Source organism: Anomaloglossus baeobatrachus, chromosome 3 (assembly GCF_048569485.1).
Source record: "Anomaloglossus baeobatrachus isolate aAnoBae1 chromosome 3, aAnoBae1.hap1, whole genome shotgun sequence".
NCBI lineage: Eukaryota > Metazoa > Chordata > Amphibia > Anura > Aromobatidae > Anomaloglossus > Anomaloglossus baeobatrachus.
Window position 1 is genome coordinate 369,674,609 of NC_134355.1, and position 144,179 is coordinate 369,818,787.

Sequence of the window (144,179 nt, forward strand, 5' to 3'; positions counted from 1 at the left end):
ATATGCATTTATATACTTGTGTGCATGTGTTTGTACATGTGTGACTACGTGTGTGTGTGTGTGTGTGTGTATATATATACTGTATGTATATATATATATATATATATATATATATATATATATATATATATATATATATATATATATATACTGTATACATCCATGAATGTGTGTGTGTGTACACGCACGGCTTATTTCCACATTTAGTTTGCAGAAATATAGGAGAATTCTCGATGTCCGTGTTTTGTGCTGTGGGGTCGGTAATCATCTGCAGAGCACAGAACAGCCGTATTCAGTTTTATTCTGGGCTTTCTAGTGAACGCATGTGATTATATATATTTGTATACCTGATTATAATCTTTGCATTAATTGAAGGTTATCCAGATCTCAGCATATGTGAAATATCTTTAGAACTCATTTTTTGATTGATATATATTTGATTAATGTCGAAATGTATTATAGTATTATTATTATTATTAGTAGTAGTAGTAGTAGTAGTAGTAGTAGTAGTAGTAGTAGTTTTTGAAACCTGCAGATCTATTTTTATGAATATCCATATTTATAGTTACAATCACGCTGCCATTTAGCTGTACATTTTTTCAGACAATAGTTGTGGAAATAGACCTTCACTATATTATCTTTGAGGGTGTTAATCAATCATTATTTGTTGGAGCTGATGATGTGAAAAGAAGTATATATGCAGAAGTACCACATGTAGAGATGTGCACACTGCAATAGCCCTGCTCCTACAAATACGAATGTGTTCTACCAGCCTCCTAACATGCATTTCATTTGCCCCTATACTTAGTTCTCTGGATTGTAAATACAGCTCAGATAATGCATATTTCTGCAGTCTGCCCAGAAGGCACATCATTACCATAATAGAACTCTTTCCTTATTATAATAAATATGTGTATGTTTATGCAGATAGCACTAACTCTTGTTTCTTTGTTTCACGGCAATATTGTAAAAAGGTTTATTGGTTACACATATACTTATAAATGTGCGCATGCATATATATATGTACAATTTATATATATATATATATATATATATATATATATATATATATATATATATATACATATATATATATATATATATATATATATATATATATATATATATATATATATATATATATATATATATATATACTAAAATCCTTGTACATTGCAGTAGTGTCTGAGGCACATGTGTGGGAGGGAATGCTTAAGGAGGTGAATAATGAGTTGGGCCACATGTGCACAGGCTGGGAGCCCCGGGTTCTGGGAGTGAGGGGGCTGGGGGCTGGGGGGCTGTGTCAGGAGAGCTGTGAAGTCCTCCATCCCGTTGCACCTCTGCACATTTAACAACTCCCAGCATAAACCTCGTCAACCCATAAAGAGGAAGCCTTAACTTTTTATTAAGGTGCTAAATTCAAGTCACTGTGTTGGAAACAGCAATCTTCTTCCACTTACAGGAAGGGTAAAGCCTCAGCTGCTGTGATAAAATTATACTGTAATTAGGTGAAAACCTGACTAATTGGGATGAGAATACAGGTAGAGGATTGAGGAGGGAAAGCCTCACATTGTATGTTATTATGATTGGGGTGTATCCTGAAGAACTGTCTCCCACCGAGGCCTTCAGCCCTGACAGCAACCCTGCTCTATCCTCAGTCCGCCTGACACCATCACTGGGCATCTCCTGGCGGCACTGGGCATCTCCTGGCGGCACTGGGCCTCTCCTGGCGGCACTGGGCATCTCCTGGCGGCACTGGGCCTCTCCTGGCGGCACTGGGCATCTCCTGGCGGCACTGGGCCTCTCCTGGTGGCGTCCTGGCGGCACTGGGCATCTCCTGGCGGCACTGGGCCTCTCCTGGCGGCACTGGGCCTCTCCTGGCGGCACTGGGCATCTCCTGGCGGCACTGGGCATCTCCTGGCGGCACTGGGCATCTCCTGGTGGCGTCCTGGCGGCACTGGGCATCTCCTGGTGGCGTCCTGGCGGCACTGGGCATCTCCTGGTGGCGTCCTGGCGGCACTGGGCATCTCCTGGTGGCGTCCTGGCGGCACTGGGCATCTCCTGGTGGCGTCCTGGCGGCACTGGGCATCTCCTGGTGGCGTCCTGGCGGCACTGGGCCTCTCCTGGTGGCGTCCTGGCGGCACTGGGCATCTCCTGGTGGCGTCCTGGCGGCACTGGGCATCTCCTGGTGGCGTCCTGGCGGCACTGGGCATCTCCTGGTGGCGTCCTGGCGGCACTGGGCATCTCCTGGTGGCGTCCTGGCGGCACTGGGCATCTCCTGGTGGCGACCTGGCGGCACTGGGCATCCCCTGACGGTACTGGGCAGCTCCTGGCGGTACTGGGCACCTCCTGACGGTACTGGGCACCTCCTGACGGCACTGGGGAGCATTGATTGCAATGGACATTTCAGGACGGCACTGGGGAGTATTGATTGCAATGGACATTTCAGGACGGCACTGGGCAACTACTGACAGCACTCGGCATCTCCTGACCGCACTGAACATCTCCTGACGGCACTGGGCATCTCCTGACGGCACTGGATATCTCCTAACATTACTGGGCAACTACTGACAGGAATAGGCATCCCCTGACCATGACAGCACTGGGCATCTGCTGACTGCACTGGTCATCTTCTGACGACACTGGGCATCTCTAAGTGGCACTGAGCATCTTCTGACGGCATTGGGCATCTTCTAAGGGCACTGGCCATCTCCTGACGGCACTAGTCAGCACTGGGCATGCCATGACAGCCCTGGGCATCTCCAGACCTCTTTGGCCATCTCCTAACGGCACAGTTCATCTTCAGACAGTACTTGGCATCTTCTGACGCCACTAGTCAGCAATGAGCATTATCTGATGGCACTGGGCAACCCCTGAAAGCACTGGGCATTACCTGACGGCACTGGGCATCTTCAGACAGCACTGGGCATTACCTGACGGCACTGGGCATCTTCAGACAGTACTTGGCATCTTCTGACGGCACTAGTCAGCAATGAGCATCAACTGACGGCACTGGGCATCTCCTGAAAGCACTGGGCATCTCCTGACGGCACTGGGCATCTCCTGAAAGCACTGGGCATCTCCTGACGGCACTGGGCATCTCCTGAAAGCACTGGGCATCTCCTGACGGCACTGGGCATCTCCTGACGGCACTGGGCATCTTCAGACAGCACTGGGCATCTCTAAGTGGCACTGAGCATCTTCTGACGGCACTGGTCATAAATGGGCATCTCCAGACAGCATTGACCATCTCCTGACGGCACTGGGCATCCTCTGACAGCACTGGGCAGCTCCTGAATGCACTTGGCATCTCCAGACGGCACTGGGCATCTATTTACTGCACTGGGCATCCTCTGACAGCACTGGGCACCCCCTGACAGCACTGGGCATCCCCTGACAGCACTGGGCACCCCCTGACAGCACTGGGCACCCCCTGACAGCACTGGGCATCCCCTGACAGCACTGGGCACCTGAGGGCAGTATTGCTGGCCGTATTCCTCCATTGGCATAACTCTTCATTTGTGATGGAAAATATGAGGATTTTCTTACTGACAGATAAATGAGTGGAGACAATGTGAGAGGAGTCACTGCAAATACAGTGACGTATGTGCGTATGGTATGGTCAATTTCTCTATAAAATGGATCATCTACAGACGGCATAATGATTATTATGAGAGTACTGACCACAACATTACGGGTTAGAGTCACTGATGACCATCACCCAAAGAAGAGAATGCAGTGTTATTTATATCATTGAGGATGATCATCACCCATAGAAGAGAATGCAGTGTTATTTATATCATTGAGGATGATCATCACCCATAGAAGAGAATGCAGTGTTATTTATATCATTGAGGATGATCATCACCCATAGAAGAGAATGCAGTGTTATTTATATAATTGATGATGACCATCACTCATAGATGAGAATACAGTGTCATTTATATCATTGATGATGACCATCACCCATAGAAATGAATACAGTATTATTAATATCATTGATAATGACCATCACCTATAGAAGAGAATACAGTGTTATTAATATCTTTGATGATTACCATGACCCATAGAAGAGAATGCAGTGTTACTTATATAATTGTTGATGACTATCACCCATAGAAGAGGATGCCGTTATTTATATCATTGATGATAACCATCACCAATAGAAGAAATGCAGTGTTATTTATATCATTGATGATGACCATCACCCATAGATGAGAATACAGTGTTATTTATATCATTGATGATGACCATCACCCATAGAAATGAATACAGTATTATTAATATCATTGATAATGACCATCACCTATAGAAGAGAATACAGTGTTATTAATATCTTTGATGATGACCATGACCCATAGAAGAGAATGCAGTGTTATTTATATAATTGATGATGACCATCACCCATAGAAGAGAATGCAGTGTTACTTATATAATTGTTGATGACTATCACCCATAGAAGAGGATGCCGTTATTTATATCATTGATGATAACCATCACCAATAGAAGAGAATGCAGTGTTATTTATATCATTGATGATGACCATCACCCATAGATGAGAATACAGTGTTATTAATATCTTTGATAATGACCATCACCTATAGAAGAGAATACAGTGTTATTAATATCTTTGATGATGACCATCACCCATAGAAGAGAATGCAGTGTTATTTATATAATTGATGATGACCATCACCCATAGAAGAGAATGCATTGTTATTTATATAATTGTTGATGACTTTCACCCATAGAAGAGGATGCCATTATTTATATCATTGATGATAACCCTCACCAATATAAGAGAATGCAGTGTTATTTATATCATTGATGATGACCATCATCCATAGAAGAAAATACAGTGTTATTAATATAATTGATGATGACCATCACCCATGGAAGACAATGCAGTGTTATTAATATCTTTGATGATGACCATCACCCATAGAAGAGAATGCAGTGTTATTAATATCTTAAATGATGACCATCACCAACAGAAGAGAATGCAGTGTTATTTATATCATTGATGATGACCATCACCCATAGAAGAGAATGCAGTGTTATTAACAGCTTTGATGATGACCATCACCCATATTGATATCATTGATGATGACCATTGCACATAGGAGTAGAAATAGTCGAAGGCACAGCAATGAGTGTAGTGACTGGTGATGGCTGTCAGTGACTGTGGACAGCAGTTTGGGCAGCACTGCTGGGTGGGGCTGTCAGTGAATACTCCAGGGTAGAACTTTAGACCATTACATTATCTGTCTTCCCTCGCAGCCTAATTAGGTAGTAGCCCCGCCCCTTGTGCAGTCCTGTAGCTTTGGTTGGTCAGAAGGGAGATGATTGACACGTGTCAGGCTCCTCCCCGTCCCGCCGCTTTATTGTCACTAATGAGCAAGTTGTCTCCAGCGCTGTCCTGGTCTCCGGCGCTGACAGATCAGGGTTACCAGGAGCAATTATCGGCTGGAGAGACACCGGGCACCGGGAGCAGCGGAGACGCCGCCGGCCGTGGATTACACCATCCAGGGGCATGTCCGATATAGGTGCCGTGTAATAGCTCCGTATATGAGACATGGCAGACAAGAGGAGGTCACCCTGCACCATGAGCCTCAAGGCGCACGCCTTCTCTGTGGAGGCTCTGATCGGGGCTGAGAAGAAGAAGAAGAGGAGGAAGATGGACGATGGGGACAGGGAGAGCCCCGAGCAGCCGGGGGTCACTGAGCCGGAGCACCCTGCGTGTAACATGCTGCCCTCCGGTGAGTGAAAGCGATATATAGCCACCTATAAATATGTACACATATATACAGCCAACATGCTGCCCTCCGGTGAGTGATAGCGATATGCATCCACCTATAGATACATACATATATATACAGCCAACATGCTGCCCTCCGGTGAGTGATAGCGATATACATCCACCTATAGATACATACATATATATACAGCCAACATGCTGCCCTCCGGTGAGTGATAGTGATATACATCCACCTATAGATACATACATATATATACAGCCAACATGCTGCCCTCCGGTGAGTGATAGTGATATACATCCACCTATAGATACATACATATATATACAGCCAACATGCTGCCCTCCGGTGAGTGATAGTGATATACATCCACCTATAGATACATACATATATATACAGCCAACATGCTGCCCTCCGGTGAGTGATAGCGATATGCATCCACCTATAGATACATACATATATATACAGCCAACATGCTGCCCTCCGGTGAGTGATGGGGCAATATACACCCATCTATATGTACATGTATACAGGCAACATGCCGCCCTCCGGTGAGTGACAGCCATACATCCACGCGTGTATATATATATATATATATATATATATATATATAGTATATATATGTATGTCTCTATATATTCGTGTATGCAACATGCTGCCCTCCTGTGAGTATCATACATGCAGATAAATTGTGTATGTATATATATATATATATATATATATATATATATATATATATAATCAGCTTAAGACATTACATAGTGTCTCAATTCCTAGGATTTCCCAGGTCCGCTGTTGCTGCTATATACTCTATATACTCTCACTATAGAGGTGAAGCCCCCAGTGTTACTATGTAATGAAGTGTATTGTAATCTCAATCTGGGATAAGAGCAGCGGATCATTATTTCTGTACGTGGGCAGGAGTTGTGTGGGTTGTGTGCCCCTGCAGATAATGCCAAGTACATATGTACCTATAGGTGCCCTCTGCCCAGGGTGTTGTGGGCTGTGAGCCACTGCAGATAATGCCAAGTACATATGTAAGTATAGGTGCCCTCTGCCCCGGGTGTTGTGGGCTGTGAGCCCCTGCAGATAATGCCAAGTACATATGTACCTATAGGTGCCCTCTGCCCCGGGTGTTGTGGGTTGTGTGCCCCTGCAGATAATGCCAAGTACATATGTAGCTATAGGTGCCCTCTGCCCCAAGTGTTGTGGGTTGTGAGCCCCTGCAGATAATGCCAAGTACATATGTAGCTATAGGTGCCCTCTGCCCCAAGTGTTGTGGGTTGTGTGCCCCTGCAGATAATGCCAAGTACATATGTAGCTATAGGTGCCCTCTGCCCCAAGTGTTGTGGGTTGTGTGCCTCTGCAGATAATGGCATGTATATATGTACCCATAGGTGCCCTCTGCCCCGGGTGTTGTTGGCTGTGAGCCACTGCAGATAATGCCAAGTACATATGTACCTATAGGTGCCCTCTGCCCCGGGTGTTGTGGGTCGTATGCCCCTGCAGATAATGCCGTATACACATGTACCTATAGGTGCCCTCTGCCTAGCTCTGCCAGGTGTGGTGGTTTGCTTAGGGAACCCTGTACCAGCAGAGGATAGCACTATCATTACCGGGCTCTAGATCTGCATAGCTCCCAAATTACAGGGGGCAGGAGGACTGTTTTGGGGGCTTTCTACTGATACAAATGTGTGGACAATGACTGAAAGTGCAGCCGTTTGCGGAGGTCTGCGCTGTTTTTCTTGGTTTGGGGAGCTATTTTGGAATATAGTACATATTATGTCCCCTCTATATTTAGGAATATTGTAAATATTATAGCCCTCCTCTATATTTACTAATATTATAGATATTATAGGCCCCTCTATATTTAGGGATATTGAGGATAATGCAGCCCCCTCTATATTTAGAAATATGATAACATCCTCTATATATTAGAATATTGTAGATATTATAGCCCCCCCCCTCTATATTTAGGAATATTGTTGATATTATGGGCCCTATATATTTTGGAATATTGTAGATATTATAATCCCCTCTATATTTAGGAATATTATACATATTATGGCCCCCTCTATATTAGGGATACTGAGGATATTGTAGCCCCGTCTATTATTAGAAATATTATAGATATTATAGCCCCCCTTCTATATTCAAGGATATTGTAGATATTATAGCCCCCCTATAGTTAGGAAAATTGTAGATAATATATCCTCCCCTATATCTTATAATATTGTAGATATTATATCATGATCTATATTTAGGAATAGTATAGATATAGCCCCCTCTATATATTTAGGGATATTGTAAATATAATAGCCCCCACAATTTTGTTTTTTAAGATTATAGATATTGCAGCACCCTCTATATTTAGGAATATTGGAGATATTATAGCCCCCTCTATATTTAAGAATATTATAGATATAATGCCCCCTCTATATTTAGGAATAGTGTAGATGTTATAGCCCCCCTCTATATATAGGAATATTGTGGGTTTGTAGCCCCCTCTACATTTTTTAGGAATATTATAGATATTATAGCCCCCTCTATATTTAGGAATATTGTAGATATTATAGCCCCCTCTGTATTTAGGAATATTGTAGATATTATAGCCCCCATCTATATTATGGAATATTGTAGATATTATATCCCCCCTCAATATTTAGGAATATTATAGATATTATGTCCCCCCTCTATATTTAGGAATATTGTAGATATGATATCTCCCTTTCTATTTAGGACATTCTAGGATATTCTAGCCCCCTCTATATTTAGGGATATTATAGCCCCCCCTCTATATTTTGGGATATTGTAGATATTATAGCCCCTCTATATGTAGGTATATTATAGATATTATAATCCCCTCTATATTTAGGAATATTATAGATATTATAATCCCCTCTATATTTAAGAATATTAAAGGTAATATATCCCCCTCTATATTTAAGGATATTGTAGATATTATAGCCCCCCGCCTCTATATTTAGGAATATTATAGGTATTATAGCCCTCTCTATATTTAGGAATATTATAGGTATTATAGCCTCCTCTATATTTAGGAATATTTTAGGTATTATAGCCCCCTCTATATTTAGGAATATTATAGGTATTATAGCCCCCACTATATTTAGGAATATTATAGGTATTATAGCCCCCTCTATATTTAGGAATATTATAGGTATTATAGCCCCCTCTATATTTAGGAATATTATAGGTATTATAGCCCCCTCTATATTTAGGAATATTATAGGTATTATAGCCCCCTCTATATTTAGGAATATTATAGGTATTATAGCCCCCTCTATATTTAGGAATATTATAGGTATTATAGCCCCCTCTATATTTAGGAATATTATAGGTATTATAGCCCCCTCTATATTTAGGAATATTATAGCTAGTATAGCCCCCTCTATATTTAAGGATATTGTAGGTATTATATCCCCCTCTATATTTAAGGATATTGTAGGTATTATAGCCCCCTCTATATTTAGGGATATTGTAGATATTATAGAGGTTTCTGTCTGTCAGAATAGTAGGATTTATTCTTCTGGGAAATGCTCACAAAATCAAACCTTCTAAGTAGATTAATGAGACTGCCCTATCACCCTGGGACTTAAGGCCGCAGTTATGTAGGAATATTTTATAAAAATGTAAAATAAAATATACACATTTTGTGAATACAAATATAGGCAGAAATACATTAGTGTGTAATATGTTTAGTGTGGTTTGTCTTTAGATCTATAACATTGAACAACTGATGCAAAACATTCCGAATTATATAGAAGCCAGTAGAAAACACCGGAGGAATATCTGTCCCGAGGAGGCCATGCTCCCATTCTCCGGGCTAACCTCTATTGTCCTACAATGGCAGCATTTTGCAGATTGGTTTTTGACATGTTACAATAGCTCTGATGTTTCTTTTATTTAATTCTTTAGTGGATGAATTGTATTTAATGACTTATTTTATCACAGTACATTAATTCTATCAGTATGAAAAGTCCGTTAATTTGGGGCAGAAATGTGCAGTGATGAGGCTTGTGTCAGACGGAAGATTTCTGTGTGATAAATATAAATGATCTGACTGCAATGTGTGGCCTGCAGCTCCCAGCGAGGACGGCTACGGTGGGGCAAAGGCACCGGCTGGCACTTGTAGTGCCCCACTGTCTTCTCCGGTTGGAACTGCTGCCTCCGCCATTCGTGTGGATCTCCAGGGAGCAGAGTTATGGAAGCGATTTCATGAGATCGGAACGGAGATGATCATCACCAAGGCCGGGAGGTGAGGAAGGCCCCCAAATATCTGCACCCTCTTATAGAATCGGTACTGCAATATGGACCTGTGAGAGATACCTCGGCAGAGAAAAAAAATACAGGTAGATCTGTAGGTAGAGAAGAGAGAATAGCTAGATCTAGATAGAAAGCGAGATAGTAGATGGGTCTGTGTATAGGAAGAGGGTAGAGAGATAGATAGATAGATAGATAGATAGAGGGATAGATATATAGATAGATAAATAGATCATGGATAGATAGATAGATCGATAGATAGATAGATAGATAGAGGGATAGATAGATAGATAGATAGATAGAGGGATAAATATATAGAGGGATAGATAGATAGATATATAGAGGGATAAATATATATAGAGGGATAGATATACAGATAGATAAATAGATCATGGATAGATAGATAGATAGAGGGATAGATATATAGATGGATAGATAGATAGATATATAGAGGGATAAATATATATAGAGGGATAGATATACAGATAGATAAATAGATCATGGATAGATAGATAGAGGGATAGATATATAGATAGATAGATCATGGATAGATAGATAGATAGATAGAGGGATGGATAGATATATAGATAGATAAATAGATCATAGATAGATAGATAGATAGAGGGATAGATATATAGATAGATAAATAGATCATAGATAGATAGATAGATAGAGGGATAGATATATAAAGGGATAGATAGACAAATAGATCATGGATAGATAGATAGATAGATAGATAGAGGGATAGAGGGATAGATAGATAGATAGATAGAGGGATAGATAGAGGGATAGATATATAGAGGGATAGATATATAGATAGATAAATAGATCATGGATAGATAGCTAGATAGATAGATAGAGGGATAGATAGATAGATAGATAGATAGATAAATAGATCATGGATATATAGATAAATAATTTATAGATAAATAGATCTGTAGGTAGAGAAGAGAGAGAATAGCTATATAGAAAGCGAGATAGTAGATGGGTCTGTGTATAGGAAGATGATAGATAGATAGATAGATAATAGATCGATAGATAGATAGAAGGTAGATAATAGATAAATATGTAGATAGATCACAAATCTGTAAATAAAGAACTAGATAGTGGATACATCTGTAGACTGGAGATAGATACTGTAGATAGATAGATGGATAAATAAATAATAGATGAGTCTGTAGATAATAAATACTGTAGATAGTCTGTAGATAGATAGATAAATACTGTAGATAGATAGAAAGAAAGAGAACTATGATAAGTCATGGACTTCCATAGCCCCCCATCCCAGATGTGGCCCCCCAATCCCCACCCTGGATATGCCCCAACCACCGCTACCACAGTCCCCACCGTGGACATGCCCCATCATAAGCCATGGACGTCCATACCCCCCACCCTAGAAGTGTCCCCACAGTCCCCACCCTGGATGTGCCCCATCCATCCTTCCTACAGTCCCCACCCACCATCCCCACAGCCCCAGTCCCTAATGTACACTTGCTTTGGCAAAATTAATTTGTATTTGGTCCTGCCAATAAAGCTTATTTGATTTGATTTGATAGAAAATAAATAGATAGATAATGGATGAGTCTATAGATAATATATACTGTAGATAGATAGATAGGTAATAGATGAGTCTGTAGATAGATAGCTAGATACTGTAGATAGATAGATAGATAGATAGATAGATAGGTAACCAATTAGTCTGTAGTTAGATAGATACTGTAGATAGTCTGTAGATAGATACATACATAGATAGATACATAGATAGATACATAGATAGATACATAGATAGATAGATGATAGAGGGATAGACAGATGAATAGATGGATAGTCTGTAGATAGATGGATGGATGGATAGATAGATAGATAGATGGATAGATAGATAGATAGTCTGTAGATGGATGGATGGATAGATGGATAGTCTGTAGATAGATGATTGCACTGGCCCTGCTGTGGTGGATGATGCAGTAAGATAAGCCCAGTCTGCAGTCCTCCTCCATGGCGCTGATTGTGGAGCAGAAGCCAGGAGGCCAGTGACTTCCTACTGGACAGGGTTTGGCACTCTCATCTCACTCTGAATGTTTCCACCATGATGTGTTTTCTGGATAAACACCATACACTGTAAATCACCTCTGCCATTACATAGTTTGCAGCCTTCACCAAAACCTGAACCCATAAATGCTCACACAAACATTATGGGATATTCACCTGGAGCTGATGAGAGGACTTTGCCTTGAAACCTCAGTTATGATCTCCAGCCAGTAATGAGAGTAAACAAGACCCAGGATTAAAGTGAAATATAGTTGTATCAGTCCAGCATACAGGTTCATGGGAGGGTTTATATGAGTCCTCCAGCCAGGGCTCTACAATATATATCACTGAGGGACTGTGAGACCACCACATGTGCCAGAAAAAGTTAACTTAGGTCAGGAAATAGGTTTGCTGCTAAAGTAATAGAAGAGCAGCACAGAGCAGAGCTCCAGGTCCAGAGAGCAGGGACCACTGTCTGGGAGTCACAAGGACAATCCTGCAGAGTAGCTGCTATTTCATATAGTGACAATTTGCTCACCCAAAAGGCAGAAGGTTTATTTATTTATAAAAAATAAATAAAAATAGTATGTATTGAGAAATAGAGCATTTTGAGAAAACCAAAGCCTTTTGTTACATAGTAACCTGCCTCTTGTAACATTGTATGCTAATAAGACACATGGTTGCAATAAACATTTTTGTTTAGTATTTAATAAAACGATTTCTGCTGCTTTGCTGAGCCCACTGGGGAGAGCTGACATGTCTAGATTTCCATATTAGAGGGACAGCAGGATGGGGTCCCGCACCCAAATTGAAGCTTACAGAATGATGAAGTGACTGCAGATGGGAATCTGCTCCAGCAGCCTGTGCAGGGCTCATTAGAGCAGCTCCATGAATTGGGTCTTCTTCTAAAAACACACGGTTCAAAGACAGATGTACAAGAAAACTGGATATTATACAAGGAACTCAGCTTATTAAATATTGCACAAACATATCTGATGAAATCCATATGTTCCTGCCTCTATAGAGCCTTGGAAATGCTGCACAATGCTCTGCTTGTCCAGGGGAGTCTCAGCCAAACCTCTATGTCCTACAGGTGCATAGATGGGATAGCAGGAGGACACTTTCTTGGCTGTCAGTGTGCTGTGCAGTGTCTGCCATTCATGGAGGCTCACACAGGACACTGTGTCCTCATAAATCATCCCCACACCTAGGGACACACTGGGATCCAGCACCCTACACTCCTGCCCCTATCCTTCCCTATATAGAGGAGCCAGAGATAGCCCACCCAGTTTACTTCTATTCGAATTATGTATTTATTAATTATCCAGAAAATTCATTATTGGTTTGTTTATTTGTTTGTGTCAATATTTTAAGTTTATTATTGGCATTCATTTATTTCATAGGAGGATGTTTCCAGCAATGAGGGTGAAGATTTCTGGGCTAGACCCTCATCAGCAATACTACATAGCCATGGACATAGTGCCTGTGGACAATAAAAGATATCGGTAATTATTAAGTAATTCTCAGTTTGATACCTGCCATGTGAAAAAGAGGGATCTATATGACATAACTATACCATTTGAGTTATAAGTATTAATTCTGAATTCTTGTATACATGTACATATACATGCTTTTATATTTACATGTGTATTTGTGTGTATCAATATATATGTGTCTGTGTATATATATATAGATATATAGATATATTTTTTTTAATTTTCTTTTTTTGTGTGCAATTTTATATATATATATATATATGTGTGTGTGTCTGTTTATAAATACCTTTATATGTGTGTTTCATATGTGTGTGCCTATATAATAGATATGTTGATATATGTGTGTTTGTATTTTTTTATTTTTTCATTTGTATATATATATATATATATATATATATATATATATATATACATATATATATATATATATATATATATATATATGTGTGTGTGTGTATGTATGTGTGCGTGTGTGTGCAGTATGTGTATGTAATATCTGACAAAACAAAGAGTTAACATTGTGACAGCTCTCGGAGGGTCTTATTTGTTTTGGTGATTAATGTGACCTAAGCATACATTTGTGAATTATTATTTTTATTTATGGCCTCTTTTCCTTGGCATGATGTCAGGAATATTCCTTCTGCTGCTCTGTGAATTCTTGGGTTTCTCTCGATGCGCTGGATGGAGACATGCGGTTCCTGGGTGATTGTTCTCGTCTCCAGATACGAGCGGTTTTCCAATGTGTCCAGTCCTAGCTCTGAGCTCGTCTGTAGCGCGCTGCACATTCCCTTCGCTGGTATCATGTAATGACGGATCATTATCGGCTGCCTGTGATATCAGGTGGAGGCTGCGTTTCTTTGCTGCTTCTGCAGCGGTTCTTGGAGGATCGTGCGTATCTCCTGCGTTTCAGGGGCTGAATGATCCCTGCTGTAAGGAAATGACTGGACAGACACGCGAGTGACTACGATGCCGGCGTTATGTGCCTCACCGACGTCCATTGTGTGGAAATACCTGCGGAGAAGTTGTATCATTGCAGAATACTACTTGTGCTTATGTTTTGTTTAACCACATGAATGATTATAACCATTTACTCACCAACTGTTTTATCTTCAGATATATAGATCTATGTGAGGTAGATAGATTACTAGATAATAGAGAGATAGGGAGATGCATAAGGTATAGATAGATAGATAGATAGATAGAGGGATAGATAGATAGATAGATGATAGATAGATAGATAGAGGGATAGATAGAGGGATAGATAGATAGAGGGATAGATAGAGGGATAGATAGATAGATAGATAGAGGGATAGATAGATAGATAGAGGGATAGATGGATGGATAGATATATAGATAGAGGGATAGATAGATAGATGATAGATGATAGAAAAATAGATAGATAGATGATAGCTAATACATAGATACATGATAGATAGATGATAGATAGATAGATGATAGATAATACATAGATAGATAGATAGATGCATGATAGATAGATACATAGATAGATGGATAAATAGATAGATAGATACATAGATAGATAGATACATAGATAGATAGATGCATGATAGATAGATGGATGATTGGTAGATAGATGGATAGATAGAGGGATACATAGATAGATAGATACATAGATAGATAGATGATTGGTAGATAGATGGATACATAGCTAGAGGGATAGAGCTATAGATGGATAGATAGATAAATGGATAGATAAATAGATGGATGATAGATAGATATAAAAAGAGAGCTAGGGAGATGCATAAGGGATAGATAAATGTTAGATATATAGATAAATAGAAATATGAGGTAGATAAAGGACTATATAATAAAATTAGAAGTAGGGAAACACAAATGAGAAGTTATCTGCTTCTCAGTTAATGAGCTAACATGATAGGTAAAAAAAATATAGTTATGAGGTAGAGAGCTGATTATATAAACAGACTGATATACAGTAGTTACACAGAGATGATACTGTAGTCAGATAGATAGATTATAGGTATGAGATAGCTAGAGAGAACGATAAGAAAGATAATATATATAGTAGATAAATAAATAATACATGATAGATAAATATGAGATAGACAGATAGCTAGAGAGATAGATGATAGATAGAAAATAGATAGATTGATAGCTAGATGGATAGCTGATAGATAATAGATAGATGAATAGATAGCGGATAGATAGAAAATAAGAAAGAAGGACAGATGGGTAGATGATAGATATATAGATTATAGATATGAGAGAGATAGAAGTAGAATAAGAGAGGCAGCATTCTAAAATAATACAGAAGAAAGAGTGGACCTCTATTAGCCCATGTGGCAATGTTTTGCAGTTTTTTGGAGTGCTGCTGCCCCTCTTTGTCTTTTTTTATATTATAAGTGTATTGCTGTTTGTGACGCCTTTCTCCCACTATTTTTCAATCATTGTGCTGTTCCATTATTTTTTTCTGGATTGATATATGGAATGACTTGACAGATAGTAGATATATATTGTAGTAATATTAGACAATGCACAAAACTATACACTGCATGTTTTATTTTAATTGTAAAGAGCTACGGAATATGTTGGCGCTATATAAATACAATTATGATTATCATTATTATTATTATTATTATTATTATTATTATTATTATTATTATTCTGACAATGAAATTATACATATTTTTGCAGAACTCAGAATGAATACAATACCATCCAGACACATTATCTGTATATTATATTTTTGACCTGATTACAAGCAGATTTCTTTGTCTAAATACAACGTTCCTTGTATAAAGTGAGATTCTAAAATCTAGCTCCATTTCTCAGCCACTATTTCGCAGACCGGTGCCTCCTAATGCCTGGGAATAGGATACTCTGTTATTTCTTTGCTTTTTAAATATTATCAACACTGAATCATACCCAGTGTAAACACATATCAAAGTGAGAACATGCTCTTTATTTTTGAAGAAGCATTAAGTCTCACCTTTTTAACATGATTTGGAAATTGCAAGTGAGTAAACAAGGCATATTAGTATTTATTAGTATATAGTAGAAGATTGCAGGTATTTTTCCTCAAAGTCTTCAGTGGATCAAAGAAGTAGGAAATTTGTAAAGATTTCTTCATCTTGAATCCATTTCTGTTTGGTAAACAAAATAGGGCCGTGGCTGTGTTCACATTAGCTTAATATTTTACATTTTTTTTCTTAAAAAAAACGCACTCTCAAATATCTACTTAATTATTTTTTATGTGATCAATATATACATATAGGTTTATGATGGTTCCTATCAGTTTTTTTAAATTTACACCCCATAACCCGTAGACATTTTAAACTTTGATTCTTAGTAGTATATATTTTTGACATAATATGATGGACCAGTTGATTCATATAATTAAATCCGGGATCAGCCAATGAAAAATCATCAATTTTCATAAAAAACATAGACGATTTTCATCCTTATTTTACGTTTGTATCATCCGTTTTTATATACATGAACATTGTAAAATATTCTTGATCAAACACAGTTTCCTATGTTATTAATGGCAATGTGTCCATAAGGATGTTGATGAACAGATGTTCCTTATGGGATCCAATGTTTTTGCACCCCCCATAGAGGCCAAGTCTCATCCTATATGTGGAGGAGAATAGTGCATGCTGTGAATTTTCTCATGGACCCTCTATTTGTGGAAAATCTGTCCTCTCAGCAGCCCTATTCATTTACATTGGTCAGAGTGCTGTCCGATTTTTCTCCGAGTGCGCACGTCCATATTATACTGAATGAGTCCTAAGGCTTAGGCTGAAAGCTATCAGCAATTCTGAGGTTAGTTTTACAACTAAAAGTGTTTGTGCAATATGGCCACGACACTTTGTCTTCAACCTCTTAGTACGCCATTTATTAATCCAATCCCATTGAGGTAGAAAGGGGGTCCCAAATATTAGCTATGACATTGTGATACTGCACACAATCTTCATGTCGTACCTCATTTTTAAAGACTATATAATACCTCTAAGGGATGATACCATTGTATATTAGTGGATATGAGGGAGGGATGGTGTATGAGAAAAACAAGTGAACTAATACAAATGAGAATACCAGACAGCCTGAATGTAACATTTAGTGAAATAGTTTCTTAAATAGTCATGTAAACCGCAAAGTGTTAAAACCATTTAAAAGGGAAAATGAGAAAGAAAAAGAGAAGGAAAAAATGTTTTTTTTTTTTTTCTTGCACTAAACCAGATCTCCATATATAATAGTAATAATAATAATAATAATAATAATAATAATAATAATAATAATAATAATAATAATAATGTTCATTTCTATAGCATCAACATTTCAGGGGTTCATATACAAGCAAGTAACAGTTATATATACAGTGTGTATATATATATATATATATATATATATATATATATATATATGTATATATATATATATATATGTATATATTTTTATTTATTTTGATGAAAGCAAAAGGCCAAAAGTAGGGTGAACACATTAACATCAATGGCAGAATAACAGAACAAATTGCCAAATATGACAAGACAAAAGTACAAATGATGATATATCTATACAGCAATACATCTATAATATACTAATAGATCACAAAGAATATAATACAGTAAGGTCGGAAGAAAAAGAAATAGAAAAATACCAAATAAACAAATCCAGATAGATACGGTATAAACCGTAGAAAAAAGAATAGAAGGGAGAAAGAAAGAGCCAGACCCGTTATGCCAGCAACTACGCCTTCTTCATACACCATTGCTCCCTCCCCCACATCTGCGTTTTTGGGTGACTGGCACAGAATCCTTCTATATAGGCAGTGCTGATCCGTTCTTTCCTCTTTAATTTATATTAATGCATAGCAGCTTACATGTCTTCTGATGTGACCAATATTTGCAGGATTTATTTCCTTTTTTTGGTCAATGACTAGTGAAATTCGAAAATATTATTTTAAATTGTCAGTTTTTTCAATCAATCTAGGACAAATGCAGAGCAAAAAAATCTGAAACTGTGAAATTATGTACATACTAAACGACTGACGCACAAATGTACAAATCCTTCTGCACACAGCTTTTTATAGAAATGCACAGCTAAAAAAAGAATATCAACATAAATGTGTCCTTAGAGCACTCGGATAGTTGTGTAAGGGGAGGAGAAACATTTGCTAACATGTATAAATTTTCCCTTTGTGCCTCAATGTGGTCTCTCATTTTATTCCAAAACTATATATCAGAGATAATATTTAAAGTTGGTGTCATTATCGGGGTATTTCCAATTCCAAGATCCTATCCCAATATGTAATAGGTATAATAATAATATTAGCAAGTACCTCCAATTAAAAATGTAGTATAGTTCTCCTAATTAGGTATGTCCTTTACCTCAGGTGCAGGGCCTTGCAGTTTAGGCATTCTTGGTTACAATCACGCGCAACTGTCACTCTATATGTGGATGTAACCATGGAGACCTGCGCTGCAATGCCCTGCACATGAGGTAAGTGACATAGCTAATCAGGAGAACTATACTACATTTCTAATTGGAGGCAATTGCTAATATTATTACATCTACTATATATTGGGTGAGATAGGATCTTAGGGGTACTTTGCACACTGCGACATCGCTAGCCGATGGTAGCGATGCCAAGCGCGATAGTCCCCGCCCCGTCGCAGATGTGATATCTTGTGATAGCTGCCGTAGCGAACATTATCGCTACGGCAGCTTCACATGCACTCACCTGCCCTGCGACGTCGCTCTGGCCGGCGACCCGCCTCCTTCCTAAGGGGGCGGGTCGTGCGGCGTCACAGCGACGTCACACGGCAGGCGGCCAATAGAAGCGGAGATGCGGAGATGAGTGGGACGTAAACATCCCGTCCACCTCCTTCCTTCCGCATTGCAGGTGGGACGCAGGTAAGGAGAGATGCTCCTCGCTCCTGTGGCTTCATACATAGCGATGTGTGCTGCCGCAGGGGAACGAGGAACAACATCGTACCTGTCGCTGCAGTGAAATTATGGAAATGACCGACACTACACAGATCACCGATTTACGACGCTTTTGCGATCGTTTATCGGCGCATCTAGGCCTTACACGTTGCGACGTCGTTACTGGCCCCGGATGTGCGTCACTTTCAATTTGACCCCGACGAGAGCAAAATACCCCTTAGAGATGGGAATACCCCTTTAAGTTAATTATTTTATGCAAGTAAAGCAATATTATTGACAAATTGCATTTTCTTCCATATTTCTTCAGCTATGTTTACCACAGTTCTAAATGGATGGTTGCGGGAAATGCAGACTCGCCAGTTCCTCCACGGGTTTATATCCATCCAGATTCCCCGGCTTCTGGAGAGACATGGATGAGACAAGTCATTAGCTTTGACAAATTAAAACTCACCAATAATGAGCTGGATGATCAAGGCCATGTGAGTATGAGCAATGACAAATTGTTGAGTTGTTTCTCTGCTGTTTTTGTGTATTTTATGCTTATAGCCACAATGTGACAGAGAACTGTAGATAATGGGGGCGCCATGCCAATATTCGCCATGTGGATGCCCCTTGTCTAGTATACACACTTGATACTGGCTAACCCATGCTCAATATAAAATACGTTAATTTTCCATATTTGGTGAATTATTTATATTCTGCCTGGTAAGAAATTACAAGATTCCATAAAAGAGTTTAGGAAAATATAACTATGTGTTTAAATGCTCTTTGGGCTTATTTTTATAACTGTGCAAATGAATCCAAGATGTATTTACTAAATTTGCCAACAAGAGAACTAATGTGTATCTGTTTACAATCTGGGACAAGACATTGCAATTTTATGTTGGCTCTTGATATTATTATCTGTTTTTATAATGTGGAATATGTATAAGTGCAGCAAACATTATGGCTAACATTGAGGCTTCGGGTATTCCAATATGTGATGATATTGTAGCAGATCTGTGAATATATAGAGCGGAAAACAGGGACGTGAGAAACGGCCTCTGAGTCTCCAAGCTAAAGATTCGAGGGAACAGATAGAATCAGGATCATAGATAAGAGCAATTTGAAAGCTGCGCTGTATCTCTGTGTATATCATATATACATCATCTAATATATAGTTGCCTAAAAAACGTTATACTGAATGTGATGGCTTTGGGTAACATTCTTCTCAATATCAGATTTAGAGCAGAATCACACATTTTTTTACTATGGAAGACTATGGCAGGCACATTATACTATAGGGGGCATTATACTATATGGAGAACTATTGACTGTGCATTGTACTATATGGAAGACTATGGGGGGGCATTATATATGGAGGACTATGGAGGGTGCCTTATATTATATGGAGAACTATAGATCTTGCATTATACTATATGAAGAAATATGGGTTGTCAAGTTATACCACATGGAGGACTATGGAGGTACATTATACTATATGAAGGACTATGGAGGTGCATTTTACAATATGGAGGACTATGGTGTTTGCATTATATTATATTGAGAACTATGGAGGGTGCATTACACTGTATGGAGGATTATAAAATAGAAACAAGGCACTCCCAGATAGACTGCAACGTGTATTTATTCAAATGTGCATGAAAAATGTTTTCGGTCCCACTGGACCTTCTTCAGTTGCACATTAGCAAAGTGGGATGCCTGTGAGGGATGGCATGAAAGCGCGCCAGGTGCCCGCATGGTGGCCTCATGGCGGCCTCCATGCGGCCATGACACCGCGCTTTCATGCCATCTCCCACAGGCATCCCACTTTGCTAATGTGCAACTGAAGAAGGTCCAGTGGGACTGAAAACATTTTTCATGCACATTTGAATAAATACACGTTGCAGTCTATCTGGGAGTGCCTTGTTTCTATTTTGAAGTTTGTGGCCTTAGAACCTAAAGTGCACCCCAATCTCTACAGTGATTTACAAAAAGGAAGTGCCATTGATTATTTTCTATGTATGGAGGACTATGTGATGCCTATTATACAATATGGAGGACTATGGGAGTGCATTGTACTACATGTAAGGCAATGTGGGGCCCATTATACTATATGGAATACTATGTTGGGGCCATTATACTATTTGGAGGGCTATGTAAGACCAATATAATATTTGTAGGGCTATGATGGAGCCTTTATACTTTATGAAGGGCTATTTGAAGGTCATTATACTGTATGCAGACAAATATATACAGTGTGAAGGATTATGTGGGGTCCATCATACTGTGTGGAGGGCTGTGTGGACACCATTATATTGTTTGGAAGGCTAGTGGGAGCCTTTATACAGTGTGGAGTGGTGTGGAGGCCATATGTATGTAGGCTCATTATAGTGCACGGAGGGCTGTGTGTGGGGTGTCACTTTTGGGATTATACTGTGTTGGGGGGGGTCACCATACTTTGCTGGGGTAGATGAGTACAGTAGGGTCATCATACTGTATGTGTGGATGGTTACATAGTTACATAGTTACTTAGGTTGATAAAAGACCTAGGTCCATTTAGTGCAACCTTCCTCCACCAGTTCTACATTTTGTCCGCAAGTCACTTATAACCAACTGTTGTGTGTACTGAGGAAATCATCCAGCCCTTTTTTTAAAAGCTGTTATAGTATCTACCATTGCTACCTCTTGTGGTAGGGCATTTCACAGTCTGACTGCTCTAACTGTAAAGAATCCTTTCCTATTTAGCTGTCGGAATCGCTTTTCTTCCACTCGCAGTGTATGCCCGCTGGTCCTTAGTACTGTCTTTGGAAGAAATAAGTCATGTGCCAGTCCTTTATATTGACCACACATGTATTTATATATATAAATGAGATCTCCTCTGAGACGTCTTTTTTCTAAGCTGAACATATCTAACTTTTTCAACCTGTCATCATATGTGAGGCCTTCCATTCCTTGTAGTAGTCTAGTTGCCCGCCTTTGAACTGCCTCTAACTTCTGAATGTCCTTTTTAAAATGTGGAGCCCAAAACTGGATCCCATATTCCAGATGTGGCCTTACAAGTGATTTATAGAGGGGTAACAATACGTTGGGATCCCGGGATCTAATCTCTCTTTTTATACACCCTAAAATCTTGTTTTTTTAGCAGCTGCTGCTTGACATTGAATTTTGCTGCTCAGCTTATTTGTAATAGGAATACCCAAGTCCTTCTGTTCTGTAGTCCCGAGTTTACTTCCATTTAATGTATACGCAGTTATAGGATTACTCCGTCCTAGGTGCATTACTTTACATTTATCAACATTAAATCTCATTTGCCAATTATCTGCCCATTCTGACATCTTATCCAGATCTTTTTGTAATATTGTACTATCAAGGTCAGTTTTTAATATCCTACATAGTTTGGTGTCATCAGAATAAAGGGTGCTTTACACGAGACGATCTATCGTGAGATAGATCGTCGGGGTCACGGTTTTTGTGACGCACATCCGGCATCATTCACGACGTCGGGCTGCGTGACAAGACTGTTGTTTGCAAGACTTCTTGCATTTGCCAGTAGACATTTAATACTATTAACACCTTTATTACTCCTAGCCTACCTACGTTCCTTGCATGTCCCAGCGCCCTCTAATCCTTCATTGACCCCTACCGTCTCACTGTCTCTATCTGCTCTATCTATCCCCTTATTTGCTCCACTACCCTCCCCCCAGATTCTAGTTTAAAAGCTCCTCCATCCGTCTGACCATTTTCTCCCCTAGCATAGCTGCGCCCTCCCCATAAAGGTGCAGCCCGTCCCTACCGTAGAGCCTGTAGCCGACTGAGAAGTCGGCAAAGTTCTCCATGAACCCGAACCCTTCCTTACTGCACCAATTTCTAAGCCACGTATTTATCTCCCTAAGCTCCCGCTGTCTTTCTAGTGATGCTCGTGGCAGTAGTATTTCTAAAAACACCACCTTGGAGGTCCTGGACTTCAGCTTCTCTCCTAGTTCCCTGTAATAATTTTTAAGGACCTTCCACCTGCCTCTAACTTTGTCATTAGTACCAATGTGCACCATGACCGCTGAGTTTTTCCCAGCCCCACCCAGCAATCTGTCTATACGATCCACAATATGCCGAATGGTACTGTGGAGGAATTCATTGTGGGTATCATACAGTGTTTGTGGGGCACTTTTGGTAGCCTCATACTTTATTGGTGCAATACAAGGAGAACCCAGGGGCTTCAACTGGAGGAAAATTACTTTGAAAGGGATGTAAAGTTGTGACATATGCTGTTACACTGAAGAGCAAAATGGTAACAATGTTTTGATGTAGAGTTGAAGAAAAAGCTGTATACATACCCAAGGGAGTCGACCAGTATGCGCCAACATTGGTACAGTGAAGAAGAGACCTGGGATCAGATTTTGGTTGAGACTTGCTTGAATCTGGCAAAGAGCATGCCCAGAAGGAATCAGGCAGTGTTGTAAGCCAAACGTGTATTTACAAAATAATAACAAAATAATAAAAATAAAATTTGATTTTAGTCACAAAACAGTAACAATGCACAAGAATCTGCTTAAGTAATCATATGCTAAATAGTTGTAAGTCAAATATATATATATGAGATAGCCAAGATGGTTGTCTATAAAATGAAGGTAGTCTCACTCTCAAAGCTGTAGTGGATGGTGAGATACTGAGTCTGAAAGTCAAAAGTTGAAAACATTGTTACCCTTTTGCTTGTCAGTGTATGTGACACAGCCGAATATTATTATTTATTATTATTATTTTTTTTGGGGGGGTAATTATGACTTTTGCTATGATGCCCCATAATGCCTATGTCCTATATCAGATGCAGTACAAGCTAAGGAGTCCTATCAATGATGTACACACATTCTGGAGTCCTCTGTATTCATGAACTGCATCACCCACCATTGCAGTATAAATGATGGATGGTAGTAGGGGGAATGTGTTAAAAATAAAAATGATCAAAACAATATAGTTTGATTTAAAATCCCTGAAATTCATGATTTCATGTGAATGCAAACACTTTGAGATGAGATAAGTGTTCCCCCCCCCCCCCCAAAAAAACGTACCCTGCTGAACCATAAGAGAATGAACTAACATCTTTTTGCATGCCTAAGTGGGCTTCTCATAATGTCCTGTTACTATGACATCTTATGGAATCATACCTTGTATCATGGCAGTCAGTACATGGGCCATCACAAATCAATGGTTCCTAGTGGAGTACAGTATGTAAAGCAGAGTAGTTATTATCTCAAAAGTCTCTGGCATCTCTCTTTCCTGTAGAATGTAAGCTCTTAGGGTCAGTAGAATAGAGTGTAAGCTCACAGGGTCCTCTCTCCCTCCTGTAGTGTAAACTTTTATGGATAGTGGGGGTCTTCTCTGTCACCTGTAGAGTGTAAGCTCTTATGGTCAGCTGGGTCCTCTCTCTTTCCAGTAGAGTGTAGTGTCTTATGATCAGCAGGGTATTTTCTCTCTCCCTCCTGTAGAGTGTAATCTCTTATGGTCAGTAGGGTCCTCTCTCTTTCTAGTAGATTGTAAGCTCTTATGGTCAGTCGGAACCTATCTCTCTCCTGTAGAGTGTAACCTTTTATGGTCTGCAGAGTCCTCTTTATCTCTCTCACTCTCCTGTAAATTGTAAGCTCTTATGATCAGTCATACCTCTCTCTCCTGTGGAAAGTAAGCTCTTATGCTCAGTGGGGTCCTCACTATCTCTCTCACTCTCCTGTAGATTGTAAGCTTTTATAGTCAGCTGGATCCTCTCTATCTCCCCTGTAGAGTGTGGGCTTTTATGGTCAGCTGGGTCCTCTCTATCTATTATACTCTCCTGTGCAGTGTAAACTCTGATGGTCAGCGGGGTCCTCTCTCTTCTGCAGAGTCTAAGCTCTTATGGTTAGCGGGGGTCCTTGCTCTCTCCTGTAGAGTGTAAGCTCTTATGGTCATCGAGATCCTCTCACTCTCCTGTGGAGTGTAAGCTTTTATGGTCAGCAGGCTCTTCTCTCCCCCCTCTCTTGTACAGTGAAAGTTATTATGGTCTGTAGTGTTCCCTCACACTCTCTCCTGTAGAGTGTAAGCTCTTATGGTCAGCATTGTGCTCTCTTTGTATCACCTGTGTATTGTAAGCTTTTATAGTCAGCTGGGTCCTCTATCTCAACTGTAGAGTGTGAGCTCTTATGGTCAGCAGGGTCCTCTCTATCTCTTTCTCACTCTCCTGTACAGTGTAAGCTTTTATGACCAGCAGGGTTCTCTCTCTCCTGAAGAGTGTAAGTGTCGCGGGCGGAGGAGGGGACGCTGCGCTCACCCACTGCTCGGGTCCGGCTGCTGCTGCTCGGTGATGGCTCGAGCGGTGGGCCGGATCCCGGGGACTGAAGCGGCGTTCCTCGCCTGTGAGTGAAAGGGGGTGGTTTGGGTTAGGGATATTGTCCGTGACGCCACCCACGGTTCTGGTGAGTTTGGTGACACCACCGCTGCTCTGGACGGGGATCCCGGGAGCGGTGACAGGGAACAGCTTGGATGTTATTTCTCCCCTCCGTGGGTAGGGGGTTTGGTTGTCCCGGGGCCCGGTGAGGGGTAGGGATGGATGGCAGGCGGGTTACGGGGCCTTGTGAGGTGCAGGGTCGCGGGGGCAGCACTGTGCCGCACGGCACGAGTGGTACTCACTCAGCCAGTAATTTACACGGAGTCTCTGGTCAAACAAACGGCTGGATGGACGGGTCCCACAGGCGGCTGCAGTGTTTTCCCCCTGACCCCAGGTTGGTAGTGTAAGTCCTTTCCTGCACCTTCGTGTACGCTCTTCCTGCGCTCCGGTTTCCAGCTGGCTCCCCGGTTCGGTACCGGTGGGCCACCGCCCAGCCCCGGCTACCTACGGTTCCACCAAGACTGTCTTCCCGGCTCCCGCAGACGGCCACTACCGTCTGCCTCACTAGCTACACGAGGGACCTAGGCTCCAACCTAGGCCCCAGTCTGCGTCTGCCTCTCAGCATGACCTCCTCTCTCTTCCTCTGCCTGGACTTGTCTGTACCTGTTTCCTGCCTCAGGCCAGCTAAACTCCTCGGTGGGCGTACCCATCTGCCTCACTGGGGATGTCTGCTGTGAACTGCTGGGGGTGGGGGTGTGTGTGTGTTGTTACCTGTGGCCCCTGGCTTGTCCAGGGCGCCACATAAGCTCTTATGGTCAGCGGGCTCCTCTCTCTCACTCTCTCTGTCTCTCTCTCTCTCTTTCTCTCTCTCCTGTAGAGTGTAAGCTCTTATGGTCAGCAGGCTCCTCTCTCTCACTCTCTCTGTCTCTCTCTCTCTTTCTTTCTCTCCTGTAGAGTGTAAGCTCTTATTATCAGCAAGGTCCTACTTTTCTCTTTTGTAGAGTGTAAGCTTTTAAGATCAGTGGGGTTCTTTCTGTCTCTCTGACTTCTGTAGTAAGATCTTATGGTCAGTGGACTCTCTCTCTCTTCTCTCCATGTGTATTTTTTAGCAACTACAAGCTTTATAGTATTGACATTTCCGTAAAGTTATTTGCTGAAAAACAAATTTCTTGGACAAATTAGGTGAAGTCGTCAAATTTTAATTTAAAAAGATCAGCTTATCTCTAGTTAAAGGAGTTTCACTGGAGTCCATGATCTTCCAATTATGCCTGTTTGTATTAGTATCCATAGGCAATATGTTAAACTACCGTATATTTACTGCTCATGCTCAGCAGCACTCTATTACAAGACTGTACAAGCTACAAGTTGCTCAGATCTATGTTCTAGCATAATTAGAGCTTTATATATATATATATATATATTTATTTTTTTTTTAATTTATTTTCAAAATAGGGATTTTTTTCTAGGTGAGAATACGTCTCTAATAAAAACTTTACACAGATATTTATGTGGGTGCATCTCTAGAAGGAAAGATTCATTTTTTTACCCTCATGACTGTTGCTACCATTTGATTGGAAATTATATAAGCTTGATTACATTTCCTTGGGATTGACAATCAACGGTTATTAGCAAAGTCAAGTACTTGTCCCTATATAATTTTGATAATGATCTGCCAGGACATATAAAGATGAAGTTTGACCAGCTGGGTATTAAATGTGCCTTAACAAGTAGGAATTAGGATATTTAAAGGAATTTCGAGAATTTTGGGCAAAAATGTCTTCGAATACCTCAAGACTTAAAAAGAAAAATTACTTAAAAAAAGTGGAAGGGATGAAATGGCCCATGGTTATTTATAAGCTGTATGGTGACTACACGGAGTTTGATGAAGGAGCAACTGCAAGGCCAAAACGTTTTCCTAGTAGCTAGGGTAAAATCTACGACAAGTCCAAGAGACCATGCCAAGCTGAACACATAGTATATTCAAGAAGTCTGTCTAGGCTTTCCATGTGTCTTCAATTTCCCGGAATTGTTTAGTTTCTTCCAATTAAATGTTTTCATTTCCATTTCTTATTAACGCTTATGCTAAAATCCTGTCTAAATGTCTGTCTAAATGCGATTAGCTAGCATTTTGTGCCTAGATCTTACCAAAGAAATGACACTAAAATAGTCAACATCACATCCACCTTCATATAAATAAAGGTGTCAATCTGTTACAGGTGAGGTCTACAATTCAGAGAAAACACATACACAGCAAAGACGACCAATTGAAATCTGTGTAGAAGTGGTTTCCTGTTGGACTACAGACTAAAAAACCTATTTTGAAATATTAGGAATGGCTGTAAGATGTCCCACCATCAAAAGGAACATTAACCTCCCCACACAGTCTCGATAATCTACAACATAACAGTGTCTGGAGGGACGGGGGGGACCTGCCCGAGTATGTAGGGCAATGGCAGTCAGAACTGAGAAAGACTTTTTCCAAAGAACAGTGGTATAAGTCATATAACCTAACACACAAATCCACCATCTCATGTAGAATGCAGGAACTCAACTATAAAATCCTTGCACGGTGGTACAGGACACCCGCCAGGCTCCACAGAATGTTTCCAGAGGTCTCAGACACTTGCTGGAGGTGTCAGTCCTCTGTGGGCACAATGCTACATGTTTGGTGGTCTTGTCCAGGGATCCAGGGATTATGGGAAGACGTCTTTGCTCTCTATAGTCATTTACATCAAGTGGGAGTGACACCCTCGCCGGAAGTGGCACTCTTCTCAATGTACGGGGGGGCAATCTCTAAGGCGAAGAGAGGTCTGCTCTCATACTTCATGATCTCAATGAGACAGATCATACCGAAACATTGGAGGTCCACCTATACATTGAGAAGAGTAGACTGGGTGGGGGCTATGGATGCCCTGAGACGTTTGGAAGAGATAAGAGCATTTGATGAAGGGAGAGACTCACTATGCTTTTCCACCTGGTATCCGTGGCTTCAATTCAGATAAACACAACAATTCCAATCCTGGTTACATACGGGCACGCTGCCACACTGATGTTTGGCGGGGCGAAGTGGCCCTCCTGATGGGAGGGTGGTGTGGTGCGACGTCACAGAACCCTACAGAATCTCCCCTTCTCTCTTTCTCGTGTTTTCCTTCTTCTCTTCTCTTTCTCCCTCTTCTTCTCCTTTCATCCCTTGCTTTTCTTTCTTTCCCCTCTTTTCCTTCTCTTGCTTATCTAATTAGTGTACATAGGTTTACTTGTTGAAATATATGGCAAGATTATACAGAATGATATTGGCATCTACATATTAAATAGAACAAAAGGTAAACGATTGATATATACTTGGGATAAGATGTCATTAAGGATGTTATGAAGAATTTTTCTTGTAAGACCTACGATAAAGTTCACTGTAGTATATGCTGTATAAGATTTAAATGCCCAGACCAAACTGCAACTTTTCCATATTCTGTAAAACCGGGCACTACAAAATTATATATATTCATGCTTTGTTATATAATTTTTCTTGAAAACAATAAAGAAATATTAAACGAAAAGGAACATTAAAAATAATAATAGGTAGTAAAAAAATGGAATATGTAAAAATACCTAAGGACCAATATATGGTACTCCAGCAAACAAGGAAACAAGGAAGGGGTGGGGAAGGAGATGTTAAAAGAAGTGGGTTGTTGTTTCTTGGCACTTTTCTTATTGGGCATGTTTTTTTTTCTTTTTTATGTGTTCTATTTATTGTACATTATGCATTAATTAAGAAAAAAAAGAATAAAAAACGGCAAAAAAATGATTAAACACAGTATATATATTGCATAAAACCTACAGATTTCATTGCTAACCCAAAAAGGGTCAGTTTGAAAGTAAATAGAAAGTGTCAATCAGTGGCATTAAAACTTATACAACCTACGTATATGACCACACAAATTTAAAAAAATATATCAATCTTTATTATTGCACAATTAGTAAAACCACATATAGACATGACTAAAACAAAGGCAGATGTGATGCAACGGTGAGAATAATGAAGGAAACAAGGCGCAATATGAGCACAGTAAATGGCACTTCACATGATAATTTAAAAATGATTCATGTAAAAAGCAAAAAGATATAGGTGCAGAGAACTGTCTTCTAAGAATTACGTGAGATCATATATAAAGGAGACAAATGCTGTAAAGCTGTCTCATATAGGAGCAAAATCCTTAAGGGGAATCTGTCAGCAAGTTTTTGGTATCTCATCTGACAGAAATATAATATAGGCAAGGAGATTCTGAATCCAATGACCTATCACATAGATTACTGAGTGCAGCCTCTCTGAATCAATCAAAGAATTTAGAAGCAGGAACACAGCAGGGCTGAGATAACTGCCCCCCTTCCCAACCCACACCAGGCCCTCAATAGATTTGTGCATTGACTGTGAGGTGTCAATCACAGCAAGGGCTTAATCACAGGGTAATAAAATCATTAGTTTGCGTAAACAACAGCTCACACACCGATAAGAGAAGCACAGTTGCTTTTTGTCTTTTAACCCTGACAGCATGCTTTCCTCAGCTTACATAGCAAAAACCTGCTGACAGATTCCCTTTAATCACAACTAATAAAGAGCTTGAGGAAGCAGGGTGAAACTGGCATTGGGGCACGGGGTCACACATCTCAGACTGTTTACGTACATGTATGACACCTATACAAATATTTAGCCTATCTATGACTTACTTATAGTGTTCTGCAGCTATTTCATTGTAATGCATATATACTATCATACTGGCACTATGCACTTTACTTATTCATACCATCATTATACCTTATCTTTTACTTGGTATATTATGCTGCCACTAAACTAATTTAGCTTATTACTATTTGTCGCATTTAATTGCAGCTATTTGGTTGTGATGATTATTTGATTACTTCTGAGTGATAATGTCGCGGGCGGGGAGGAGGGTGTCGGCACACCGCGCTCACCCCTTCTGCTCGGGTCCGGCAGCTGCTCAGTGGTGGCTCGAGCTGTGGGCCGGATCCCGGGGTTTCTCGAGCGACACTCCTCGCCCGTGAGTGAAAGGGGGTGTTTGTTGGGTGAAGGGATTGTTATAGTTCGTGACGCCACCCACGGTTGTGGTGATTGCACCACCGCTGCTCAGTGTGGGGGTCCCGGGGATGGTGATGCGGAGCAGCCAGGTGTTGTGTTGCCCCTCCGTGGGTAGGGGTTGGTGATCCCGGGGCCCGGTGATGAGATGTAAAGTGTAGGGCCAGGAGGGCGCAGGGACGCGGGGGCAGCACTGTGCCTTGCGGCACTATGGTACTCACTCAGCCTGACACACGGACACAGTTTGTACGGTAAACCAACGACTGGTAGGACGGTCCCACAGACGGCTGCACCTGCACTCCCGGTAGGTGACGGTGATGTCCCTCTTCCTTGCACCTGTGTTGACTGATGGTAGCGGTGGATTCCCTCCGGTTACCCGCTCCCTGACTGCAATCTGGGCCGGAGGAGCTCTACACTTTGCCCGCAGGCGCTGGCCCTGAGAAACTGGTGCCGTGGCGGTGGCGGTGTCTCTCCAATACGGGTTGGGCTGTTGCCTTCAATCGGGACTTGGTTGTTGGGGGATCTGCGTCCCCGTCACTGACGGATTTGGCAAATCTGGCGACTCCTAGCCTTGCCGGGGTCCGAGAGGCCCCTGCCCTGGTGCTGACTGTCCTTCGGAACACTGCTCCAGACCACCGGGCACACAGCCAACGGGGTCCTTCCAGGAACTTCCAAACGGCCCCCCTCCAGACAGTCACCGCCGTTGCTGACCTTGCTGTTCTGGCCCTCACAAAGCTGGACCCTTCAGGCTGTCTTTCTCTTCTGTCACTTTACTTGCTTTTCCTCCTTTTCTACTTTCACTTTCACTTTCTAAACTCCTCTCCTCCCTGGGCTCAACTGCACTCAAGCCCTGCCTGGGCTAATCTGCTGTTCACTCAAGCTCGTCCCTGAGCTGACTGCCTGGTTTCTTCCTGCCTCCAGAGTTGTGAGCTCCTCGGTGGGCGGAGCCAACCGCCTGGCCCACCCCCTGGTGTGCATCATCAGACTCCTGGAGGAAGGCAACAAGGATTTGTGGTTAGCTGTGATGTGCCTACCTGGAGTGTGGGGTGTGGTGGTGTTGTGACCTGTGACCCCTGGCTTGCCCAGGGCGACACAATAACAATACACATTGAACCACTGTCAGCAGTGAATTATATATTCTAAAAGTAATTGTGTTCTAATACTTTGATCTATACCGGCTTATGGTGACGATCTTGTAATATAGGCTTACATATCTATTGTTCTGTTTTAGTATACAAGCTTCTTTATTAGTCTGTCTGGGTATTACCCCACCTGTTGCTACCTTGCATTTTTTCTAATGCATATTCATATTTAAAGAGGTTGTCCATAACTTTACATTGATGGCTTATCCTTAGGATAGGTCATCAATGTCTCATCGGCCGGGGTCCCACACCCAACACCATGCTGATCAAGTGTTCTCAATGCCAGACGGAAATACTCAGTTTTGGAGCTGCCCCTTCAACTGATAGCAGCCGTGGCCAGTAGCACATTACTGTACATCCTCCTGCTACGGATTTGACTGGAAGGAGGATGTGCAGTTCCCAGCCACTATCCATTGACAGGGCAGCTCTGTAACTGCATTTCTGGCTGCCTTCTGCCACCGCCGGGACTGAGAACAGCTGATTGGCGAATCAGGCCAATCAGACATTGATGACCTATCCTAAGAATAGGCTCTCAATGTAAAAAGAGTGGGCAACCTTTTTAAAATATGTTTTTAATAAATATTTAATTTATCAATTAGTGGGTTTTTGGTACTGATTTCATACCCTTGGGATTGAGTGTTGTAAAACTATCTCAGTAGAAAAAGGTACCATATAAACCACATAGTTTGAACAAGTGAGAAATGCCTATTGCATTTATAAGTAATAAAGTCTAGTGCCTTGTATGTGTTACCTTGTGGCACCCGAGGCATGAGGCCCGTGGTACAAGGCACTGGACTTTTTTATTTATAAATACTATAGTCATTTCTCACTTGTTGAGTTGTTGAGTGGTTTATATGGTACCCTTTTCTACTAAGATAGCTTTACAGCATTGGTCTTTCATATATGAGGTGATGTAATTCTCAGAAGACATTCCTCCAAACCTATATCCCTTTGCCATTTACATGAATCATTCTTAAATCATGTGAAGTGCCACTTTTTGTGGTCATATTGTGCCTTCTTACCTTTGCATCACATCCTTTGTTTTATTTCATGTCTATACGTGGTTTTACTAATTAATATATTTTTACATTATATTTAATACATTAATATATTTTTTAATTTGTGTGGTCATATTTGTAGGTTATATTCAGTATATATTGCAGCTTAAAGGGAATACTGACAGCTGATTCAGCACTGATGGACTGCAATGCAAGCTGTCAGTCAGTACCGTGGCATGTGTAGAGGTGCCTCTGTGTACACAGTGTACTGAAGGTGCCTCTAGGACTGAAAGCCGGAGGAATAAAGTTCATTTGTTCTAGGTAACCAGGCTTTCAGTGCAGCGGCTGCACAGCTTTAGAATGCTACTAACCTACAGATTGCTCTGATATCTGTAGGTTAGTAGCATTTTTTGACATGACAGGCTCCCTTTCAGTTGACTTTCACATGGCAGTTACTGTAGTATTTCAGACTGTATTTTGCATCAGTATCTGTAAGCAAAAGACAAGAATAGAGCCAAAGCCATGACACTTTTTCTCATGTCTAAGTTACACTCCTACTTTTAACTTACGTAGGATTCATGCAAATGTACCGCCCTGCTCTCGGCAGCCAAGCTGCTCAGATCCGGTCCTTCTGTGGGTGGCTCGAGGGTCACCGGACCCGGGGGGTCTCGCGGTCACTTCGAGTGAAAAGGGGGGTGTTGGGATGGTGGATGTAGGAAGTATATGTACGGGCTGGGCTGTATGGAGTTCGTGACGCCACCCACGGTATGTGGTGATATTGTACACCACTGCTGCAGTTACGGGGCACACCGGGGGAGATGTTGTGCAGCAAGTTGTTAACCCCTGCGTGGGCAGGGATGGTGGCCCCGGGACCCGTTGGGGTTTGGCGGTGCTGGGAGATGGGCGACCACAGGGTGCTGATGTACTCACTATTAGAAAACACACGAGTCTCTGGTAAACCAAGGTGATGGTGGTCGGTGCCCGCAGCCGGCTGTGTTCGGGTTCCCCCACCTGGCTGGTGGTCTCTGTCTTTCTCCTGCACCTGTTTTAGAATGGTGGACTGCCTGTGCTTGCAACTTCAGGAGTCCGCTCCTGGCTAAGTGTCGCCTAAGGAGACCTTTGCCCGCAGACGCTGGCCCGTGGGATCTCTGAGCTGTGGCGGTGGCCTGTTATCCCCCTCGGTGGGCTGTTGCCTTCAATCGGGACTTTGGGTGAGACAGGACCTCTAGTCCTGGCCGCAATCAGTTAATTAACCAGTTCCAGTCACTTCTGGACCTAGCTTAAGGGTCTGAGTACCCCCCTGTGTGCTCCGGTTTCCGAGTCAGTTCTTCGGGTCAGTACCGGCGGGCTACAACCCTGTCCCGGTCCACCACGGTTCCACCGAGCCGTCTTCCCGGCTCCTGCAGACGGAGACCGCAGTCTGCCTCCTAGCCAAAGGCACCAGGGCTCCTACCCTGGTACCTCTCAGTTTGCCTCAGGCCCAGACACAGGCCTGACCTCCACTCTCCTTGAACTCTACAACTGATCTGTCTGAACTCCTCTCTTGTTTTTCCCCACCCCGGGCTGTCTAAGACTCCTCGGTGGGTGTCTTCCAACTGCCTGGTTCCGCCCCCTGGTGTGTCTATCAAGCCCTGAGAGGGTGACTAGGGTTTAAAGGTTGGCTGTGTGTTACCTGTGAGGGAAAGGTGTAATGCGGGGCCCTATTTGTGACTACCTGGCCCGGCCAGGGCGTCACACAAACATCCGTGCAAATCAGTACGAACTAGAACCGCATTGTACAGACTGGCCGCAGGTCTGCCGACCAGAGCATGGCGGCTTTATGTATCACTGCGAGGCCGTGACGCTTGGGTTGGAAGAGCCGCAGCAGTACATGCATTGAAGACCGAAATAGGACCTCATGTACTGATGTGTAATAATTACCAAGAAGCATAAGTGATTGCTTAACACTTTCATCTGTAGGGATCATAATAACATTTCTAATAATTACAATAATTAATTTGGATTTTGTAATTTTCATTTGGGAGAAACCTATCAATATAATATTAATATATTAGTTTTCTACTTCTAGTTCTATTTCCTAGTGGTGCCCGGTATGTGGTAGGTCAGGCAATATGAGTAGACATCCCTTTTTGAATAGGCTTAACTCACATGTCATTAAATTTACCCTTCCGAAGATATATTCACTATAAGACCGCATTCAGACAGCCATCCACAGGTACAACACTTACCCATTATAGTCCACAGAGCTGTCCATCTGCCCTTGTTTTTACACGGACTATGAATCCATGTGAACCACACAAAAACATATCTGTTTTTTTTGCAGCACGGATGACAAGGGACAAAATGAGTCTGTGGGTTTGTGAAAAGCATGTACACCACATGGATGACATCAATGTACCATTTGTGTTTAACATTACAAAGCATAGGAGAAACTTTGTAATCTATGAATTTATTTATCCCTCCATGAAAAATACTGATGTCACACTGACCAAACACTGATGATATACAGATCTTAAACAATGACGACACCGTTATACTGACTTCTGAATGAAGCCAACTGTATTTTCAGTCTGACTTGCCCGCCCCAGGATCAGGGTACTCAGAACCGGGCTGGATTAGTCCAGAGATGTCAGTGGTGGCGGTGCTCGGTTCCGTGACCCTGGCAGAGTCATTTAATAAAAGAAGGGGAATGATGGCTATTTACAGTTGGATAAAATTCGTGATGCCACCTGTGGTTTTTGCAGCTATGAGGCTGCGGCTGCTAGACGGGACCCCCGGGGATGGTGTTATGGCAGCTGAGGTATTTCTGCTCCCCACAGGTGGAGCGGGTAACCCCAGGGCAACCGTTAGGAGAGTCAATGGTAGGGATCAAGTAAACTTCAGCAGCAGGAGCGGGATGTCTGGAAGGGTGTAGTACTTCTAGCGGTATTCTTCAGGACTGACAGGGCACGGGAAGAAGTAAGCAACACAAGGGCTGCGGTTCAAGATGTCTTTACTCACTTATTGTTCCTTGCCCACAGGGCGCCGGTCTCCACCATGATGGGCTCCAGGCGTTCCCGAACTCCTCGGTTCCTAGTGACGGTTGTGTGACCTGGTGGGGCTCTTCCTCCATGCACCTGTTTGTAATTGGTGGGTCCTCGTGGCCTGGAGCATTCTGGGGTCCCCTCTTGGTCTCACTGTCTTGGCCCGTACGGCAGGCAGCTTGAACCTCTCAATGGGTTGGACCTCTGTCCCAATTCCCAGGTTCTAGGTCTGCTGCTGTGCCCCGGACACTTTGGTTGGCCAAGAAATGTAAAATCTGCTCTCCTGGTAGATTTATTAGGCGAGTCTAAAGCATCCCCTAATCTAGGGTTCTACACCTCGTCTGTGCTCGTTCCTGTGAGTACCGACACCATACTCTCTCAGCGACCATACTCCTTTTTCCACCAAAGTCACTAATTGAGCTCCTCCCTCGACCAAAGTCCCTTCCTCGCTCTGCGTCAACTCCTAACTCTGTCAACGGTAACTTTCTAACTTAGCTCCACCCACTAAGCTCCACCCCCTAGATAGTTCTAGATACAGTGCACGGGGATTAAGTAACATTACCAGGTTACTTGTCACAATGCATTAATGGGACCTGCCCCAGCTCTGATCTAATGTGTGAGCTAATCTGTTGTGTGTTGGGATGCGGTGTTGTGTGGAACCGACACTGATCACCCAGGAATCCGGGATGAGCACAGCACCTAAAATCAGGTGCCGTACCCTGTGGCTACTGAAGCCTCAGGGGCATCACACGTCCGAGTTCTGTCTGTAAAAAAACCCATCACATAAATATCACTAGTACCAATTTTATTCAATTAAGCTGTTTGCATGGATATATTTTTTTCACAAACTGAATCTGCTTGTGAAAAACTACCAGCATGTATCAGTAACTTGGTTTAAGAGCGTTTTGCAAGACAAGCAAAGCTTTTTACAAATTTGTGACTTGGTTTAAGAGCAATGTTTTGCAAGAAGAGCAAATACTCACCATGCACACTTCCAGTTCTGTCCTTTCAACAGGCTCTGACCCTCTCTGGAGGTACATTTCTGTAAATATGTACTGTATACAGTATACCATTGTACAGTATATACTATATAACATTTATATCAATTTGCATTTGTGGATGCAGTATTTAACTTTTTTTTCTGCAAACCAGTATAGCACATTGCTTATACTGTACCTCTCATACACCAACAATTCTATTGTAAGCTGAAGTGCAGGTTGACTAGCTTTATATGTTTTTTACTGTACTGTACAGTATTTTGTATTAGTGTACTGTAATAATTTTAGGTGAATACAGTACATTATTTTGTATTACTGTAATAAGTTTGTATAAATACAGTAAATATTTTTGGGTTGCGGAACGAATTATCTGTGTTTCAATTATTTCCTATGGGAAAATTCGCTATATTTTATGTATCATTGTCACATGGCCCTGCACTTTGTTGTCTATTGCTTTTATTTTCAATACTGATGTATAACATTGATGCCATTCAGGTGCCATACGGATTGCATATGAATGATAGTTGAGATGAAATTTGGCAGTTATTCTGGTAGAAACTCAGATTTTTTTCTATTCATTTTTGTGAACTTAGCCTAAAGTAATTTTTCTTTTTTTGTCTTGTGGTATTATTTGATACCAATTTATCCATGTCCCCAAATAAAACATATAGAAAGAATTGTTATAATAGGGGAACCTAGTTAACCTTTAGGCAGTTCAGTTTTTAAGGGTAAGGAACAAACTGACAATATCAGTCTGTATCTCTACTCAAGACTAAAGCGGGCTTTACACGCTATGATATCGTTAATGAATTATTGTCGGGGTCACGGTGTTTGTGACGCACATCCGGCGTCATTAACGATATCGTAACATGTAACAGTTATGTGCGACCTAAAACAATCGCAAAAGCAGCAAAAATCATTTGCCGCGGAGAGGTCGTCCTAAAACAAAAATCGTTTTCTTTTTATTAGCGATGTTGTTCCTCGTTCCTTCGGCAGCACACATCGCTATGTGTGGTACCGCAGGAGCAATGAACATCTCCTTAACTGCCTCCACCGGCAGTATGGAAGGAAGGAGGTGGGCGGGATGTTTACGTCCCGCTCATCTCCGCCCCTCCGCTTCTATTGGACGCCTGCCATGTGACGTCGCGGTGACGCCACACGACCTGCCCCCTTAGAAATGATGCGGTTCACCGGCCAGAGCGACGTCTCAGGACAGGTAAGTCCATGTGACGGGGGTGTAAGCGAGGTTGTGCGCGACGGGCAGCGATTTGCCCGTGTCGCACAACCCATGGGGGCGGGTACAATCGCTTGCGATCTCGCTAGCGAGATCGCAGCATGTAAAGCCCACTTTAAACTGAAGGACCTCTAGGCACAGCAGAAATGCTTGTCGAAATGTCAACCATAGAGAAGAAAACACTAATCTGAAAACACAATGTCGTACTGCTTGGTCTCATAATTAGTCACAATATCCATAGATTTGATTGTATAAACTTCAGTTAAATACTTTACATTGTCAGTCAATATAAATCAATACCTTTGATTGATTTGTGATCCTATATTGTTATGGTTGAATTAATGGGGTATTTTTGTTTGCTTTTTTTCATTGCTTCTAAGAAATAGCTACCAGGCTTCTTTGAGGCATCACATTTCAGTTGAGAAACCACCAACATTATGTCAAGGGTGACACTAAACTCAGTGACTCTGATGACTGATCCCGGAGGATTTATGGCTAGCAACTGGGATCACTGTTGGCTATTTTTGAGTAATGACTACAGCCATGCTGAAGTTGGGGACAACCATATGGTGTATTTTTTTTTCTGTTTTGTGGCAATGTAGTGTAGTGATGGGACAATACTTAAGTTTTTTCTATTTCCTTCATTTTAATGTTATTTCACATAAGTTATTGAAGTAAATTTTGTCTGTCATTTATTTCTTTTTTATGTATTTCTCTTGAAATAATTTAGAAGCATGAAATGGAAAATATGATATTTTTGAATGAAATTATATTTTTCCATTTTTCTATAATTTATCCTATTTTAGATTTCATGGAACTGTTTTGGAAGGATTGTTCTAACCTTTAGTCTTTCAAGTGTATTACATGATTTAGATATCAATAAGGAATACTACTATTAATATTATATGTCTAAGTGTTATAAAATATTCACTTTTAAATTTTTCATTATTACAAATGAACATAAATATGCAGAACATGGTTCTTGTGGTTAACACCATGTGTAATTAAATGACTATTATAGTAAATTAGCAGACTCTAATAGATTTTGGGATTACAACAATACAAACGGATTTAATGTACAGTGTTCACAAGGACTTATTATATGACACCAGTGATGAGTGAGCATGCTTGGGGTGCGCAGGTACTCGCGGAGCTCAGCCAAGTATCACAGATGCTCTGATATTTAGTCCATGAAACAATGACCACAACGCACATGTGTGCTTCACTGCATGATGTGTAGTACCCATCTCTAAATGGTTCTTCCAGGGAATAAAACACCCTTTTCAGATCTGGTGTGACCAAAAACAAAAATGCTCTGAGTATGGCTGGATGTATGTGGGTGGAGACCAGAACAGGCCAATGATAGACTTTCCATAATCCGTATTACTCGCGTCTGACCTACTAGAAGTGAGGAATGCGCATTCAAGCATTTTAGTGATCTCCCATCACTACATGACATATTTGTTGAAATATGTTTGTTACTTGTATGTATTAATTCCACTTTCTATTGAGTAGACATTTTCTTCTTTCTATTGTAAAATAACATGATGGCTTTCTGATGTCTATACACCTTCCATATCTATCAGCCAGATATCCATTTGACTGATATCTAGTCTTTGAATCTTTAAGACTTCCCTATATACATCTTCTTATCTGATCCAAATGGAACAAGATTTAAGATGTACTCTCTTCTAAAGCCATCTTTCTTCTGAGGAGAGTTACATTTATAATCCACTGGTATTTATATTATACTAGAAGGTGGCCCGATTCTACGCATCGGGTATTCTAGAATTTACGTATTGTGTAGTTCATGTATGATTTTTGTTATATATATATATATATATAGAGAGAGATGTTGTTGTCTGTAGTTACGAAGTGTTTGTGTAGGCGCTGTACATGTTCTGGGTGTTGTCTGGGTGTGACGGGGGGTGAGAGCGGTGTTGTATGTGTGTTGCGTGTGTTGCGTTGTTTGTGGAGCGCTGTGTGTCTGTAGCGTTGTGTGTGTGTGTTGCGCGGTTTGTGTGTGTGTGGTGTGTTTTGGGGGGAGGTATGTTTTGTGCAATGTGTGTGTTGTGCGGTATGTGCGTATATTTGTGTGTGCCGCGGTGTTTGTGTGTTGGGTGTTGTGTGTGTGCAGCGTTGTCTGTGTGTGTGGGTGTCTGTGTAGGGCAGTTGTTTGTGGTTCCCAGTGTGTGTGTGTGTGTGTGGTGTGTTGTGCAGTGCGCGCGCGCGTGTGTGTGTGTGTGTGTGTGTGTGTGTGTGCATCAGCCTCTCTTCTCTCAGCCTACCTCTCCCAGCCTCCCTCCTCCCAGCCTCCCTCAGCATCAGCCTCCCTCTCCCAGCCTCCCCAGCATCAGCCTCCGCCAGCATCAGCCTCTCTCCTTCCAGCCTCCTCCAGCATCAGCCTCCCTCTCCCAGCCTTCCCCAGGATCAGCCTCTCTCCTCCCAGCCTCCGTCCTCCCAGCCTTCCCCAGCATCAGCTTTCCCCTCCCAGCCTCCCTCAGCATCAGCCTCTCTCCTCCCAGCCTCAGCCTCTCTCCTTCCAGCCTCCCCCAGCATCAGCCTCTCTCCTTCCAGCTTCCCTCAGCATCAGCCTCCCCTTCCCAGCCTTCCCCAGGATCAGCCTCTCTCCTCCCAGCCTCCTTCCTCCCAGCCTCCCTCAGCATCAGCCTTCTGCTCCCAGTCTCCCCCAGCATCAGCCTCCCCATGCATCAGCCTCCACCAGCATCAGCCTCTCTCCTTCCAGCCTCTCTCCTTTCAGCCTCCCCCAGCATCAGCCTCCCCTTCCCAGCCTTCCCCAGGATCAGCCTCTCTCCTCCCAGCCTCCTTCCTCCCAGCCTCCCTCTCCCAGCCTCCATCAGCATCAGCCTTCCGCTCCCAGTCTCCCCCAGCATCAGCCTCCCCAACCATCAGCCTCCACCAGCATCAGCCTCTCTCCTTCCAGCCTCCCCCAGCATCAGCCTCTCTCCTTCCAGCCTCCCTCAGCATCAGCCTCCCGTTCCCAGCCTTCCCCAGGGTCAGCCTCTCTCCTCCCAGCCTCCTTCCTCCCAGCCTCCCTCAGCATCAGCCTTCCCCTCCCAGTCTCCCCCAGCATCAGCCTCCCCAAGCATCAGCCTCCACCAGCATTAGCCTCTCTCCTTCCAGCCTCCCCCAGCATCAGCCTCCCCAAGCATCAGCCTCCACCAGCATCAGCCTCCCTCGTCCCAGCCTCCCCCTCCCAGCCTCCCCCAGCATCAGCCTCTCTCCTCCCAGCCTTCCCCATGATCAGCCTCTCTGCTCCCAGCCTCCTCCAGCACGCCGTGCTCCTCTGCCGACACTCACACACCCGATCGCATCCACTCACACACACCCGATCGCATCCACTCACACACACCCGATCGCATCCACTCACACACACCCGATCGCATCCACTCACACACACCCGATCGCATCCACTCACACACACCCGATCGCATACACTCACACACACCCGATCGCATACACTCACACACACAGACACTGACGATATCGCACATACGCGCTTATACTCACAACATCCGGGGATATCACATGCTTCTGGCCATGTGATCCTCCGGCAGGTCCTGGAAGATCACAACAGCACAGTATCGAGGCCGAGAAGCAAGCGATATCCCAGGATGTTGTGAGTATGTGGATGCGATGTGATGTGTGTGTGTGAGTGAGTGTGATCTGATTTGTGTGTGTATGTGTGTGCTGTTATGTGTGTGCTGTTATGTGTGTGCTGTTATGTGTCTGTATTTTCCGCCGCTGCAGGACCTTGATGTGTGGATGCGATGTGATGTGTGTGTGAGGTGTGTATGAGAGTGAGTGTGAGCCGGTGTACACTGGTAACTATGATACACATCGGGTAACTAAGGGACCTTAGTTACCCGATGTGTATAATGGTTACCAGCTTTCACGGCCTCCGTGAAGATCCCAGCATCGCAAGGTTATGTCTGGCGCTGCTGGGATCCTGACGGAGCCGGTGTAGAAGCAAGCGATATCCCAGCATGTTGTGATGTGTGATGTGTGAGGTGTGTGTGAGAGTGAGTGTGAGAGTGAGTGTGATCTGATGTGTGTGTGTACTCACCTGGGAATCGGGGCTCCGTGTCAGTTGGGCCACAGCGAGCGTGCATTGCGTGAGGGGGGCGGGGCCTGCAGAGAGCCGGGGCGAGAGGCCAATCCGTGTGGGGGGGCGGGGCCATGGCGAGCCCAGCGGCCAATCAGCTTTGTGTCACCGTAAGGACACAATTTCGGAGCATGACAGACAGACAGATAGACAGACAGATAGACAGACAGACAGACAGACAGACAGACAGAATAAGGCAATTATATATATAGATAGTTAGTGACTACAAAGGAATTTGTCCCAGCTTTTTGCTATATAATCTGAGACCAGCATAATGTTAAGACAGAGACCCTGATTCCAGTGGTGTCACTTTCTGCCCTGTTTGCTGTAGTTTTTATAAAATCACTGTTTTATCAGCTCTAGATCACTATAGTGCGAGTAAATCTGCTGCCATATAGTGCTCCATATTCATGAGCTCTGTATAAACACATTGCAAACACTGATTTGCAGATTTCTAGCTATGCACAGTTTCCTAGAAAGCTATCAATCACTGGTGTGGGTGGGATTATACAGAGCTCAGGATTCAGAGAACTGGTGGAGAACTTCAAAACTGCATCAAACAGCTTAGTAAGAGTATGTGCACACAAAGTATTTTATACAGAAATGTCATCATTTCTGCATCTCTTATCACAATAAACGCAGCAGCAGAAACATACTTTTCATGTGTTTTTGATGTATTTTTTCCTTGCGTTTTTGATGCAGATAATTCCAATACATTAGTATGGATGAAATTCATAGCAAAAAAGGTGAACAAATTTACTTGCTGTAAATTTGAATTTGCACAAAATCTGCAAGGAGAAAATACTCAATGTGTGCATGAGACTTCAGGATTCTCATTCACTTTACTGGGGCTAGGAAGTTCTTCAGGCCCATACATCACATATTTTCTCATTCTGGTATGAGCAGGCCCAGCATGTTTTGGCACATGCGCACAATTGGCCGCTCTCCCGGTTCTTGTAGCTCCTGTGCAACTGTGACGTGTCAGCATCCATGGGGATCACGCATCTAGCGATATGTAATTAAAATCATTGTATATAAACTTACCTTTGGTTCACATAGCAGACATTATCTAGTCCTGATGAAGCTGCCTTGAGCAGCGATACATATGGGGTTAATCCCCGCCACTTCCATGCTATACTTTGGCTATCGCACCTAGCTCTAATTTGGATACTGTATTTGGGTTTTTCACATTGACGTGCAAATATTGTTGTTAGTGAGAATTTACTCATATTCATTGATCATCATCCAGGTTGTAGACATTTACACCGATTTATACCTTGTCAGCCTATTTTGATTTTTTTTATGACATGTGCTTGACATGACCCATGTGTTAGAATTCATATTATTAGGTCTGTCCCCTATTTGTGGTTACCAAACTCGTTGGGTGCTTTATAAGTCTTTGTATTTTATTGCTGTATTCTGCAGTGAGGATGAGTTTTCTTTTTGGATATTGTACCCGCTGGTTTTAGATGTTTTTATGTGTCTTTAATAAACATTTGTATATTGTTAACCATTTGTGGTGTGCTTAGTTTTTGCTGGTGCTTTTTGAGCTCCACATTCAGTCCTTTACCAGCATTGAGCACCTTTAATTTCTGTATTGATAGTAACTATTTCTGTGCATCTTGCATTTTTAGTATTAATCCTTCAGGTTCTGCTCTGAAAAATGCATCAAAAATACAACAACCTTAGTGATACATCACTGTAATCGGGGTGTATTTTCGTACATTATGCTGCTCTCAGATGGGGTAGCAAAAACCTGGTGATAGATTCCCTTTCAAAAAATAAAATTGAATAAAATGTTGACTCGTAGATTTATAATATTATTTATATATCACATTTCCTTTACTAGGAAGCCATCATATTGAAGGAGAAGTCTGATCTGTCAGCATCATGTTGGGCATTCTGGGCTTAGCAGTCTAGTGTTCCACAGCAAATAATTATACATTTAGTTTAATGTGAACTCGACTGTTTTTAGTCTAGCCTGCTTATATAGTTTGTTGTAAGAAAACTAGTATACATACAGTACATTCATACGTGTCAGGATATATCATCAGATACGCCATGCCAGGACTTTGTATCAAACTTTCCAGTAGTAGTTTTCATCTCATATTACTTTATAGATATTAAGTCATGTCAGAAAAATCCAAATTATAATTGAAACGATCTGTGAAATTTCTAGATCATTTATACACCTTTCAACATACCAGTAATCTAATCAAATGTGGTCATTTTTAATCTTTAATGGTATATGAGTCAAGTTCATGGATGCAAAAGAAATAAGTTTCCATTTCTCCAAATCTGTACATAGTGTCTAATGTAAGATGGCTAATGGTAGCTATTTCTTTTCCACTCTTGCCTCCTATTAGCTTTTCTCAAGACTCTAATGTTGTTTATTATTATATTGAGTAAAACAATCTATTTTTTTTATTCACGCTTCACATGAAGTATATGCAAGGTAGGATTTAATGTTTGTTTTAATGTAGCCAATTCTGTTGCATTAATCTTTCCTATTTTATTGTATTTTGATTGTCTTCTCTATTATTAAAGAGGTGGTCCACTACAAAGCATAGTGACCCCATCGATGTCAAGCTGAAACAGAAGACTTTTTCTAAATACCTTCTGTTGTCAATTCTGCCTGTGAGCGGTGCGATTGCGGTCCGCTCATCCCCATCACGTGACTCGGGCTGCAGTGTCCTCTGATGTCCGGTGATGTCACGTCAACATCCGGAATTGGAAGTTGACCTGGCATCTCTGAGGCAGGACCCAATCTCCGTGAGTGACTGGGCTGTGGGTGGAGTTTCATCACATGTCACAGCCCATCATCTCATATGCTCTTTCCTTCACCACCGAATGCTGCAAGCAGGAGCAATGCTGGGCTGTGATGTGTGGTGAAACTTCGCAAACAGCCCAGTCACTCACAGAGACTGGGTCCAGCCTCAGTGATGCCAGGTCAACTAACAAATACGAAACAAAATAACATTGAACCAAGGCACATCTCGCAGCAAAATCAACGCCACTCCAAAGGCATATGAGAGACATACAAGAACTGGAGCCATCCAGGGCTATTCATAAAATATCCAAACTTTATTACATATAAGGATAAAAATAGGTTTCACTTGTTACAATTTATATAAGGTGCTATTAAAGGACAAAGGTGAAGAACCACATAAGTATGGGGAGCGAGGGTGAGAACCACCCTAATAATGAGAAGTGAAATTAGTAGGGACTGAAGAAAGTGAACATATTCATCAGTGGCCGGCAAGCATGGTACCCCTGTCTTTACGCAGATTATGAACAATGTATAGCCAAGTGGGCATCAAACCATTACAGCAGGGCAGAGGCACCAAATTACAGCCAGTCACATCAGGAAAAAGTAAAGTAACAGTCCCAAAACTTACACATAATGATGAGGGTGGTCACCAAAGCATCCCACACCAGAAAAACGGAGCCTTCCTACGCGCGTTTCGCAACACGGGTTGTGTCTGGCTTCATCAGGGAAGGTATGGAAAAAATGCTGTTTAAGGACCTTAAATAAGAGGTCACATGACCTAATTCGTCTGACCAGGACCTAGGAAAATGTGTCCCAGCCAATCGGATCCCCGCTAGCGCGCGTGCGCACCGCGCGTCAGGCGTCACACGCCCCGCAGCCGTCCAATGAGGAGGGAGGCCCGGAGCCCAGCAACTCTGGACTCCAAAGCCACCCCCACCCACTATAGTGACGGCCAGGGGGCGGGCAAGGCAAGCGAGCGGCGCGCCCGCGTCACGGGGATCAGAGGGCGGGACACAGCTCCCAGCCAGAGACCGTCTCTCAGCCAATCGGGTTGCTATGGCGGCGCACAGGCATCGCACGGCGAGAATCCACAACCGGTCCCCGGCAATTCAGTGAGGAGGGACGCAGCGAGCCCCCGGGCCCAAGGGCCCACAGCATCCCCCCGCACACAGTTAGGACGCCGGGGAAATAGTGGGGACAGGTCGCCGCGCGGTGGCGGCGCGCACAGCAACCAGAGGGCGGGACGGGCAAATGGCTGAGAAAGTATAAATGTGCCAATGGCAATAAATAAGTACCCATGCTATCCCATAAAATTGCTAAGTTGGCATGGATAACATAACATTAACAAGCAAGTATACACAAGACATTAAAAGGGATGAAAGGACAAGAGAAGGAGATATTATGAAAAAATCTTCTCAAAGTGGCAATACGTCCATATCACAGGAGGGCCATGATGGAACACTTTTCCAATACAGATGTTAGGTCCAAGTCCAATAGGTAAACCACAGTAGATATTTGATATCAAAAGGTCCTATAGAGGCAAGGGAATAAATTTAGCAAACTGGAAATATGAGATGGGGACAGTAGAAACCAATTAAAAACAAATTAAAAGAAAAAAAAAAAAAAACTTTCTCCCTAATATTAAAAAGAAGGAAAGAACGGTGCAGTATATAGAATCTCACAATGAGATCTCACAAAAAAGGGGCAAAATTTAGTGCCTCATTTAGGCCCTTCGGTGTTACTGTGTCCAAAATGGTGATCCATTTTAGTTCACGTTGGGCCAACAGTTTTTTAGCATTCCCCCCTCTTATCCCACAGTGAATCACATCAATTCCCCTGACCATAAAGGATCTGGGGTTGCATCCATGGACCAATTTGAAGTGGCGCGGGATAGTTTTTAAATCTGCCACATTGGTCACTGTGACTGCCGCCCGAATGTCCCTCACATGCTCCCTTACCCTTACTCTTAATTCCCTCGACGTCATACCGATATAGATTTTATTACACTCACATGTTGCGTGGTAGATGACATTGACAGTCGTACAGGAAATGTGTTCTCTTATTGAGAAGGTTTTCATTCCATCACTGGCATGGAAAGAGGAGCAGCGAGAGACATTCGGGCAGGAGACACAGCGGCCACAAGGAAAACATCCTTTAATAGGTCCAGAAGAGCCAAAAGGACTACTGGTCACAGGTGGTATGTAATGGCTTCTGACCAAGTAGTCCTTGAGGTTTCTACATCGCCTAGCGGTCATCAATGGTACAGGGGGTAGATGTGACCTCAAAGTGGGGTCCGATTGAAGGATCGGCCAAAATTTAGATAAGATATCCCTCATCTCCTGCCAATTGGCATTAAATGTAGAGATGAATCTTACATTTTCCACAGGCTTGGCTTCACCTCTCCTCCCGTGTAACAAATCCTGCCTAGACACCGATCTTGCTCTATGGTAAGCCTGCTTCAAAATGCGATTACCATAGCCTCTGTTTTTAAACCTTATCCTCAAATCATCTGCCTGATGTTTAAAAGTGCTGTCCTGAGAGCAGAGTCGTCTCACCCTGAGATATTGACCAACTGGGATGGCACGTACAGTGGAGTTGGTATGGGCAGAGGTGGCATGGAGTAGGGCGTTTACAGACGTTGGTTTTCTGTACACATCCGTCTGCAAAGCACCGAACTCATCTGCAGTAATCTTGATATCTAAAAACTCAACTCCACTGTCGCTAAAGCTATATGTTAATTTGATGTTATAATCATTTGTATTGAGCTGGTCCATGAAAAGCCTGAGTTGAGAGATGGTACCCTGCCAGATGATCAGTAGATCATCAATGTACCTCACCCACATAGACACCAAGGGGGCGGCCCATGCACCTCCGTCAACAAACAAACCCCTCTCCCAAAAACCGAGAAAGAGGTTTGCGTACGAAGGTGCACAGGCCGCGCCCATAGCGGTCCCCCGCCTCTGCAGATAGAATCTATCCTTAAAGACGAAGAAATTGTGGGTGAGTACATAGTCAAGAAGTTCAAGGACCAGCTCACAAATTCGCCCATCCCAATTGCTCATGCTCAGAAAGAAACGAGCTGCTCTCAGGCCAGCGTCATGGCTGATGCATGTGTATAAAGACTCTACATCAGCCACAACCAAGAGGGTCCCCGGGTCCACATGAACCCCATCAAGTCTATTGAGCACCTCGGTCGTGTCCCTAACGTAGGATGGAAGGGTCTCCACCAAGGGTTTTAAATAATAGTCAATGAATTGACAGATGGGACTGCATAACCCCTCCATCCCTGAAACGATGGGCCGACCGGGTGGGTTGATGGGGTCCTTGTGGACCTTGGGTAACAAGTAAAAGGTTGGAATTTTAGGATATTTCACAAATAAACCATCAAAGACCCTCTTGGTAATAATGCCTTGGTCTAGGGCATCATTGAGGATAAGGTACAATTGGGCAGAAAACGACACCAGAGGAGAGGAATCCAATCTACTGTATGTCTCTTTATCCCTCAACTGCCTGTGAGCCTCCCTCTCATAAAGGTCAACTGGCCAAACCACGACATTGCCCCCCTTGTCTGCGGCCTTGAAGATAACATCACTCATCACTTTTTAATTGGTTTCTACTGTCCCCATCTCATATTTCCAGTTTGCTAAATTTATTCCCTTGCCTATTACCAAGAGGGTCTTTGATGGTTTATTTGTGAAATATCCTAAAATTCCAACCTTTTACTTGTTACCCAAGGTCCACAAGGACCCCATCAACCCACCCGGTCGGCCCATCGTTTCAGGGATGGAGGGGTTATGCAGTCCCATCTGTCAATTCATTGACTATTATTTAAAACCCTTGGTGGAGACCCTTCCATCCTACGTTAGGGACACGACCGAGGTGCTCAATAGACTTGATGGGGTTCATGTGGACCCGGGGACCCTCTTGGTTGTGGCTGATGTAGAGTCTTTATACACATGCATCAGCCATGACGCTGGCCTGAGAGCAGCTCGTTTCTTTCTGAGCATGAGCAATTGGGATGGGCGAATTTGTGAGCTGGTCCTTGAACTTCTTGACTATGTACTCACCCACAATTTCTTCGTCTTTAAGGATAGATTCTATCTGCAGAGGCGGGGGACCGCTATGGGCGCGGCCTGTGCACCTTCGTACGCAAACCTCTTTCTCGGTTTTTGGGAGAGGGGTTTGTTTGTTGACGGAGGTGCATGGGCCGCCCCCTTGGTGTCTATGTGGGTGAGGTACATTGATGATCTACTGATCATCTGGCAGGGTACCATCTCTCAACTCAGGCTTTTCATGGACCAGCTCAATACAAATGATTATAACATCAAATTAACATATAGCTTTAGCGACAGTGGAGTTGAGTTTTTAGATATCAAGATTACTGCAGATGAGTTCGGTGCTTTGCAGACGGATGTGTACAGAAAACCAACGTCTGTAAACGCCCTACTCCATGCCACCTCTGCCCATACCAACTCCACTGTACGTGCCATCCCAGTTGGTCAATATCTCAGGGTGAGACGACTCTGCTCTCAGGACAGCACTTTTAAACATCAGGCAGATGATTTGAGGATAAGGTTTAAAAACAGAGGCTATGGTAATCGCATTTTGAAGCAGGCTTACCATAGAGCAAGATCGGTGTCTAGGCAGGATTTGTTACACGGGAGGAGAGGTGAAGCCAAGCCTGTGGAAAATGTAAGATTCATCTCTACATTTAATGCCAATTGGCAGGAGATGAGGGATATCTTATCTAAATTTTGGCCGATCCTTCAATCGGACCCCACTTTGAGGTCACATCTACCCCCTGTACCATTGATGACCGCTAGGCGATGTAGAAACCTCAAGGACTACTTGGTCAGAAGCCATTACATACCACCTGTGACCAGTAGTCCTTTTGGCTCTTCTGGACCTATTAAAGGATGTTTTCCTTGTGGCCGCTGTGTCTCCTGCCCGAATGTCTCTCGCTGCTCCTCTTTCCATGCCAGTGATGGAATGAAAACCTTCTCAATAAGAGAACACATTTCCTGTACGACTGTCAATGTCATCTACCACGCAACATGTGAGTGTAATAAAATCTATATCGGTATGACGTCGAGGGAATTAAGAGTAAGGGTAAGGGAGCATGTGAGGGACATTCGGGCGGCAGTCACAGTGACCAATGTGGCAGATTTAAAAACTATCCCGCGCCACTTCAAATTGGTCCATGGATGCAACCCCAGATCCTTTATGGTCAGGGGAATTGATGTGATTCACTGTGGGATAAGAGGGGGGAATGCTAAAAAACTGTTGGCCCAACGTGAACTAAAATGGATCACCATTTTGGACACAGTAACACCGAAGGGCCTAAATGAGGCACTAAATTTTGCCCCTTTTTTGTGAGATCTCATTGTGAGATTCTATATACTGCACCGTTCTTTCCTTCTTTTTAATATTAGGGAGAAAGTTTTTTTTTTTTTTCTTTTAATTTGTTTTTAATTGGTTTCTACTGTCCCCATCTCATATTTCCAGTTTGCTAAATTTATTCCCTTGCCTCTATAGGACCTTTTGATATCAAATATCTACTGTGGTTTACCTATTGGACTTGGACCTAACATCTGTATTGGAAAAGTGTTCCATCATGGCCCTCCTGTGATATGGACATATTGCCACTTTGAGAAGATTTTTTCATAATATCTCCTTCTCTTGTCCTTTCATCCCTTTTAATGTCTTGTGTATACTTGCTTGTTAATGTTATGTTATCCATGCCAACTTAGCAATTTTATGGGATAGCATGGGTACTTATTTATTGCCATTGGCACATTTATACTTTCTCAGCCATTTGCCCGTCCCGCCCTCTGGTTGCTGTGCGCGCCGCCACCGCGCGGCGACCTGTCCCCACTATTTCCCCGGCGTCCTAACTGTGTGCGGGGGGATGCTGTGGGCCCTTGGGCCCGGGGGCTCGCTGCGTCCCTCCTCACTGAATTGCCGGGGACCGGTTGTGGATTCTCGCCGTGCGATGCCTGTGCGCCGCCATAGCAACCCGATTGGCTGAGAGACGGTCTCTGGCTGGGAGCTGTGTCCTGCCCTCTGATCCCCGTGACGCGGGCGCGCCGCTCGCTTGCCTTGCCCGCCCCCTGGCCGTCACTATAGTGGGTGGGGGTGGCTTTGGAGTCCAGAGTTGCTGGGCTCCGGGCCTCCCTCCTCATTGGACGGCTGCGGGGCGTGTGACGCCTGACGCGCGGTGCGCACGCGCGCTAGCGGGGATCCGATTGGCTGGGACACATTTTCCTAGGTCCTGGTCAGACGAATTAGGTCATGTGACCTCTTATTTAAGGTCCTTAAACAGCATTTTTTCCATACCTTCCCTGATGAAGCCAGACACAACCCGTGTTGCGAAACGCGCGTAGGAAGGCTCCGTTTTTCTGGTGTGGGATGCTTTGGTGACCACCCTCATCATTATGTGTAAGTTTTGGGACTGTTACTTTACTTTTTCCTGATGTGACTGGCTGTAATTTGGTGCCTCTGCCCTGCTGTAATGGTTTGATGCCCACTTGGCTATACATTGTTCATAATCTGCGTAAAGACAGGGGTACCATGCTTGCCGGCCACTGATGAATATGTTCACTTTCTTCAGTCCCTACTAATTTCACTTCTCATTATTAGGGTGGTTCTCACCCTCGCTCCCCATACTTATGTGGTTCTTCACCTTTGTCCTTTAATAGCACCTTATATAAATTGTAACAAGTGAAACCTATTTTTATCCTTATATGTAATAAAGTTTGGATATTTTATGAATAGCCCTGGATGGCTCCAGTTCTTGTATGTCTCTAACAAATACGAAAGTTGACGTGACATCACTGGACATCAGAGGTCAGTGCAGCCGAGGGCCACGTGATGAGAACTTAGCGGACGACAATGGCGCCGTTTACAGGCAGAATTGACAACAGAAGGTATTTAGAAAAGCCTTCTGTTTCAGCTTTACATGGATGTGGCCACTATGCTTTGTAGTAGACCACCTCTTTAATGGAAGCAGGAGATCATAAGATTTCTGTGAAAAGTTAGGGAACATCGGCAGCCACATCAATAGGGTATGAGATTGGTAAAATTATAACTTGAATCACAATTTGTTCTTCATTATTTATGTCTTCCAATATGATTTTAATGTAATCAGCATTGAAATAAATTAATTTGAAGTTGCGGCATTAAAACCAAGCCACAGTTTCAAACACAGTTTTGATGGCCATTGAATTAATTAGGATCAAAGAAAGCATTCAGGCTGAATAAAATCTTATTGAAGGCATAGACATGAAAGTGACTTAAAATTAATTATTCGTTTTTAATCACCTCATTACAAAAAATTGACACAAATGATCATTGGGAAAAAATGTAATATATATAATGTGTAAAAGTTTTAGGCAGGTCCGTAAGGTAAAATTGCTTTGAAAAATAGAAATGTTAAGAGTTATTTTTTCCTAATAAATTAATACATTGTAAAATAAAAATCTAAATCAAATCAATGTTTGGTGGGACTCACTTTTGCCTTCAAAACAGCATCAAATCTTCTCAGCACACTTGAACAAAGTCAGGAATTTTATAAGATTATAGTCAGGTGTAAACGTATTGAGCAACCATTTATACCAAACAGATGATAATGATCATCATTTTCATATTTAGGTTGAAACACAGCCATTAACCAAAACATTAATAGCTATATAGGAGGCTTAAAACTGGGTGATGAACAGCCAAACTCTGTTACAAAGGTGAGGTTGTGGAAGATGAAGGTTTCATCTCACAGGTCATGCATCATGGCAAGACTGAGCACAGCAACAAAACATAATATAGATATACTGAATCTGAAAAGTCTCTGCTAGGCAAAGATTTGAAAGCAGACTGGGATTTCAAGATATGATGTTCAATATTATGTGAAGAAGCACCAAGTAAAGGGCAACATTGAGGACTGTAGACTCAATGATCGGTCAATGAAATTTAGCACAACAGTTGAATAACAGATCATGTTTAATTCCCTTTGAAATTGGAATATGTTCAGCAATGTCATCAGCTCAGAATGGGCAGAAACCCAAAGGACCCAGCTACAACCATCTACTGTTCAGAGAAGTCTGGCTAGAAGCAGTCTTTTTGGAAAAATTGTGGCCAAAAAACATTTAACATTAAAACAAGGCCATGTGACTCAACTTTGCATGAAAACATAGGAACTGTAATGCAGAAAAATAGCAGCAGGTGTACTGGATTGATGAGACAAAATTGGAAACATTTAGTTATGACACAAGTCAGTTTATTCACCGAAGGGCTGGAAAGCGGTATAAGGCCGGAGTGACACTTGCGAGAGTCTCGCTCAAGTCTCACTTCGCATCACCTGACATGGCCACACACTCTCTTGACAGGAGCATCCCAGATGCATAGAAATACATGCAGCTGACCAACTCCTATTAGGAGAGGGTGAAGCCGTGCTGGGTGATGCGATGCGAGACTTGCGCGAGTCTCTTGCAAGTGTGACTTCGGCCTAAGAACAAGTATCCACAGACAAAAGTCAAGCATATACTGTAGGTTACTGCAATCTTGGGGCTTCAATTCAACAAATAAATTTAAGGATTTAGTCAAGAAAAAGGCCTTTTGAGAGTCTGAAAGATTAGCGCACTTGCGTTCAAAAAACGCACCAATAATGCACCTCCGTTTTTACCACTTTTTGTGCGTTTTTTATGTATTTTTAATGCATTATTGGTGCGTTTTTTTTGCAGGTTGGTCCCTACGTTATTTTACCATTAGCTATGGCAAATTACGCAGGTACAGTTAGGTCCAGAAATATTTGGACAGTGACACAATTTTCGCGAGTTGGGCTCTGCATGCCACCACATTGGATTTGAAATGAAACCTCTACAACAGAATTCAAGTGCAGATTGTAACGTTTAATTTGAAGGTTTGAACAAAAATATCTGATAGAAATTGTAGGAATTATACACATTTCTTTACAAACACTCCACATTTTAGGAGGTCAAAAGTAATTGGACAAATAAACCAAACCCCAAAAAAATATTTTTATTTTCAATATTTTGTTGCGAATCCTTTGGAGGCAATCACTGCCTTAAGTCTGGAACCCATGGACATCACCAAACGCTGGGTTTCCTCCTTCTTAATGCTTTGCCAGGCCTTTACAGCCGCAGCCTTCAGGTCTTGCTTGTTTGTGGGTCTTTCCGTCTTAAGTCTGGATTTGAGCAAGTGAAATGCATGCTCAATTGGGTTAAGATCTGGTGTTTGACTTGGCCATTGCAGAATGTTCCACTTTTTTGCACTCATGAACTCCTGGGTAGCTTTGGCTGTATGCTTGGGGTCATTGTCCATCTGTACTATGAAGCGCCGTCCGATCAACTTTGCAGCATTTGGCTGAATCTGGGCTGAAAGTATATCCCGGTACACTTCAGAATTCATCCGGCTACTCTTGTCTGCTGTTATGTCATCAATAAACACAAGTGACCCAGTGCCATTGAAAGCCATGCATGCCCATGCCATCACGTTGCCTCCACCATGTTTTACAGAGGATGTGGTGTGCCTTGGATCATGTGCCGTTCCCTTTCTTCTCCAAACTTTTTTCTTCCCATCATTCTGGTACAGGTTGATCTTGGTCTCATCTGTCCATAGAATACTTTTCCAGAACTGAGCTGGCTTCATGAGGTGTTTTTCATAAAATTTAACTCTGGCCTGTCTATTTTTGGAATTGATGAATGGTTTGCATCTAGATGTGAACCCTTTGTATTTACTTTCATGGAGTCTTCTCTTTACTGTTGACTTAGAGACAGATACAGCTACTTCACTGAGAGTGTTCTGGACTTCAGTTGATGTTGTGAACGGGTTCTTCTTCACCAAAGAAAGTATGCGGCGATCATCCACCACTGTTGTCATCCGTTGATGCCCAGGCCTTTTTGAGTTCCCAAGCTCACCAGTCAATTCCTTTTTTCTCAGAATGTACCCGACTGTTGATTTGGCTACTCCAAGCATGTCTGCTATCTCTCTGATGGATTTTTTCTTTTTTTTCAGCCTCAGGATGTTCTGCTTCACCTCAATTGAGAGTTCCTTAGACCGCATGTTGTCTGGTCACAGCAACAGCTTACAAATGCAAAACCACATACCTGTAATCAACCCCAGACCTTTTAACTACTTCATTGATTACAGGTTAACGAGGGAGACACCTTCAGAGTTAATTGCAGCCCTTAGAGTCCCTTGTCCAATTACTTTTGGTCCCTTGAAAAAGAGGAGGCTATGCATTACAGAGCTATGATTCCTAAACCCTTTCTCCGATTTGGATGTGAAAACTCTCATATTGCAGCTGGGAGTGTGCACTTTCAGCCCATATTATATATATAATTGTATTTCTGAACATGTTTTTGTAAACAGCTAAAATAACAAAACTTGTGTCACTGTCCAAATATTTCTGGACCTAACTGTACCTGCAGAAAAGAAGTGACATGCTCATTCTTTTTCTCAAGAAACTCTGCAGAAAGAATTTTCTTGAGAAAAAAACGTAGTGTGTGCACAGCTAATTTTTTTCCCATAGATTTTGCTGGGGAATGTCTGCAGAAAGGTTACAACCATTTTCTCAACAAATTTCTGCAGCAAAAACAAAAAAAAGTGGCTAAAAACGCAGTGTGCGCACAGGGCCTCATAGTGTCCTCAATACAGAGAAATATAAGTAGACATTGGCCATCATGCAACACCATCAGGAATCTCTAAGTTAACTCTACAGGAGGAAAATGACCTCAAACATACAACCAATGTCATCCTCATAGAGTCTTGAGCTCAACATTATTGCGTCTATTTCGATTCCATGGTAGTAGTAATATTTCTGCAAGCTTATTTTGAAAGAAGATCTGTGGTTATTTCTACAAGATGTTTGGAACCACTTTCCTACTAAATTGCTTCAAAAACTGTGTACAAATGTATCTAGAAGAATTCATGTTGTTTTTATGGCAAATGTTGATTTTGTTTTAGATTTCGTTTTTGTTCATTCACTTTGATTTTTTGTTAATGAGTAACTACATTTTTGAATGTTTGAAAATAATTTAAAGGTTTTTTTTTCTAACTTCATTGCCCTGATAATTTCAACCATATTAGTGGGTGCCTGTGTCCTTGGACACCCACACATTGCTCAAACTCCCTCCCCCTCCAAAGAGATGTGCAGCTCGGGAGATAGGAGCACACAGCCCCGGCCTTAGTTCACTCACAACAACCCAGTGTACAGATATAATAAAAGCATAGGCTACAAAGGACTTGTACCCCCAATCTGCTTGTAATCATTAGGACAATAAAATGTTAAAAAAAACCTTATATTTGAAAATTTAGTTTGGCAGCATCTTTTCACACCTTACTAAAGATTACGCGTAGTGCTGTATAAATATATATATTCCCATATTTCATATATATAAGCTATTAACAAAACTTTGTATTTTTCCTAGCAGATTATTCTTCATTCCATGCACAAATATCAGCCACGTGTCCATGTGATTCGGAAAGATTGTGGTGATGAACTGTCTCCAGTAAAACCAATTCCAATAGGAGAGGGTGAAAAAGCTTTCACATTCCCAGAAACAATATTTACTACAGTGACTGCATACCAGAATCAACAGGTAGGCAACATTATATTAACTACTATGTTATACAAATACTTTATTCAAAAAATCAGTCATGATAAAGATAAAATAGTAATGTCTACATAAATACATCAATTTCTGAAGTTACTTTACCTTACCAAGTCATACTCCATGTGCTACTATATGGTGCTTCGAGCAAACAACATGATAAATGAGTATATATTGCACTGTCCAGTGCAGCCACAGGTCTCCTAACACAAATTCATATATATATATATATATATATATATATATATATATATATATATAGTCATATACGCCCATGAGGCTATTGAGTTTGTGGCAGGACACCAGTGGATACTTGGAGTGCTAGGACATGTGCACACGTTGAGTATTTGGTGAGTTTTTTCCTCAGTATTTGTAGACAAAACCAGGAGTGGAACGATCAGAAGAAAAGTATAATAGAAACATGTCACCACTTCTGTATTTTTTACCACTCCTGGTTTTAGATTACAAATACTGAGGTAAAAAACTCACCAAATAATCAATGTGTGTACATGGCCTTACAAGTAGTGAGGTAAAAACCTCACCAAATACTCAATGTGTGTACATGGGCTTACAAATACTGAGGTAAAAACCTCACCAAATACTCAATGTGTGTACCTGGCCTTACAAATACTGAGGAAAAAACTCACCAAATAATCAATGTGTGCAGATGGCCTTACAAATACTGTGGTAAAAACTCACCAAATACTCAATGTGTGCACGTGACCTTACAAGTAGTGAGGTAAAAACTCACCAAATACTCAATGTGTGCATATGGTCTTATAAATACTGAGGTAAAAACTCACCAAATAGTAAACGTGTGCACCTGGCTTTACAAATACTGAGGTAAAAAACTTACCAAATACTTAATGTGTGCACGTGGCCTTACAAATACTGAGGTAAAAAGTTCACTAAATACTCAATGTGTGCACGTGACCTTACAAGTAGTGAGGTAAGAACTTACCAAATTCTAAACGTGTGCACGTGGCTTTACTATCGTATATGTGAAACTGTGGCCTAACCCTTTTTAAAATCCAAATTTCCCTGATAAGCTGATCAAGTTGCTGAGATGATATATGAAGTGGATTTAATGGATCAATAAAGTCTTACTGAAAAATTGTAAAACCAAAATAATTGATGAGGATATAACTTACTGCATTATAGCTGCTTTATTGTTTTTTACAGACACCCGGAAAAGAGTTGCCTATTTTGATAGGCCACTTATGGATTTAGGGACATTTGTTAATTTGATAGATGTTCTTTTTTTGCAGTTTATCTCCTTTCTGCCTAACAAAAGAGAGACCTGGATAGGAAACTCCAATCTATTAACTGAGAATTCACTAAATGTCTGTATGAAATAGATTTTTTAAACTAGAACCCCTCCTTTTGGGATAGATATACAGTACACGTGAAGAAGATATTACCAACCATAGTTTTATTGGCCAAGCAATCTTTTAACTGATGAATGCACTAAACCTTTTAAACACTTCATTTAAATGCGGCAATTAAAAAATGGAAATGTCTGTTCACGTCTATTGTTATATAAAGGCCTCAAAATCCACCTTTTCTCTATGATAACATTTTTAGCAATGTAGGTTTTGAATACAGTACATTTCGGGGGACCGTTCAACAAATTCTCCATGTTGAGTGGGACACTATGTAATAGTGGCTGCAGAGCAGAATAAATGTAGACATCAAAGTGTTTGGCACCTAATGAGTTAAGTTTTGTTAACTCCATGTGGGTGTTATTACTTTTCACTATTGGTGTGTATTTCTTCTCTCTGTATGAGTTGCTATCTGAGAACACCCACTTGGACTTATAGGCATATTCCCATCTCCAGTATGTAGTAGGTGTAATAATAATATTAATAATAATAATAATAATAATATTAGAACATACCTCCAATTAGAAATGTAGTATAGATCTCCTGATTAGCTATGCCACTTATCTCATATGCAGGGCACTGCAGCTGAGGTCTCCATGGTTATGACCACTCATATAGTGACAGTTAGTTGGTTGTGTTCATCATAACCATGGATACCTAAGCTACTGCAATGCCCTTCACATGAGGTAAGAGACATAGCTAATCAGGAGAACTATACTACATTTCTAATTGGAGGCATTTGCTAACATTATTATTACATCTACTGCATATTGGGATAGGATCTTGAAGATGGGAATACTCCTTTAGGCCCCTTTCACACGTCAATGATTCTGGTACGTTTGTGCTTTTTTTTAAACGTACCAGAATCACTGACATATGCAGACCCATTATAATGAATGGGTCTGCTCACACATCAGTGATTTTTCACTGCACGTGTCTCCGTGCGGCGCACCCGCGTGTCCGTGATTGCCGCACGGAGACATTTTAATTTTTTTCTGGCATCACTGATGTCCCACGGACCACGCAGTGGTGTGGTCCGTGAAACACGTGCCAGAAAAAAGCGTGCTTTTAAAATAAAAATCATTTTTACTCACCCGGCTCCAGCGATGTCCTCTGCAGCCCGTGCAGCCTGCTGCTTCTGAGCCGGCTCATTACTGTCGCGCATATTCATGATGCACGACACAGCCGACCCGGAAGCAGCTGCTGCGGTGGTCAGCGCCGGCCGGATGCTGCACCGCAGGAGCGATCAGCACCATGGAGAGCGGGAGCGCGCACAGGTGAGTTAATCTCTAAGTGCAATCACGGGCCACGGAGAACGGAGCCCGGATTGCACTTAGACAACCCACGTGTGCCGTAATTCACGGCACACGCAGGGACATGTGCGTGTTTTACACGCCAGTGAAAAACGTCAGTGTTTTTCACTGACGTGTGAAACGGGCCTTAACAAAAGTAAACTCATTAGATGTCAATATGTCCAAATTTAAAATACAGCAAAAAATGTTTTATTCTGCTACGCATCGTGTATCCAACGCAACATGAAAAATTTGGTGAAACATCCTCTCAATAAATAAAATGATTTGTTGAATTCTATGACGTACAATATACATTTTTCCATCAGTTCATACGCTTTTCAACTATAAACTAATTACCATGAAATTGGAATTCTAATTCTAAGGACAAAATGGCGTGACTCAGTAGAATCATTAACACATTTGATGTGACGTATGTGTATATATTTTAGGGGAGTCACAGATGTATTCTATTGGAATCATGTGTCAGCTCATCTGAAATCATGTTCCTTTTTCATAAGAACTCTGGCCAAGTAGCCCTAATAGTTCATATCATGACTTAGAAAGAGTTCTTAAGAAAAAAGTATTTAGATTATGATTTGATTTAGACACGGAAATGTGAACTACGATAAACGCACTTTTAGAATTACCTCTACTGGAAAGTAAAATAATAATTTTATATGCCCTTCATACTATATTTCTACAACTGCAGTATGTCACAAAAATGAGTACACCCCTCAAATTTTTTTAAATATTTTATGAAATCTTTTAATGGGACAACTCTGAAGATATGACACTTTGATACAATAATGTAGTCAGTGTACAGCTTGTATAACAGTATAAATTTGGTGTGTCCTCTAAATAAGGTGTTTGTTGAACTTTTTTTGCGATCTGTCATTGCATCTGGACTATGGTTGTATACTTTGAAAGAAAGTGATCTGATAACATTTTGTGGTATTTGAAAAAAAACATTCATTTTGTTTCATATTTATCATGCAAAAAAAGAATAACTCAATGAACTTCTGAATTATTTTATTTTTATTTCTAGATAACCCGTTTGAAAATTGACCGAAATCCATTTGCCAAAGGATTTAGAGATTCAGGACGAAACAGGTTGGTATTTAATGGCTCATGGAGTCACTTAGCTATATAGTAATAAGCTTTTTTATTGCTCTAGTGAATAGCTAAAAAATATTAATAAAAGTGTAAAGAGTAAATCCTAAAAAAATTCACTTTATATTAATAGTACAATACAGAATACTCTATGGCTCAAGGTAGAGCCTATCATATGTAGCTTACATCATACTCAGCTAGTGCCTTTTTAGGTACATATAGACTTATAAAGGTTTCATACAAGGTTTACATCTAGCTGAATGAAGAGGAATGTACATGGAAAAATGTTTTTCCATTTTAAACAGGATCTCCTTTACATGTCCTGGCAATAATGATGTGATGATTGTTTTCAAATCTTGAGGCCCTAAAACTCTTGCATGAGCTTTGCTTCATAAAACAAGAATATGTTGGTTTCATAGAATATCTCAGGTAAAAACGTAGCCTTATATTTACTCCACATGGATATTTTTCACAAAAAAGAAAAGATATAGCCAGCTCACCATTCCGTTGGTTTCTGGATTAACTTCACAGTGTGCCTGGAGGTACATGCATGAATAAGGGGGAGCTCACCACACTTTAGACGTATATGAAGAAAGGGATATCCAAGGAAAGACTATAAATCCAGGATACATTAAAATATAACTTGTATTTCATTAGGTATAAAAATCCAGACAATATTAATAACTGTAAGTTATATCATGCAGTGATAGGCTAGTCTACACATTTCAGCTGATCGATGAAGTACCATAATGAAGGCTTAATCAGCTGAAACGCGTAGTTTAGCCTATGAGTGCTTAATATAACTGCCCATTTTACTATTTTCTAGATTTTAGACCTAATTGAATAAAAGTTATATTTTAATGTATTCTAGATTTATGGTCTTTCACTGGATTTCCCTTTTCTTTACATACATGGATATTTTGACCTCATATCGGCCTTTATGGTCAATGAAAGAGAGATAAGAGACCATTCTTAAGCTGGATTCACACATAGCAACAGCGACAACGACATTGCTGTTACATCACCATTTTCTGTGACGTAACAGCGTAAGTCGCTGTTATGATCGCTGCTTAGCTGTCAAACACAGCAACGCAGCAGCGATCATAACGTCGCTACATGTGCAGAGAGCAGGGAGCCGCGCACACTGCTTAGCGCTGGCTCCTTGCTCTCCTAGCTACAGTACACATTGGGTTAATTACCCGATGCGTACTGCAGCTACATGTGCACAGAGCAGGAGCCGGCACTAGCAGCAAGAGCGGCGGACGCTGGTAACGAAGGTAAATATCGGGTAACCAGGGAAAGGTCTTCCCTTGGTTACCCGATGTTTACAGTGGTTACAGCTTTCCGCAGCTGCCAGATGCCGGCTCCTGCTCCCTGCTCGCTTCATTTCGTCACTCTCTTGCTGTCACACACAGCGATGTGTGCTTCACAGTGGGAGAGCGACGACGAAAAAATGAAGCAGGACATTCAGCAACGACCTCACAGCAGGGGCCAGCTCATTGCTGGATGTCACACACAGCGACAGCGACGGGACGTCACTGCAACGTCACAGAAAATGGTGACGTAGCAGCGACATCGTTGTCGTCGTCGCTGTGTGTGACACCACCTTTACTTCTGTTACGAAAGCGATCATGAGATTTTCAGAATGTAATATGTATACCAAATGGTACTTATATAGTATGTATAGGAATATATTTCCAGGAGCATAACTTTATATTTATTCATATTAACTATAATAATGAAACAACAAAGAGCCAGCACCAATGTGCACTAAGGCATCAAATATTCCAAACTGCATTATAAAAATTTTTTTGAGATTTTTGGCAAAAAATTGCAATTTCTTGAGCTGCTTCGCCACGTCACGGCAAATCTCATTTGAAGCAGTCCTACACTAAAATATTTTTATAAAATGTGCCATGCGGCCTCACATATAAATAGCAGAACTGCTCTCAGCAGCACTCACCTGGTCTATTGCAGTCCCGTACCCATGACTGAGTCATGGCTGTGGGCGGGACAGGTCCAAGCAAATGCTGCATGAAGTATATATATAGCCTGTGGACAAAGCCTGATGACCCAATGTGAACAGTCACCAAACGCCAAAATCTATACAGATGGAATACATCCCAAATTGGGGTGCATAGCAAGGTGGAGGTCAACCACCGACCAATTCAACAAAGAAACAACAAAGAGCCAGCACCAATGTGCACTAAGGCATCAAATATTCCAAACTGCATTATAAAAATTTTTTTGAGATTTTTGGCAAAAAATTGCAATTTCTTGAGCTGCTTCGCCACGTCACGGCAAATCTCATTTGAAGCAGTCCTACACTAAAATATTTTTATAAAATGTGCCATGCGGCCTCACATATAAATAGCAGAACTGCTCTCAGCAGCACTCACCTGGTCTATTGCAGTCCCGTACCCATGACTGAGTCATGGCTGTGGGCGGGACAGGTCCAAGCAAATGCTGCATGAAGTATATATATAGCCTGTGGACAAAGCCTGATGACCCAATGTGAACAGTCACCAAACGCCAAAATCTATACAGATGGAATACATCCCAAATTGGGGTGCATAGCAAGGTGGAGGTCAACCACCGACCAATTCAACAAAGAAACAACAAAGAGCCAGCACCAATGTGCACTAAGGCATCAAATATTCCAAACTGCATTATAAAAATTTTTTTGAGATTTTTGGCAAAAAATTGCAATTTCTTGAGCTGCTTCGCCACGTCACGGCAAATCTCATTTGAAGCAGTCCTACACTAAAATATTTTTATAAAATGTGCCATGCGGCCTCACATATAAATAGCAGAACTGCTCTCAGCAGCACTCACCTGGTCTATTGCAGTCCCGTACCCATGACTGAGTCATGGCTGTGGGCGGGACAGGTCCAAGCAAATGCTGCATGAAGTATATATATAGTCTGTGGACAAAGCCTGATGACCCAATGTGAACAGTCACCAAACGCCAAAATCTATACAGATGGAATACATCCCAAATTGGGGTGCATAGCAAGGTGGAGGTCAATTTTTATAATGCAGTTTGGAATATTTGATGCCTTAGTGCACATTGGTGCTGGCTCTTTGTTGTTTCTTTGTTGAATTGGTCGGTGGTTGACCTCCACCTTGCTATGCACCCCAATTTAGGATGTATTCCATCTGTATAGATTTTGGCGTTTGGTGACTGTTCACATTGGGTCATCAGGCTTTGTCCACAGGCTATATATATACTTCATGCAGCATTTGCTTGGACCTGTCCCGCCCACAGCCATGACTCAGTCATGGGTACGGGACTGCAATAGACCAGGTGAGTGCTGCTGAGAGCAGTTCTGCTATTTATATGTGAGGCCGCATGGCACATTTTATAAAAATATTTTAGTGTAGGACTGCTTCAAATGAGATTTGCCGTGACGTGGCGAAGCAGCTCAAGAAATTGCAATTTTTTGCCAAAAATCTCAAAAAAAAAATTTTTATAATGCAGTTTGGAATATTTGATGCCTTAGTGCACATTGGTGCTGGCTCTTTGTTGTTTCTTAACTATAATAATGTTAAAGAAAAGTTTTACATATGGTAAGGAAAATGCATACGAAAATAATCAAATGCAAACAATCTAGCTACTTTTAAGAAATGGACAATTATTATTGGATCCATTATTAGTTTAATGCTCTTCTTGAAATTAAAATTTTCATCTTAAATTTGGGTATGGTAATCAAAGTGCATACAAAAACAATCAGGTGCAAACAATCTAGCTACTTTTAAGAAATAGACAGTTATTATTGGATCCATTATTATTTCATTGTTCTTTTTGAAATTTAAATTTTCATATTGAAAATTTGTTTTAGAAAATCTAGCAAAGAAAGAAAATTTAGTTTACTGAAATTTGCCCCTAAAGCTTTTCTCACTGCTCCTAAAGCTCTACCTTTATGGCCTGTATAATATAAGGAGGATGGTTGATTACTGTGTATATAGAGAACTAACACATGCATACATATATGTTAATATCAAGATTTTGGCTAAATTATAAACTATACTGTTTTAGAATCTTTTAAATAAGCACATTTCACAATATATGCCCCTATCTCCCAGTTATGGTGATTACTGTCACAGCAGCACTAAGGGGATTAAATATTAAAATGCATGTGTTGCTGATAGGAAATGACTCGCTCTGCCTCTTTATTGCTTTTGCTCCTACCTGAAAAAAAAGTGTTTATTCATTTACAAAAAAGCGCTGCTTTCTCCCTCTAGCCTCTTGCATTTGTTTGATCTGCAAAAAGGGTGACAGGCTAAAATCTGGTTTAGTTTAAGTGGTGATTTAATCATGGCTCAGAATTAGCTTAGTTTAAGACCTTAGGACCTAGCTTCACAGATATTACAGTTTCTGGACTACAAAGAAGTAGAGTGAAAAACAAAATGCATTCATTTGTGCACATTTCTTTTTAATAGCTATATTAAGGTAGAAAACAGATTTTTGTATGTCTAAATACTTAATATTGTTAAGGATAAGGATCATTTAGATTCTTTTCTTTTGGTGTGTCCTTGTCATCAGATATACCTTTGTCATAATACGTGTAAAATTCGATTTTAGGAAAATTTGATAAGTGCCAGTCTTAAAGGAATACCTTAAATGCACTGCAAATGTTGAAAGTCAAACTAATAATATCCTAATTATTGGCAGACATTCAATATTAATATTGGCTTTTTTTTGCAAAACATTTATTTGAGCTAATGTTTTACAAAATTTGCACTTCAGCACATTTATAAATGTTACCTTGAAAATTAGAATACAAGAACCATAAAATGTACTGTTAAAATATTAACTAGCAATATTGTCACAACAGATTAGTGAAATTTAACCTATATTTAAAATTCATCAGTTGGCTAATGTTGCCAATTTTTTAATCCTTTTAATATGTGTTTTTATTAATACATTTTTAAATAAGCTTTAATGTTACCTTAAAATGTAGAATACAAGAACCCATAAAATGTACTGTTAAAAAGAGAAAATATATTAATTAGGAATATTATCACAAAACATTAGTGAAATTGAAGCTATATTTAAAATTCACCAGTTGGATAGTTTTTGCAATTTTTAAATCCTTGTACTGTGTGTTTTTATTAATAGATCTTTAAATAAGCTTTAATGTTACCTTAAAAAGTAGAATACAAGAAACCCATAAAATGTACTGTTAAAAAGAGAAAATATATTAATTAGGAACATTATCTCAAAAGATTAGTGAAATATAACCTTTATTTAAAATTCACCAGTTGGATAATGTTGGCGATTTTTAAATCCTTTAACTATGTGTTTTTAGTAATTACATTTTTAAATAAGTTGTATGTTAATTTGTCAAACTTAAGTATTTACCATTTTATACAAAAGAAAAATATATATTATTATTATTATGTATTATGAATATAGTTAAGTGCCTTACGATATAGACCTTTTTATGGTGGTCGTTTTATACATTATTTGCCTTTGACACATTGTTAAATATTTTAACGTATATCTAAATGTCACCATATTGGGTCACAAGAGTTATTGTAAAGTCAGTATCTGTGACCCCTTCTTGGAAGGAAAAACAAAATGATCAAATGTCAGTGCATATAATACAGTTTTGTTAATTTACTAGATAGGACCCGCTTAACGATTTTAACAGCTAAAACATTCTTTTAGGTATAATGCAATTTAGTTTTATATATAGAATTTCACCCTCCTTAAAGTGGTATATAGTTGCAGGGTTTATTTAATAGAAATCAGCAGCTTAAGCCGTTAAAGATATCCTGGAGAATATTAGCAAAGTGAAAGCAAATTTATGTGGTGAGAATAAAGTTCCATTCTTTTGCTAAACTTTGAGTCTGACCCTATAAAATGTTAAATCAGGAAGGCAAAACAATCTCGTCCCTTTAAAGAATTGTAAGCGTTTCACTAAATTAATGCGGCCGGTTGATTGCATAAATTAAATTGGTGATAAAACTTGAAAATTGTTGGAAGGCATCTTGTATAAATTATCACCCGGGCTATACTTCTCCAGGAGGTACCTTTTTATCTCCTATTTAAATTGAAGTGAAAAGTCTGGGTTACTGCTGAAAATGAAGGCATTTCTACCAAGCTTCGTCTATTAAACGCTTTATAGCCCTTGCCTGTACTATATCTGTGATCTCAGAAAAAGCTTGGCATGAAACTGTTTGATAGTTATAATGGGGTTCTAAAACTGGCATTAAATAAAAACAAATCACTTACAATAAAACTGTTTTAGAAGTTTATTGGTTGTAGAAATTATTTTTTTTCTTTGCCATAATGTCCAGATTTTTTTCACCTTTTTAAACAGTTTGTTAAATTGTGCAACGTTAAGTGAGTCTTAGGAGAAGTCATTACTTTTCCAAGCCGCTTGGACTATGTTTGTGGGTTGTAAACCTGTGGTGCATTATTTTATTCTGACATTAGAATTTAGTAATTTTGTATATTTCTCTATATCATACTATTTGTTTGACTTTTTAGAATGGGTCTAGAAGCTCTCGTGGAGTCTTATGCATTTTGGAGACCTTCTTTGAGGACCCTCACATTTGAAGACATACCTGGTATTGCTAAGCAAGGTAAAGTTTGATACTATTATATTTATATGTGGTAATAACAAGAACGGTCAGGTGGTAATGTTACCCCTTTTCTATATCAGCTGATGAGAAATTCTAGACAAGATGAATTTTAACACTTGGGCTTGGATAACCATGCTTATTATTGCACTACTGTCAACAGACTTGGCAGAACGGCTCATGGGCCACCTTAAATGTCACAGTCCTGGTCCAAATATATCTGTGAAATAGATTATCTTTTTCAGCATATGTAAATATACTTTATGCTTGTTAATATCTATGATATGTAGTAAAGAATGTTCTTTTGCCCAGTTGTTCAGACTTTTGCTACAGTTAGAACTATTATCTGCAATGTTTGTGTTTTAAGATGTTCCAGAACAGTATATTGGCTCAAAAATGCTATTTTGTTAACTATGGCTATCCCAAGCAATATAAATATATTGTGGCTATTCTTCAAACATCACCTATATATATGATATGTGGCATAAACCCACACAATTTGAACATAAGGCATATATTTCTTATTTTATTTTGAAGAATGCATAATATTATAATTACTGCTTAAAACTTTGTAAATGCTTGTGTTGTCTTGTTTGTATAGCCCATTGGAAAATAAATACATATGATTATGTATGTTGGTCAGCACTGTGGCTCAGTGGTTAGCACTGTTGCTTTGCAGCGCTGAGGTTCTGGGTTCAAATCCCACCAAGGACAGCATCAGCAAAGAGTTTGTATGTTCTCCCCATGTTTGTGTGGGTTTCCCTCCTGCACTAAAAGGCCTACTGACAGAGAATCTAGATTATGAAATCCAATGGGGACAGTGATGATAATCTCTGTAAAGTGCTGTGGAAAATGTTGACGCTATTTTAGTTATGTATTATATATATACACTGAGTTGATACAGCGGTTTCCTAATTAGGATCACTTAATTTAGAGCTGAAAGCTATGTCATTAGCAGAGACATACTAATAGGGAAATTATATTGTGATGCTGTGGAATATGTTTCCGCTATATAAGTAATGTATCATATATATATGCTGAGCTGATGCAGGGGTCTCCTAGTTAGCATCACTTATAATCTTGATCTGAAAGCTATGTCCTTAGCAGCTATCACTGGCACTGATTTTAATGGGCACTGAAGTACTTACACATGGGTACCCTCTTGAGAGCAGCTAATTGTAGCAGCTTCTAGTAGCACCTACCTCCCTCTAGTATCTAAATCAATATATCAATGAGTGCAGTAGCTTTACATATAAAAAGAGAATCCAGTTGGGGGGGTCAGTTGATCAATGTGAGATGCATTAAGGGTGGTTTCACACATCCGGCATTTTGCCGGATTGCTGGATCCGGCACACTCCAATACAGTGCAGTACAGTACAATGGCATAGTGGCAAGCTCCGGTCACATGCTGTCATATGACCAGAGCGTGCCGCAATGCCATTGTACTGTATTGCACTGTACGAATCCGGCAATCCGGTGAAATGCCGGATGTGTGAAACCACCTTAATTCAGACTGGAAAACCAATGTAATAAACATTTAGGTATTTCATTTTCCCCTCCATAAAATTGACTTCAATGTATTCATATAAGGCTGCTGTTTTTAATGACCAAAGGAAAATGATAATGTATAATATATTTTATTCTAAATTAATTTTCAGAAAATAAATTGGCAAATTATTTACAAAGTATAATCTGATATCAGCTGCTATAACGTTCTCTAGAAGTTGAAATCTAAATGGCCAAATTTGCAAAAAACAGAGGAAACTTATACGTTTAGCTCAATTCTGTAAACACTATAGATACTTGATAGACATTAATGCTTATATAAGTATTGATTTCCCATCAACCATGTCTTTGAAATTAATTTGGTCCATTTTTCAGAAACATTCTCCATGTTGAAAATATAAAAAAAATGTAATTTTTCATTTGGTTAAACAGCATATTACCTTTTCCGTTTTTCATTGTACTTTACATGGGCATGTCAAATATAAAATACAAATCATACACTTTTTCTCTTAAATTTCACGGCACGGTATGTCATTCTATCAGGATTAATGCTAAAATGAAATCATCACATCTGGCCCATCCATATATTAGATTCAATGAAGTGATGATAGTCAGTTAATGATCAACACTTGGCGGTAACTACTATACAGATGGACTTGATTTGGGCAATTTTGCTGTTAATTCTGATGAAACGGTACGATCTGTCATGAATTACTGATTTATATATATTACAAAAATATTTAACTATGATACTAGAATCCTAATACTTAACACATTGATAAGGTCCAGATCCAAGCTTTTATGTTGTATAACCATTAGAGCCAATTGAAATTGGTTAACGAGAGAGTTGGCAGTCTAGATATTTGACATATTTTGTAAAATAACCAATTGTACACTGTTATTTTTGTGAATATAAAATATGAAAGTAGGTTGAGTATGCCTTTATTATTACTTACTTACTTATTACTCTATGTACTAAAGAATATGCTTGTACCTATAAGGGGAAATATATTAAACTATTATCAGCATCTTTTGCACAAAAAAACATGGTGAGGTGATTTATTTCAATTTTTTATGCCACTTTTCTTAAAATAGTAGGCAGTGCTTCTCTGAAGGTGACAACAAACAACAGTGACCCCCACAGACTCTCTATCATTTATGCTGAAAATATTTAGATATTAATATGTTAAAGACTGACAAATTAAATGTCTTAATAAATTTTGCTGTAGTGTTCACAATATTTAGAATAATTTAACCCTTCATTTACGAACTTGACACACATAGGCTAAGTTGGCAGGATTTTAAAATGTAAGTTTATTATGTATTACTTAGTTCTACTGGAATGTCCTCATATGAAGAATTAATAATAAGCATATATTGTATAAATCCAAATTGTTCCCAACTTTATACATCCTCACATAGAGTAGTTCCAGATTTTCCACACTTGATATTGATTCTTCAAACCACGTTATTATAAGACTGACACTTTGTGTTTGTTTTTTTAATTATTACTGGATTTAAGAAATTATTTTTTGTAAAACATCATGTAGCAGTGTGAAAAAAAGTACCTGGCTGTCAGTTTCGGAATTGGCTAAAGGAGACTAATAATTATAATAGATTTACCTGATTAAATGTCGGTAGCCTTGAATGTTGCTGGTTCTAATTATTCTAAAGGTAGTCATACACTCCTAAACCCCTAAAACACAATTCCAGCTTTTCTTTTTTCAGCGCTGGAGTGGTGCTTTAAATCTAAGTACCCTGCTCCCTTTTCTATACTCCCCCTCTGGTGGCTTCACCTTTTACTAAGTCGCTCCAGTACCGCGGCGCCATCTTGTGACTATAACATCTGACTGTCCAGAAGTCATAAATTGCATCACAAGCTCTCAGCACAATCTATGAGAGCCAGAATGAAGCCAGAATGAGGCTCTCATAGATTTTTTATTGAAGAGTGACCTCCAGTGCACTTCATGAAATACTGGAGCGGTCGGCAAGTCACAAACTGAGACTGATTGGAGCTATGTTGATAACAGATGAAGACGCTGGAGGGAGTGTATAAGACTAGGGGCAAGGGACTTATATTTAACCCCTTCACCCCGGGAGATTTTTCATTTTTCGTTTTGTTATTTTTTGCTCCCCTTCTTCCAAGAGCCAAAACTTTTTTATTTTTTCATCAATCTTTCCATATCAGGGCTTGTTTTTTGCAGGATAAGTTGTACGTTTAATTGAAACCATAACTTTTACCATATAATGTACTGAAAAATGGAAAAAAAATTCCAAGCGCGGAAAAATTGCAAAAAAGTGCAATTGCATGATAGTTTTGGGGGTATTTTATTCACTTTATTCACTAAATGGAAAACTGATGCATTGGTGTGATGCCTCAGGTCGGTGTGAGTTTCTAGACACCAAACATGTGTAGGTTTACTTTTATCACAGGGGTTAAAACGATTCAGAGGTGTGTCCAAAAAAAGTGACGCATTTTTGTCGCCATTTTCAACAACCCGTAGAGTTCTCATTTTTCAGGATAAGGGGCTCAGTAACAACTTATTGTTTGTGTCTCAAGCTGCCAATTTTAATGGCACCATCTTGATCACCTATTTGCAATGACCAAAAAATGTAATTTTAGTGTTTGGATTTTATTTGCCGCCACGCCATTTATCAATCAGATTAATTGATCTTATATTTTCATAGATCGGGCATTTCTGAACACGGCAATACCAAATATGTGTATATTTTTTATTTTTTGAACTCTTTAATTTTCAATGGGGCGAATGGGGGGGGGTGATTTAAACTTTTTGTTTTTTCTAATTTTTTTACTTTTTTTTAACTATTTTTTTCATTTTACCAGTCCCCTTAGGTGAATATAAGGATCAGCAGTCTGATCACTAATTCATTTCTCCTGATCAGAGCAGCATCACTCTGATCAGGAGAAATGCTGCATTCTTGTTACAGCTGGCGCTCTTGTGCGCTCTTGTCTCGGGTGCAACACTCACTGTTTTTTTCAGGTCATTGTTTATTGCCCTGCTACTGGTCCCCATCATAGATAAAGTAGTAAAACACATGACACCAGAGTTGTCTTGGCATATCTAACTTGTATAGTATAATCTTCACACTGCGATGACAAACATGGCCTCACTTCGGTTCTGCTGTTACTATTATCATGGAGTACTCTCTCTCAACGAATCCTCGCTATCTTGAATTTCGTGCTCAAGGTGCCGGGACTGTGTCTCCATTTCCTCTCTTCCTCTAACCATCATCCACTTCTGGGCCCTGAAGACTATTTAGTGATACAACTTCCCTAAGCCCAACGGGGTAAGCCATAGGCACTGGATCTCTCGAAGTTACCTTATGGTTCCCTGACTGGCCCTGACACCATAGCCATGTCTTCTCTTACTCGTCAGAACTGACTCCAATATCTCTGTAACCAGGAAGTGTCTCAATCTGCATCACCACTAGTTCCACCCCCAGTGAACTGAACCTGACATTAACTGTTTCTATTTCTAACAAAGTTTATCTACATAACATTCTTATACTTTACAATACTTCTTAGAACTGACATCCTAAACCTTTACCTCATGCTACATGTTACTAACCATTCCCCACTCTGCTATATCTGTTAAACCATATGTCTTAATCTAAATCTTATCTGACTAATATACTTCACTACACATGGTTAACATATTTCTATCCCATTACACTTTACATAATTATACTCTTTATATTGCAGGGGGCTTGACCAACCCCTACACCTATCTTGCGTAAAGTCTAATGTGTATGGTTACTTTAAGTCACACTAGATGGCTGCCCCACAATTAGTCATCATATAACTATAGTATATCTAATTTTAAAAATGTCTAAAATGAAATAAAGAATGGTTTCAAGTCATTTATAGAGTTTTCTTTGAATGCCCATTGGGAACTGATTAGACATAGAATATTGTTGTAATTCCCGTGCACAATAATGCAAATAGAGTCTGCAAACTTAGTGAATAGTAGAAATATGCAGTCTGAGGTAGTTCACAAGAAAAAAAAAATATTTACATTCAAGCTGCCAAAATATGTCCCTTAAAGGAATTTTTCATATGAAATTTTTTTTTGGGGAGACAGCAATTTAATACATCTACATTGACGTTTTGGCCTGTCTTCGGCCTTTATCAAGTGCTGTTCAGGTGCTGGGATTCTATAAAATGAACCTGTAGATGACAGTGACCGGATGCCATCTACAGGTTCATTCTATAGAATCCTAACACCTGAACAGCACTTGACTGTCATGTCAATTCATTGGCGTACCGCGATCGTGTCACAGGCTGGCTGATGAGGGCTCAGAAGGGTGCACCCCTAGCCAGTGTGTGTTAAATGCTGCTCTCAGAGATTGACAGTGTCATTTAGGAGGTTAACAGCCATGAACGGTGTGCCAAGCCACCGAGTGTTAGAGGCAGATGAAGGCTAAATAGTTCAGCCTTCTTGTGCAAGGAAAGATGCAGGCACGGCATGTGAGTCTGCATCAAAAGCAGGGAAATGACCCACGACATACAAAGCATGTGATGGATTGTAAATGGGTTAAAAGAAATCCACCATTACCACACACAAACACCCAAAAAGAGACTAAAATTAAAGTAGAAAAAAGTATATATATAAAAATTTGAATCACCCTTTAAAAAATAAAGAAATAAAAACTATTTATTTAGTACTGAGTATCTGTAAAAGCTAAATCTACCAAAATGTTAATTAATTAAATACCGTAAAGAGAAAAAAGGATCAAAGTGCCAGAATTCTGTCTTCATGTTTCTTCTAACTCAGCCAGAAAAAAATGCTCTAAGGCTATGTGCGTGCGCATTTGTTTTTGTGCATTTTGATGCTTTTTTTTTTGCTGCGTTTTGCGGCGTTTTTCTCCATTCAATTCATTGGGGGAAAAACACGGGGAAAAATGCAAAAATAATTGACATGTTGCATCTTTGTAGTCACCAGAAAAACACAGCAAAAAAACCCTGCAATGTGCAGACAGCAAAAATGAAATCTCATAGACTTTGCTGGGGAAGGAGATTCATGCAGCTTTTAGAGCAAAAACGCACTTAAAAAAATGTGCAAAAACACAGCAAAAAATGCAGCGTGTGCACATAGCCTAAGGGCTTGTTCAGACAACCATATAAATGGGACGTGTGCTATCTGATTCACCAGATAGCACACTGACCCATATTATTTGATGAGTCAGTGCAGATAATCAATTTTTTTCATTAAAGGAAACCTGTCACCAGATTATTCCCTATGAAACAAAAAATATCACCTTCTGCAGCTCCTGGGCTGCATTCTATGAAGGTGCACCTTGTTGCTGGCCCCCTTTTCAGACCTCCAAAACAACTTTGTAAAATATTACCTTTTCGTATGCAAATTAGTTTGGTTGGCCAGATGGACGGGTTCTATTTCGCCTTCTGTCCCCCTCCTGCCGCTGTTCACCATCCCCCAGCCTTGATTTGCATTCATGCGCAGGCACGAGATTGTGGGTGGGTACTAGGATGACGCTGGTGAGCTCATGCACAGCGCCGCTTATATTCTCGAGCCTGCACAAATACATCATCGGCGCGCGCAGGGAAAGTTTCTGCTAAGGCCCGCGATAGTGGCCTCTGCTAACTGCGCCTGGGCGAGACTTCGGCATCGGCGTGGACGATGACTGGGCTGTCGTCATCCATGCAAATCAGGATTGGGGGATGGCGAACAGCGGCAGGAGGGGGGGACAGAAGGCGAAATAGAGCCCACCCATCTGGACAGCCAAACTAATTTGCATACGAACAGGTAATATTTTGTAAAGTTGTTTTGGAGATCTGAAAAGGGGGACAGCAACAAGGTGCACCTTCATAGAATGCAGCCCAGGAGCTGCAGAAGGTGATATTTTTGTTTAATAGGGAAAAATCTGGTGACAGGTTCCCTTTAAACAAATCTGGCTGTGAAAAAATGCATCATGCTGCAATTTGACTCTGAAATAGGATGAGACTCACCCATACAAGTCTATGGATGTCAGAAAAAAATCAGATGCCACATTATAGTATTTGATTTTTACTGATTCATTGCAAAGCATAGGAAACTGTAAATGGTTCTATAAATGACTACTACTGTCAAAAAAAAAATTGCATATGGACTGTACACAGATTGCACTTTGATGACAAGTGAGACATTTTTTTTTCACTTTTCTTTAATTGAATTGGACTGATATTTTTATACTGTCTTGTGACCCAAGCCTGAGAAGCAATCACAACATTGTATCTACCCCAAAATAGTATCAATAAAATGCAGTTTACCATGCAGAATACAAAACCTCAAGCAGCTCCATCAACGTAAAATCAAAAACATTACACGTTTTGGAAAATAGCGACACAGACCAATTTTGGGACCTAAATATAAAATATATATACATGCTTGGTATCACTGTAATTCTATTGATCTAGAGAATCAAATCCTCAGGTAATTTTGCAACATAATGAATAGCATAAAAACAAATCAGTTGTGGAATTGCAATTTTTTTTTCACTGCTCTTAAATTTATTTTCCAGTACATTGAATGATAAAATGAATGGTATCATTGAAAACTAAAACTTGTGATTCAAAATAAATTCCTCATGAGGCTACATTATATCAATAGAAAAATCAAAATGTTATAGCTCTTGGAAGAAAGGGAGCAAAAACTCGATAGAAAAAAGGCAGCCATATTTACTGACACCAATGAACAACATTATTGTACTAGAGGATACAACAGATTCCCATGATAAAGGCTAAGGCAGCACAGGTGCATAATACTGATGGAACAACCACTCATACAAACTAACGTGTTTTTTTTTGTCCCATTCTTTTTTTGGAAAGAACCAGAGTCCTTTTTTGTTTTTGTCTTTAACCTTTGGCAACACATATATTTGAATTTTTTGCATTCCTCTTTTAGCAGTCCAATTTATCAACTGTACACCACATGATTGTACTGCACATGACTGCAGTATTTGCATTACTATTTATGAACCTGTGTGTATTTTCTTTGCAATGCAACATTTTGGGTTAAATTTTATTTATATTCAAGGTTATGGTGGGGAGGACCTTAAAAAATAGATAAAAAAAAAATTAAAAAATTAGCAAATATTTTAATAGCCAAATTTAAGAACCATTTGCTCAAAAAGATTATTGCTGGCTGTTGCTGCAAATTACTTTCCATTCGTGTATACATCCAGTGGAATAGTGTTAATTATGCTGCATTTTTTGGCAGGTGGGAGAATAACTTTAATAAAATTAATTAATTAAAAAAATGAAAAGAAATAAAAAAAAAGGTTAAGGTTTTACAACTGTTTTAATAGTTGAATTTAATAACTGTATGCACTACAATACACTATTGAGACATTTAACAATGCAGGTCTGTTTTGGCACACCTATTTAAATTGTCAAATTAACAAAATTCATTTGTAAAAATAAGTGTGAAAAACTGCAACTTGCACATGTACATTGCCACACTGTTTTGTTGGGGACCTCAAGGTCCATGTTACATGCAGCAAGATATAGTGTAGGAGAAGGAGGAAGAAGAGGAAGTGTATGAGCAGCAGCAGATAAATGTGAAAGGGGACATGGAGTTGACACATTCACACAGGTAGGGGAAATGGCTGTCAGCCCAAGTTAAAATGAACACAGCAATGACTATGACAGCCAACTATCACAACGGAGTAATGAAACTAAAGGGCCATCGGTTGTGCTCATGATGTGCAAGCTGTATGCTGGAAAGCTTGTGGGATGTCAGGTGTATTGTTACCATCTGTGTTACCTGCTCTGCTAAGCTTACACTGAGCATATGTCTGCCAACCACGCAAGTGACCAGCAGACCGTGAAAGGGCCTAGTTATTCGCCACAAGCATGTAAGATACGGACAGTACAGACCAAAGGTTTGGACACACCTTCTCATTCAAAGAGTTTTCTTTATTTTCATGACTCTGAAAATTGTAGATTCACATTGAAGGCATCAAAACTATGAATTAACACATGTGGAATTAAATACTTAACAAAAAAGTGTGAAACAACTGAAAATATGTCTTATATTCTAGGTTCTTCAAAGTAGCCACCTTTTCCTTTGATTACTACTGCTTTGCACACTCTTGGCATTCTCTTGATGAGCTTCAAGAGGTAGTCACCGGAAATGGTTTTCACTTCCCAGATGTGCCCTGTCAGGTTTAATAAGTGGGATTTCTTGTCTTATAAATGGGGTTGGGACCATCAGTTGTGTTGTGCAGAAGTCTGGTGGATACACAGCTGATAGTCCTACTGAAATAGACTTTTAGAATTTGTATTATGGCAAGAAAAAAGCAGATAAGTATAAAAAAAGAAGTGTCCATCATTACTTTTTGAAATGAAGGTCAGTCAGTCCAAAAAATTGGGAAAACTTTGAAAGTGTCCCCAAGTGCAGTGGCAAAAAAACATCAAAAGCTACAAAGAAACTGGCTCACATGAGGACAGCCCCAGGAAAGGAAGACCAAGAGTCACCTCTGCTGCAGAGGATAAGTTTATCAGAGTCACCAGCCTCATAAATTGCAGGTTAACAGCAGCTCAGATTAGAGATCAGGTCAATGCCACTCTTTGAATGAGAAGGTGTGTCCAAACTTTTGGTCTGTACTGTAAGTTTCTCAAAAATAAAGAGGCAAGGATTAACTTTAATTCACATTGGCCATCTTCTTGCCTGACGGTCCATTCTCTGCCTTTTACTACATTTTTCTGCTGCCACCAATGCCAATTACCCTTAGTTGGTCTTCTACTTCCTGTCTATCATGTCATTTAAACTATACTGCTGCCTGGATAGATGGGTTGTGAAAAAGCTGTCGATTCTTCATTTAACAAATAAACAAGCTCTTGAAACGTCTCAAAAAGGGATATTTGCACCACCAAAAGCTTTTCCTGTTTACTTCGCCAGTGTATAAATGCTAGCAAAGCAGACATCGGTCCCAGAAAGGATACTACAGTGCATTGTTAAACGGGTTGTCCACTACTAAGACAACCACTTCTGATCCCACATGTTTCCCTCAGGTAAAATAAAAAAGCCTACACTCACCTCCACAACCGGCGTGGTTCCATTGGTGTCCAGGCTTGCATTCCCAGGGTTCATGTGACATAGTGACGTCATGCAAGCCCGCTTCCAATCAGCGTCTGCTTCTGTCTCCCTGTCTTCAGTCAAATTAGTTAATCAACAAGAAGTGAGCCTAGCAGCTGCAGCTCACTTCCTGTTGATTGCTCCTATGTCTGAAGGTTGGGAGAGAGAAGCTAGCGCTCATTGGATGGAGGGCTCGAGTGATGTCACAACGTCCTTTGAGCTCTGGGAAGACAAGCCCAGACACTGCTAGAACTGCAGTGGCCACGTAGGTAAGTAGGTAGGCTTTTTTATTTTACCTGGGGGAAATATGTGGAATCAGAAGGTATTGTCATAGTAATGGACAATCCCTTTAAATAGGCTGTTGGATACTACCATATGAAATATTATATGTTTTTTAACTATCCACATAGGTTGAGATCACTTCAACATTAATAATAGCTGTGTTTGCTATAGGGAGCTCAAAATGGGTTTAATTCAGTCCTAGGGGACCTATGAATGTTATGCACTTATTATGGCAATTAGAGGCCTTACAGTATTGTGATTCAATATTCAATATTTTGCAGGATATTTTGGTAAAATTGGCAAATTCGTTTTTCAAATGATTTGACCATCTCTAGCTACAATTGCTGCTTACATTGGTTACTAAATGTAAGATTTTTTTCTGTAAATTCACACTTATCTCTAGTTTTGAAAAACACTATTCACATTCCTGTACAATGCACTTTAAAATGGGGAAAAAAATTGACAATGTGTGAAATGGTAAAAAAAAAATTGAAAAAAATCTTCCCTTGTATTTTGCATTTCTTTGTGGAATTGTGTTCAGCTCAGGCATCGAATAACTGGTCAGTTACCAATGATATTTGTGAATTCAGACTTCAAATATTTTAAGGCACGCAGAAACTTTGGAATTGATTCTGTCTGATCATTTTGGCTCTCCCTGTGCCCATATAATAGTTATGGTGTGAACGGGACAGTAAAGTGTTTTGCTCAGTTAGGTCTCAAATCTCCATAAAGGGAAAACCCACAAATATCAGCTGGTTATGTTTACGGTTATAGAGAACTAAATCTAAGTTGTAGCTGAAGTTTGTTCTTAAAGCAGTGCTAAGCATAACCTTACCACAATATTTTTGCTTTATAAAACTTTTTTTAATTGAAAAGTTGAAAATTCTGCTAGTAGTAACCATTCAAAGGGGTATGTTTCATTTGCCATATTTATTAACTAATTTGGTCATGGACCTTTAATCCAAAAGATCAATATAGATTCATGTTAAAAAAGCAGGTAGTACTCCCCTGGAAGCAATGCTGGGATTTCCTTTACCTTGGCAGAGATTCAGCTTGTTGTTTTTGCAATGCAGCTAAATATCCTTAAAAAGTAACCATCATTTTAAATTTTATTACATAAGTCAATATTACACGTTAATGGAAGCAACTTTGTATTATATTTTATCAGATAATTTTGCTTCTTTCTTCTAATATTCAGATCTTTCATTTTTCATTCCCGTATAAAATCTGTATTCATTGAATATCGATTTTTAGATTATGGAGATAGGAAATGGCAGTTGGGGAAATTCACAGAAAAGGGACATAAATTCAAAAGAAGTAAAAAAAAATTCACCAAAAACAGCCCACAAAGGTCAAACAGCAAATGTACTCACAGGATGCAGCCTGCCCCTATGATAAAGATGGGGGTAACACATGTGCAGAATACCGATGAGACAACCACTCACAGCCTACCAACTCATGGAGGGGGTGATTGCTGGTATTAAACATGCACACTAATGAGGTTTGTATAGGGTGCCAGTCACACAGGTACGTGCAATGCACAGTGTCTGGCTTACAGCCTATTGATGAAACCCATGCTATTAGATCAGGCGGGCTGCCAGCACTATATAAGTGCATCCCACAGTACAGACACCCCAAAAGCATTTGCTTTTTGACTTTTGTTGGCTAATGGCTGTTGTTGGTGAGTTTTTTTTGAGATGGCAGTTGATGCTTTTAAAATTCTATGGATCGTGGATGGAGGAGCTAGATGTCCGCACATACATACTGCTGCAAGTTCTCCTGAAAAATGTATGAACTCCATTTGTCATCTCCTCAGTAATAAGAAAATCTGCATTGACTGAGAACTGATTTTATCCATGAATTGAGAATTTTAAGAATGAATGATCAGTTTCGGAGGAGAACGAAGCAGATTTCTCTAATAAGATATAATAAGAATATTAGAAAGTTTCCTATTTTCACGTGTATTACTGATTTATGAAAGAAAAAAAAAAATAGCCTGACAGTTAGGGGTATTTGTTTTACACGCTGCGACTTCGCTGCCGATATATCTCCGGGGTCTCGTCGTTAGTGACGCACATCCGGCGCCGGTAGCGACATCGCAGCGTGTAAAACAAATGAACGACGATCAACGAGCACAAAAACATGAAAAATCGTTGCTCGTTGATACGTCATTCATTTCCATAATATCGGTGCTGCTGCAGGTATGCTTTGCTATGTGTGACGCCGCTGGAACGACAAACATCTCCTTACCTCCGTCCACCGGAAAAGGAGGAAGGAAGGAGGTTAGCGGGATGTTCTGGCCGCTCATCTCCTCCCCTCCTTTTCTATTGGGCGGCAGTTCAGTGACGCTGCTGTGACGTTGCTGTGACACTGAATGAACTGCCCCCTTAGAAAGCAGGCGGTTCGCCGGTCACAGCGAAATCGCAGAGCAGGTATGTGCGTGTGACGCTGCCGTAGCGATAATGTTCACTACGGCAGCGATCACCACATATCGGCTGTGCGACGGGGGCGGGTGCAATCGCGCTCAACATTGCCAGCAAATGCTAGCGATGTCGCAGCGTGTAAAGTACCCCTTACTCTTTACTAGAGCTACCTGGTATCCGGCATGCAGAGAATATGCTCTCCAGTCTCCTCTAGGTACACCCACCTTTTTTCACAAAATGGCTTAACACTAGAAGTCCCAGGAATTTCGAGCTCCATAGGGTTCCAATGGTAGAAATGTTAAATGACCCCTCTCTGGGATTTCTAGTGTTAAAGGGGTTGTTTGGTCTAAAATAACAAGTCTGCAGTCACACTATGTGACTGCAGACTTGTGAATGATCACATCAAATACACTGTGCACGCTCAGCATTCTGTGGTGTCAGAGCCAGAAACTGTGGCCACTTGGAAGAATCTAACTACACTATTTCCGGTGTGCTCAATGGAAGTGTATAGTGCAAGGGCAGAAACAATCTAGTCAGATACTAGCGTTAAATGTGTATATCATGCACTTGCGGTTATGGGACCGACGCTGACACCCTTGAATCCTCACAGTGCACAGTGCGTGCGATGTGAGGATTCACAAGTCTGCAGTCACAGAGTGACACATAGAGGGACTGCAGACTTGTTGTTTTAGACCAGACAACACCTTTAATTTTTTTTTTACAAACATTAAGGATACGATAAATACTGTAAATGTACAATATTAAGAAAATGGATACTTTGAGAGAAATAACTAATTTACTCAAACATCCAATGTATCAGGAATATGATTATTTAATAGGGATGAAATCATTCAACCACAGGCATTTCAAAACAGTGTCTAAAATGACGGGACTTTACACACTGAATGCTTAATAAAAACAGGAAAAGATGACTTCTTTATTCATCATTATATAAGCCACTATAAACATGGAATAATGTTTAATCTTTTTTTTTCTGTTCTGAAGTTTAAGAAATTTTTAAATGGAATGGGAAAAAAACCCATTATCTGTAATGATCCAAACAGTAAAATCTGAAATATGAGGCTATATTATGCAGTTGTTTTAACCTTTCCACTTTCAAGAGTGGCTCCTATTAGTCATTTCCAACATTATGAGATTACTATCGTCTTGTTCAGATCTCCTTACCATACGCATGAAAAGTTAACTTTGAAATAAAGAAGTGAACTATTATATGGGAAGCCAAACTAGGCATGTATTACTTTGTGAAATATTCAATATGGTTTAAGATATAGTGAACAAAAGAAGAAATAGATTTATTTTATTTTTCCCATTACTGTACATGTCCATTTGTATTATTATAACCCAGTTGCTTATGTGAGGCGCATTTATACCTAGTGTTTATGTAGAGCGGTATGTGGATAATTATCTTGATTAATTGGTGCTATTTGTATTGTTCTTGTAGGAACTCCTGGAGCATCCTCCTTATTGTCTGGCTCTGGAGCAGCAGCTCATCCTCACTTGTTGCCAGGTTCCCCTTGCTCTTCTCCAGCTTTCCATCTTGGAGCAAATACAGGTCAGCTTTGCAGCCTTTCTCCAGCAGATTACTCAGCTTGTGGCAGATCAAACCTTGCACTTAACAGATATAGCACTTCTCTTGCTGAGACTTACAACAGACTTGCAAACTCAACCAGTGAATCCTTTGCAACCCCAAGGACCCCTTCCTACGTTGGAATGGGGAGCAGCACTTCAGTAAATATGTCCATGGCAGGTTCTGACAATGAAAACTTTGGATGTCCCCAAACGAGTTTATCGATGCAAATTTCTGGAATGTCTCCTCAGCTCCAGTATCTCATGCCTTCACCAACAAGCAATGCTTTTGGCAGTGGGCAGGCACATCAAAGTTCTTACAATGCATTTAGACTTCATAGCCCATGTGCTTTGTATGGGTATAACTTCTCCACTTCCCCTAAACTAGCTTCTAGTCCTGAAAAGATTGTGTCTTCTCAAGGAAATTTTTTGGGGTCTTCTCCAAGTGGAACTATGACTGATCGTCAGATTCTCTCCCCTGTGGATGGAGTTCATCTCCTTGGCGGAACAGGACAGCAAAATTTCTTTGACTCCAGAGGATTAGGGAGTCTCACACTATCAGCATCTCAAGTATCTGCACATATGGTTTGATGGAAATGTTATTAAAGCAAATGTTTTCTTGCAGGATGAACTTTTAAATTAATTTGTTTTTGTAAATATGTATATATAACACTAAGAACAATGCACTAACTTGTTACAAATAATGTATCTTTTAATTTTTTTTGTTGTATTTCTTGTAGTTTGCTTTCTCACAGATTAAACAGCCAAAGTAACACAACCACTCACTTCCACTAAATAAATATGTTTCTCCAGATCAGTTCTATTTCATATTTGTTCTAATCGTAAGGTGTAAACATTATTAAAAAAACAGAATTTGTTACATAAGATTTAAAAGCTTATTTTATATCATTGTAACATGGCATGGGGCAGTAGTTGCGGGCAAGGTGCTGTTATCTTCTCGCTCCCAGGTACACCACAGGAAAGATGGAGTGGTGGTGACTGGGTGTATGGAATTGTATTGTGTGGGTGATTCACCCGTAAAGGCCTTAAGCTGCCGATGGCTTTGGCTGGCCAGGGCCAGGTGTTAACTTAAGCACATAAGGAGACCACCAGTTCTTAAAACACAGTCTTTTACTTAAATGTAGCATAACATACACAGTACACAGGGAATAATGGGTGCACATTTTTTTTTGCTCATTACGAAGCATCACAACCAATAGTCCCTCCACTCCTCCAACCCAGATGTTCTTGTCCTCATTATCCTGGGTTGTTTCACCACCACCCAGATCAACATCACAGTACCATGTAAGAGAGTCATCCTGTTCCTTAGGCTGGGGCCACACGGGGACTACTGCGATCCCCTTGCATGACACTCGGCTCGTGCTGGCAGTACAGCAGAGCCGAGTGTCATGCTTGTGTCCTTGCAACTGAGGTCCGTTCGTGCGAGCAGACCTCAGCTGCGGGGGGCGGGCCGGCACTCAGGAGGGGAGGGAGGGATTTCTCTCCCTCTCTACTGCGTAGCCGGCTATTGCCATTCTCGCACTGCACTGGCAGTACACTGGTGTACCGCGAGTGCAGTGCAATTTTTCTCTCGCCCCATTCACTTGAATGGGTGCAAGAGAAAGAGTCTCGGATTACAATCGCAGCATGCTGCGATTGTTTTCTCAGTCCGATTAGGGCTGAGAAAATAATCGCTCATGTGTGCTGACACACAGGCTAGAACTGGTCCGAGGGGAATGCGATGTTTTATCTCACTCCACTCGCACTGTTTTTCTCGCCGTGTGGGTTAGGCCTTACTGCGACTCTGTGTTCAGTTCTTCTTGCTTAGGGGATGGGTTGTCACTATGGCCAAAGCCTAGCCTCACGCTACTGACGCTTTTGGAACGTCCACCCAGGGTTCCCTTTTTGTCTCACGTTCTGTACAATCAGGCCTTTTACCTTCTGTAGTTAGTGAGTATCTTGAGGGTCAAAGCTGAGTGTCCTGTATGAGCAACCGACTACTCCAGTCACTAGTTGTCCTGGTTAGCATGCTGACCTGACTACTTTGTTTACATTGTGTACCTTTCACTTCCTTTTTCACACTATCTGTGGCTCCAGTTGCCTTTAGCTGTAGGGACACCCATGTTATGTGGCCTTGCTGAGCACCTATAATCACGTCTGCTCTAGCAGAAAACAAATCCCTGTCTTAAGTTCTAGAAGTAAACCTGTGTCTTTCCCTGCATGCTAACCCCTCCCCTACATGCTGGTCCTAATGTTAACTCTGTCTGCCCCTACAGCCTGTAGCTGGGCAGACATGACATTTTACCTAGAGTTCTATATATCCCTTATAATGATTTGAATTATCACATCTTACATAACAATTATCAATGCTGCTACATGTAACACATTACCATGCTATACACGAGTACATCCTACAATAATATACATTATGCATTACCTAATACACAATATCGACTCGATTGTTGTCTTCTGTGGGTAACATGTTTATAGATCCACCTCTTTATGATGTAACACTTCGTGGACACACCCTTCTCAATTGCTATGTTGTGCCTTATTGTAAGGATGCAACCGGCAATGTGGTAAATGGCCGGTATGTGTAACAGAGGCAGAAATCCTCTGTGATCTGAACCCGGAATGTTTCTCTGGGACTTGTAGTTCCATGAGGATTGTTGTACACATTAAGGCCTGGGTTCATAGGATGGTCAGAAGGGATGGGCGGGACTGACCATCCACATACCTCCCATACGTAGGTGTGTCTCATGGGATTTAATGGAGCTGTCATTTGTCACATGATCGCTGTGAGTAGGTGGGAGCCATCTTGCTGAAAGCACATGGTCAGGAGATCATGTGCATGCTGAAACAGCAAAGGCCTCTGAGAGTCCATGGAGCTGCAGAGTCTACTGGGGCTCTGGACTGACAGCAGGTGCCATCGAACAGAGCTGGTCCGAGGACTTGGTTAGTGAGCCAAGTGAGAGAGTCTCCCTGGAGGTCGAGCCTGGATGAAGGCAGACATAGAAACCTACCAAGTGACTGATACGTAACACCCTGAGAAAATGAGGTGGATTGGCTAATGCCAGAGAATGAACTGTATAGACACTCGGTGTTTTAAACCGACAGTGAGACATTGTTGTCCTGCGGGAGAGTGGCTGTGGCCCGTTACACTGCGTGGTTTATGAAGATGTGAATAAATCACCTGGATTGTTTAAGTGACAAAGTGCTCATGTGTGTCTTGGCCCCGCTGCCAGACGTGTGCCCCAATACGCTCGGGGCCCAGATCATTACACTTATAAAATAACAACAACCTATACTCACCTCTGGTGCCGATGCTGTTCCAGCAATGATTGCACAGGGCTCTGGTGATGATGTTATGTCACATGAGCTCAGCAGCCAATTAGCACCCGCTTTTACTTCATTTAGATGAAATTCACATCCAGAAGAAGTGAGAACTGCTGCTGCTCTCTGATGTCCTCCGAATGTCAGTTACATCTGAAAGAAGTGAGAGTGAAGAGGCTGCTGATTGGATGCAATGCTCATGTGACATAACAATGTCACAATAGCCCAGAGAGAGCTAGTGCCATCATTGTTGGATTAGCGGCAACACCATAGGTGAGTATAGGCTGTTGTTATTTTATAAGGCGGAATATAGCTAATGAAAAGGGGTTGGCTGAGTAGTAGACAACTCCTTTAACTAAGTTGGCATAAACCTGGAAAAGCACTAGTTGAATGTGGTTCGGACAACATTTCAATGCACTATAAGTATTATTTTTGTGTAATATAGTATGCAGAGGAAAAGCAACCCATCAAAAATGCAATAATAGCAAAACCATTGAGAAATATACCCCTTATGTTCTTCTATTCCCTGATATATTCTATGTTTATTGTATCTCTTCAGTCAGTGGAGCCCACCTGTTAAAGACCATTTATCTTTGAAATTTGGGTGGTTATCATAAAGAGGATGCTCTTTATTTAATACTATAACCATATTTGCTTGCTACAGTTAACATTGATTTTACTTGAAGCTGAAAAACAGAATCTTCTGTACTTGTATGAGTGTATGTATATACTGTATACACTGATACATGCAAACAGTAAGAACTTCCTATGGTAATGTGTGTGTGTGTATGTATGTACAAAAGCATATCCCGTGGCACTCAACAATATAAGAATACATTGGCCTTGCATTACTGCTATAAGAATATTAGAGAAATGAGAAAAATACATAGCTAATGTGAACAATGAGTAAAAAGACATAGGCATTGCATTATTGCTTTGGAAATATTGACAAAAACAGATTTTTAGCTTATGTATTAGGCAAACCGTGTGAGTCTGATAACCAATTGACTACAGTATCAGGATATAGTTGTAATATTGGTTTTGGCCTATGTATAGAGATTTATTTTCAGTGACATTTGCTGAGGTTCTCTCATACATATAATTAGGCTGTATCACCATACTTGTTACCACGGTTACCTGCTTAGAGACCCACTAAGATGTTTTGCCCCCCTCTGAGCTGAACCCATTGCAACGCCACTGTGGCACAGACTGTGTCAGTGATAGCAGCCTCTGCCCCTGATGGTGCTTGTTTAAGTATCCCAGCATGCAATGAGATTCTCAATCAAAGCGTCTTCAGACAGGAATTCGGAAAAAAAAATCAATAGTTGTTAGTGTAGTCAGGAAAGGGTAGGGAATTTTTAATGCAGCTGTATTAGAAATTAGTTTAGATTGGGCATTAAATAGAAAAAGATCTAGGTTACAATGTCTTTAGCCTTCGGACTACCCATTAATATATACTCATAGGCATGGTAATACTGTACATTTCAGCAACAACTAGCAAATTATATATGAAGATATAAAAAGGACAGACTCTTACAGGATCTTATCTAACAATGTTCTAATCATTTCAACCTCCTCTACTAGATCTGAGCAATTTATTAACTGCCATATGCTAACCAAGTGATATGTGTGACAATACGGTTCTTGATAATATAGTAAAATATACATCAATGTGCATTATGTTTTAACAATTATGTTTTTTTCCTTGGTAAAGCACATTCCAAGACATATATTACAACCTAATCTCTAGTTAACATTTGGGATAGTTTGCAGTCCATATTTAAACATACCAATGGCTGGAATCTTTGCCTGTCATTAGATTGACACCTGTTACAACACACAAGCAACCCCTATCCATGTCAAAGGAGGAATCTGCTGGTGACTGGCATAACAAGGTCTGAGAAATGTAGCATACATCACATTATAGTATTCTGATGTCTCTAGATTGTTGCTGATGGCTCTTGTCTACAACATTCCTGTGTCAACAATATGAGACATAGTGTTACTGGCGTCATCTTCAGCAAATTAGAACATTGTATTTAGGGGACGATTTGACTGATGCATAGGAATGATAATAGTTGTTAAATCATATTCACAGACTGTAAATACTAATTGTTTCTGCACAACTGGATTTCTTTAATTACTGCATGTGCATTAATAATGAAAATATTCATTATTATGATAATTATGTTGATGATTATTATTATTGATTATTATTATTAGTATTATAATCAGTTAGAGTCATCTTATGGAAAATTCCTGATAATTTCTTTTGGAATTTTCCTTTTGGCCTTGTAATCTTTCATAGGGGATGGCCATAAATAATAAAATAGCTTTTTAACATACCTATTGTTTTAGTAGAATTGATGAGATGAGCAGCTGCCAGACACCCCAGGTGACACATGTCTATAACTGACAGGTGGAACCATCTGCCAACATATATGGGGCATAATATTACTTTCCAGTCCATATCACTGCATTGATTATATATGATTTGATCATTTCCACACATTAAATGATTCTGAAGACCTAAAGAAAACATTATCAGACATTACACAAGAATTACCAGCATTTTCTCAATAAGGTCTCCAATAAGTGGAAAAAAAATAATACCATATTTTTTGGACTATAATACACACCTGACTATAAGATATATACATGTCACGGCCGGGCGGTCGGGCAGACCCAGGAGGTGGATCCACTGGACCGAACTCTCTGAGATGGTGGTAGGGAGTCCGGCAGCTGAAGCACTGATGGGCAGTAGAACAGTCCGTGCAAGTGAAGGCAGCGGAGGAGTCCCAGGGACCACGGAGTCACAGAAGGTGGTCTTGGTGACGTAGCTCAGGTTCGGAGGCCGAGGTGATATCAGGCGGGGTCCGGAACCTCTGGAGCAAGATGACGGGTCACCGCAGGGATCCGGGATGGTACGGACTGTCAGATGGCAGACGGACAGCGTGCGGGGATCAGGACACGGCAGACTGGATGGCGAAGCAGGCACGGCTCTACAAAGAGAGATAGGTGAGTACGAGCACAGTAACACCAGGAGACCTGACTCCTAGCTCAGGGAACACGAAGATCAGGCCCCGCCCCCTTGGACAATGACCCCTTATATACCCTGTACCTGTGCAACCTCATTTCCTGTTAATGGACGCTGGCCCTTTAAGAAAGGGTCAGTGACCGCGCGCGCGCCCTAATGCGCATGCGCGCCGCCCGGGTGCCAGAAGCCAGGGAAGGAGGCTGCGAGGAGGACGCAGGGGAGCCGGCCAGGTCCAGGGAAGCTGTCGGGCGCCGGGATCGGGGGCCCGGAGCCCTGGGACGGACGGAATCCGGTGACTGGGGAGCGGAGAGCGTGGCAGGTGAGCCGGGGAACGGGGGTGAGGACCCGGGGAGCGTGACAGTACCCCCCCCCCCACGCCCCCCTCCCCGCAACCGGGACATGAAGGCACGGATAAGAGGAGTGCCCACGTTCTCCCTGGGCTCCCAAGACCTATCCTCAGGACCATACCCTTCCCAGTCCACCAGGAAGAACTGTCGACCTCGTACGGTCTTCATGGCCACGATATCCCTTACCGCATAGATGTCATCATCGGCAATAGGAGGAGGGGCCGGACTGGCAGCAGCGGAGAAGGAACCAAGGACAACCGGCTTGAGCAGAGAGACGTGGAAGGAGTTGGGTATCCTCATCGTGGCCGGGAGCTGTAGCTTGTAGGATACCTCATTGATCTTGCTGAGGACCTTAAACGGCCCGATGTAGCGAGGACCCAGCTTGTAGGAAGGTATCTTCAATCGGATGTACTGGGAAGCAAGCCAGACCAGGTCACCAGGAGAGAAACACGGAGGATCCAGACGTCTCTTGTCAGCGTGTTTCTTCATCCGCTGGGAAGCGCGCCCAAGGGACGCTTTGACAGAGTCCCAAATGGTAGCAAAGTCACGAACTGCAGAATCAGCAGCCGGAACATCCGATGAAGGGGATATAGGCAACGGGACGGAGGGTTGAAGTCCGTAAACTACATGGAAGGGAGATTTGGAGGACGACTCACTGATGTGGTGGTTATGTGAGAATTCAGCCCAAGGTAGAAGCGTGGACCAGTCGTCGTGATGGGCGTTGACGTAGTGACGTAAGAAGGAGGTCAAGATTTGATTGACCCTCTCCACTTGGCCATTAGACTGAGGATGGTAAGCAGAAGAAAAGTCCAGAGTCACACCCAGATGTTTGCAGAGCGCCCTCCAGAAGCGGGAGGTAAACTGAGTTCCTCGGTCGGACACGATGTGGGATGGGAAACCATGCAAGCGGAAGATGTGATGTATATAGGCTTCCGCGAGTTCCTGAGCAGAGGGCAGTCCAGCCATAGGGACGAAGTGAGCCATTTTGGAGAACCGGTCCACCACGACCCATATGACTGTGTGTCCAGAGGATAATGGCAAGTCCGTAATAAAATCCATCGCTATGTGTTGCCACGGAATTGTGGGTATCGGCAGAGGCAGAAGACGGCCATAGGGCAGGTGTTTGGGCGTCTTATTCCTGGCACAAGAGGAGCAGGCAGAGACAAAAGCAGCGACGTCCGTGCGAAGGGATGGCCACCAATAATGGCGTACAATCGCACCCCATGTTCTCTTCTGGCCTGCATGACCGGCTGTTTTCGAGGCATGACCCCAGTGTAACACCTTTTGCCTGTCAGTCTCAGAGACATAGGTCTTTCCGGGCGGTATCTGGGCCAGGGTGACAGGGGCCACCGGAATAATCTTGCTAGGAGGGATGATAGGCTGGGTAGTCTCTTCCTCCTGCTCCATGGGCATGAAAGACCTAGACAAGGCATCCGCACGTACATTCTTGTCTGCGGGTCGGAAATGGAGCTGGAAGTCGAACCTGGCAAAGAATAAGGACCACCTGGCTTGCCGTGGGTTCAGTCGCTGAGCGGACCGTAGGTATTCCAGGTTCTTGTGGTCCGTGTAGATAATCACGGGGTACACTGCTCCTTCCAGGAGGTAGCGCCATTCCTCCAGAGCCAGTTTGACCGCCAATAGTTCTCGGTCACCGATGGTGTAATTACGTTCAGGTGCAGAGAAGCTCTTGGAGAAGAAACCGCATGTAACCATCTTCCCGGAGGAGGACTTTTGCATGAGCACTGCTCCGGCTCCCGAGGAGGAGGCATCCACCTCCAAGGTGAACTGGCGGTTTAACTCCGGACGGTGGAGTACAGGAGCGGAGGCAAATGCTCGCTTCAGTGAGCAAAACGCGGCGTCGGCCGCAGGTGACCAGTCCTTTGGATTAGCCTCCTTTTTGGTCAAAGCGGAGAGAGGAGCAGTCAGGGCAGAGAAGTGAGGGATGAACTGGCGGTAGTAGTTGGCAAATCCCAGGAACCGTTGGATTGCCTTTAGTCCAGAAGGGGGAGGCCAGTTGAGTATGGAGGACACCTTCTTAGGATCCATTTGCAGTCCAGTACCCGAGATGATGTATCCCAGGAAAGGGAGAGAAGACTGCTCAAAGACACACTTCTCATATTTGGCGTATAGACGATTCTCTCTCAGTCGTTGTAGGACCAGCTGGACGTTCTCTCTGTGGGTCTGGAGGTCCGGAGAGTAGATAAGGATGTCATCCAGATACACTACTACACAGACGTAGAGGAGGTCCCGGAAGATGTCGTTCACCAATTCTTGGAAGACTGCTGGTGCATTACATAGGCCGAAGGGCATCACGCAGTATTCATAGTGCCCATCGCGAGTATTAAACGCGGTCTTCCATTCGTCCCCAGAGCGGATACGAACTAGGTTGTAAGCACCCCGAAGATCCAGTTTGGTGAACACACGGGCTCCTCTGAGCCGGTCGAACAATTCGGGGATGAGCGGCAGAGGGTACTTGTTCTTTACGGTGATCTGATTCAGACCCCGGTAGTCGATGCAGGGGCGTAGGTCACCCTCTTTCTTCTTGACGAAGAAGAAGCCCGCTCCCGCAGGAGAGGAGGATCTCCGGATGAATCCCTTAGCCAGGCTCTCTGTGATGTAGGTAGACATGGCCCTGGTTTCGGCTGGGGACAACGGATATATCCGTCCTCGAGGTGGTGTTGTTCCTGGGAGCAGGTCGATGGCACAATCGTAGGGACGGTGTGGCGGAAGTACCTCAGACTCCTTCTTGTCGAAAACGTCTGCGAAGGACCAATAGGCCGAGGGCAGTTCCGGTAGGTTCTCTGGAACCGGAGGTCGTCGGATGTGTGGTATGGACTTCAGACACTTCTCATGACAAGAAGGGCCCCATCGGGTGATTTCGCCAGTACCCCAGCTGACTGAGGGTTCGTGTGTCCGCAACCAGGGAAGTCCCAGCAGGATTTGATGGGACATGTGTGGAAGGACATAGAGAGAGATGTTCTCGGTGTGCAGGGCACCGATACGTAGTTCGACCGGTCTGGTGACCCAGGAGATGGTATCAGAGAGGGGTCTCCCATCCACAGAGGCTATCACGAGGGGTTTGGCAAGTGGAGTAACAGGCAGCTGGTACTTGTCCACCGTGGCCTGCTGAATGAAATTGCCTGCTGCCCCGGAATCGAGGTATGCCTCAGCCGTGAACCGTGTCTCTCCCGTTGACACTTGCACAGTCCACATAACCGGGTCTGAGAGAGTCCCAGCACCTAGGGTGGCCTCTCCTACCAACCCTAGGCTTTGGAGTTTCCCGGCCTCTCTGGACAGGCACGTAGCAGGTGTGTGCCCTCTCCGCAGTAAAAGCAGAGGCCCTTGGCGAGCCGCTCTGCTCGACGCTGTTCAGACTGTCGTACTCGGTCAATCTGCATGGGCTCGTGGACGGGAATCCCAGCTGTTGATGACTGAGGTGCGGAGGGCTTCTGGGGAGGTGAGGAATGCCGTACCGGTCGTCTCTCACGAGACAGCTCTTTAGAGCGCTCCTGAAAACGAATGTCCACTCGAGTAGCCAGGGCAATCAGGGCATCTAGGGTGGAGGGCAAGTCACGACCCGCCAACTCATCTTTGATGCGACTCGAGAGTCCCTCCCAGAAGGCGGCTGTCAGGGCCTCATTATTCCACCCGAGTTCAGAAGCCAAAGTGCGGAAACGGATGGCGTATTGGCCCACCGTCAGTGTTCCTTGACGTAGGCGGAGAAGGGATGAAGCAGACGCAGAGGCGCGTCCCGGCTCGTCAAAGGTACTGCGAAAGGCCTGCAGGAACTCTCGAAGGTTCTTGGTCACAGGGTCCTCCTTCTCCCACAAGGGGTTCATCCACGCCAGTGCCTCGCCCTCTAGGTGGGACATTATAAAGGCGACCTTGGCTTGGTCAGAGGCGAATAGATGTGGCAGCTGCGTGAAATGAAGGGAACATTGGTTGATGAAGCCCCTGCAGGTCTTGGGATCTCCAGAATAACGAGGTGGTGAAGCCAACCGGAGTTGGGAAGCACCCGACGAGGCTGCCACTGGTGCGGGAGCCGTGGATTGTCCATTGGAGGACCTGGGTGCCGCAGGCGTCATGGATGCTTGTAACGTGTACAGGCGGGTGTCCACGGAGGTCATAAATTGCAGCATGCGGGTCTGGACTTCACGCTGGCGTTGGAGTTCCTCTTGCAGGGCCAATAGTGCTGCAGCGGGATCCATGGCCTGATCTTACTGTCACGGCCGGGCGGTCGGGCAGACCCAGGAGGTGGATCCACTGGACCGAACTCTCTGAGATGGTGGTAGGGAGTCCGGCAGCTGAAGCACTGATGGGCAGTAGAACAGTCCGTGCAAGTGAAGGCAGCGGAGGAGTCCCAGGGACCACGGAGTCACAGAAGGTGGTCTTGGTGACGTAGCTCAGGTTCGGAGGCCGAGGTGATATCAGGCGGGGTCCGGAACCTCTGGAGCAAGATGACGGGTCACCGCAGGGATCCGGGATGGTACGGACTGTCAGATGGCAGACGGACAGCGTGCGGGGATCAGGACACGGCAGACTGGATGGCGAAGCAGGCACGGCTCTACAAAGAGAGATAGGTGAGTACGAGCACAGTAACACCAGGAGACCTGACTCCTAGCTCAGGGAACACGAAGATCAGGCCCCGCCCCCTTGGACAATGACCCCTTATATACCCTGTACCTGTGCAACCTCATTTCCTGTTAATGGACGCTGGCCCTTTAAGAAAGGGTCAGTGACCGCGCGCGCGCCCTAATGCGCATGCGCGCCGCCCGGGTGCCAGAAGCCAGGGAAGGAGGCTGCGAGGAGGACGCAGGGGAGCCGGCCAGGTCCAGGGAAGCTGTCGGGCGCCGGGATCGGGGGCCCGGAGCCCTGGGACGGACGGAATCCGGTGACTGGGGAGCGGAGAGCGTGGCAGGTGAGCCGGGGAACGGGGGTGAGGACCCGGGGAGCGTGACAATACAGATTTGAACAACAGAAAATAAGAACACATTTTTAATATTAACCCCCTTCATGACCTAGGAAGTATTTAATGTATATGTCCTAGGTCGCCCCCCACAGTTACTGCGTACTCCCTCGGCGAGCCCAGTGTCATCCCCACACATGTTTACTGATATGATCAGCAGACATGTATTGTTAACAGTCCACCTCTGCCTGTTAATCCTTTAGATCATGCTGTCAAACTCTGACAACGCGATCTAACACTCTCCAGTGAGGAACGCACTGTTCTGCCCCATGACACGATCACAGGGCGCCAATGGGTTGGCATGTCAGTGTAGATTCAGATGATGACCTCTGTCGCTCCCATGACGTGTTTCCTATGAATACTGGCAGTGCACCGACACTCACAGTAAGGCCCCCTTCACACGCACGTGTCTCCGGTACGTGTTAGGTCCGGTACGTGTTAGGTCCGCTCCTGCACGTACCGGAGACATGGGCACACGTAGACCCATTAAAATCAATGGGTCTGTGCCCACGTGTGTGTTTTGCCATGGAACGTGTGGAGCATACACATGTCTGTGTGTTCCACACGTAGACATGTCCACGTTTTCTCCGGCATCACGGGTGTCACACGGCCCACATACGGACCACACGGATGTAGTGTGGATGCGGTCCCATGTGACACGTGCCGGAGAAAACTCAGGTGTCAGAGAAAAAAATAACAAATCTTTACTCACCTTCTCCTGCCCTCCTGTCTCTGCCGCTGCTTTCACTTGCTGCCGACCGCCGCTCATTATGCTCATTTAATACTCACTTCACTGTGGCAGGGAGCAGCAGCAGCGGGGAGTCGGCAGGGCTGGAGACCGAAGTTCAGCACCACGGACAGCGACGCCAGGGACTGGTGAGTTGAAAGTTCTCGTTCTCCGTGTGTAATCACAGATAACACACGGAGAACACACGTAGTGCCATAAACACGGCTCATGGAGCGGAAAACGCACCTTTGACACGTCCGTGAAACACGTGCGTTATTTTCACGGACGTGTGAAGGGGGCCTAACACAGCATTTTTCCTGATCAGGGCAATGCTTAAGCCTCACTCTGACCAGGAGAAGTGATCGGAGTGTGCAGCCATAAAGTCTCCTAGGTGGACTAGTAAAATCAGTAATAAGGTAAAAAAAAGAGTTTTAAAAAATATTACAAATTAAGAAAATCCCTAAACATTCAAATCACCCCCCTCTTTTGCCCATTGAGAATAAAACAATAAAAAAAACCCCACATATTTGATATCATCATGTTCAGAAATGCCCAATCTATCAAAATATAAAATCAATTAATCTGATTGGTAAATGGAGTAGCGAGAAAATAATTGCAAATGCCAAAATTATGTTTTTGATTTGCCGCAACATTGCATTAAAATGAAATAACAGGCAATCAAAATGTCGCATCTAGGCAAAAATGATATACTGTAATTAAAAATGCTACACCAAGATGCAACAAATAAGCCACCAAAGAGTCCCAGATCTGGAAAAATGAGAATGCTATGGGGCCCGGAAAACAGCGACAAAAGCACTATTCTTTTTTTAACAATTTCTGATATTTTTTTCCCCCACTTAGATGAAAGTAAAACTACCGTATACATGTTTGGTATCTACAAACTCATACCGACCTAAGACATCATTTTGCCAGGTCAGTTTTATCATATGGTAAACATAGTAATTTAAAAAAAAAACAAAAGAAAAAACAACAATTGTGCAATTGCACTTTTTTGCAATTTCACTTAGAATTTGTTTCTGATTTTAAGTACACTATACGGTAAAACTAACGGTTTCATTCAAAAGTACAATTTGTCTGGCAAAAAAACAAGCCCTCATACGGCTATATTGCAAAAAAAAAAAAAAAAAAAAGAAAGTTATGCCTCTTGGAAGAAGGGGAGTAAAAAAACTAAAACAAAAAAACGGAAAATAGATGGGGGGTGAAGGGGTTAAAACTACCCTGGTGATGTAAAATTGTGGAGGGGGTAATGTCATTAACTTTTATGGTCTAAATTTTTGCTCATTTCTTGGCGCTCTAGGATAAAAGAAGAGGGGGTAAAGATTTATTCCAAAGTAGCAGACGTTTATTAGGAAGGTTGTACCCAAAAAATAAAGGATAATATACTGTAAACTGTCCTCAACAGTGACTTAAAAAGGGCTCATACAGTTAACTTTGATGTCTTATACTAAAGTTCATATAGAGCACAAGCACATTTATTGCACATCAACTGTGTCCCTGGTGTATAACATATGTAATGTCTTCATTTATGCCACTTTAACGCCTTATGCGCTTTAGTAAAAATTATTCTCGTTGCAACAGTACTTTTAGGAATGCCTATTGTAAATTTTCTATCAAGCAGTTCTGTGCTACACTGATTTTCTGTACCCTTCATGATCACAAATAAATGTGGACAAACAAGGAAGGCATCATATACTGTATATATCCTATATGTTACACAAAGAGAGAGTGGAAATGTAGATCGGCTTTTGACTGGGAGACCATGAAGTGTATGTTACCACTGAACCTTAAAACACGGGGATTAACAAACCAGGGAAGAAGTAAAACCAGAAATCCACAGGTCCCAAATTAGGCTAATACTTGCCCTAACCCATGATCCTGATTTGTCCGTGCCTAACAGCGGAGGTTGTCACTGTGAGAGCACATAATGGTGCCCCCACTCGTCGACGGTTTACTCTGAGAGTCTTTAACTTCACCCTAAGCTATAAACCAAATGTAACACAGAAAAAATAAACATAAATGAAGTACACACAACCAGAGGGTGAGACATGGGGCTAGGAACGTGCAAACACTTTCGTACAGGAATGATGGAATAAAAGAAACAAAAAAAAAATAACAGAACGCATGGAAACCCTAAATTAAACAAAATAGGAGATAACTGGGAAGGGATTCACACAAACTGGTCACAAGTCACCTGCTCACAGCCTGAGGCCACACCCGGGCTCCCCTGCTGCCATCAATGAAAGTCCTGTCGGACTGTCAGACTGCAGGTCACGGCCGAGGCATGCAATCTGACAGTCCAGCAGCACTTTCATGGAGGGCAGCGGGGGAGCCTGGGTGTGACCTCAGGTAAATTGAATGACATAACCTTCTCACAGCTGATCCCCAGTCAGCTCTCAGTGATTTCCAGAGCCTGCGGATAGTGAACATGTTTTCTCTCTCTGTAGGTTCCAGATGTAGCAGAGCTGGAATCATCATGGGACTTTGTATAGCCGTGCTGATGGCTGCGGGTAGTGTGAGATTGCAGCTGCAAACATCATGGAAGGGAGATATGTGTCACAGAGGTGGATATCCTCTGTGACGTAAGCCTGGTATCCAGCTCCAGTACATGTAGTACTGAGAGTGTTAACGAGGTATGTCAGAGCCAGGAATACAAGCAGTCAGAGAGATGGGTGGGTAATTCTGCTCCTATTTGCTTTATATTTTCACATCAAGCTGGAAAAGGCTATTTTGGTTTTGGTATCTTGAATGGTTTATGAAGTGTAAGTAAACCAGACAGAGTGTTTTGCTGAAATTGCTCCCTGTGCCTACCTCAGTGAGCCATTTCCCTACAATTGGCACAGAAGCTTGAGAAATGAATCCCCAGGGGCACATGTGACTGCCTTTGGGAAACCACATGTCATGGTTAAAAGCAGCAGCTGGAGTGAAAACAAACAAAATGGAGGAGCTGATAAAACAGCTCTTGTGGGCTAATTGCCAACATCAATAGCAGCATCAGGAAGTGCAACAGCGGCTGTAGCATCTGGAACATCAATGGCAGCAACAACAGCAGCAGCATCAGGAACAGCAATGGCAACAACAACAATGGCAGCAACAAAAAAAAAAAAAGCAGAGCAGAAAACCAATAAACTGCTGATGCAATAGTTCCAGCTGCAGCAAGAATAGATACAGCAGCAGCAGCAGCAGATGGTAATCCTGGCTGAGATGCTCCATCCCAGGGATGCAGCACTACCACCTCTGAATCAAGGGGATGATTCACACCTGCTGAAGACAATAAGGAAAGCCTTGCAAAAGATGACACCAGAAGATGATATTATGGTGTTCTTGACTGTTTTCAAAAGAGTGGCAAAAATGGAGAAATTAGCTCTAGAGTAGTTGGCGGAGGTGCTGGCATGATATCTAATGGTGGAATCACAGAAGGGCTGCTATGACCTGGCTCTAGAGGGTGCAAAAAAGTATGCCAAGTTGAAAACAGAGAACTTGTGCTCTTAACGCTAAAAGTCAGAGTAAAGCAGGTGCACCACTGGGTCTATTGTGGTGACAAAAGTTTGATTTAGTACATCTGGTTCAGAAGTAGTTGCAACGGAATCTTTCTCCCAAGTGCAGATGGTGGAAAGTGTCATCATAGACAGGTTAATCCACTCCCTTCCGAGTGAAGTTCAAACTTGAGTTGCCCAAGAAGATCCCCAGAATGCCTATGACTTGGTGGGCGTAGTAGAAAGATTGTGTGGTCCTCAGGGAAACAAAAGGCTTTTGACACCATAAAAAAGGAAACTAGAGCCACAAATGGTGACTTCACAGGTCCCAAGGGGCATCTGAGTTATTGTGAAAGGCCCCAGCTAATAATATGATTTATTGGAGGCATCATGCTCCAGGTCACATAGCCACCTTTTGCCCTATGACCACTGAAGTGATAGACTGCACCATGGGTTGACATTGCTCGCATTATGCATATGTGACGCCCCTGGACTATCAGGTCATCACAGGGTACTGCACGCGCTTTCTCTTTAGTGCAGTATTCAAATCTCTCATGGTTTGGGTCCCCATCTTACAGTGCTGCCTCCAACAGGAAATCAAATCCTAGATACATCCTGCACCACACCCACCAGGCACACCAGTGGACGGCTTGAGCGGAAAAGGGTCGTCCACCTTGGGGTCAGGAAGGGGAAGTGAGAATTGTGGAAGTGAAGTGGAAGAGAAGAAGGGAGGTAGCCCTCGAGCTGAGAAGAGCTCAGAGGAAGACGGGAGTAGTTGCTCCCAGGAGAAGCTGTCTAGGTAGCAGACGGTGGTCTGGGCCTAGAGGAGTCAGACCCCCGGTCACAGGGTATTGAGGCTATAGCAGCCTGGTCCTATCATTGGTCCAGGACCGAAGGCACGGCTGGGTACACGGACCCTAGGTCGGGGAGAAGCTTCAGGCAACCTGGCAATTAACATGCGGAGAACGGAGCCTTTATGGAATGTTCCCACTAGCTCCAGAATTGGGGCACTAGCGCAACGAGGGGGATAGGACCTTCCACATAAGCAGCCCACTAAAATCCCAAGCGTGAGCCCTGAGAGCAGGCTCCCACACTTAGCCTCAGTGGGGAGCGGGGCCCGGCAAGTTCCAGACTACTGGCCCACTACTGTGCATTTAAACTTTGTGCCAGGAGGCAGGTCACGGATCACCAGGCAGTACTGCAGGGGACGGGACCTGGAGAAGCTCCCCTTTGAGAGGCAGCGGCACCCAGAGACTTGGCTTACCCGGTTGACAGCGTCTGCTTATTGGCTGAGTGAGTACCTGAGTGATTTCCCCTTCACGGCACCCAGTCGCATCATCCAGAGTCCTGGGGCCTACCCTTACCCGTGGAGGGCAACGACACCTTGCTGCCCCACTCCATCACCCCAGGTGCTCCCAACGGCAGCGGCGGTACTCCCAGTTACCGCACACCATGGGTGGCGTCACGAACTATAACTCCCCTGTAAATATTCCCCCTTTTACTTTAGAGTGTGGCCCCTAAGCCCCCGGATCCGGAGACCCTCGAGCCACGAACGGACACTACCCCCAGATCCGAGCCAATTGTTCCGCTGCTGGGGCGGCCCACATACGCTGCCTGCAGTGTTGACTGTTAACCAGACGAGAGGCTGCTGGCATGTTATTGAACGGGATGCTAATGATTGCTCTATTGGGATATCATGCAAGTGACTAGCATGGATAGTTGCAGCAGCAGACTTGTAATGCACTGAAACACAGATAGGAATCAGCAACAGCATACAGCACAGTAACATTAGGGGCAGCACGCATAGGGATGTGACAACTAGCAACGTATAGAACTCGTTGCCCAGGTGCCTTCCTTAAGGGAAATGTGCCTTAAACACTTAATGCTTCTCAGCCATGCTGAGAGGCACATCCAGGTCTGGGTGTACTGGCCTTTTAAGAAAAGTGGTGCATCCTACTGGCAATCCCGGGAGGACTGTATGGCCTGCACAGGCCCTGGGAGACAGCAGCAGGAACCGGGGCAGAGCAGTCACACCTGGGTGGCTTGGAAGGTGAGAGTGCCGTCATCCTCACTGGGGGAGGGGAGCAGGATAGCACGGCGATGCCAGTATGGGCATTAAAGTACCCCCATTACACCCCCCCTTTATAGGACTCTCTGAAGGAGAAGTGGGGCATTGATATTCTCACTTGGCTCCCATGACCTCTCCTCAGGGCCACACCCCTTCCAGTCCACTTAGAAGTAAGGTTTACCTTGGAACCTTTTGACAGTGAGGATAGATTTTATCTAAATGGCGTCTTCATTACTGACCAGAGGAGGCAGGGTACCTAGATCCCCATAGTAGCGGGGTCAGGATGATGGGTTGGAGGAGTGACACATGGAATTAATTGGGAATTCGTAAGGAGGCTGGCTGGATCACCTCAAAAGGACCGATAAAGCAGGAACCAAACTTATGGTAAGGCAACTTGAGATGGATGTACCTGGAAGATAGCCATACCTCGTTTCCAGATTCAAATGAAGGAGGATCAAGGTGTCTCTTGGCCGCGTGTCTCTTTATACAGATGGACGACTGCTCCAGGGATGACTTAGTGTCCACCCAGATATCGGGGAAAGTCTTGAGGGGGAATCAGCAGCAGGATTGCTGGAGGTCAGCCCCACTGGGAATGGGATTTTAGGTTGCTGTCCATACACTATGTGAAATGGAGACTTAGCAGAGGATTCACTCACATGATAGTTACATGAGAACTCCAACAAGAGAAGGAACTTAAACCAGTCACTACGGTGCTCGTTGACAAAGTGCCACAGGAAGTTCATCAGGATCTGATTCACCCTTTCCACTTGTCTGTTAGACTGCTTATGGTAGGCGACAAAAAGTCCAAGGTGACATCTGGTAGCTTGCAGGTGGCCCTCCAGAACCGAGATGTAAACTTCACTTCTCTGTCAGATGCAACATGGAGCAGTAGATTGTCTAGCCGAAATATGTGCATAACAAAGTTCTTTGCAAGCACTGGCACAGAGTGCAACCTGGTCAGCAGCTTGAAATGGGCCCTTTTCAAAAACCTGTCTACTACCACTCAGATGGCGGCACAAATGGAGGACATCGGTATACTGGTGATAAAGTCCATCAAAATATGTTGGCAAGGAGCAGATGGCACTAGCAGAGGAAGCAGTTGCTCTGCAGGAAGCTTATTAGGGATTTTGTTGCGGGCACATGAGAGACAGGCTGAAACAAACCAGAATATTTTGTTGCAGCGTTGGCCACCAATAATACCTAGAGATCAGCTGCAGGGACTCCTGGTCCAACCTGAGCAGCCAGCTTGGAGGAATGACCCCATTAAAGAACTTGCTTCCTGTCTGCTTCAGCAACGAACGTCTTACTGGGAGGGACTCAAGACACATCTATAGAAGCCACTGACAGCATCCTAGAAGGCCCGATAATATGCTGAGGCTCCCCTTCTTGGTTGTCCAACAGAAATGACCGAGAAAGCGCAATGACCTTGCTGTTCTTCTCAGCTTGGCAGAAATGTAGAGCAAAGTTGAAGTGGGTGAAGAACAATGACCACTGGGCTTGGCACAGACTCAACCTCTGAGCTGTAAGTAGGCCAAGTTCTTGTACTCGATGTAGATGATGACTGGATGTACAGCTCCCTCCAGCAGATATTGCCCTTCTTCCAAAGCCATCTTGATCACAAACAGTTCTCGGTCACCAATAGAGTAGTTGCGCTCTGCAGGAGAGCGAGGGGCGAGCCCACATCATTCCCCACATATGTCTGCTGATCTGACCAGCAGACGTGTGCAGCTAACAGGAGCGAGAGATCCAGCCACACCTGCAAACTTGATTGTGCTGTCTAACTCTAACAGCGAGACTTAAAAAGCCTAAAAGCAAGATTTAACACACTCCGGCAGGGATCAGCAGCACCGTGACATGATCACAGGGCACCCATTGGATTGTCATTACAGCATGGGGTCAGATGATGACTCCTCTTGCTGTCATGACTTGCTTATTGTGAATGCCGACAGATCAACAGAAACAATTAGACAGTGCAGCCATAAAGTGACTAGTGAAATCAATAAAAAAAGAAACACCTCCCTTTTGCTCCATTGAAAATAAAACAATAGTAATAAAAAAATACACATATTTGGTATCGCCGTTTACATAAATGCCTGATCTAGCAAAATAAAAAAATCAATTAATCTGATTGGTATAAGGCGTAAAAAGAAAAAACATCAAAATGCCAACACAAAATGTTTTTGGTCACCACAACATAACATCTACACAATTATAGTATAATTAAAAACATAAGCTCAAGATGCAAAAAATAAGCCAACAATGAGCCCCAAATGCCGAAAAATGAGCTGTGGATCTCAGAAAATGGCGACAAAAGCGCAATTCTTTTCTTTTATAAACTTCTGAAATTTTTTTTACCACTTAGATAAAAGTAAAACTATACATGTTTAGTATCTAGGAACTCATACCAGGTCAGTTTTACCATATAGTAAAAACAATTGTGGAATTGCATTTTTTTTCTTTTCAGTTTCCCCACATTTTTCACCACACTTTTTTTTTCCCGTTTTTCAAAACAATATGGGGCAGAATGTTCAAAAGTATAACTCATCTTGCAAAAAGCAAGCCCTCATATGGCTATGTTGATGGACAAAAAAAAAGTCATGGCTCTTGGAAGAAGTGCACAAAACGAAAAGGAGAAAATCGTCAGGTGAAAATGGGGTTAAAATGCCTTTTTAGAAATTGCTCAGAAAGGTAGAATCAGCAAAACTGGAAAGTTTTGATTTGGGGACTTTTGTTTTAAAGTAATTTAGTAACATAAATGGGATAAAAATGCTATTGACTTTGGAGTTTTGAATCGTAATAATACCAAGACCACAATGTGGTCAACGCACAACATAAAGAAGAATCAGAATCAAAGGTCCATTATTTAATACCTGTCTAAGCTCTACTTGGATAGTATTCCCATATTATGAAGTAATGGTATATTGCCAATATTTGTTATTACAATATGATCCGTGTGGGTCCATCCTCTGGGCGTGAAATGAAGGGACTGGTGCTCTGATTTTGCATTGCATGTCCTACACAGTTTTCCCTGTATGGCATGGTGCTGCTTGTCATTTGCAGAACACTTGAATGAAGTTATACTGCTGTTCTTTGCAGAGTGGGTGGCCCGGACACTGCTGAGAAGGTGGAAACAGTGAAGGGGCTGTAATGCTACACTAGTGCTGCACCCCCTTTACATTATACTCAGGATATTCTCAGTATCGTATGGAATCATAATGGTTGGACTCCCATCAGTCATAAAGAGATGACATATTACAGTGATATGCCATCACATTACAAGATAGGAATACCCCCATTATGGCTCATTCTTATTTATTGGGGTAAAAAATTAAATTCTACATTTTCCGAGCCCTTATGTATTTCTTAATGTTCTTGTATTTAAACTGCTATTATCACACAAAATTATTATACTAAGATATTTGATTATAAATATAGCTGGAAAATAAATGAACAATTGATATATAGACGTGATAGAAAAAGAGAAATGTACAGTAGGTAGGAGATGATCGATAGATAAAACACAATATTGCATACTAGTCGACATCTTAAACTTGGCTAAAATAACTGAGGATCACATGTATCTCTCAGAGAGGAAAATTGCTTTGTGGCACATTCATATAGGATACTTAAAAACTCATCAGTGTGACTAAGCTGAAATATTACTGCAGCTTAGTGACAGCGCATTGCTGTGTGTTATATTTAACCAGCAAGTGTAAAAATGTTCTGTCATGTGAAGGTTAAGGCCATGACAAATGTTGAGTATATGAACTTCTGATATAAATACCAGGCAAGAGGTTTTTATTTTAGCAGCGCAGAATGAGCAATGTGCAAGTCTGGGCTGCAAATGACAGCTCCCTGCTAGATTCACATACTAGTAAGTAAACTCCTACCCGGAAAAAAGACAATCCTAGGAAGAACATCCCTGTTTACGCCAAAGCAAGGAAATAAGCCTTTCAGAAGAATAGCGTATGCCCATGTGGGAGGTTTCACACCACCAACGCTTGTCCATTTGTTGTGTTTTTAGCTAATTAGTCAGCAATGAGACATGTTTATTATGTGGCATAGAAAACATTCGCAAAATGGCCGCTAGTAAATCAGTACTGCGTCATATTATTAGTATATACTGTAATTTTCAATTAACAGTAGAAGTCCCAGAGAGGGGTCATTTAACATTTCTACCTTTGGAACCCAGAGACGGGTCGAATGACCTGAAGGATTTTAGCTAACCTCCTATAATCACCATCTTTTGTTCTGTAATTAAGGCCATTACTGTCGCACTACAGGAGGTTGTTGTTTTCCATTGAGTTTAGCCATTTAGTTTCTAGTTAGTTCTATTCAGTTTGGACTAAGGGTCATTTGACCCTCTTTCGGGACTTCAGGGGGAGCTCGAAATTTCTGGGACTTCTAGTGTTAACCCCTTCAGCCCGGGGCACTTTCCGTTTTTGCTTTTTGCTCCCCTTCTTCCGAGAGCCGTAACTTTTTTATTTTTCCGTCAATCTTGCCATATGAGGGCTTGGTTTTTGCTGGACAAGTTGTACTTTTAAATGAAACCATAAGTTTTACCATATGGTGTACTGGAAAACAGCAAAAAAATTCCAAATGCGGAAAGATTGCAAAAAAAGTGGGATGCACAATAGTTTTTGGGATGTTTTACTCACGGTGTTCACTATATGGTACAACTGATGTATGTGTATGATGCCTGAGGTTGGTGTGAGTTCGTAGACACCAAACATGTATAGGTTTACTTGTATCTAAGGGGTTAACAAAAATTCACAAGTTTGTCCAATAAAAGTGGCGCACGTTTTGCGCCATTTTCCGAAACACGTAGCGTTCTTATTTTTTGGGATCTAGGGCTAAGTGACAGCCTATTTTTTGCGTCTCGAGCTGTCGTTTCTAATAGTACCATTTATACGCAGATGCTACGTTTTGATCGCCTGTTATTGCATTTTGCGTAAAACTTGCGGCGACCAAAAAACTTAATTTTGGCGTTTGGAATTTTTTTGCCACTACGCCATTTACCAATCAGATTAATTAATTTTATATTTTGATAGATCGGGCATTTTTGAATGTGGCGATACCAAATATGTGTATATTTATTTATTTTTTAACCCTTTAATTTTCAATTGGGGGAAAGGGGGGTGATTTGAACTTTTAGGTTTTGTTTTTTTTTTATTTTTTAAAACTTTTTTTTTTACTTTTTTTTTATTTTACTAGTCCCCCTTGGGGGCTATAGCGATCAGCAATTCGATCGCTCTTATCAATCTGCTGATCACAGCTATACAGCTGTAAACAGCAGATTCAGTCACTTTCAGTTTCTCTCTGCTCGCGGCCGAGGGAAAACGAAAGTGAAACTTCATAGCTGCAGGCGTCATCACATGACCCTGTGCTACGATGGCAACCAACGATAGTCACGTGATCATGCACGTGACTTCCGGTGGGGGCGGCGGTAAGTAAAAAACATGGCCGCGCGTATTTAGATCTTGCTGCCAGACTTTGGCAGCAAGATTTAAGGGGTTAATGGCCTCGGGTGGAAGCAATTCCACCCGCGGCTAGCAGGCACACATGTCAGCTGTTGAAAACAGCTGATATGTGTGCCGACCGCCGCCGCCTGCCCGCGGCAGGAGGCGGGGCTTAACGGGAACGCTCTATAACGGATATATGCATCCATGGTCGTGAAGGGGTTAAAAACGGGATTTTTTTTTATTTTTATTATAATTATTATTATTATTATTATTATTATTATTATTATTATTATTATGTTTTGGCAGAAAGAAGAATGAGGCTTATAAATTTGGTCATTTTTGGAGATATGTCTAACCTTTCATTCAGTTCAGTTTATGAAGACAATAAATATAGTTGCGTTCTCCACTGCTTTATCTCCGAACTGTTCTTGATTTTGTTGCTGGATCAAAGAGAATCTATCAACAGGTTTTTCTACCTCATCTGAGAGCAGCATGATATAGGCATGGAGCTTATGAATCCAATTATGTATGACTTAGATTACTGGCTGCAGCCATTCTGGCACAATTTGCATTATTAGGTTTAGTCATGTAGCTGAGCCAAGGGAGTTGTCCCTGCCCACACATTGTACCGTTAGGTGTCAATCATAAAAGGGGGACTGCTGTGCACCTGAGTTTCTAGTCCGGCAACAATAAGGGTTCTGCTGCTTAAACTTAGCAAATAAACAAAAGATAAGACTGTGACAACCTGAACTGTCTGTGTTAACCCTTGCAGCCTACTGGCTTGAGCTTACATAACAAAATGATGCTGACAAATTCCCTTTCAGCTAGTCTCACATTTATTTTTGTCATACATGAAAAATGGCCCTTATATTTTTTAATGTGCAGGATCCATTTTTGATCACTGTACCAGTTTTCACAATTTTTGTTGCATCAATTTTTCTAATATGAACAAAAAAATGACTTGGCTTCTCCTACCCATTAGTCAGTAAAATATGGACAGTTCACACACGACATCCTTGTGTTATTCCATTTATATTTCATTGGTGAATTTGATCTAGAGCATGGATCAAAGTCTCGTACAGATCAAACTCGAACTATAGTATGTGGAAGTTCAAACTGCAAGTTAATGGCCCCATTAAAGTGAATCTGTTATAATTTTTTTTTGCTATGTATTCTGAGAGCACCATGATTTAGGGGAAGGGAACCTGATTCTAGGGATGTATCACTTACTAGGCTTTGTGTTTTTGAATCAATAAAATCAGTGTTTTATTAGCAGGACATCATCACATGTTGACAAGCTGCCCTCGTGCCTCCTCGTTCAACTACACCAACACCACAGATTAGTAGCTTTCTTTCAATATGAGGGCCGCCATCAGGGCATGAGAACCATGATTGTTGCATGGGGCCCAATGAAGAGGGGGGCCTGGTCGCGCCCGGGGTAATTACTTAGCTTTATTAAGCCCTGGGATGGGCCCCCTCTTTACCAGGCCCCAGTCACAGCGGCAGCAGAGGGGCCCAGCAGTGTTGCTTTGGATGCTATACTGGCTAATTTGAATGCGAAGGGGCGCAGGATGGTACTTATATATACCAGAATGGGGACAAATAAACTAGGATGGGGACATATATACCATGAAGGGCCCTGAAAGAGGACATATATACCAGAAGGAAGACATATATACCAGGAAGGGAAAGGAAACCAGGATGAAAACGTACCAGAATGTGCCCAGTAAGGTGATATATATACACCATAAGGGGTCCAGGATGCGATATATATACCAGGATGTAGACATATATACCAGGAAGAGGACATATATACCAGGAGGAGGACATATTTACCAGGAGGGGCCCAGGATGGGGATCTATACCAGAAGGGGGAAATATATATATATATATATATATATATATTTATATAAACTTGGCTTTTATTGATACAAAACATATAGGGCTGACAACAACAAAGATTGAAAACCTACCCTCTATTGACTTACTGCGACATTGTGTGTTTTGGGATTATATTATTTATCTGCAAACACTGCCTTGTTTATTACTTACTGTGCATTCTTATTATTATCAGTGCCCTGGTACTTCCTTGGAGATACGTACGGGATTATTATGTCCTTCCCCCTATTTTATCCTTTCTTTTGTCTTGTCAATCGTGTTTTTAACCTTTGTTTTTGTCAGCCTTATATGTTTTGCATCAATAAAAGCCATGTTTATACACTGCTCAAAAAATTAAAGGGAACACTCAAATAACACATCCTAGATCTGAATGAATGAAATATTCTCATTGAATACTTTGTTCTGTACAAAGTTGAATGTCCTGACAACAAAATCACACAGAAATCATCAATTGAAATCAAATGTTTTAACCAATGGAGGTTTGGATTTGAAGACACACACAAAATGAAAGTGGAAACAAGTCAAAATGAGGCTCAGTATTGTGTGTGGCCTCCAAGTGCCTGTATGACCTCCCTACACTGCCTGGGTGTGCTCCTGATGAGGTTGCGGATTGTATCCTGAGGGATCTCCTCCCAGACCTGGATTAAAGCATCCGCCAACTCCTGAACAGTCTGTGGCGCAACGTAACTTTGGTGGATAGAGTGAGACATGATGTCCCAGATGTGCTCAATCGGATTCAGGTATGGGGAATGGGCGGGTCAGTCCATAGCTTCAATGCCTTCATCTTGCAGGAACTGCTGACACACTACAGCCACATGAGGTCTAGCATTGTCCTGCATTAGGAGGAACCCATGGCCAACCGCACCAGCATATGGTCTCACAAGGGGTCTGAGGATCTCTTCTCGGTAGCTAATGGCAGTCAGGCTACTTCTGGTGAGCACATAGGGCTTTGTGGCCCTCCAAAGAAATGCCACCTCACACCATTACTGACTCACTGCAAACTGGTCATTCTGAAGGATGTTGCAGGCAGTAGATCGCTCTCCACGGCTTCTTCAGACTGTCACGTCTGTCACATGTGCTCAGTGTTAACCTGCTTTCATCTGTGACTAGCACAGGGTGCCAGTGGCGAATATGCCAATCCTGGTGTTATGTAGAGTTGAGCGCGATTCGCAGTTCGCCAGTTCACGGTTCGAGTGATTTTGGGGGGTGTTCTAGATCGAACTAGAACTCGAGCTTTTTTCTAAAAGCTCGCCAGTTCGAGTTACGTTCGAGAACGATTCTATCAGCAAAAGCGTGGCTTTTTACAGCTACAGTGTGCAGGGAGCCATCGCTGGCAGCCTGCGATAAGCTGGTAACCAAGATAAACATCGGGTATCCAAGCAAAGTGTTTTGGTTAGTAACCCGATATTTATCCTAGTTACGTGTGCAGGGAGCGGACACTTCCCCGCTCAGCTCGCTCCGCCCCCCTCCTGCACGCGGCATGTACACACACACACTCACACACACACACTCACCTGTCCCCAGCCATACAGTCCACGACACTGACGTCCTCAGCGCCACATGGCCCCGCTAGGCTCCACCCACTTCGCACTCCGCCGTCAGCACACATGACCCCGCTAGGTTCCACCCACTTCGCACTATGCCGCCCGCACACATGGCCTCGCTAGGCTCTGCCCACCTGGCACTCTGCAATCTTAGCCCGCTAGGCTCCGCCCACCTGGCACTCTGCACACATGGTCCCACTAGGCTCTGCCCACCTGGCACTTTGCACACATTACTCCGCTAGGCTCCGCCCACCTGGCACTCTGCACACATTACCCCGCTAGGCTCCACCCACCTGGCACTCTGCACACATTACCCTGCTAGGCTCCGCCCACTTCGCACTCGGCACACATGGCCCCGCTCAGCTTAACTGCGGTGATGAAGTCCCGCCCTCCCGACCTCAGCGCTGTCACTGTCCTCCATGGCCGCCACTTGACACATCACCTTTTCTCGCTTCCGACCCGAGACTGTGACTAGCGGTAACGTCACGGGCCGCTCACGATACTTGGCTGTGAAGGTCATTGAAGTCAGTGACAGGTGCTGTCAGCAGTGCAGGAGATCAGCGCAGGTAATGTACCTCGCTCCTGACAGCAGCACTTGTCATCCCCTGCAGTGACCTGGGCTATTGATGTTAGCTCAGGTCACTGCATTGCTCTCCAAGCCAATGGGGAACATCATGCTCTTCATTGACTGGGACAGTGTGGATCGTCATGGGAACCCCTTGGATTACAGCAGACCTTGATTTGTTTTTTTTTCTAATAAATTGATAAAAGAGGGAATGTGTTGGGCAGTGTTTGTTCACATAAAAATGTGTTTGTCGTCTATTTTTTTTTATTACTGACTGGGTTGGTGATGTCGGGTATCTGATAGACGCGTGACATCACTAACCCCAGGGCTTGATGCCAGGTGACATTACACATCTGGTATTAACCCCATATATTACGCCGTTTGCCACCGCACCAGGGCACGGGATGGGCTGGGGCGAAGCACCAGGATTGGCACATCTAATGGATGCGCCACTTCTGGGGCAGCTGCGGCCTGCTATTTTTAGGCTGGGGAGAGTCCAATAACCATGGACCTCCCTAGTCTGAGAATATCAGACCCCAGCTGTCTGCTTTACCTTGCCTGGTGATCCAATTTGGAGGGGACCCATACGTGGTTTTTTTTTTAATTATTTATTTAATTTATATATTCATAATATACATAGGTGAACTCAACAAAAGACCCATAATTTTGCCCTTTGTTTCTCTTGCTTTATACATTCATTATGGAACACTTTCACTCTGAAATCCCATCCATAATATATATGGGTGAACTCAACAAAAACCCATAATTGTGCCCTTTGTTTCTCCTGCTTTACACATTGATTATGGAAGTCCCTGACTCTGAGGATCTGTGGTGCCCTGGACAAGCCAGGGACCACAGAGAACAACACCAACACACCCCACACTCCCGGTCAGGCACACCGAAGTCAGACACAAACCCTTGTTGCCTTCCTCCAGGGTCTGATGTCCACACCAGGGGGTGGGCCAGGCAGTTGGCCCCGCCCACCGAGGAGTTCACAGTCCTGGAGGCGGGAAAACCAGGCAGATCAGTTTGGAGTAGAGTTGAGAGAGGAGTAAAGTGGCAGTTAAGCAGCCTGAAGTTGGTCCGGGTGTGTGGCCCGGACGGATCAGAAAGGTTGGCAGACGGTGGTGACCGTCTGCAGGAGTGGCCTATCCGAGTTTACCGTAAGGACCGTGGACGGGCGGTGGCCCGGCGGTACCAGACCGGTACGCAAAGAGAAGTCAGCACCATCTGGCAGGGGCTTACGGACCCCGGCAAGGCTAGGAGTCGCCGTGAATTTGCCAAATCCGTTAGCGAAGGGAACCTCCTGGATTTCTCAGCAGCCAAGTCCCGACAGAAGGCAACTGTCCAACTGAGAGAGGGAAACACAGTCACCGCCAAGGCTAAAGTTCCCAGGGCCAGAGCCTGCAGGCAAAAGGGGCTCCTCCAGCCCATAGCCAAGCTGGGGAGCAGGTTACCGGTGGGAACCCATTGGAACCGTTTACAGTACATAGGTGCAGGGAAAGGCAGTCACCATCAACCTGCCGGGAGAAACAACACCGCAGCCGTCTGTGGGACCCGTCCATCCAGCCGTGTGTTTTACCGAGACCTGTGTCCTTGTGGCGCCCTGGACAAGCCAGGGGCCACAGAGAACAACACCAACACACCCCACACTCCCAGCAGGCACACCGAAGTCAGACACAAAACCCTTGTTGCCTTCCTCCAGGGGCTGATGATCACACCAGGGGATGGGCCAGGCAGTTGGTCCCGCCCACCGAGGAGTTCACAGTCCTGGAGGCGGGAAAACCAGGCATATTAGTTGTGGAGGTTGAAGTAGAAGGAGGAAAGTGGTAAAAGAGCAGCCTGAAGTTGGTCCGGGTGTGTGGCCCGGACAGATCAGCAAGGTTGGCAGACGGTGGTGACCGTCTGCAGGAGTGGCCTATCCGAGTTACCGTAAGGACCGTGGACGGGCGGTGGCCCGGCAGTACCGGACCGGTACAGAAAGAGAATCCAGCACCATCTGGCAGGGGCTTTTCGGACCCCGGCAAGGCTAGGAGTCGCCGTGAATTTGCGGAATCCGTTAGTGAAGGGGACCTCCTGGGTTTCCAACCAGTCAAGTCCCGACAGAAGGCAACAGTCCAACCAACAGAGGGAGACACCGCCACCGCCAAGGCAACCGTTTCTCAGGGCCAGCGCCTGCGGGCAAAGAGGGGCTCCTTCAGCCCATAACCAAGCTGGGGAGCGGGTTACTGGTGGGAACCCATCGGAACCATCAACCGTACTTAGGTGCAGGGAAAGGCAGTCAACATCAACCTGCCGGGAGAAACAACACCGTAGCCGTCTGTGGGACCCGTCCATCCAGCCGAGTGTTTTACCGAGAACTGTGTCTTCATCATTGGGCTGAGTGAGTACCACCGTGCCGTGCGGCACAGCGCTGCCCCTGCGACCCTGCACCTCGCCAGGCCCCGTAACCCGCCTGCCATCCTTCCCTACCCCCTCACCGGGCCCCGGGACAACCAACCCCCTACCCACGGAGGGGAGAAATAACAACCAAGCTGCTCCCTGTCACCGCTCCCGGGATCCCCATCCAGAGCAGCGGTGGTGTCACCATTATCACCACAACCGTGGGTGGCGTCACGGACAATAAATCCCCACAATCAAATCCCCTTTTCACTCACGGGCGAGGAACGCCGCTCGAGTCCCCGGGATCCGGCCCACCGCTCGAGCCACCACCGAGCAGCAGCGGCAGCCGCAGAGTAGCAGCACCAGCGGCCGGACCCGAGCAGTGGGAGAGCGCAGCGTCCCCTCCTCCGCCCGCGACATCCTCATCATTGGCTGAGTGAGTACCACCGTGCCGTGCGGCACAGCGCTGCCCCTGCGACACTGCACCTCACCAGGCCCTGTAACCCGCCTGTCATCCACCCCTAACCCATCACCGGGCCCCGGGACAACCATCCCCCCTACCCACGGAGGGGAGAACTAACAACAAAGCTGCTCCCTGTCACCGCTCCAGGGTTCCCCGTCTAGAGCAGCGGTGGTGTCACCAATATCACTACAACCGTTGGTGGTGTCACGGACAATAACCAAATCCCCACAATCAAATCCCCTTTTCACTCATGGGCGAGGAACGCCGCTCGAGTCCCTGGGATCCGGCCCACCGCTCGAGCCACCACCGAGCAGCGGCAGCAGCAGCAGCAGCCGGACCCGAGCAGTGGGAGAGCGCAGCGTCCCCTCCTCCGCCCGTGACAGATCCATCTATAATATACATGGGAAAACTTAAAATAAGACTGCCTTATATCCAGATGATCGTTTGATGTTTGTGTGCAATCACACAAAGTTGTTTTTGTTATATATACTGTATATATATTTATATTTATAAAAGAGGCATATCTGAAAAAAACATATAGAAACATGTCAATATGTTCAGAAATCCCAAAAAGGTATGCTTTAGGCCTCTGTCACACGTTCGTGCCTCCGGTACGTGTTTGACAGTTTTCTCACGTACCGGAGACATGTACACATGTGGACCTATGTATTCCTAATGGTTTGGACACACGTAAGTATTTTGTAACGGAATTTCTGTCCGTTCCGTACTTACGTGTGTCCGTGTGTTTCTCACGCCGACATGTCTGTTTTTCTCCGGCATCACGGGTGTCACACGGCCCGCACCAGTACCACACGGATGTAGTGTGGATGCGGTCCCGTGTGACATGCACCGGAGAAACACGTGTCATTATTTTAAAATAAAAAAAACACATACTCACCTCCACAAGCCCTGCAGAATTTTCCGCTCCAAACAGTTGCTGCCGACCGCCGCTCATTATGAGCGTGTTAAGGAGGTGGGTGTGATGTCACGCCGCTGAAGCAGCATCAGCGGGGAGTGGGCGGGGCTGGAGCCAAAGATCAGTACCCTGGACAGCAGCAAGGATCATGTGAGTATTCAAATTACCGCTTCTCCGTGTGTTATCGCAGATAGCACACATAGAACACACGTGGCCCACACGTACTGGAGACACGTACTTACCAAACACAACACGCAGGGAAAATACATGTCTCGCGGCATGTGCATGATTTTACCGTACATGTGACAGAGGCCTTACACAGATAGCATTTATAAAAGTAGGTGATTCTACTGCAACTAGGATTACGCCATTGGAGCGGAGTTGTCATTTTTTGATTGTTCACTCTAAAATTATAGAATACTGAAGGCTCAATAGACTAAATAGATGATGTAATAGACTAGCTACTGACAATGCAATAATGACAATTAAATAATAAAGAGGCAATTTTTCTATAAGCCTGCATGAAAGGTGATATAAATATTTACAACCTCCTCTAGATCTTGGAAATTAGAGTCAATCAGCAAATTTAAGAACAATGTAATCTTTTAGGCCCCATTTTCTACAGAGACAACAGATACAAAAGATAAAGCAATGTCTTGCATTCAACAGGCAACAATTTCTTTTTAATTATTGTATGTTTTGTTTTATAAGACGCACCCCAAATGTAGAGAAAAAGAAATGAAAAAAAAAATATATGAGGGTCCATCTTATAATCAAATGATGTCTTATCGGAGAGGGGGCGGCAGCGGTGATGGAGCAGGGTCGGAGGAGGCAGGGGCAGTGCTGGAGTAGAGCAATGCTGCCGTCGGTGCAGTGGGTATCCCAGATGCTCGCTCTGGGCACTGTGAGGCAGGAAGAGCATCCAGTAACTTTCAGAGGTGCGGGCTTCAAAGAAATGGCACCTGGAGTCGCCGTGTACATAGTTTGGCTCAATCACAAACCGAGATCTCATCTGCACACACGCCTGCTCTCGGTTCCATTTTCCTTAAGTCCACTGCTGGGAGATCAATAGGCTGGAGGTGGCGCATGCTCAAAGGAGATCTTGAGCCGAGAGCTCCATCTGCGCATGTGCTGACTCTGGGTGCCATAATTTGAAGCCTGCATCACCGACATTCAGGATGGTGGCCCCTGCCTTACTGCCCGCAGTGCAGCAAAACCCACAGCGCACTGCCTGCAGCACAGCCCAGCAGTAAGCAAAGCCCACAGCATTGCCCCTGCCTCCTGTGTCCCCTCTCCAGCACCCGCTGGTAAGCTACATTCGGCTTATAAGACACACCCATCATTTTTCTCCCTAATGTTTGGGAAGAAAAGTGTGTTTTATAATCCAAAAAATACTGTAATGAAAATTGCTATAAAATCCATTCAATTGTGAATATAGACACAAAGTGTGACTAATGTTGTGTCAATCATAGAATGTCTTTTAACATAGTAAAACTGAAGTCTTAACATAATTTGACTTTAAAAAAACCTGTAAAAGACAAAAATGATAATTAAGTACTTGTAAAAATTATCAGACAGGGCCAAATCAAAATTGGTTAAGGTTTCTGGGTAATCAAGGATCTATGCTACCTGCTACCTTAAATAACAGCTATGACTCTCTACCACCTTCATTAATTCTTACTGCCCCATTTCCACCATTTATAACCAGCTCTGCATCTACATTGCAAATTGAAAAAGAAAGCAATGTCAAATAATCCAAATTTCAGGCACAAAACATTGTCAATGCTTTCATAATGTAACTGTCAGGCTGCCAGCAGGGGGAGCTGGAGTCCTGCAGGGAAAGACACTAAACGGAGCTGAATGAGCAAGGAGGGTAGCTCCCAGTGTGTGCTGATGCAGTGTCTGCCAGCATCAGCCAGACAGCTGAAGCTGTGGGGCATGCGGGGGATGGTCAAACGGGTCCGGGTCATACACAGGGAACTAGCAGAGAAGGAGCCAAGGTCAGTACCAGAGGAAACAACTGAGTGGGCAGGTAAGAGAGGGGGAACAACCGGGGCTATTGTGGGAAGGAAGGAGGTGGGACAGAGGAATGGCAGAATGACTAGGGGACAGAACACAGACAGAGGCTTAGGGCACAGAGAGGAAACGGATCAGGATCATACTTACAGGGACCAGCACTCACAGGCAAAGCAGCGCTAAGCTTATAGCCGGCGCTGGTTCACCGGAGATGACAGTATTTAAAGCATCCCAGCTCCGGAAGTGAGGCCCGAGAGAAGGCTCCACCCCCTAGCCAAGTGGACGGGGAGGGGAAACCGTGACAGTAACAACATATTTCACGGGTAACAGAAAGGGTTTGTTATAATCTCTGTTTAATGTCTCCATTTTCGCACCTATTAGCATCTGCTGTAATACCATCGTACTTACAGTATATGCCTCTATAATAATGGCGTCATCACAGTTAAAGTCAATAACAGATTCATGGAGTATTGCTGGCTTCTTAAATATATTTAACATTAGGAAGAGCTTTTATAGTGCTGGTGTCTATGAAATATTCCAGCAACTGTGATCTGTAAAACAGATGTCTGTTAGCAAATTATAATAGTGTCTGCTTGATACAGGTTTGTGAATGCCCAGTGCTTTCACTGCATTTGGCGTCCACTGTGCTCACATTCTACAGGGTAATTATAGACATTCTGATGCCAAGTATAGTGGGATTTTTGTATGAATACACCCAAAAAATGTAAGTATTTTAATTATTAGCTTAATCTTTGAAACAAATGATTTAGCTATGATCATTTGCATAAGAAATTGATGGCTTAAAAATTCTATCTCTTTGCCTGGGAAAATACATAACATTACCTAAGATACTGAATATACTGATTTTTTTTGTACACTAACATTCAAAAGTGTGGAAACACCCAGAGAATGTCAACATTTCCAAGAAAACTCTTTTATTCATTGCACCGCAATGAGTCCACGTGCTACTGTAGTTACACCTCCATGGTTGGTTAGCTCTGCTTCATACCACTGACTGCACTTATCCAACTCCTCAACATTGTCCACATCCTCCTCAATTGACAACTTCCAGTCACCAACAGTAACAGGACAAAACATTGCTTCCACTCCCCTCATATATATAACATGAATCACTAATAGCTGATGAGTCTGAGCAAGAGCAGCCGCATAGCTAAATTGTTGCTTTTCTGCACTGAGCATCAAATTTCCAGCTTGATTTTTCCCTGCCAACTAACACTGGGTATTGTAGTTAACAACAATGCCAGGAACATTTTGGTGGCACATCACATCTTAAATTTGGTGGTACAATGTTTTTAAAATTTGTTGTGGCTTGAAGAATGTGTTGTCTATAGTTAGGAGATTGCTTGTACATTTTAGTCAAGCCTATTTCTAGAGTTTTTAGCTTCAGAATGGTCATCCTTTGCACCACTGATCTGCAAGGTTCCAATTCACTTGAATTCCACCTTGCATATGCTGGAACATCCGTACGAGCAGCAAAAAGCAGTCAATGTGTCATGGCTTGTGTCTGAGGCTCGATTCAGTGACCCCTGGTTGTGTGGTCGGTTTCCCTCTCTATTGGACTACAGCTTATTTCACCTCTGTCCTTTGCTGATAGTTATCTTGTCTTTCCTTATCTTTTGCTTTGCTTTCAATTTAGTTTCTACCCAGGTCTTTTCACTACCTCATTTTGTTTGCCCTATCACATCTTGGGAAGGGCTATTTATACCCACCAAGCACAAGCCTTCATTACTGTCTATATTCCAAGATAGATGGATGTCCCGGCTCTTCAGTTAAGGATATTATTGCTGAATTATCTTTATTGCTTTTCCCTGCAGTTTGTTTCTGAGTTTTCCTTCCCAGTATTCTTCTCATTTTTTTGGTCCATTTTGCATTAGGAGGGCTTAAACTTATTTGACGATTTGCACTTTGTATTACTTGTGTTTTTTTTGGTATTTTGTTTCTCCTTTCTACCTGATATAGTTGGGAAAAGTCTGTGTGGTCTCAGTATTTTTCTTATCAGGAGATTGGTATTTTTCCGCAGGGTTTTTGCACTGACCGCAATCAGTTATCTGTCCTGTCCTGTTCTATCTAGGAAGTCAAGCCTCGCCTTTGCTAATCTATATTTCCTATCTGTGTATTGTGTTTTCTTACATCACCGATAGCTTTATATGTTGGGGGCTTGCTATTCCTTTGGGGACTACCTTGAGGCAAGATAGGTTTCCTCATTTCTATCTGTGAGGTGTAGTAAGTTTCTCTGGCTGTGATGTGGAGTCTAGGTGTGTTTAGGAATGCTCCAAGGATACTCCTAGTGTGGTCTGACAGATAGGGGATTGCGGTCAGCTCAGGTTCCAACTACTCTTGTGTTTTTTCTGCTGATGGGATTTTTGTGATCATCCACGGTGACCAGATCATAACAGTCTCAGTCTTGAATTTGGACTGGCACAGATAGCCAGTCTTTTATCACATCTGCATTCCATTGCTTTGTACCAGTCTGCAGATGATGTCCGCATACTTGCTTCCCTGACATATAGCAGTAATCCGAAAACAGACTCTCCCTTCATACTCATATAAAAGAGAAAACTTGGTTATAGAAAAGTATATAATGGCTATATAAAAGTATATATAGAAACATTATATATATATATATATATATCTATATATCTATATACTAGAAGGTGGCCCGATTCTACGCATCGGGTATTCTAGAATTTACGTATTGTGTAGTTCATGTATGATTTTTATTATATATATATATCTATATAGATGTTGTTGTGTGTAGTTACCAAGTGTTTGTGTAGGGCGCTGTACATGTTCTGGGTGTTGTCTGGGTGTGACGGGGGGTGAGAGCGGTGTTGTATGTGTGTTGCATTGTTTGTGGAGCGCTGTGTGTCTGTAGCGTTGTGTGTGTGTGTGTTGAGCGGTTTGTGTGGGTGTGGTGTGTTTTGGGGGGAGGTATGTTTTGTGCAATGTGTGTGTTGTGCGGTATGTGCGTATATTTATGTGTGCCGCGGTGTTTGTGTGTTGGGTGTTGTGTGTGTGCAGCATTGTCTGTGTGTGTGGGTGTGTGTGTAGGGCAGTTGTTTGTGGTTCCCAGTGTGTGTGTGGTGTGTTGTGCAGTACGCGCGCGTGTGTGTGTGTTGGGGGGAGGTGTGCACTTCCCATCGTGCTCCATCCCCCATGCAGCGCACTCCCCATCGTGCTCCATCCCCCATGCAGCGCACTCCCCATCGTGCTCCATACCCTATGCTGCGCACCCCCCATCGTGCTCCATCTCCCATGCTGCGCACTCCCAAACGTGCTCCATCCGCCATGCTGCGCACTCCCAAACGTGCTCCATCCACCATGCTGCGCACTCCCAAACGTGCTCCATCCGCCATGCTGCGCACTCCCAAAAGTGCTCCATCCGCCATACTCCGCACTCCCCATCGTGCTCCATCCCCCATGCAGCGCACTCCCAAACGTGCTCCATCCGCCATGCTGCGCACTCCCAAACGTGGTTCATCTGCCATGCTGCGCACTCCCAAACGTGCTCCATCCGCCATACTCCGCACTCCCCATCGTGCTGCATCCCCCATGCTGTGCACTCCCAAACGTGCTCCATCCGCCATGCTGCGCACTCCCAAACGTGCTCCATCCGCCATACTGCGCACTCCCAAACGTGCTCCATCCGCCATGCTGCGCACTCCCAAACGTGGTCCATCCGCCATGCTGCGCACTCCCAAACGTGCTCCATCCGCCATGCTGCGCAGTCCCAAACGTGCTCCATCCGCCATGCTGCGCACTCCCAAACGTGCTCCATCCGCCATGCTGCGCACTCCCAAACGTGGTCCATCCGCCATGCTGCGCACTCCCAAACGTGCTCCATCCGCCATGCTGCGCACTCCCAAACGTGCTCCATCTGCCATGCTGCGCACTCCCAAACGTGCTCCATCCCCCATGCTGCGCACCCCCCATCGTGCTCCATCCCCCATGCTGCACCAGCATCAGCCTCTCTACCCGCAGCATCAGCCTCTCTGTCCCCAGCATCAGCCTCTCTGTCCCCAGCATCAGCCTCTCTCCTCCCAGCATCAGCCTTTTCTGTCCCTAGCATCAGCCTCTCTCCTCCCAGCATCAGCCTCTCTCCTCCCAGCATCAGCCTCTCTCCTCCCAGCCTACCCCAGCCTCAGCCTCCCCCAGCATCAGCCTCTCTCCTCCCAGCATCAGCCTTTTCGGTCCCCAGCATCAGCCTCTCTCCTCCCAGCCTCCCCCAGCATCAGCCTCTCTTCTCTCAGCCTCCCCATCCCAGCCTTCCCCAGGATCAGCCTCTCTCCTCCCAGCCTCCTCCAGCACGCCGTGCTCCTCTGCCGACACTCACAGATCCGATCGCATACACTCACACACACACACACCCGATTGCTTACATAAAAAATGTTGCAAGTTGAAAAGCTATTGCTTCTTTTGTATGCTGTAGTCAGTCTCAGGGTGGCCAACCTCCATAATTTCCAGGACAGTCAGTAAATATAGGACACTTTTTTGACCTATACGTAAAAACATTTATAGTCAGCTGTGAGTTTTTGAGGCTGAAGAAAAATATACAGATTGCTTTGACAGTAATTATTAGCACTTTACACTTTTCAATGTCAGCAGCTAATATCTATCTAATTTGTAGACATAAATCACTTATGACCACAATAATTTATTATAGTTTTCCAATGTGTCTGCAAAGAATATTGTCTGTGCATGATTTTTTGGTAAGCTGTCCACAAGAAAAAAAGGAAAGTTGGCAATCCTGGTCAGTCTGTGAAAATTGGACCACACATGGATGTCACTCGAGCTCGGCCTGATGTTTTCCATGGACCAATAGACTTACATTGCCGATTTAGATCCAAATGTTGACTCAAAATTGGACATGTCACTGATTTTTTCCTCCAACCACCTGGTCCGAGGAAAACATTGGACATGTGGACAGCCCCATAGAATAACATGGGTATGAATGCTGTCCGTGAAAAACCATAGCATTTGTCAGATTTAAATGGTTATGTGCTCAAGCCTTTATAATTAGTCTGCTTAGTGTGTTATAATTTTTAGAAGTTTTTCTTTGCATTCCAGCTACATGTTTTGGTTCTTCTTAACTAAACCTTATTGAGGCCATGAAGTCATCTGATTGTTTTAGTTCATTTGGTTGTATTTGGTTGAATGTGCTTCATTTTCAGTAGGTAAAATTTGGGTATATCTATTAATTCATATACATGTATGACATGACTTAAAGGGGTTGTCTGGTCTTAGGTTACATGTCTGCAGTCACTGTATGTTACCATAGACTTGTTAATCCTAGGCACTGCACAGAGTGAGGATTGTTCTGTGTCAGTGCCAGGAGCTTTAGCCATGTACCTGCAACTTTTTTATTTGCATATTTACGATCAAGTGCTGACTAGATGGGTGTGACCTCGTTCAATGGATGTGCTTTGAGAGAGTCTAAACGAGTCTACTCCAAATTAGGCCAGAAATATAGAAATCACAAAAGACTGCCGGCTCCCGCAGCCAGCACTGGAGAGTCTTCACACATAGCAACTGCAGCTTTACAGCCTAAGGACTCAAAACCCCTTTGATAGCAACTATCTGAAAAGATTTTGTTCTTGTTGAAATAAAGTCTTTAATGTCAAATCAATATGTTAGGATTAATAAAGCAATAATACGTCTAGTACCTAAAGTCAAGTGTACAAACTGCAATTATTCCTAAAACTTAATCTGGAGTTAAGCACTATCCTGTATTTTGGTGCCTCTCAAGCCATATCTCTGGCTTTTCTCATTGCCCTTGATAAACAACTTGAAAATGCCCTCATTTGTAAAGTTTTGCTTAACAAAACTATGTCTTATCAGTTTGCTTCTGTAAAATATCTGTTATCATGAAATTTGTGTAGCTCATCCTTAGTTCTGACTTAATAGTTGCAATGTCATAACAGTCTGTACATATGTAATAGTTAAGTGTAAACTATTCTTAAACCCATACAGTGTGTTGCGCAATTTCTGTCTATCTTCAGTGCTGTGCATTGTACTCAATTTAAGAGGTATTCTAATAGCACAATTTGAAGGGGAGAAAAATATTGGCTCCTAGCTCATGATAAATGATGAACAAAAATAGGAAGACCAGGATTATTTGATTTTAATTGAGGTGAATGGATAAAAAGTAAAATACAAACTGATAGCAGCAAATGTCAATTGCGTAGCTGTAGAAAGTACAGGATGCATACTCTACTCACATTGTCATTTGTATGAAGCCTTACAGGTTACTTAAAGCACCACTCCAGCTTTTATTTATTTTTTTCAGTGTTGCAGCTGGTGTTATGTTCACCTTTTTCACCAATACCTCTCCAGGCCTGCTACAGCCATCTTGTGTCGATAACTGGATGGAAGTCAGATGTTATGTCACAAGCTCCCAATGCATTTCTATGAGAGCTAGAATGAGTCTCTCATTGATTTGTATAAAATTGTGACCTCCGTCATGCTCCATGAAACAGTGGCGTGCGCTGACAGGTCACAAAGTGCCTGAGACAGACTGGCGTAACACTGGAAACTGATGAAAACACTGAGAATAAGACGGATGCAGGGGACCTATATTTAAAGCACCACTCTAGAGGGGCAATAAAAAATGCTGGAGTGGTGCTTTAAATCTAAGCCTCCTGCAGCCGGTCTTATACTCACCTTTAGGTGGCTTCACCTTTTACCAATGCTGCTCCAGTCCTGCAACGCCATCTTGTGATGATAACCTGACAGAAGTCAGACGTTACGTCACAAGCTGCCAATGCACCTCTCTGAAAGCTAGAATGAGGCTCTCAATGATTTGTATGAAGTTCTGCAATACAATTGTATATGGTGCTGAACAAACAAAGCAATTGATCGATGTACTAAGCTTAGTGATGTATTCATGCTTCTGTCGATGTATTTATATACTGATAATGGTTGTGTTGATGTTTTCATGTACTGATGGTGGGTTTGGTAATATATTTTAGTACTATTGCTGGTTCTAGTTGTATATTCCTGTATTGTTTATGGCCCTGATCTTGAACATATGTAGCAATCCATAACTTGTCAAATAACATGATACATGGGTATGTTAATAAAGTAGTGTGCTCATCTGACAAGGTAAGGGTTACTACATCTATCTTTATATTAGGAGCATTAATTATAAAACTAAGCACTTTGTTACGAACCGGCGCTGCCATAGCCGCAAGCAGCCTGCTGCGGTTCCTGTTGCGCCCAGGCGCCGGCTGCCGTTCTTGGCCGTGCCTCGGGTCGTCCAGTTGGATGCTCCTTCCACCACGTCTAAGTGTGGAGAAGCGGCTAGTGCGCATGCGTGCGCCGATTTACCCCAGCCAGAGTCTAAGTCTGGTGTTTAGCCTACTGAGCATGCTCAAACTGATTGTGTCATTTCTGAGACTAAGTCCTCAGTTCAGGCTACTGAGCATGCTCCCACAATTAATCCTAACAGCCTTTTTGCACAGGTACTTGGACTTCGGGCTGTGTCTAAGTTCTGGGATGTCCCTACTGAGCATGCTCAAACTGATAGTCTGCTTTTTGAGTCTGTTGCTCAGGCTACTGAGCATGCTCAGGCACTTAGTGCATCAGAGGCTAGGTCCGGTAAGGACCTCACTGAGCATGTCCGTGAGGTGGCAGGCCCTGATAGGGCAGAGGGTGTCAGGTGTCCTGATGACGTGGCAACTCCGGACTGGCTCGAAGAGGCCCGCTCCTATGATCTGGCACCTCACCATTGGTCGTCAGATGATGACTGGTGAAGTGTTTGGGGCGTGGCTGCCATGAGGTCATCAATGATGTGGCGGTTCCGGATAGGTCGCATGTGACGTCACTGATGACATGGCATTCTGCTATTGGACCTTGGTGGTTCCACCCTGGGTTTGGGGCGGACCCAGGTTATAAAAGGGGCTGGAGACAACATGGAGGTGCGCAGTCTTCATTTAGTGTTCATGGTGGCATAAGCCTTGTTGGAAGCGGTAGGTAGGGCTAGGCGAACGGTGCCTGTCACGCCAAGATTCGTGGCTCAGCACATGAGGGTCAGGCGCCGTGCTTCCTTGCTACCGTTCCTGTTGTGGTATAGCAGTCCAGTGGCGTTAACTGGGCTGCGGCTGCTGTGTCATCTGTCCGGTTGTGCCTCCTACGCACACGGACAGCATACCTGCTGCGTCACCTGTCCGAGAGTGCCCTCTACGCACACGGACAACGCACCTGTTGCTCCACCTGTCCGGTTGTGCCTCCTACGCGCACGGACAGTGCACCCCAGAACCCCTGTGAAGTTAACAGGGTGTTCCTGGATTGGGTGTGTGAACCCTATTATCCTCCTCGGCTTCCCAGTCAAATGCTACTAGTGTGACTACCTGGTCTGACGTGTCCTTTACACACGTGGCCAGTCGATTGGTGGCCAGAAACGCTAATCGGAAGACCGCTCGGCCTGACGTGTCTTACACATGTGGCCGACAGGGCACTGTCGCAGTGGTCTTCTCGGTCAACGCTAACTGGTCACCATCCGGCCTGACGTGTTCCCTGCACACGTGGTCGGAGTAGTGTCCGCTCCACCGAAACGTTAACTTGGTTGTCGTCCGGTCTGACGTGTCCCTACACACATGACCGTGTCCCTGGGTTATCTCAGAGCCGTCCAGCTCCATAGTCTCTGCCTAACCCACAGGGTGCCAGCAGCTCCATTGCCATCTGGAGCACGGTGGGCCCCGACTGGCGATTGGGATATATACCCCCTGGTCCTAATCTGCCGGTCCCCCCGTAACACACTTTATCATGTTAAATCCTAAAAGCATGTAATAAACTCACTGTCAGGATTCAGTTCTGATTGACGGTTACAGTGGTTATCAAATGATGTGTCATATGCAATTTTAATAGTTACTTTCATGTGCCAGCTAGCTTCTCTTCTTGCTTTTCCCAATGAAGCAGGGGCTGTAGTTTTCACTGAACTTTGAAAGATAGAGCAAATTGTATGTACATTATTGTAAGTATGCAAATTGCATAGTACTCAGTCAACTTAAGCTTTGTATAAGAGAAGATGCATATGGACCTAGATACTTTAAAAATAAAACAGTTTGGGAACTTTTTATGCCACACTTTGCACTTTTTGTATAACTTACTTATTTCCCCACCAGTTGGCTAATATCTGGAATCTTTATCTAAATGAACACCTTCACATTCATTTCATCCCTAATTAATTCACCCAAATGTATATCATGACACATAAGTCCTGAATATCTAGTAGCACCCAAGATGTCAGTTTTAAAATCTTGAACAGATGATATAGAATCTCCTCTCAAATACAAATCCTCTTCTTTTCTATCTGGCTTTGTGGCTCGCACCATTTTTCATTTCTTCTAGACTGTTCAGAAGCCGGATAATTTTTGGAAGTCTGTTTAGTGCATTACCTGAAAACTTACAGACTATGCCCTGCCTAAAACACTGGATTTATTTCTATTTAATTTGTGCAATATCCCCATGTCCTTCTACAGAATATCAGTAATCCATCAACCCTGTATCCAGTCATATGGAAAGAGTTAAACCCACCTACAGTGCACCATTGGTTTCAGAATATTAAGGAGGTGATATGAATGGGGGGTCCTGACAGCCTTTTTGTGGGATAGCAGTACCAGATTACTTAGTGCTTGGCATTTTTGGTCCTACTTTGAGAATCCTTAAAAATACTTAGCTTCTAAAGGTTATGTTCACCACAAAAATTTAGCTCTTTATTACTTTCATATCATTGAATGCATTTGAATATCTAATACTTTCCCAAAAGCTACCGTATATCATGCCAAAAAAAAAGAAAAAAGAACTTTGCCACCTAAGCAGAAACAATTGATCAAAGTTGCTTTGTGCAAATGGACTTTGTGGATTGATTGATATAGAAGGACATTCAATTAGGTTTAGTCTGTACCATGACCCATCTGACAAACCGTCTTAAAGATATATATAATCTTTAGGTGACTGACTGTAATTCAGTAGGGAAGGAATGATTCACTACGCAACAAATCTGCAGCGAATGAATTACGAGAAACATTTGTTGTCTTATGACATTCACTTAAATTATGATGTTTAGATTAAGCCTGACACTGAAATAATTTGCCTGGTTTAAGATTAGGGCCTTTAATTACATAGATAAGTAGCCTAGTCTAGATAAATAAGTAGCTTAGTTATAGGAACATATGGTTTTATCAATTGAAAAGAGTTTTGGAATGAAAAATATTTTCTAAACATCAGGGCTAAAAGTAGGATGTACATGGCCTACATGTATGATTGTGTGGTCTCTTCTGCTCTTTGTGCAAGTAAATTTGGGTTTATTTTGGGAGAATTATAAGAATCAGAATTATCTATATTAAAGAGGACCTGACACTATTTAAAATATTAAATTAAATACTTAGTAAAAATTCATGGGTTCTTCTGATTCTACCTCTTGTTTTCCATTTAGCAGTGTGTTGTTCTATTGCAAAGAAATTCACATTTTTTGCTTTTTGAGCACTGTGTGTAAAATTTCTGTTTTTAGTACAACTTGGTGTTTCCTCATAGTCTTTCCTGGTGGGGTGTGCTGGCAGCCTTGCCTCTCACATGCTATCAATCCCAGTGACTATGTGTCACACGACGTTTTATACAAAACTCATCAACTGTAATGGCAGCATCAGACGCTGTTCACATTACAGATTCTGACACTCCACTCGATGGTTTCTCTGGTATTTCTGAGCTACACAGGGAGACTCGGACGTCGACCAGCAGTGTGCTCAGTCATAGACAGACTAGCAAGATTTATCCTCTGCTAGCCTGCTTGTTAGGATTCTGGAATCACATGTTATCAGGAAGCCTATCACATCTGCTCCTCTCATACTTAGGTTTGAGGAGATCTTCCACTCATATCATGCTGGCAATAGTTTCTGCTGTGTTTGTCTGTGAGGTGTCACATATTTGCTGGAGAAAGAGTTGCTTTGTGTTGATACTGTTGTGAAGTTACCCTTTGTCTTATTGTTTCCACCCTGCTCTTGTTTTCCTCCTGATTTCTTATTGTCTTATATCTCTGTGTGCACGTGCCGTGTGACATAGTTTTGGTTTCCCCTGTTTGTCTATTTCTGTTGGTTAAATCACACTCCTGTCCTGGCCCCCCCTGGAGGCAGAAGCAGGGGGTATAAGATCAGGACTGGTCAGGAGCAGGCAAGGGAGAATACTCAAACATGACCACCATTAGAGGTATCTCTGAGAATAGGGATAGCAAAGGGCCCCATGGTCTGATGGTCAGCTTAGGGGCCCCGGTTTCCCACTGTCCCCATAGTTACTCGTGACACTGTGTTTGGCATTATCTGGGATGCATGGTGAAAGCCCACACACCCAGAGAAAATCCCCAATTGCACAATAAGCAGAAATTTCACATATTGTTCTCTTAGAAGCCTAATGCATAGATAAGGAAGCAGAGCCAAGTGCACTACATAGATGTAGATGTACTTACTACACAGATAAGAAAACAGAACCAATCTTAGTACATTTATATTGGAAAGGAAATGCACTTATATAGATACAGCAATAGATCCACACTTAATACATAAATATGGGAAAACAATGAAACTTATTGCATAAGTATGGTATCATAACTGAGCTAAGTACATACACTGAACAAAAATACAAAAGCAACACTTTTGTTTTTGCTCCCATTTTTCATAAGCTGAAAAACTCAATGATCTAAAACTTTCTATGGACACAAAAGGCATTTTTCTCTTAAATATTGTTCACAGATTTGTCTGAATTTGTGTTGAGCAGTACTCATTTCCAGAGATAATCTATTCACTTCACAGGTGTGGCATATAAAATGACTGATTAGACATCGCAGTCGATATCGTAGTGTGCAAATCCTTTTTGATACGATTAACGAGCGCAAAAGCGTCGTTATCGTATCATCGGTGTAGGGTTCGACATTTCCATAATGCTGTTGCAGCGACAGGTACGATGTAGTTCCTCGTTCCTGCGGCAGCACACATCGCAGGAGCGAGGAGCGAGGAACATCCCCTACCTGCGTCCCAACTGCAATGCGAAAGGAAGAAGGTGGGCGGGATGTTTACATCCTGCTCATCTCCGCCCCTCCGCTGCTATTGGCCACCTGCCGTGTGACGTCGCAAAACCCGCCCCCTTAGGAAGGAGGTGGGTCGCCGGCCGCAGGACAGGTGAGTGCATGTGAAGCTGCCGTAGCGATAATGTTTGCTAAGCCAGCAATCACAAGATATCGCTGCTGCGACGGGGGCGGGGACTATCGCGCTCGACATCGCAGCATCGGCTTGCGATGTCGCAGCGTGCAAAGTACCCCTAAGATCAGACCAAGATTTTTGCCCTTGCGCGTGATGTTTTTGTGAATTGTGGGTATGTGTAAACCCACAAAGACGAATCCACTCCTCTAGTGTGAGGTGTTAATGAGGTGGTAGTGACTTACTACACTCTCAAATTTTATGCTGACAAGCAATAATTTTTATGCAAGTTAAAAGAACTGATTTCACAAAATCAAACAATATTATGATCTCTAGCAGCGATTACACACTGCAAATATGACTCTGTTTCAAACGATATTGCGATTTCCTATGTGATTTTTGTCCTGTCCAATAAGGGCTTCTCCCATAGAAAATAATGAATATCACAGCTGATCATAGAAATTAAATAATTGCCGGTTCATCTTAGCTGATCTGTCTCCCCCAACCTCTGCTATATTATTCAAAATACAAACAATATTACACTCCTTGGAATTTAATCCACAAAATGCTATTGTTTGCTTCAAAAGAACATCAACCAGACATGTCTAGAACTAGAGATGATCAAATCAATTTAATACAAATTCAATTTTTGCTCAATTCTATGAAATTTTAATTTCATTTCATACATCAAAAACATTGCATCAGCCATTTCAGGTGCATGGACTTCCCCATAATGACCTTCAGCCATCACATCACATGATGTTGTACAGCCAATCCGAAGAAAGTATTGTTGCCCATATGAAAGCTTAGGCAGGTAATTAAGAGGGAATTTTTGCTAAAAAAACCCCCAAAACCCTAGAAAAAATTTAAATGTTATATTAATTAAATGTTATATTAGTGTACACATTTAAAGAGGTTGTCCCATAAACATAGCACTTTGTAATTATTAGACCTTGGAATAAGAACAATTTTTACAATAGGATGTGTTAAAAAAAAGTCTTAATACTGTGTTAGGCCCCCTTCACATGTCCGTGAAAATCACGCACGTGTTTCACGGACGTGTCAAAGGTGCGTTTTCCCCTCCGTGTGCCGTGTTTATGGCACTATGTGTGTTCTCCGTGTGTTATCCGTGATAACACACGGAGAACGAGAACTTTCAACTCACCTGTCCCTGGCGTCGCTGTCCATGGTGCTGATCTTCGGTCTCCGGTCCTGCCTACTCCCTGCTCCTGCTGCTACCGGCCGCAGTGAAGGGAATATTAAATGAGCATAATGAGCGGCGGTCGGCAGCAAGTGACAGCAGCGGCAGAGACAGGAGGGCTGGAGAAGGTGAGTAAAGATTTGTTATTTTTTTTCTCTGACACGTGAGTTTTCTCCGGCGCGTGTTACATGGGACCGCATCCACACTACATCTGTGTGGTCCATATGTGAGCCGTGTGACACCCGTGCTGTCGTAGAAAAACGGACATGCATCTGTGTGGAGCACACGGGCTCACGTCTGATCCACATGGAGGCACGGGCCAATGGCTGCACACATGCGTGTACATAAACCCATTGATTTTAATGGGTTTACGTGTGCCCGTGTCTCCGGTACATGCGGGCATGGACCTAGCACGTACCGGAGACACGTGCGTGTGAAGGGGGCCTTAGGCTGTGTCTGACCATGCAGGAACATGGTCTGAACATACCACAGCTCCTGGGTAGAGGAGGAAAAAAGAAGATACCTACAGGACACCATGGGATTATTACCGAGTTTTCTCCTTTGACTTAAAATATTTCTCTGTCTTCTTTATCAAATATTTTAACTCACAGAAAGAATCAGGTGTGATCCCATGCTGTTCTGTCTTTATCCTCTTTTTTTCCTCCCGTGGCCAGAAGCTGTGGTATGTAGCGATCATATTGCTGCAAAATGTGACAGCACAATTTAAAGTGCCAAAGCGGGGAACGCACCTTTCCCTGCCACCTTCGGAGGCCCGGTGGTGCGATCATTAGGAGTCGATGGTTGCCATGGCAGCACATGGTCATGTGATGACTCATGTCGCTATCATAACGTAGTTCTTGTTACAGCCGACAGAACGCCGGCTGTAACAAGAACGCAGCATTTTTCCTGATCAGGGCGATGCTGTTCTGATCAGGAAAAATGAATCAACAATCAGACTGCTGATTCTTATAGCTCCCAAGGGAGACTAGCATAATAAAATAAAGTAAAAAAGTTTTAAAAAAATCTTAAAAGTTCAAATCACCCCCTATTTACCCAATTGAAAATTAAAGCATTAACACAATAAAAAAAATACACATATTTGGTATCGCCGCTTTCAGAAATGCCCAATCTATTAAAATATAAAATCAATTAATCTGATCGGTAAATGGCAAAAAATTCCAAATTCGTCACAAATTTTGGGCAAAATCCAATAACAGGCGATCAAAACTAAGCATCTGCACAAAAATGGTACCGTTAAAAATGTCAGCTTGAGACGCAAAAAATAAGCCATCACTGAGCCCCAGATCCTGAAAAATGAGAACGCTACGGGTCCGTTTTTTTGGACAAACGTTTGAATTTTTTTAACCCCTTAGATAAATGCTATACATAACTTATACATGTGTAGTGTCTACAAACTGAGGCATCACACCGACAGATCAGTGTTATCATATAGTGAACACGGTGAATAAAATATCCCCAAAACAAACGTGCAATCGAACTTTTTTTTTACATTTTTTCCGCACTTGGAATTTTTTTTGCCATTTTCCAGTACACTATATGGTAAAACTTATGGTTTCATTTAAAAGTACAACTCGTCCCGCAAAATACAAGTCCTTATACGGCAATATTGATGGAAAAAGTAAATAGTTGCAGCTTTTGGAAGAAGGGGAGCAAAAAGAAAAAAACGAAAAGTGGAAAATCACCTGGGGGTGAAGGGGTTAAGCAGGGCAGGGAATAGGCTGTGTGTCTGGAGTGGTGAATACGGCTTGGAAATCCTTTCAATATTTCGCTTATTAATAATGATGTGAAGCTCTATGCCAAAATACTAGCGAATCGAATGCAGAAACTTCTCCCAAATTTGATAAATCCAAAACAAGTTGGCTTTATTAAGGGTAGAGAAGCCAAGGATAATGTGATGAGGGCAATCAACGCGATTCACCTGGCTATAAAATTGTCGGTCCTTTCCACAGACGCGGAAAAAGCATTTTATCGCGTTGACTGGTACTTCATAGAACAAACACTCATTAAATTTGGCTTCCCCAAAAATTTTTTACAAAAAATCCGTGCCTTATATACCACGCCCTCAGCCAGAGTCAAAGTGAATAATATACTGTCCCCCAGCTTTGATATACAGAACGGTACGAGGCAGGGCTGCCCATTGTCCCCCCTTCTATTCATCCTTACACTGGAAACCCTTTTACAAAATATTAGACAATCCCCCAAAATCAAAGGACTGAAGACGGGCACAATTGAACATAAATGTGCTGCTTATGCAGATGATATTCTATTCTTTTGGGTAAACCCAAATGACTCTATACAAGAATTGCTATCAGAACTGCGTCTCTTTAACACAATTTCTAACTTTAAAATAAATTTCTCTAAGTCCAATATAATGCATATCCTATTATCACCTGAAAACAAAGTAAAGCTGTCTACTCTCTCTCCCTTTAAAGAATTTTCCTCCATCACTTATTTGGGTACAAAGCTCAGTAATTCTTCCAATCACCTTTACAAACTCAACTTTATGCCTTTACTAAAGTCAGTAGAATCTTCCCTGATGTCATGGAAAGACGCCCCGATTTCCTGGTTTGGTAGAATTAATCTGATAAAAATGATAATTCTACCCAAAGCTCTTTACCTTTTACAAACCCTCCCAATAGATATCCCTCAACAATTTTTTAAAAAAATGAATGCTATAATATCAAATTTTGTATGGGCAGGGAAAAGTAATAGGATTAAACACAAAATTCTAGTAAATCTGTGACATAGAGGAGGTCTTGACCTTCCAGATTTCGAAAAATATAGGACAGCAGCACATATAGCAAGAGTGGTTGAGCTTCAGTCCCACACATCAACAAAACTTTGGACGATACTTGAATTGAGCGATTTACATAGAGGTTTTCTACATTACTTGTGGCTTACTTCCTTTAACAAATTCAAATACAAAAGTATCACAAATCCTTATACCATAACAACTCTCAAACTTTGGCATAAAACAAATAAAAAAATGAATCTGATACCAAGGATCTGCAAAGCCACTCCTATTCTTCACCTATTCCCCAATAGCTACAGATCACTCAAAAAAAACCCTCAGCCACCTGAATCAATATAAAACCATGCCAATACAGTCATTAATAGACAGAAAGGACTCACTGAATAAAGGTAAACTTAATGCACTTATTTCCACACAAAAGCTGGAGAAAGTAGATATTCAGATCCTACAAGATACGATAAATCTACACCTTCCAGATATCTCTTCCTCAACTACGGACCCACCATTACTCAAACTCTTTCTAAACACAACAAAGAATAAAAAAATAATATTCAAAATACATAAAAACTTATCCCAAGATGTTGATGTTCCAGACTTTTTGAACAAATGGGAAACAGAATTAAATACAAAATTCCTCCAAGAAGAAATCCAAATAATTCTAGGGAACATTCACTCCCTCACTACTTTGGTGAGGTATCAAGAATTAAACTACAAAATAGTCTCAAGATGGTATAAAACTCCAATTATATTAAATATAATAAACAGCTCAATTTCCCCACTCTGCTGGAGATGTGGATCTGAACTAGGTACCCTTTCACATATCCTGGTGAAATGCTCAGAAATCCAAAATTACTGGGAAAAAATTAGAGACCATATTAAAAAGGTGACCAATACGTAAATACCCTTATCCTCCGAATTCATTCTCCTCAACTTAGATCCCTCAAAGTCAATGCTTAGGAAAAATTCTCTGTTACCACAAATAGTTAATGCTGCTAAGTTAGTCATAACAAGACATTGGAAGAGTGAAGAGCCACCTTCATTTAAAGAATGGATCAGAGAGATAGTCCAGACAGGTACACTTGAAAAAATCAGACTGTCAAAAATCAAACATGGAAAAGATTTAAATGACTGGGAGGTTTGGCTAAATGCATCGTTATCATACTAAGAAGTTAGTTGAAAAGTTGCGTCTGATCAGCATGCAATGAGAAGTCTCATTTCGATAAAAAAACCCAGAAAACTTAGCAGGTTTTATTTTTTCTTCTTTGTCTTGCTCCTGTTGCTCCCCCTTTCTTACCTTACTCTCACGTATTATACCCCTATATTCTTCCTCATAATTCCCCCCCATCCCCTTCCACCTTCCTGTTCTTACATCCCCTTTTCTTTATTCCTGAAACCACGTGACAGTGTTATAAGTTGTTAACCCCTTAACGACCGCGGGCCGTAAAATTACGTCCTAAATGACATAATCTTACTGCCCGCGGTCCTCTGGCGGCAGCATGCCGCGATCGGCACACATCTCAGCTGATTTTCACAGCTGAGATGTGTGCCTGCTAGGCACCAGCAGAATCGTTATCTGCTCGTGCCGATTAACCCCTTATATGGCGCTGTCAATACATGACAGTGCCATTATAAGCGCAATCGCGGTAAAGTTTTACTTACCGCCGAAACCGGAAGTCACGTGACGCGATCACGTGACTCCCGATAGTTGTCATGGTAGTACAGGGTCATGTGATGACTCCTGTACTACACATGAATTGGTTTCACTTTCGCTATGCCCGGGGCACAGCAAAAGAGAAAGACAGCGTATCTGCTGTTTACAGCCTTCCAGCTGTGATCAGCAGATACTGCAAAGCGATCGGATTGCTGATCGCAATAGCCCCCTAGGGGGACTAGTAAAATAAAAAAAAAAAGTAAAAAAATAAGTTTTAAAAAATTAAAAAAAAACAAAAAAACCTAAAAGTTCAAATCACCCCCCATTCGCCCCATTGAAAATTAAAGGGTTAAAAAAATAAAAAATATACACACATTTGGTATCGCCGCGTTCAGAAACGCCAGATCTATCAAAATATAAAATCAATTAATCTGATCAGTAAACGGCGTAGCGGCAAAAAAATTCCAAACGCCAAAACGACGTTTTTTTGTCGCCACAACTTTTGCGCAAAATGCAATAAGAGGCGATCAAAACGTAGCATCTGCGCAAAAATGGTACCGTTAAAAACGTCAGCTCGAGACGCAAAAAATAAGCCGTCATTAAGCCTAAGATCCCGAAAAATGAGAACGCTACGGGTCACGGAATATGGCGTAAAACGTGCGCCACTTTTTTCGGACAAACTTCCGATTTTTTTTTAACCCCTTATATAAAAGTAAACCTATACATGTTTGGTGTCTACGAACTCACACTGACCTGAGGCATCACACCCACACATCAGTTTTACCATATAGTGAACACAGTGAATAAAATATCTCAAAAACCATAGTGCTATCGCACTTTTTTTGCAATTTTTCAGCATTTGGAATTTTTTTGCCATTTTCTAGTACACAATATGGTAAAACTGATGGTTTCATTTAAAAGTACAGCTCGTTCCGCAAAAAATGAGCCCTCACATGACCATATTGACTGAAAAATAAAAAAGTTACGTCTCTCAGAAAAAGAATGGCGAAAAAAAAAAACGGAAAGCGAAAAATCGGCCGGTCGTGAAAGGGTTAATATACTTAAAGTTTTTTCTGAATCTACATTGTCATAATTTGTAAGAAAGTGTCATGATGGTTCCCTACCCATCTATGTTGTATTCTAAAATGTTAAATAAAGAATTTAAAAAAATAAAATAAAATATAAATGTTTACTCTGTGATTTAAAATTCAACGAACGTTAGCTAAAAAAAATTCCGGTATACACTACTTTGATCTATCTTGCACAATATAAGCCATTGGGTGAGCAAAAAATGGATCTCACATATTTTAGAGCACCCATTTTTTTAAGGATCCAATGCAATTTTTCTAAGGAAGTTGTCATCAGGTATTTGCAATTTAATCTGAGAGCAGCATGATGTAGGGCCAGAGACCCTGATTTCAATGATGCATCACTTTCTAGGTTGATAAGTGTAGTTTCAATCAGACCAGTTTTATATTTGAAGGAGATTTTATATAGAGGACTAGTTCTATTGTGCTATGTACTCCTCCTGGTCTGTATAACCATGCTCCTACCACTGATTAGTATCTTTCTGCCAATGGATAGTGTTATACAGAGCTCAGCATTCAGAGAACTGCATTATCTGCAGCAGAGAAAATAGCAATTTTATATAAACTATAACCAGCAGACCAGTAAATGACACAACGCTGGAATTAGGTCCTCAGTCCCTACATCTTGCTGTTCTTGGTTTACGTAACACAAACCTGCTGACAGATTCCCTGAAGGATAGGAAATTGTATTTGGCCTTATATCGTTTATAAAATTGTTAATGTGATAACCGGATGCCACTTGGATATCATACGGATGTTAAAAACTGACAAACTGTTTTTCCCCGAAAATAAGACCTACCCCAAAAATAAGGCCTAGCAGAAGTTTTCAGCAAGGCTTAAATATAAGCCCTACCCTAAAAATAAGACCTAGTCGCAGTTCAATAATGACAAAGCCATGCCCGGTGAAACGCGCGTTGAGGCTCCGCTCACCACCACCAGCTTTACCTGCTAGTACTCCTCCAACATGTCTCAAGGTAATATTCTCTTAACATGTTGAATTGCTGACATGTCTTTGGCCCGTACAGGGAGAAAGCACTTGGGTGACTGTAACCAGTTAATTATTTATAATATAACCCTTTCACCCTTTGGTTAATGGGATTCCACATTAACCCTTTTGTGACTAGCAGTCTTGTGACATCATCAGGTGGTGTTTGTGCACCTCTGTGTCCAGCAATATTGTCATCTTGGTCGCCATCAATGTCTGTCCTTGTTCACAATCATTAAAATAAATTATTTTGTATTTCACCAAGTACTTGTTTTGGTCTTTTCTTTACCAGTGGCCCGCTTTATCATCTTGCTTAATTGTGGATTGGTCACTGGGATTTTGGTTCAATAATGAAGTGTCCATGCAGCTAAAAAAATTAAAGAATACAGCAGAACACTCCATTATAAAAAGCAGACACCCCCGAAAAAGAGAAGAAAGAAGACAGAAGCCCGTGATCATACTCATTTGACGCCGATCAGGAGCAGTGGAACCCATCAAAGACCTGTGGTGGATCGCACACCCACACACATTAGATCACACACACGAGATCACACACACAATCACAGATCAAATTGCACACACACACTCACCAATCAGCGATATTAATTGCTTCTATCCAGCATAAGGACCTGTGACGCTGTGCAGTGGAGCGCCAGGACCTGCGTGTGGAATGCATGGAGGACCCAGCGGTGGAATGCATCATAGAGACAAGAGAACAGAGAGTCCCCTGCTGGCAGGAAGCACGGGGTATCACCGGATGTGGTGAGTGTGTGAGTGCGCGCGATTGTATGTGCGATATCAGGAGTGTGTGAGTGTATATGTGCGATCTCATGTGTGTATGAGTGTGTGTGTGTGTGTGCATGAGTTTGTGTGTGCAATCTGATGTGTGAGTTTTGGCCAGTAGGAGGGGAGGACAGCGCGCAGCATACCTGCTGGGAGCGCCCTCTGGAGATCGCAGGAAGGTCCAACGCAGACGCCCGGGCTCTGGTAAGTATGATGATTCTTAGAAGGGGGATCTACATTTTTTGGAGGGGTTAACTTTTCCCCAACCATGTTTTCCCGAGAATAAGCCCTACCCCGAATATAAGACCTAGCACTTTTTAGGGTCAAAAACTAAATATAAGACAGTGCCTTATTTTCGTGGAAAAACGGTATAGATTGCATACAAATGAAAATACAGTTGCAAAATTATCTGTTTTTTTTTTGTCTCAACCCTGCCTCACTGTGTAACTAAGACAAACAATAAATGAATGCACAAAAGTAATGGATTTATAGAAAAAGGCAAACGAAAAACTTCAAAGGTTTCAGCTGTGAAATATTGATAATACGTTGTGTGGAGTATTCCTTTTCTTGTCCGCAGACACTTGAAGCTGTTAAACAGCAGCAACGTTTTACAAATGAAATCTACTAAGAGACATTTATATAGTAGACAGCTCTCTTGACCTTTTAATGGTTGTCAGAGTATTTGATGACAGTTGCAAGAATATGATGCACAGCAGTAACCTTTTTAATAGTTTAATCTTTGTCATCAAATCTCCCAGCAGTTGTGATTAATGACAACACGAGAGTAAGTTTTCAGAGTTTTATATTTGGCAGTTAGAAACTTTGATCTATAGTTTCGAAGTATCATGTCTTGCATATTCCACTGTGATCTTTCCTACCCTATTCAAGGATAAATTAGGAATTCACAAGGAAACTTGACACTAGTTTATAATGTGTTAATTGCAACATTTATAGCTCCTCATAAAAAAGGATCAAACAGGACAGTTAAAGAATCTCATCCTATGTACGGATAATTTTAGGTATAGAGGTATTTCAGCTGTCAGTATTTATTGCTCTACCTTCACAATGCCTGGCTGGAGATTTGTACATTTTGATTTTTGTATAATATTTGTTAGCATGTATGCACCTTCTGTCATTTCTAATTTTTAAATACACCATATCTGGCAAATTATTAATGTTTAGGTTTAATACACTATGTGTACAATTACTATTATTATCATCATTGTTATACAGATTTTCCAACTCCAAGCTGTATAAACTTGAATTCTTATTGGATGAAGCAAATCAGGTGATGTGTATTTGTATAAGGAAGGAGTTTGTGGTATAAGGATATCAACACCCGTAATCGACGTGTGCAAAATTATTAAGCAGCTTGTTTTCTTCATGCTAAATGGGCCAAAAAGAGAGATTTTTGAAATGTCAAAAATTGCTATAATTCTTACTGAGGGAGGCATGCAGCACACTTGAAACTACTAAGATATTGGGGTGTGACAGCAAGATCATCAAAGGTTTGTCGTAAATTGTCAACAGCATCACAAGAATGTGTTGGGAAACAAAAAGACACACATTAATTGAAAAAGATTTGCGAAGAAACAAATGTAAAGTGACCAAGAACTCATTGTTTTGCATTTTTGACATGTTTCATGTAGAGGTGAATTGTTGGATATGTATATAAATATAAATATATCTATAAAAATAGATAGAAATGTAATTATTAAATTGTTGCCTATATTAACCAATCAGAGCTCAGATTAATTAACTGTAGCAAAATAGAAGCTAAGCTGTGATTGGTTGCTATTGGCAGCCTGATAAATCTCCAGGCAACAGAAAGCCCTCCCCCTGACAGTATATATTAGCTCACAGATACACATAGACAGGTCATGTTACTGACAGCTGCCGTATTTCCTATGTGGTACATTTCTTGTTCTTGTAGTTTGGCTGCTTATTAATCAGATTTTTATTTTTGAAGGATAATACCAGACTTGTGTGTGTGTTGTAGGGCGATTATGTGGCAAGGTTGGTGTATGTGTGGTGAAATGTGTTCTGAGGGTGGTATATGTGTTCAAGCACGTGGTAGTGTGTGGCGCATTTTGTGTGTGTGTTCATATCCCCGAGTGTGGTGAGTATCCCATGTCGGGGCCCCACCTTAGCAACTGTACGGTATATACTCTTTGACGCCATCGCTCTCATTCTTTAAGTCCCCCTTGTTCACATCTGGCAGCTGTCAATTTGCCCCCAACACTTTTCGTTTCACTTTTTCCCCATTATGTAGATAGGGGCAAAATTGATTGGTAAATTGGAACGCGTTGGGTTAAAATTTTGCCTCAAAACATAGCACCCTGCGCTGCCCAGGACAGTAACTGTCTCTCTGTTTCTCTCCCATTCTCTGTCTGTCTCCCCCTCTGTATATATCTCTCTTTCTCTCTCTCTATCTCTTTGTCTGTCTGCCTCTGTCTCTGTCTCTTTCTCCGTCTGTCTCAATCTCTTTCCCTGTCTGTCTCTTTCCCTCTCTTTCCCTGTCTGTCTCTTTCCCTCTTTCCCTCTGTCTCTTTCCCTGTGTCTATCTCTTTGTCTGTCTCTTTACCTGTCTTTGTATGTCTCTTACCCTGTCTGTCTCTTTCCCTCTCTTTCCCTGTCTATCTGTTTCCCTGTGTCTGTCTCTGTCTCTTTACCTGTCTGTGTCTGTCTCTTTACCTGTCTGTGTCTGTCTCTTAACCTGTCTCTCTCTTTCCCTCTCCTTCCCTGTCTGTCTCTTTCCCTGTCAGCCTGTTTCTTTGTCTGTGTCTGTCTCTTTGTGTTTGTCTCTTACCCTGTGTATGTCTGTTTCTTACCCTGTCTGTGTCTGCCTCTTTCCCTGTCTGTGTCTGTCTCTTTCCCTGGCTGCATTGTGACACACCAACATTCCATATAAGGGCGTGGCTGCGCATTCTTCTGAAATTATGGCTGCACTGTGGATCCCAGCTCCATTTGCTTTAATGGAGGCACGTTTTTTGGTGAATAACTGTAAAGCGCGGGGTTAAAATTTTCCCTCAAAACATAGCCTATGCCGCTCTCGGGGTCCAGAAGTGTGAGTCTGCAAAATTTTGTAGCTGTAGCTGCGACGGTGTAGATGCCAATCCCGGACGTACATACATACATACACACATTCAGCTTTATATATATATATATATATATATATATATATATATATATATATATTATATATATATATATATATATATATAAATATATATATATAATATATATATATATATATATATATATATATTAGCTATAGTACCCAGGCATTGCCTGGGATAGTAACTGTCTCTCTGTCTGTCTCTCATCCTCATCTGTTTGTGTCTGCCTGCCTCTGTCCATCTGTCTCTGTCTGTTTGTCTGTCTTTGTCTGTTTGTCTGTCTCTGTCTGTCTGTCTATCTGTCTGTCTCTGTATGTCTATCTATCTGTCTCTGTCTGTCTCGGTGTCTCTCTGTGTGTGTCTGTCTCTGTGTGTCTGTTTATGTCTGTCTCTTTCTGTTTGTGTCTGTCTGTCTCTGTCCGTTTGTCTCTGTCTTTTTGTCTGTCTCTGTCTGTCTGTCTCTATCTGTTTCTGTCTCTGTGTGTCTGTCACTCTGTGTCTGTTTCTGTCTTTCTGTGTGTCTGTCTCTGTCAGTCTATCTCTCTGTCTGTCTCTGTCTGTCTCTTTCCCTGTCTGTCGCTGTGTGTCTGTCTGTCCCTTTCTCTGTCTGTCTGTCTCTATCCATGTGTGTCTCTCTCTATTCATGTCTATCTGTCTGTGTCTATCTCTCTATCTGTCTGTATCTATCTGTCTGTCTCTGTATCAGTCTCTCTGTCTCTATCTCTGTGTCAGTCTGTCTCTCTTTATCTCTGTGTCTGTCTGTCTGTCAGTCTCTTTCCCCGTCTGTCTCTTTCCCCATCTGTCTCTTTCCCCATCTGTCTCTTTCCCTGTCTGTCTCTTTCCTCGTCTGTTTCGTTCCCTGTCTGTCTCATTACCCGTCTGTGTCCTTCGGCATCTGCCTTGTTCCCTGTCTGTTTCTTTCCCCGTCTGTCTCTTTCCCCATCTGTCTCTTTCCCCATATGTCTCTTTACCCATCTGTTTCTTTCCCCGTGTGTCGCTTTCCCATCTGTCTCTTTCCCCGTCTGTCTCTTTCCCCGTCTGTCTCTTTCCCTGTCTCTTTCCATGTCTATTTCCTTGTCTGTCTCTTTCCTTATTTTTTTCCTTGTCTCTGTCTCTTTCCCTGTTTTTGTCTCTTTCCCTGTGTCTTTCCCTGTCTCTTTCCTTGTCTCTGTCTCTTTCCCTGTCTCTTTCCCTGTCTGTCTGTGTCTTTCCCCTTCTGTCTCCTTCCCTGTCTTTTTCCTTGTCTTTTTCCTTGTCTCTTTCCTTGTCTCTTTCCTTGTCTCTGTCTCTTTCCCTGTCTGTCTCTTTTTGTCTCTCTGTTTCTTTTCCTGTCTGCCTGTCTGTGTCTGTCTGCCTGTGTCTTTCTCTTTGACTGTCTGTCTCACTGTCTCTTTCCCTGTCTGTCTGTCCTCTCTTTCTCTGTCTCCCTCTCTCTGTCTCTCTCTGTCTGTCTGTCTCTGTCTCTTTCTGTCTCTCTCTATCCGTCTCCCCACTGACATCTTATTACCTCACACATAAGCTTGTTATTGTAACAGTTTATTTTGCTCCTATAGCAACCACTGACAGTTGCTATTAATAGCTTGTAGCTCCCACCTCCATTCAGATTAATGGAGGCAGGTGTTTTGGAGAGTAACTGTAAAGCGCGGAGTTAAACATAGTCAATGACATTCCCTGAGTCACATGGGGTGTCTGTGCAAAATTTCGTGATTGTAAATGTGACGGTGCGGATTCCTTTAGCAGACATACATACAAACACACATACACTCTGCTTTACATATTAGATATACAGTACAGACCAAAAATTTGGACACACCTTCTCATTCAAAGAGTTTTCTTTATTTTCATGACTCTGAAAATTGTAGATTTCTATTGAAGGCATCAAAACTATGAATTAACACATGTGGAATGAAATACTTAACAAAAAAGTGTGAAACAGCTGAAAATATGTCTTATATTCTAGGTTCTTCAAAGTAGCCACCTTTTGCTTTGATTACTGCTTTGCACACTCTTGGCATTCTCCAGATGAGCTTCAAGAGATAGTCACCGGAAATGGTTTTCACTTCACAGGTGTGCCCTGTCAGGTTTAATAAGTGGGATTTCTTGCCTTATAAATGGGGTTGGGACCATCAGTTGTGTTGTGCAGGAGTCTGGTGGATACACAGCTGATAGTCCTACTGAATTGACTGTTAGAATTAGTATTATGGCAAGAAAAAAGCATCTAAGTAAAGAAAAACGAGTGGCCATCATTACTTTAAGAAATGAAGGTCAGTCAGTCTGAAAAAATGGGAAAACTTTGAAAGTGTCCCCAAGGGCAGTGGCAAAAATCATCAAACACTACAATGAAACTGGCTCACATGAGGACCGCCCCAGGAAAGGAAGACCAAGAGTCACCTCTGCTGCGGAGGATAAGTTTATCCGAGTCACCAGCCTCAGAAATCGCAGGTTAACTGCAGTTCAGATTAGAGACCAGGTCAATGCCACACAGAGTTCTAGCAGCAGACACATCTCTAGAACAATTGTTAAGAGGAGACTTTGTGCAGAAGGCTTTCATTGTATTATAGCTGCTAGGAAACCACTGCTAAGGACAGGCAACAAGTAGAGAGACTCGTTCGGCGAAAGAACACAAGGAATGGACATTAGACCAGTGGAAGTCTGTGCTTTGGTCTGATGGGTCTAAATTTGAGATCTTTGGATCCAACCACTGTGTCTTTGTGTGACGCAGAAAAGGTGAACGGATGGACTCTACATGCCTAGTTCCCACCGTGAAGCATGGAGGAGGAGGTGTGATAGTGTGGGGTGCTTTGCTGGTGACACTATTGGGGATTTTTTCAAAATGTAAGGCATACTGAACCAGCATGGCTACCACAGCATCTTGCAGCAGCATGCTACTCCATCTGGTTTGCGTTTAGTTGGACCATCATTTTTTTTCAACAGGACAATGACCCCAAACACACCTCCAGGCTGTGTAAGGGCTATTTGACTAAGAAAGAGAGTGATGGGGTGCTATGCCAGATGACCTGACCTCCACAGTCACCAGATCTGAACCCAATCAAGATGGTTTGGGGTGAGCTGTACGGCAGAGTAAAGACAAAAGGGCCAACAAGTGCTAAGCATCTCTGGGAACTCCTTCAAGACTGTTGGAAGACTATTTCCGGTGACTACCTCTTGAAGCTCATCAAGAGAATGCCAGGAGTGTGCAAAGCAGTAATCAAAGCAAAAGGTGGCTACTTTGAAGAACCTAGAATATAAGACATACTTTTAGTTGTTTCACACTTTTTTGTTAAGTATTTCATTCCACATGTGTTAATTCATAGTCTTCATGCCTTCAATGTGAATCTACAACTTTCAGAGTCATAATGTGACGCGCCTGGACTATCGGGTCGTCACAGGGTATTGCACAATCTGCCCTCCCATGCAGTATCCACCTCCTTCTTTGTTTTGGTTCCCTAACTACATAGTGTTGCCTACATCAGCTAATCAAATCCTAGATACACTCTGCACCACACCCAGCAAACACAACAGTGGATGGCTTGAGTGGAATAGAGTCGCCCACCTGGGGGGTTGGAGAGGGGAGGTCAGGAGTGTCAAAAGGAGGGAGTCGGGTCTGAGAAATGAAAGTGGGAGGAGGTCAGGAGCAGGGCTCCCCCGAAGCAATCTAGGTGGTGACAGTGGTCTGGGCCTAGACCCCCGATCGCAGGGGATCATGGCAAGGGGCATGGATTTGTCGAGGAGGACAGTCAGCGGCCTTGAACCATCACCAGGCTGGGACCAAGGCATGACAGGGTACGTGGACCCTAGGTCGGGGAGTAGCTTCAGACAACCCGATAAATTACCCAAGGAGAATGGAGTCTTCAAGAGCCATTCCCACCCACTCCAAAATCGTGGCATAATTTAGCACAACGAGAGGGATAGGACTTTCCAATTCAAAACGGTCCAGAAAATTCCAAGCGTTAACCCTGAGAGCAAGCTCCGACAATTAGCCATAGTGAGGAGCGGGACATGGTAAGTTTCATACTACCCGGACCACCAAAGAAGTAAACGCAGTGCCAGGAGGCAGGTCATGGATCACCAGGCAGCACCATTGGGGATGGCACTCGAACTAAGCTCCCCTCAGCAGCAGCAGTGTCCAGAAACTTGTTTGACCAGTTGTCGGTGTCAGCTTAATGGACTGAGTGAGTACAACAGTGACCCCCTTGCATCCAACGGCACTTTCCTACCATCACCGAGCCCCGAGGTATCCCTAACCGTGGAGGGTCACAACACCTGGCTGCCCCATTCCATCATCCCTGGGTACTCCCAATTGCAGCGGTGGTACTCCTAATTACCACATACCACGAGTAGCGTCACAAACTCTATAACCTCTCTTGTAAATATCCTTCCTTCATATGAGTGGCCGCACGACCCCCGGGTTCGGAGACCCTCGAGCCACTGAGAACATGGATCCAAGCAGCTCGGCTGCTGGCATGGGGGCGACACAATGAAAATAAAGAAAACTCTTTGAATGAGAAGATGTGTCCAAACTTTTGGTCTGTACTGTATATACTGCTCAAAAAAATAAAGGGAACACTAAAATACCCTCTCTGTTGGTCAGAAGTTTCCTTCCCCCCTCCACCACAGGCACATGTTCGGGGAGGAAAATAACAAGGGGAAGGTTGACAAAAAGGATTGCTGTTAATAAACCATTTTTTTCACTATTGGCCTATTCAACTTAGTCCTCTGCCAGGATAGGGGAATGAGTACTGGTCAGTGGGTTGGTAAAAATACAATCATCATCTAGGACTGGACACTCCCGATTTCTTTGAGCTTAAATTCAAGAGAGCTCTTTTGTTCTTTCTAATTTTTTCTGACCAGTGGACCACCTGGCAAAGACCACAAGCATAATGGGCTAAGTGTATCAACCCCCACGCATCTCACTGATACCCATGCATTCCACTTAGAGATAGTTAGTAATGTTAGGTGGGGTGGGCTTTGAATTGTGTGTGTTTTAGCCATAGTGGGTGGGAAATATTATTAAGCAATGTGGGTTTGAATGAGTATTAGTATTGTATTATTAGTGTGTTTT

General features: G+C 42.5%; 1 protein-coding gene across 2 annotated transcripts; it reads left to right on the forward strand.

The window, feature by feature from the left end:
* Window positions 1–5,406: 5,406 nt before the first annotated feature.
* On the forward strand, window positions 5,407–82,900 carry TBX18 (T-box transcription factor 18). Of its 2 annotated transcripts, none has more exons than XM_075338421.1 (8): window positions 5,407–5,759; window positions 9,858–10,032; window positions 13,469–13,570; window positions 19,797–19,968; window positions 56,639–56,809; window positions 60,541–60,605; window positions 67,105–67,199; window positions 81,968–82,900. In XM_075338421.1, exons 1-8 carry the CDS (start codon window positions 5,576–5,578, stop codon window positions 82,681–82,683), a joined length of 1,680 nt encoding a protein of 559 aa, XP_075194536.1. In that variant the 5' UTR covers window positions 5,407–5,575; the 3' UTR covers window positions 82,684–82,900. The 2 variants fall into 2 exon arrangements, with proteins under 2 accessions (XP_075194536.1, XP_075194537.1); XM_075338422.1 differs by having other exon boundaries at window positions 56,642–56,809.
* The last annotated feature ends 61,279 nt before the right edge of the window (window positions 82,901–144,179 follow it).

Bases quoted from the DNA above. Each gene is read 5' to 3' on its own strand.
- TBX18 (XM_075338421.1), top strand. From the start codon at position 5,576: ATGGCAGACAAGAGGAGGTCACCCTGCACCATGAGCCTCAAGGCGCAC. The intron at 10,033-13,468 runs GTGAGGAAGGCC...TTTATTTCATAG, and splicing joins ATCATCACCAAGGCCGGGAG to GAGGATGTTTCCAGCAATGA. The intron at 67,200-81,967 runs GTAAAGTTTGAT...TTGTTCTTGTAG, and splicing joins ACCTGGTATTGCTAAGCAAG to GAACTCCTGGAGCATCCTCC.